Genomic DNA, 108,592 nt, shown 5'->3' on the forward strand with positions numbered 1-108,592 from the left:
TGCAGCCAGTGTCCTTTTGGGATGGGTGCATAAAATAAAGTAAACTGCCCAGCATCATTCAGTGGCCAGGCGTAATATAATAAACCCATTTGGTGCCCATCTGTGCCCGGGCGTAACCAGACTCTATTCGTGCTTGGGTGTAACATAGCAATCTCAAGCATCTTTCTGGGCCCGGGTGACTGTATTTCTCTGATAAGGAACGAGTGCTCATGTGCTACTACATTTTCATTGTGGTTTATCAGCAGCAGAAAGCTTCAAGAAGTTGGAAGATCATCTTGGCAACCAAGCACCGGCTCAGAGAACTATGCAAAAATGTTTTTCCGGTATCAGACTTTTTTTATTGTATATGATTGTTCAATGATGCTTTTGTCCATTGCTTTATGTTCGGATGTTGATTGCTATGGTTTGCGTCTTTTGAGACCTATGACTGCCGGAGGGAGGGTTGTGGTTTTCGAAGGCATGCTGTATGGAGATTTGGTTAAACGTGGTTCAAAATAAACAGCATTCGAAACATTATTCTGAGTGTGTCGCTACTTCAATCTAGAGAACACTACACCACCCTTGTTTACCACTCTCGAGACAAAGCCACGACTGCCCACGAGCGTCAGTACACCAGTTGATAGCATTCAGTGAACAACACGCGCTATAACTCTCTGTGAATTTTCACGGGATTTTGTGTTTTTTCGTGTGAATTTTAATTGATTGTTGAAAAGTATGAAGGTGGCGTGTGTATCCGGGACATGGCTGGATTGTGAAAAACAAAGACGTTATTAAAAAGTAAAGTGAGGTTAAATTTTCATTTATTTCAATCTAATTGCTTTTGTATTTATGTATTTTAGTATTAAGCAGTGTTTAAATTATTGTATAATATGCCAATAACAATAGAATTTTTTTTCATGGGAACAGATTAATCATTTTCCCTTTATTTCTTATGGAAAAAAATTGTTTGGTATAAGTCCTGTTTGGTATAAGTCAAAGGGTCTGGAACGGATTAAGGACGTATACCGAGGTACCACTATATAAGAATTCTGTTTTATTTGCTGCTACTGTGAGCACTGTTGGAACACACAGGCTAGACCTCACCCTCCATAATGCACATGGAACTGATGTCCTGCTGGGGATCATTTATATGTATGGCTCTGTTTGTAAGTGAGAGTTCAGTGCCATTTTTCATGGATTGTTTTTGAAGCATACTATTGCTCTTGCTTTGTTACTTTCATTTGTGTGTATGAGTTATAATGTTTTGTTTCCACATAAAAGGAATCTAGCATATCCCACTAATTCACTCTTTAGCACTTCTTGTCACAGTGAAACAGGCATAATTTTATGTACCCTTTGGTTACAGACAGCGTGTGAAAAGGGGGGGTGGGGGGTGGAGGAAGCAGTCTTAAACAACAGGTGCATAACGGGGACAGAGAAGTAATGACTTAAAAAACCCAATGAGGCCCCAAGAAACTCTGCCCTCCAACTGCAGCCTGACTTGCCTCTCATTATTTTGTGATTCTTGACCTTAAAGTACAGTTTATCACCTTTCTGAATTAGTCTGCTTCAGATACCAGATGTATCATTTTTGAAAGAGTGAAGAGCACTAGTTTAATGAATGAGTGACACAGATCTTAGGTTGCTAAATAAAGATGCCCTTATGAAACTTTGAAATCTGATGCTCTTGTATCTGAAACTCTCTTTCCGGACAGAAGATATTTAGTTTCAGGTAAACAATGCTTCTTATCTCATTCCATTGTCTGTTTTATGCAGCAAAGGGATTCCACTCTTTAGACAATTGTGCCGAAACTGCAAAGAACTGAAGCTTACTTTTGTGTCCTATGGGAGCCCAGAAAGTTAAACTCATGCTACAATTGAACACATTACAACATGGTTTAAATAGAGACAAAAGAGTTTTGTGGCCAGATATGTGGATTGTTTGCATCTCTCGGACTCATCCAGACAACCTGACTAAAGATCCACATTGTATTGAAAACACATCAGAAACTTCAAAAGACTTTGTTGGACAGTTATCTTATCAAAAGATCTTGACTATACATTGTTCTCCTTTCTTGCTAAATTAATCTTAGCCTAGAGAGGTCTATTAATTTTTTACATCTAAGATGTCTCATTTAAATGTTTTCCAATGCTGTATCTGTCCTGGTGTCTATATAAACACAGGGAATTCCTGTCTCCATGTTATATTACTTGTCTGAACACGGGGCCTGAGTTGGCTCGAAAGCTTGCATATTGTAATCTTTTTAGTTAGCCAATAAAAGGTGTAATTTTGCTTGACGTCTCACTACATTCATAATGGCTAACATGGTACAACACCCTAGTACTAAGAGCCCTCAAAGAAAATGAATTTTTTTTATTCGCTTCGCTCGCCCGCCTAAAACCCGCCCACTCCCACCTCCAGCATTTGCTTGACACTCAACAGATGCCACCACTCTTTTTTTTTTCTTTCCACCACTATGGTGGTCATCACTTGGTTTTGTGATCATTTTGCTGTAAATACACAACATCAGATCATTATGACGTCCTTTATTGAACTTTATTTAAATTCAGCGATCAAGGAACAGAATACTTAAACTGATTATGAATTCTTAATGCCCTGGAGAATCAGTAAAGGATGTACTTGCAGGGACAAGGTTTTTCATACAATAAACATTTCTGGCAACCAGTAAAGCGGCCACCAGGTTATTGCAACCTAAAGTTTTTTTCAGCTTTAAGAGCATATAAGGGCCTATTCAGGATTGTGCCTTGCTTGTGTATGTGCTTCAGCGTCTTATCTGCTTATTCTTACTTGATCTTCATCACTGGGCCATGAGTTTCTGGTTTGGCAAGTACAAAGTTTTGTGTGTAATGATAAAGGTGTCACTGCTCTTCTTTTTCTTTCTACCATTATGTTGGCTATTATTTGGTTTCTGGATCTCTTTGCCATAAATGCACGACTACAGGTCATGGCCACCAGGTTGATGCTTCCTAATTTTTGTTAAATCTGCAGAACATATCAAGTCGTAGGCTTTCGATTAAGACCAAGATCGGGGTCTAGCCCCATTAGTTCACAAGTAATTGTGTGACAGATGGATAGATCTTAGCATTTTATATATATTACTAGGAGGTTGCCTCCTGCTCGCTTTGCTCGCCAACCCCCTCCGGCCTGCACTACTTGCTAGCCACTTTGTGTCTCTGTTGCTCGCGTTGTGAAGAGGGGGGCTGAACGCACACCAGGAGACACGGCCGCTCCTACAAAACCCCTTTTTAGACGGTGATACAATGGGAAAACAAATATTTTTTTTTTACCTCCTCTTTGCTTGATCAGCTGCTGGCTTGCTGCTGCTGCCATGCTGCATGCTCTGCATCTTGTGCGGCGCTTCGAATATTTAAAAGCCTGTACAGCAGCTGTCCTTTTGTCTCACTGCCTTGTCTCTCTTCTCAAACACTATTTGATCTCTTTTCACTGTTCCGTTATTACACTGAGTAATATTTTCCGTTTGTTTGCACTAATGCAATCTCTACTATCATTTATTTGAGACTTTCGAATTTCCCTACTTCCATTATCTCTAACCTCCTCTGCATGTGTATCACCACAACGTTTTTGAATTCTTTATGACATTCTTCTTTGTCATCTACTCTTTGTCTTTTTCCGGCCCTGGGCATGGTTTCCTAAGAAGGTCATGTCTCGTCTCTCTGAACAGGTCTCGTCTCATCCCAAGGTTTTTTTTATATAATAGGGAGATTTCAAATTATTGCACAAATAAACTTAAACTATGCAATGTTTAATTGAGATTTAAAAAGAAAATACTGTATACTGAAAGGTATTAATTCATGCCTTTTTTATTTCTGGATATTTGCCAGTAATAAAGCTGTACTGAATGAGTTATTCCCCCCTTCTGGAGCTGCTAGTGCCGTGCTGCATGTCGCGCTGCGCGTCATTCATTTAAAAGCCTGTACAGAAGCTGCTGCTGCTGCCATGCTGCGTGATCTGCATGTTGCACTGTGCGACAATCACTTGAAAGTCTGTACATCAGCTGCCCTTTAAGCCAGCTACCGCTTGTGCCATTGTGCGTGATTTGCATGTCACGCTGCATGTCGATCATTTAAAAGCCTGTACAGCAGCTGTCCGTTTTTTTTTTTTTTATTAATTTTATTGCACTCCATACAAAGCAATCAAGTTTTTACAAAAAGAAAAATAGAGTTAAGAACAGATCGATCCCCACCCTTGAGAGAGAGAGCAAGCCAAACGGCATAAAAATTTTACAGATTTTAAACATACCTAAATTAATAAATTCTCTATGCTTCATTAACTTATTTTAAAATATTACTGATTAGATCCTGCCATGTTTTGAAAAAAGTCTGTACGGATCCTCTAACTGAGTATTTAAATTTTTCCAATTTCAAATAATATAACACATCGGTTTCCCACTGACTTTAAAGAGGAGAGTTTGGGTTCTTCCAGTTTATCAGAATAAGTCTGCGTGCCAAAAGTGTAGTGAATGCAATCACAATTTGTTTGTCTTTCTCCACTTTAAGCCCCTCTGGAAAAACAGGTTCTTATCGCCTGTATATTTGCAGCCCAGTAATAAAACAGGAAGTTAGGTAGAGCAATCCCGCCTTCTTCCTTTTGTCTTTGTAAGGTCGCTCTTTTGATGCGTGGATGTTTTGAATTCCAAATAAATTAGGTTATTGTTGAATCTAATTGCCTAAAGAATGATTTATTAATGTATATTGGGATGTTTTGAAATAAAAAAGGAGTTTAGGAAGAATATTCATCTTAACAGTGTTAATTCTTCCAGCTACTGTGAGATGAAGGGTTGACCATCTATGCAAGTCTTGTTTAATTTTTTCCATGCAGACGGCAAAATTTTGTTGATAAAGAGCTTTATGTTTACTTGTGATGTTTACCTCGAGGTATTTAAACTGTTCTGCAATGATAAAAGGTAGGGTAAACAGCTGTCCTTTTATCTCACTTTTTTGTCTCACGGGAAGTTAAAGTGTCTCCGAGAATTTGTTTGTAAGTAGGGCGTATCGTGCAAGTAGCCTCGCGGGACTTTAAAGTGTCTTCCGAGACGATCACGTCTCGTCTCCCTCATTTCCCTCCCAAGATTTTTTATTATAATAGAGAGATATCTATCTGCTACCTGTTCATAATAAAATGCTGCTGTTTGTGTTTGTGTTCAGTCCATCTGAGCAATTTTATTGGTCAGTTTGGCTTTGATCTGATTGGTTAGTTTAGCCATGGAGGGATGCGAACTTCAAAAAGGAGTTAAAATGGAGCATTTCAATGACATTATAGTGAATAAGTTAATGTGCCATGTTGGGTCGCTTAATAGTAATGAGGCACAACCTGAGTGGCCTTCAAAGTTGAGAAATATTTGCAAGACAATGAATGATGTTTTCACGGCAGGTAATGGTTGCCTGTTTACCATTGTTGGACAGCAGGTGAGCAATGCACCTTGTAATGACACAGTTTTAGAAACAAGAATTATATGACTAAGACTGACAGAGGAAGCACCAGGAAAGAGAGGGTGAAACACACAAGAATACAGAAGAAAGGCATAGGAAATTAACAGAGCCACATCGGGATGCTTAATAGTATCACCTTCACCGCATCACCTTCAAAGACTAGAACTATTTGCAAGGATACAATGTTTTCACAATGGGTAATGGCAACCCGTCTACCATTGGTAGTAGTCAAAAAATAGACAGGAGGAGACTCAAGGTGCCTCGAAACGACTTACTTTGAGAAGCAGGCTTTATGGAAATATGATCGAGAGAGAAGGTACGAAGCAAGAGAGATTGAAACACACAAGGATACCAAAGAAAGGCATAGGAGCAACATTGAGGGTGCATGTAAGGCAAGAGATACCACACATTTTTAATGTATCCCATTACCTGTCTTTGACAGGTAAGCAGAGATACTAATTAATAATAGTAATTAAATGTATGTAACGCTTTTCTAACCTGCTCAAAGTGTTTTATATGATAGTAGGGGAAACACTTCAGCCACTACTACCAATGTGTAGCAGTCACATGGTATTCTGCCCAAAGGCAGGAAGAGGACCATGAGATAAGAAAAGTAGTTAAACCAGAAACAAGTTGAAAACAAGTTGCAGCACCCCCTGGCAGCACCCATGGTACCCAACAGGGCTGATTCCAAGAACTCCAAGTCCCATGATGCCCTGTGGAAATCCAGGACACTGCTGCAACCCAGGGGGGCTGCCATATAGCGTTCTGGTGGAGATAATGCCCTTTGCATACTCTCTCCCTACCGGTCCTTCCATTAGGGAGGTGCCCCAGCCAGGTAAGGGTTCTGGCTGTCTCTCACACCCCCTAATCATTCCCTGTCTCTAATTGGCTATCTCTCTCACCCCTTCACCACCTAACAGCTAATGTGTGGTGAGCTTATTGGCGCAAAACATGGATGCCATTGCATTATACAGGTGAATGTTGCACCTTGGTGGTGGTTGAAGTGGTTCCCCACTCACTATGTAAAGTGCTTTGAGTAGTGAGAAAAGCGCTATATAAATTAAAAGAATTATTATTATTATATACATTTATCTAGATCACTACTCGAAATTTTTACAAAATAATGCCACAGTATAAAAAATGTTTTATACAGCTCTCATTTGAAGAACTACCAGACGATTACTCTGTGCGTGGCTTCCTAAACAGACACAATTTGGTCTTGTGGTATGGGCAGGTAGCCTAACTCCTTATGCCTAAAGTATGACTTCTCTGTTTCCCTTCCAGATATGTGGTCCTCTCTAGGCTACTTTTCTTTCCATGATGGACCACTTTCTATGCTTTTCACTTCAAGCTCATCCTCTCCTGGTGAAGACTGGTCTTTTAAACCTTTTGCTAAACTTGCTAAACACTGATGTATTCTGGCATTTAGGCATTACTGATACTGTACCTTAGCAACCACTTGCATGGTTGCCTTGGTATTTGTCTTTATACACTTGTGATTTATAACTTGGTTTGGATAAGAGTTGCTAAATAAATAAATGTATGCCTTTCAGTTCCTGGCTGCTGAATTTAAAGAGACAGAGTCCGTTTTGCATCCAGCTATAGTCTGACTGGATTCTTGACAACTTCACTTTTTCCAGACTTGAGAACTTGCTCTATTTGTGAACTGTCTGCCAGTGCATTGGAAACCTGCATTGTGATATCTGGCCAGGACCTAGACAGGCAATCCTAGGAGCCAAAGGAGACACTTTCTGGGACTATGTATGCCCCAATTTGTTTTCCTGTCTTTATCTTATCTTCTTCCAGCATTGTGAAACGTTGCAAAAACGTTTGATAAACAATCACTGATTGGAACACTTCAGCTTTTTGACTGGAAACGGAGCTGTTCAGTGCATATTGCCATGTCTAGACAGGATTATGTCATTTGCAAGTCATTTTAGGTTTTCTTTTTTAATTTCCCATGGGATTAATAAAATTTATCTAATCTAATCTAATATACTTGTAGGTTGGTTTTCTCCAGGACTCCAACCTACACTGCCATCCATGTTGTTTGGGAGAAAGACACATTTTTTTTCTTGATTCACCCCTCTGCTCCAGAGTTTGCAATTACAAATCAAACATTTCAGATGTGAGTGGCGCAGGGGTAGTGCTGCTGCCTCGTAGTTTGGAGACCTGGGTTCACTTCCCTGTGTGGAGTTTGCATGTTCTCCCCATGCCTGCGTGGGTTTCTTCCAGGTGCTCCAGTTTCCTCCCACAGTCCACAGCCATGCAGGTTAGGTGTGTTGGCGATCCTAAATTGTCCCCGGTGTGTGTCCTGTGGTGGGTTGGCACATTGCCTGGGGTTTGTTCCTGCCTTGTGCTCTGTGTTGGCTGTGATTGGCTCCAGCAGACCTCCGTGACCCTGTGTTAGTATATAGCGGGTTGGACAATGACTGACTGACTATGACATTTCAGATGCAATTAAAGTGCACATTGCAGACTTTCATTTAAGGGTATTTACTTACACTAGCCAACCCGCGGCGTACCATACGCCACATAATCAGGCCGGTTTTTTAATGATTTTTTAAGCACAGGGAGAAAATTAACGTTTGAAAAATCGGTAATGTAATAAATCAGCAAGAAAAGCAACATTGTAACAATGCACGGAACGAACCAACACACAATCGTCCGTGACTGAAAACTGGTAGACTGCAATCACGCCTTCTCTTGCCAGACGGAGGGATGGGGGTGCACGGCGCGGAGTGTGGAACGGGAGGAGAGGAGAAGGACGTCCATTCAGCTCCCTCCGTCATGCTAGTCTGCTGAATTCTCGTTCAGTATGTACTGCCCCCTCATGTGCCCACCTCCAACTCGTCACTTGAGTCGTTGGCTGCTTTTCTATATATAATCCACCAAGACACCCAACCACAGTAGTAGCGAGGTGAGAGGGGGGTGTGCACAAAGGGTAGGGACGCAACCAGTGGGAGCGTATGAGTCGCACTTAGTGGGAATTCCACGGTTTGCAGCCCGAATGGGGTTCAACGGCTTACCCACGCCTCTCTGCGCCGGGTAGACACACGCTCAATCTCATGCATAATTATTTATTGAATGCTAAACACTTCTGGAAAGACACGGTTGTCTAAAACGGCTTGGTGTGAGAATACAACAGTAAGTAAATGAAAAGATGGAACTCTGGAGAGAGCAAAATACAACACAATAGTGAACCCGTGGCATAACAAACGCCGCATAAGTATTTATTGATGGTTGAATACTTCTGGAAAGACACGATTGTCTAAAAAGGGAGGGTTTGAGGATACAACAGAAAGTAAATGAAAAGATGGAACTCTGGAGAGAGCAACATATAATTGTCCATGAGCGAAGAAGACGCATGTTTTGTCGCGGATGCGAATTGCTGTATGTAGCGTGTAAAACAGTTTGCTATGGTGCACGCGGTCGTAACCATCGTAACAATGAAGTAAACAGTCTTTAAAAGTTTTTAAAGACTGTTTACTTCATTGTGTTTTAACCTCAGTTGTAAAGGATTGTTTTAAGGATCCCATGGAATACCCCTCGCAAACTGTTTTACACGCTGCATATGGCGACTCACCTCCGCGAGAAACATGCCTCTATGAACAGTCAAGGTGGCTCGGAGGTACATGAGGCCTCTACGATAGACGAATATAAATGACGCCGTTCTTTCTGTGTCGTCGCGCCCGAGTTGGTAGGTGTGGCTCTGCGAGTTGTCGTCGTATCCAATGGTCTTAGAGTTAGTGGGCGTGGCTCCTCCCTGCGTGCGCCATAGGTATCTTACTTGTCATCGGCTTAGTGAATCCATGGGTGTCCTGCCTTAGTGAATTATGGCGCTTTTCCACTGCATAGTACGGCACAGCACGGTTCAGTACAGCTCACCTTGGTTCGGCTCAGTTCGACTCAGTTTGCGTTTCGACTGCAGTTTAGTACCGCTTTGGAGTGGGCGGGATTATTCACGTGTCGTTATAGTTGCGCCGACCTCCTGAAAAACTTTTTCATTCCGCGTCGCCCCATCCAGCTCTCGCTGGATCCGCTCCTCGGCTACCAACGAGAGGAACGTCCGTACTTCCTCAATAGACCACGAAACAGCCATTTTTGGTTAAATCAAAATGGTGCGTCCGAACCTTCGCTGGCTGTGCTAAAAATCTAGCGGGTCTGTTGTGTCTCGTGTCGCAAGTTCAGTGACGCAGTAATGACGATTTTCTCCGGCCAATCAGTGACCAGCAGAGTTTATACGTCATGTTTTGGTAACGGTTCGGCGCGCTTGGAACCTCAGCTGAGGTGGTACTAAAAAAAGGCCCAGGTACCAGGCACTGTTCCCAGTGGAAAACCCCCCAAAAGTGAGCTGAACTGAACCGTGTCGTGCCGTACTATGCAGTGGAATAGCGCCAATATATATATAGATTTTGTCGTACCATGTAGAAATGACATTTTTTATACATTTCAGTGTTTCAAAGGCAAAGCCATATCTGACACTTACAGATAAAAGGAAAAGGTTAAAACGAGCAGAATAATGCAGACTGAATGGAAGTTGACTGGAAATGCAGCTTATGGTCAGCATCCATGACTGACTAATTAAGGATAAGGCTAAAGGAGTTGACCATTAAGACACTGTAGGAATGGCTGCTGAAAATGGGGCTTTGCAGACACGTAAAAAATTTTAAGCGTTCATTTCAAGCAACAACAGCAAAACGCTAGTAATATGTCTTGGATGATTTTGTTTAAATGAATTTAATGGTATCTTGATAAAAATTTCTATCAAGAACTTGAAAACTCGGGATGTGTTTAAACTTTTGACTGGTACAGTAAACTCTGTCAATATTCGGCTATAGTTGAGCACTTGCTTTGAATAAATAGGTCTGTTGTTAGCAGAAACTATGATCCAAGATATTGATTTGCAGTACTGCGTTATATCAGTGGAAGAGGGAGCCCAATGGGCGGACTAGACGGTACAACAATTTGGGGGACCTTGGCTTAAAAAAGTTTAGGAACCCTTGCAGTTGACGCTGTTAAATTTAGGGAACCTCTCTCCTATAAAAGAGTGGAATATTGGTATATGAAACGTATAATCATGTCATGTGACTGAATTCAAATAAATGTAGCTAACTATAGAAAACGATCCTGTCTTTGTGCTTTTCTTTTCGCGATTTTTGAACGCATCTGCTGTACTTTATGGGACTTGACACTAGAATACAAAGGCAAAATAGGCAACTGCGCGGAATTCTTCTACTTTAACCGGAACGACCTAAACAACTGACGAAAACGGAAGTGGTTTGAGGGAGGAAAATATGCGAAAATAATGCGCACACTTGGATTCATACCAGTGGTAGCAGATTGAGGAAGGCACTGCCATTTGCTGTTAGTGGATTTTCTGCGGCGGTGGTGTTTTAACACCACATATCGGCGTGTCACCGATGAGACTGAAGGTGGCCAGTGCTCGGATTTTACTCCGTCCTTTCCAGAGGTTCTCTTTTTAGGCGCAGCCTTTTTTTTGTCGCGCCTGCGTGTCCACCCGGTCTTTCCAGCAGTGGCGGAGCGCCATCACCGCTCCGCGGTTTTTTCCTCAAAGTGACCGTCCAACAGACTTAAGAGGGTTCGTTCATTCGCACGGCTCTCCTTCTTTCCTGGGTTTTATTTTTCACCTTTACACTTTTCCAAAAGACTTACCGGAGACGTTAGAAGGATCCGATCGAGAAAATGTGCATCCCGTGTTGTTTACACCAGGTAAGCAAAACAATGAAAAACATGTTTGTTGTTCGTTGTGAATGCTGTTGGGTGTTTGTTGCATTTTTGCTCCGTTTGAAGCTTTTATAGCCAGAATTTTGTTAGGATAATTCATTTGAACGGACGGCTCGCGTCCCGGGGGGCTGGGGGATAACATTGTTAAAACGCTGCAGCTGCTCGAGTGACGGCACGCAGGCTGAGCGAGAAGTGTGGAAAACCGGGGTGAGTGGATGGATTGATGTGCGTGTTTTACACATCGATATGTAATAGACATACAGATGACATAATACGGTGACAATCCGCGCAGACAAACCACTTCCATTTTCCTTAAAAATATTTAAATTGCCCTTGATTTGCAGATCTGAACTGATCTGCAACTTTAATATAATTCCAGCGATCGTGTTTTCTAAAGTGACCCCATCTGTATTTGTTATCAATTTTCCGTGGCCTTATTGTTCCGAATACACACACGGAGAAATTATTGCGAGGGTTCCGGGACGGGACGTCAGCAGCCGCTGTCCCCAAACCTCCGTTAACGACCACACACATCCTGCATTTTACAGAAAACTCCACTTGTTGTTACTTAATGGTTTAAAACTAAAATATTTAACCTCATTCGCGGTATCAGTAGAGCAGGACTTTTTTTTAGGTTTTGATAAGAGTGTCGAGGCTTTGCTTTCTTGATGCACTTTTATTTAGTGGCTTGGGCTTTCATGTGTTCTAACCTACTCACAAGTCACAGGTCCAGCCATCCATTTTTGAACCTGCTTTATCTTGGTTATGGTCAGAGGTGGCTTTGGTTTCCTGAGTCGCATCATTTCAGGCAGTGTGGTGTTAGTGGTTTAAGGCTTTGGATTTCAAACCCTGAGGCTGTGGGTTTAAATCCTGCTACTGACACTTTGTGACCAAGAGCCAGTCACTTGACCTGCCTGTGCTCCAATTGGAAACCCCAAAGAAATGGAACCGATTGTATCATAAATGTTTTAAGTTGCCTTGGATAAAGACATCAGCCAAATACGTAAATATAATTCAAGGGATTGAGCTTTCATGCATTCTACAGTAAACTACCAACAAGTCGCAGGTCCTGCCATCCATTTTTGAACCTGCTTAACCGTGGTCATGGTCACAGGTGCATAATATTGTTTCCATATGTTTACAGATGAAGCACCAGCAGCCCGACTGAGTGACTTTAACATTCAGGCAGTGTGAGGGTTACACGCAACATCATTGTGGCTTACAATCCCAGTGGTTGCAATGAGAAAGTCAAGCAAAATGACACCTTTTATTGGCTAACCAAAAAGATTTCAGTATGCAAGCTTTCGAGGCAACTCGGGCTCCTTCAGGCAAGATCCTATTACGTCAGTCCCAGTGGTTTACATTCTTGGACATGCTGCCTGCCCAGTGAGGTTTACAAATAATACAATTTTTGGTTGTCATGGCATTGTTTAGCAGCAGAGTGGGCTGAATTTGTAATCTGTGAGTGTAAGGGGTAGAGTTTGTTCATTAATGTAGTTTTACCATCTAAGTTCTTAGGTTTACTTCCCACATTGCTAAACTGTTCATGTTACATTTTGTGGATACTATAAATTGTTCTGGAGAATGTAAAGTATGTGAGTGAGCTTCACTGCCAATAATGGGATGTCACTCCATTCAGAGTTGATTATTGCCCTCGCACCTAGTGCTGCTGAGATGGCCACAAGCGACCCTGCTGGAAGAGGTGTTGATCAGTAGGTGGCTTCCAGTGTCCCAGTGCCGTGATGGGGACACTGTGCTGGAAAAAATAAATAAATAAAAATGTGCACCATGCTTCAAGTGTAGAAGTAAAACTGATGTCCCAATTCTGTTTGCTCTTAAAAGATCCCTGTGAATCTTTCGAAAAGAGTGGTGTAACCCAGTGTTCTGGCTAAATTGCTCATCATGGCCGTGTCATTCTGGCCCCCTAATCGTCTCGTTTCTTATCGGCCGTCTCCCTCATCTCTTCATCACCTGATAATTAACCCTGTGGTGAGCTTACTGATATAAGAATGGCTGCCATCACATCATCCAGGTGGATGCTACATATTGGCGGTGATGGAAGAGGTTCCCTCCGTCTATGTAAAGTAGTTTGAAAAAGCACTATATAAATAATAATAATAGTAATATTATTACTATTATTATTATTATTGTTGTAATTGGGTTGAGTTCATTTGAAGGCAGAGCTGTGTTGACTCATCGAAGACTGAATTCAACTCTAGGCTCTGTCATGGTCTGGGAGGTCATTGCATAGCCTTTGTCCTTGTGAGTCTTTCTCTTTGTACTCAGGTTTTCCTTGCTTACCTCAAAGATTTGTGCATTAGATTAAACGGTGACTGCAGATCAGTTCTCCATAGGTGAATATATAAGGAATTGACACCCTGTCCTCCTTGTATGCCTGAGGCTGCAGGGATAGGCCTGACTCCTGCATCTCCTTGGGGCAACTCAGGTTTCAAACTGTCATGCTATTCTCAGACTCGCTTAATCGAGGTCTGAGTCGCATGGGCTGGAGCCTCCTCTGGCAGCGATGGGTGCAAAGCAAACACCCCTGGACAGTCCATATCGGTGTGGCTTGAAAATAAACTGCTCAAAAAACATAAGGGAACACTTTGAAAACACAACAGATCTCAATGGGTAAAATAATCATTTTGGATATCTATACTGATATGGACTGGGTAATGTGTTAGTAATGAAAGGATGCCACATCGTTTGATGGAAATGAAAATTATCAACCTAAAGAGGGCTGAATTCAAAGATAATCTGAAAATCAAAGTGAAAAAATGATATGGCAGGCTAGTCCATTTTGCCAAAATTTCATTGCAGCAACTCCAAATTGTACTCAGTAGTTTGTATGGCCTCCACTTGCTTGCATGCATGCCTGACAATATTGGGAGGGGGGGGCATGCTCCTAATGAGAAGATGGATGATCTCCTGGGGGATCTCCTCCCAGATCTGGACCAGGGCATCACTGAACTCCTGGGCAGTCTGAGGTGCAACCTGGCGGAGTCGGATAATGTCCCAGAGGTGTTCTATTGGATTGAGGTTAGGCGAGCGTGGGGGGCAGTCAATGGTATCAATTCCTTCATCCTCCAGGAACTGCCTGCATACTCTCACCACATGAGACCGGGCATTGCCGTGCACCAGGAGGAATCCAGGAGCCACTGCACCAGCATAGGGTCTAACAATGGGTTCAAGGATTTCATCCCGATTCCTAATGGCACTCAAGGTGCCATTGTCTATCCTGTAGAGGTCTGTGTGTCCCTCCATGGATATGCCTCCCCAAACCATCACTGACCCACACCAAACTGGTCACGCTGAACGATGTTACAGGCAGCATAACATTCTCCATGGCTTCTCCAGGCTCTTTCACGTCTGTCAGATGTGCTCAGGGTGAACCTGCTCTCATCTGTGAAAAGCACAGGGCGCCAGTGGTGGATGTCTGGTATTCTATGGCAAATGCCAGTTGAGCTCCACGGTGCCAGGCAGTGAGCACAGGACCCACTGGAGGATGTCGGGGCCCTCAGTCCACCCTCATGAAGTCTGTTTCTGATTGTTTGGTCAGAGACATTCATACTAGTGGCCTGCTGGAGGTCATTTTGTAGGCTCTGGAAGTGCTCATCCTGTTCCTCCTTGCCCAAAGGTGCAGATACCGGTGGGTCCTGCTGATGGGTTAAGGACCTTCTATGAGGAGCCCTGTCCAGCTCTCCTAGAGTAACTGCCTGTCTCCTGGAATCTCCTCCATGCGATTGAGACTGTGCCTGGGAAACACAGCAAACCTTCTGGCAATGGCACATATTGATGTGCCTGCCTTCATGCTGCCAGTAGAGACACTGACTGTAGACAAATGTAAAACTAGTGGAAAAACAGATAAGGAGGGAAAAATGTCAGTGGCCTCTCTCCACTTGTTGGACCATTTCTGTTTTCGGGGTCATCTCATTGTTGCCCCTTTAGTGCACCTGTTGTTAATTTCATTAACACCAAAGCAGCTGAAACTGATTAACAACCCTCTCTGCTATTTAACTGAACAGATCAATAGCCCACAAGTTTCATTGACTTGATGGTATACTCTGATTTAAAAAAAAAATAAATTAAAGTTCCATATGCCCAAAAGGTTCTGTCCACTTTTCAAATGCTTATACCAATTTATCTGGGTATTTAATATAGCAGGGTGACCTGTTTTTTCCCCTCCGAGTTTTAAGATTTTGATAACTTAAATATACACTGAGCAAGTTACGCTACGTTAATTTGTGAGTCCCTGTGTGAGCGTAAATCAACCTGATGATGAATTGGCACCCAGTTCAGTGCTGTTTCCTGACTTAAGCCAGTTACTTCTGGGATAGTCTCCAGTCCCCTGTGATCCATAATTGGATTTCAGCATGTTATGGTGCATTTTGTTATCGTGATTGGAACCAAAACATACAGTTATTGCAGTATCTCCGATCATCACTGGCACCCCTGCCTTAAATGACTTTGACATGTTGTCTTTCTAATTGTTCCAGGTACATACATCTTTTTTTCCAGCAACCAGTGCATAAAGAAGTTTTAGACACAATTAAATCCATTTTCTTTCATTTTTGCACTTTGAAAGTGAAATCATAAGAAATATCTTTTTACTGGAGTAGTACTGAAAGAATTGCTTGCTATTCATTTTGGCTTCTCTAGCAATTTTTATTTTAGTTTTTCTTTCCTTTAATATCTGTTGCATCATTTTTTATTTATTTATTTTTTTTTACTTTTTCATATAATTCCACAGACCCCCGTGACCCTGTAGTTAGGATATAGCGGTTTGGATAATGTATGGATGGAAATTTTAATTCCTTTTCAAGCCATGTGCACATTACAAGACCTTGGGCGAGGTAGGATGCTTATGGTGTACTCAGACTAGCATTTTGTTCTGTGCCCATGCAAGTTTATCCGTATGTAACCCCTCAAAGTCTAGGTCATTTGACTAGGGTGATCACTTTGTGCCCAGGCCCGCTTAGGATATTGTGGAATAGTTTGATCACTAAATGTACCTGAGCACAGAACACAGCCACAGTGTCAGTGATGAGATGTCTCATTCCATACCATTTGAGTTAAATCAAGTTTTTATTCTCACCTTACAGACGAATGTGAATTGTAGTTGGCAAGAAAAACTGCTTCCCATAACATCTTTTGTCTCCATAAAAATCTTATTGTACGTGCAGCACAATTAACAGCAAAACGCTGTGCTGCACACACAATGAATCTGTAAGAGGGTAGAGTTTTATTCTGCCCTGCATGACCCCAAAAAACACAAAATAAGGAAAATGATTTTGACATGCATGCTGTCACTCCGTGTTCAGATCATGATTTGGCTTTACATAACGCCGCATGGTGATGACAAAAGCGTGCCTGGGCCCAGAACATTAAAGCGCAGTGTGAGTGCAGGCCAGTGGGGGAATATGGAGGGTGAACAAACGTGCCTAGTGTGAGTACACCCTAACTTAATAATAATACATTTTATTTATATAGCTCCTTTCCCATGCTCAAGGCACTTATGGAATATAAGAAAGAACGGCAGGGTATACAGTATATAGCATTGTACAAACCAAATAAATAAATAAAAGAAGATTACGACAGTAAATTCAGAGAAGAGCCTAACGGACAACATAATTGATGGTCTAGCACACACACACACACATACTGTACAGGTTACATGGGCATCTTGACAGAGAGGTAAACTGAGAGAAGGGGAATGAAGTCAAGTAGAGCTTCTTGAACTTAATGAGAATGTCAGATTACAACACTGGTAATCCCAAGGGGACGACAAATCGCATGACTCAGTGCCAACTTTTCAACACAGTTTCCCGTTTCCAAAGTATCGTGAGCTTACTTCATTCTGACAGCTAATAACAGCTGCCTGCACGAGAACTTTACAGGTATGGCAATTTCATTTGCAGTTTCAACCCTTTTAGTTTTTTAATTTTTTTTATGATACAACAAATACAAGACATTAGACAGATGCATCTCTTTTCTGTGTGCACTCTCTCGGTTTGCTTGCGGCTGCATTTCATGCTTTGTACTTATGAGTGAACGCTCATTAACGCGCCACTCTTTCTGTCACACATGCATAAGCCTGTTAGTATGACTTAAGATAAAATGAAAACTGTTTGATGTTTGCAAGGGCAAGATGCAAATCAGTCACAGTGGGCCACTGGAAATATCAAACTGTATGACTACTGGTCAGAGGAGTGTGCCACTATTGTCCCCGACTTGCTAAGGTTGTGTAAATGAAGTCTGCCACTGAAAATCGATGAAAAAGTCATGTAGTGTGATGGGGGCTTTAGTTTCACTACATTGAGTGCATTGTTTTGTTTTTATTTTTTTACAATTTTAAGTCTCTTACTTTATCTGAATGTGTTTAAAATAAATGTTGAATTCTGACTTTTACAGTTAATGTAGGGATAAGCACAGTTAATGAGTGATAGTGATGCTTTTAAATTGACTACACTTTACTCAAACCAAAATGGAGAAACCTGAATTGATACTTTATTGTACCATTACATATGTGACACTTTTAAAAATCTTTTCTCCATGTGAACAGGTTAAGTGACGTGATGATGATTAGGGCTAGGTATCAGCATTGATGTCCCAATTCGATTCGATTCAGATTCACAATGCCCTGATTCGATATAAATTTTATCTTGACTGAATTAGCATGCACTGATATTTTTGAAGTGGTGGGTTTTTTTTAGAAATTACTTAACCATGCACAGAGAACATTAATATAATGTGACAAATTTCAGTAACACTTTATTTGAAGGGTGTCTACATAGTGATTTCATAACATATGCATAAGCATGGAAAGACATTTAAGAAGAAATAATTGATTAGTAATGAACAGTTAACACCATTTGGAAGATGTGGAACAAAATATCATTGCTCTTTTTAAATTAAAAAAAAAAAAAAAAAACTTTCCCAGAGCTGCACTCATGCAAGATTCACTATAGTTTAACATATGTATCACCATATCAGAGTCCACACATTTTATGGGCGGGGGTCCTTGTATTAATACAATGCTATGGCATCTATAAAATATTTATATCGTCTTGCGAATAATATTAAAAAAGTATCAAATATTTCTTCTTAAATAATAATTGTTATTGAATAACTTATTTGTGTGTTATGAATCAACATGTAGACACCCTTCAACAAAACTGTCAGCCAAATGTATTCCCCTATTGGACATTGATAGTCTTGAATTAGTCGAAATTAAAGGTACAGTGGGTAGCCACATGTCTTTCTATAAATTCTACAAGTTACACATATCTTCAGTTGCTCACTTGTAGCAGTTACGTTAATCAGTCTTGATCATGTGTCCTCACAGTCTTCAGATAAAAAGGAAGCATTGTAAATTGAGGCTGTAGAGCTAGAGCTGATGGTTTTTGACAGCGGCATTAAATGAATGGAATGTAAAAGAAAAAGAACCGGCCATCATGACAGATAACGCCCCTCTTATGGAGCTATTTCAAGTCAGCTGCTTTGCACACACCCTCAACTTTGTATCGCAGGCTGCTCTGAAAAATTCAATAATTGCTCACTTGTCTAACCAGGTGAGGTGCGTTGCAAACTTTTTTTTCACCATAGCAGTACAGCTAGTAATGTGCTTAAAGAGAACATTTACTGGACTCGCCAGCATACTAACTTGTGATTGATGTGGTCATGCAATGGAGCAGAGCATTGAGAATGCTAGAAAGGTTTTGAGAACAACAGAGAGTCATCTCAGTAGCTCTGTATGTAGGCAGCAAAGTTGCTCCTTGTGTGACTGGCATGCAGTGCACTTGTCTGCAACACATCTGCCACATGTGCCCAGTTGTTTTTATTGTCATTTAGGGTTGTTTGATTGTCACATAGGAATCTGCTGCCCTGGATGTTCAGCTCTCGCAAATTGTGACTGCTCTCTCTGCTGACCTAACAGACTTGGCAATGCTTTGCTTAAGATCTTCATAAAGCCACGATACATTAATTTCATTCAATAGCTTTTTGGTTGGTATTGCATACCGCAGCTCAAAAACCTGTATTATTTGTCCAAAGCCCTAATTTTCAACAATGGTGTAGATTCTCTGATCTTTAACTGCTGTAAAAACTGCTATAGATTCTGTTATTTTTAAAAAGAAGCTTGGAGCTAAATGCTAGATTTAGGCTCTACTTGTCTGGACATCAATCGTGATTACGTTTATAGGTGAAATGATTTTTGAAATTTATGTTACACCAATGATTAACACCTGCGTTTCACAGCTTACCTATGGCTTTGCTTTTATCCAGTTGTTCTTTACTGATGCACCGTATGAATTCGTAGTAAATCCATCTGATTTCAGTTAAAGAGGATGAACCATTTTATTATGCAAGACAGTTAAGTGGCTTTTTTCAAAAAAAAAAAAAACCTTAACATGCGCATTAGCTATAATTACTGGATTGGATGCCAAAAATGAAGCAAAAATCTACATACATTGAAACCTTGGATCATGAACGTCTCTGAACACGTACAAATCAGGTTACGACCAAAAAGTTTGCCAAACTTTTGCATCTGTTCACGACCACACACTCGGGTGACAAACAAGCCAGTTTCCCTTTCAGTTCGTACATGCCAATGATTTCCGCACGTGTTCAGTCTCTCCATGTGCATTTGCTGTGAAGGCAGGAAGCAGGAGGAGAAAGCCGGTGCAGGGGATAGAAAGAAAGAGAGAGAGAAAGAGAAAGAGAGCGAGAGAGAAAGAGAGAGAGAGTGAGAGAAAGAGAGCGAGCGTGCGTGCAGCTGAGCAGGGAGCCTGGGTGTTTGTCTCAGTGTTATTCAATGTTTTTACATTTAGTTTACTATTACACTGTGCATTCTATGGTATAATTAACTATTTTTGTGCTTAAAAATCTTTAAATAAAATATGCTTACATACAGTTCATATGGTCTGGAACGGATTAATCCGGGTTAAGACAAGAGTTTTGGAACGAATTATGGTCGTGACCCGAGGTTCCACTGTATAGTAATTGAGCAGCATAAAGATTCACGAGGATGATCTTTAGACTTTTAAGAATTGATATTGAATCATTTAAATGAAAAACAATGATTGATCAGAAAATCAATATTTTTACCCAGGCCTAATCATGATTACACAATAAACACAAAAGTGTTTTGAACCCTTGTCCCTGTAGGTGTCTAGTTCTACTCCTCTGCAATTGTGCTATACAGCCCTAAACAAGTACACTATGTAATGTTCACATTCTGTGTGTACATAAATATATGAACATGACATTTATTGTTTAATCATTTTTGTTGTTGCTTTTTTAGCTGACAGCTTGTTCAAGGGCACTTGGCCTTTACTAAAGGAAACGTCCTACATAAAAGAAATTAAATTGACTTACACTCTTCCACCTAGTGTTAATAGCATTTTGTTATTATAATTTTTTTTGCAGTTCTTAAATCAGAACAGGGAAATGGTGCATCATTCTTTGATTTTTCTGTATTTCTTGATTTCCTGTTTTTCTTACTTTCTTATATTGTGTTCTGTACTAAAATAAAGGTAATGATTTAACACAGAAAAAAACAAAAAAAACTTGCATCTAGGCATCTGGTGCTTCCTGTGTTGCTATATGGTTGTGAGACATGGATGCTATCCAGTGACCTGAGACGAAGACTGGACTCCTTTGCTACTGTGTCTCTCCGGAAAATCCTTGGGTACCATTGGTTTGACTATGTGTTGTTCATGGAGTTCTGAATGAGGCACATTACCTGCATTGTGAGGGAGCCTCAGTTACGGCACTATGGCGTTTCCTCGAGGGTGATCCAGCTCGTAAGATCTTCATTGTTGGGGACCCAAGTGGCTGGACCAGGCAAAGGGGTCGCTCACGATAACACCTGGCTGCGGCAGATAGAGGGTCATTTCCGGAGTGAGGGACCATCTGGACCGTGTGTTTGCCTGGGGGGGTTGCAAACCGGGATCCCGAGTTCTTTCATCGTGTAGTGGGTGTGGCAACGCACTATACCAGTACATGCTCCCTGACGGAAGTTTTTTTAGACTTTTAGCAGAACTATAAAGTCCGATTTGGCCTTGTGATTCAGTATTTTATTTTACAAAACTATGATGTGTATATATAAATATATATATGTGTGTATATATATATATATATATATGTATATGTGTGTGTTTATTTATTAAAAAAACACAATAACACATCAGCAAATATAATTCTCTTTGCAATTTTTTAATACTACAAACAGGAAATCTTTAACTCTTGAGTGCCATACTAGAAACAGTGTACATTTATAGCACTAAATCATTTATCATGCTGCGTTAACCAAAGAAAATTATGGTAGACAGTGGCAACATTTATGGAAAATGCTAAATGTACAGAGTAATAATACAAAGTGATAATATATATTTATTTATTATACATATTTAATTTAAGATGAAATGAAAGAAACCAAAACATTTCTTTTTTTTAATGAAAGAAACTTGCTACCATTTTTAAAAAGTGCATTAGGAAAATGTTTCCGGAAAAAAGTGCTTTTATTAACATTTCTGCTGAGGTGTAGATTAACTCGATTTTGTCAGTTACTGTGCTTTGAACTATTAAAGCACAAGCAGAGATCTGCATAATTCTTTTATACAAAGAAAGCCTGTGTATATTTCTTCTTTTGTGGCTGTTCTTCCTGACTTGTGTTCGTCTCCACCTTGCCCATCATGCTGAATGGTTTTTCACATACACAATATGGCACACCCAGAGATGAATAATTATAGTTGAGATCCTAAATGAAGCAATTGTTTGTTTAAAGAGAAAGTGAGACCGGTAGCTGTCTGTGTGGAGTTTCTCGTGTTACTCATTCATCCCATATATGTGCATGTGTGTCTTATTCTGTTGACTATCCAGTGCTTCTAGGAGAGTCACTCGTTTACAATGACTGTCAGCTGCATTTGTATTTTCAAATATTTGGGCACAGTAGTGAGGCCAGAATTTGTTGTTATTTTAGTTAAGTATAATTTGTTTCATTTACAAATATTTTAAAAAAGTGTTGTCCTTAAAGAATAGAGGCATTTAGTTATTGCACAAATGTGTATATCTAAATTATTTGCTTATTCAATAAATACAGGATTTAAGCCAGTACTGTCATCTTTGCAGGCTTACCAAACAAACAGAATGCTGCTCTTTGTGGTGAAATGAAACAACAGGATGTGCATTGTGGGCGATTCTATGCAACTTGACAGCAGACGAAAGTTATCTTTTCTTTCAGTACTTGATTTATTAAGAGTCGTGGAAAGCAGAGAGGTACAGACGCTGCCACAGCAGCGTTTTGCCATATCTGAAAAATATGGCTTTGTATGTTCCCAAGAAACAAAATCTTAAAGGAATACCCTGCCCAAGAATGATATAATTGTATGTGCTACCTCATGTAATTTATATTAAAGCTAATATAAAAATGTAATGTCATTTTTTTTCACAGAGAATGGGAATAGGAAAGTTTCTGATGGAATGGGAACCTATGGTAGCCAGGGCTGGACAACAGCAAACAATATATGGTAGCCAGGGCTGGACAACAGCAAACAATATTAAAAGCATCCATGAAAAGAAATAAACAAATTCTCTATTACAAGTTTTGCATAATCCACATGTCAGGTCATCCACTTATACTAGATGGTCACAACATGCAAAGCCTGTCTTTTTTGTTAAAACATTGAGAAATAAATCCCTCCATAAAATGAAAGTAGTCCATAAATATGAAGCCCCTTTCACTTGAGGGGTCATGCTTTAGGGTCATAAGTTTTGATCAATGAATTTGGTGTTCATCAGTTCAAAAGTGTAACCCTGTGTGAAGGGACTTCCTGTTGTGGACTATTTCCATTGCTTGGGGGTATTTATGTATTAATATTTTATCAAAAAAGGGAAGTATTTTACACATTATGTGCATACAACTGCAAATATAATGCACACAAGTAGCATGAGATTTTTTTTTTTTTTCCATGAACAAATCTTTTTTTTTTTTATTTTGTTTGCATGTTGTCCAGTTCTGGTCACTACAGGCTCCCATTCTATCCGAAACATATGACAATTTTTCTTGGCCATACCATAAGTACCTTATAAAAAATATAATTTTTGGGTGAAGTACTGCTAAGAGGTGATTACAGATGGTATTTAACACTTTCAGTCTCTGTTGTTGTCTGTAGGAAACTGGAAGTTTTTACTTGTGCACTAATGGTTAATTTGTCTTTCCCACAGTACAATATTTAGCATGGTTTGCATCAAATGCAGGTGTTGTCTTAGCCTTCCCAGATTGGAATTTTGTTCTCTGTTATTGCCCACTTCCATTTTTCCCCTTTATTCATTTGCATACATTTTATTTCAATCCTTATAATATAAAATGTCCACAATTTGACTATAACTGAAAAGCTAAATGTCAGTGTCTAAATTACTTAAAACTGAACAAAATACAAAGCTGTTTGTGAAGAATAAAGGAATTTCCATGGCTTCCTCTTGATATGATACAGTGGTGTCGCATGCAAGAAAAGCCTACACCAGGGTCATCTGTAAGGTTCAGCATTATTACAATAGAAGATGTAGCTTAGCCAAATACAATGTCTTCTGTTGCATGAATGACAAAAAGGTATATTCCGCTTCAGTGCCCATATACAATGGCACTAAGCAACCAACAGGCTTTCTGCTTCTGACTTTACTAAGATTGAAAACATGTCTCTGTACAGTTAGCATTTCCCATAAATGTTACTACTGTCTACTATACTTTTTTTTGTTGGTTAAAGCAGTATAATAAATGCTTTAGTGCTGTAAATGTACACTGTTTCTAATATGGCACCTGAGATTTAAAGTTTTCCTGTTTGTGGTATTGAGGAATTGAAAAGCGAACTATATATGCTGATGCTCTTTAAACCTCCTTAGCATATGCATAGGCCTGAGAAACTCTTTTAATATGCCAATTATATATACTAGCAACCAAAGCTTATGACACACAGTTAATGCAGTTTTAAATTTCTACTGACCCATTCACTAAAAACCTGTAATATTTGTAAATTGAAATGCAGTGTATATTTGGTGTCTTAGTTTTTTTTATTCTGGCAGGATTTATACTTGTATGTAAAGAACCTTGTAATGTGACTTGTTTTTCAAAGTGAGTACATAAGAGCACAATATGAATCTTATGTAAAGAGCAATTTAAATACTGGATTTAAGAGGGTCAGAGAATATACAGGAGTGGGAAAAAGTAGGTTTACAGTTGTTTATATGGAAAAGGACATGCAGGTTGTGATTATTACAATAGCTTTATTAACTCCACAGTTTTAAGAAGAAAAAGAAGACAAATAATGCAAATAAATAATACAATCATAACTATATAAATTAATGATACAGGAATAAACTCTGTTTTGCATACTCCCAATTGTAAACCTGCGCTTGCCCTAAGCTAAAGCACTGTAGGGCTGTGACTGGAAGTGCACAATACTGTGAGTGTGACCCATTAAAAGAAAAATTTGGTAAAGCCAAGCAAATGTTATGTTTCCAAATTGGCTATGTAAACAGACGTTTTTCTAGGCTACTCTGATAAAATGAAAACAAATGAAGCTTTTGTGATATTTACACATGTTGGGAAGCACTGCATTAAAGAGTACTTTGACATGCGCAACACCCCATTGTTTAAGCTACTTATTTAATTAGCAAATATTGCTATATACAAATATATGAAATTCAAATTTTTCCAGATTCTTTTCTATTTTTTAAAAAAGTAACTTTGCAAAATCCATGTTTCAAAAACTCAAATAAGAAGCTGACATTTATCCGTGGTCATTTCCTTTCAGGTCTTTCTATCCTGGAAATAGCATGTGGTGTATGCATTGTGGCACTGTTGGCAAGTATCAATGGGGGTTGACAAAAAGTTTCCGCTCCCCCACTACCCCCCCACCAGGGTATTACTTTAGAAGCACAGAGAACTGTGTGCGCTCTGTTCGTGTTGCTGACATAATAGAAAGCTGGCTTTAAGTTGTATTTTGTTGCTTCTCTTTTTCTGCAGAACTTTGAACACTCATCTGCCAACAGTCAATTAAGCAAACATCATGCGCCTTTTCAAGCAACCCTGGGCACAATCCAAGACTTAACCCCGTGCCACAGAATAACCATGCATGCAGTTAGACTCAAACTTCACCAATGTAAATGTGGCAGGCAAGTGTAGTATCTGAAGGCTTGCAAATTCCCTACAGACAGTAGCCATGTAGGAAGTTAAACCAGGATAGCTGCAGCTGGGAGGCAACAGTTACTTCTGAACCTCTGTGCCAGATTTTTGTGTTTTTTATCAGAGAAGTATTTTCAAATGAATTCTAATATGGTCATATACGACAACTTTAACTAATATATTTTATTTTGCAGTTTCATTTTATTCAAGACATTGGCAAAAAGTGCTTGATAGCAAATGCATGCAAACATAAATGTAACAGATGTATGCCAACATAAAAAATATTTTTAATTGGGAGAAACTGACAACTTATAAAAAAGTAAAACCTATCACTATCAAAGCATGTAATGTGATTGAAAGAAGAGCACAAAACTTTTGAGTATTTCAGTGTAACCACCATACAATGAAAAATACACACAATGATCAGCGTAATGGAGAACAGCTCTACTTCTCATCCATTCAGCTGCAGCATCACCTGAATGACATTTGCAGATGTCCTCGTGAACAGAGCTGTGGAAGTATAAAATTAGGCTGACTCAATATAGACAATGAAAAAGCAGTGTAGTAGGTTCAGAATTTGTGAAGTACTGTATCTTCAATGTTATGAATACAGAGATGTGCTTAAATTCTAGGTTTTTCATAATTAATATGTTATACAGGTAATGGCAAGGAAAAATCTTGTAATGCAACTCACACAGCAGTAGTAAGAACCAAATAAATCTGCTTTCTGGATCTTCTGCAAACAATTAATATTGTCTTTACCAAGTGTTTTAAAGGACTGGATGCCTGTTATCATTCTCAAAAATATCCATACACAGATAGCTTTCAGGACCATACCATCCATCCATTATCCAATCCGCTATATCCTAACTACAGGGTCATGGGGGTCTGCTGGAGCCAATCTCAGCCAACACAGGGTGCAAGGCAGGAAACAAACCCTGGGCAGGGTGCCAGCCCACCACAGGGACCATACCATAAGCTGCAAAATTAGGGTAGGTGGCAGGCAGGTGTTTAAAATTTTTTCTTCCTTTGGTCCCTCTTTAATATACAGAGCCCTGTCGGTGTTGAGCAAAAAAAAATCTGTTTGAAAGGATTCCGTAACTACTTCGAACAGATTATTTTTAATTTTTTTCCCCTGACTCTTATTTCAGTAGTACGGGGTCCATTTGCAGTCTTATTACAGAGCCCCTTATGGTTTTCCTGGCATACACTTCATTAAACCGTTAGTGATTTCAAAGGTGTGTGCTAAAATCGGTGAAATGGAAGAGGAACTAGTTTGAAAAACACCACGGTTGAAACAGTTCTTTTGAGGTGTCTGGAAACAAGTTTCAAATGCAGGAGAAGTTACGAGAATGGATTTATGGATATTTCCCTGAAAAAAACGATATTCTGGAGTCAGTGGTGGAAACATTAATAGAAGAAAATGGTAAATTTAAAGTCTAGTCGATAATGGCACTGAACAGCATAGAATAGACTAAAACTATTGGCTGGTAATACTCCTGGTTCTCGAATAATAAAATTGCATACTAGGAAAAATAAATAGCTACTGAAATAAGAAGAAAATTAAAATAATCTGTTTGAATGAATTGATCATTTGTTCAAACTGATTTTATTTGCATGGCACCTATGGGAATCCGTATTACTGAATAAAAAACCCCTATAAATAAAAGAAAGTTATACCTCAATTGCAGGCATATAATAAGGATCTGAAGAGAAACTGCTGTTTAATAGCAGAGTAGTGACAATATTTTTGTGAATAAAACTGATATCCCTGCTCGCAGTTCTGCTGCAAGATCACAATGACCTTTCAAATGATCCTTATGCTCAGCATTTTCTTCAAATAGTCAGGAAATGACTGCGTCTGAACAGTGATGGGGCAGCACATTATTTGTGTTTGGTTGAAAATAGGCTGGAGTTGTGTTTGACAGTGCTGGCAGTTTTTTTAATGAGTACTTGATTATTACATTTTTATGATTATTACATTTTTATACACCTGATTTATCACATATCTCTCGGGCAATATTGCAACTAACCAAAAGACAAACAAAGATGAACATTTACTTTGCTTTTAATACAATAAAAGCAAAGGAGGAAAAAAATACAAAAAAATTCCACCAAAAAAAATGTTTTTCAATAAAGAAAAAAAATCTTTTTTCTGTTGTACATACTAATGGTAATATACTGTATATAAATAACTAGTTCAAACTTTTTTTTTAATTTATTATCAATAATATCACTAATATGATAACATTTATGGAATGCTCAAGACGGGTGGATTTGTTTGAATGTGCACTCACTTTCTTTTATATGGTGCAGCAAAGAATCACAGGTCACAAACTAAATGATTAGTAATGGGGTGGCTGCCGTAAACAATATAAAAATGCCCCTGGGACATATAACAAAAGAGTGGCACTCATAGTTAAAAATAGTAGTAAACAAAATGACAGTGTGATGACATCACATAACTATCCATCCATCCGTTTTCAAAACTTGGTTGTCCTGTGCAGAGCCAAGGGGCAGCTGAATACTATCTCTGCAATCATCTCTAGCGAGGCAGGATTATCGCCTGGACATGATGCCAGTCCATCAGAAGGTGACCATGCACACACATTTAGCACCAGTTTAGCATTTAGCTTGAGGATTTCTTTGGACTGTGGGAGGAACCCTCCCAGAGTTGGGGAGAACTTGCAAACTCCATGCAGGGAGCATCCAGGATATAATAAAAAGTAGCAACATACATAGAAAGTAGGGAAAAACATGAAATGAATGTATAAACATAAGTTCATTATGGATAGAGTTCCACAGTTACAGGGATTTACCCTGAGAAGAGTGTGAAAGCATTGGTCATAAGGTTCACATTACTTTATTTAATTTTTCATCGGATCTAGTGTGTGTTGTTCATGTTGTGTGTTGTTAGTCACCACAAGCACAATTAAGGAACAATCAGATTATCGATGGCTGGATGATCATTTTATTTATAAACCTTTGAGAAACAAAGGAAGGACTGTGAAGACATTATTGCAAGTTCAGATTTGAATAAATAACAAGCTTCTTTTGAGACCAAACAAAAGAAAAAATGTTAAAATTGCTTAAGTGAATATCAATCCCAATAAAATGTTGACATTCCTAGGCAAACAGATCTCATGGATTATAGCTTGTGAGGATTTAAGGCTTTGGAAGATCACATTCTTAGCAGAAACACGTATAATTTGCTCTTCTAATTACACTTTGTCTACATCTTTTTCCTGGCCAACAATGCTATACTACTTAGTTCACAGAGCAATGACACTGCCTCAAGATCTGTGATTGTAGTGGACGATTTTGTGGTAACCCATAGGTAACGAGTTACATGACTACCCATGATTAGAGTAACATTGCCTCTTCCAGATTTTAATTAATGCACAAAGGTTTATTTTCGGAATATAAATGTTGAATACTTATGTGCTTACAAATAATTCATCTTTGAGGACCTTTAGCTAAAAGAAGTATGTCTAACTCGCTTGCTGCATAATGGCATTAGGTCTCCATTGTGCATAACTGGCTAATCACTCATATCGGATAACAAACATTGTTGATTGCACTGGGAAATTACCCAACAGATGCTTTCTGTGTTAAGCTACTGCCTTACTACAGAGCTAATTAAGTAAGCACCTGTTAAATAAGCAGGGCAGTCTATAACATAACTAAATGCAAACTAATAAACTTATAAATATATATATAATTTTTATTGTATTTTATTATAGTAATTACAGGGAATGCTACTTGGTTTTATAGCAGAAATCAACATGCCATTTGTCCTGGCACTACATCATATAGACTTGTCTAAAGCAGTAAGCCATTATAAGAAAGTCCTCCAGACCAGAGGCTAAGTCAAGTCAGTTTTATTTATAGAAAAAATGTAAAAGATCAGAAGTTGGCCAATATGCTATACAGTACAACTTCCATAAATGCACCAATATACATATGTATACAGTACACATACATATGTACAGTAAATAAATACACCAAAAATAACAGTCACATACAAGTTTAAAAAGCTAAGGCAAGAACAAAACAAATTCTGCAAGTCTTGCCGCATGGTTGAGTGCTAATGTATTGTTTTAGTTTAGATCGGGGTGAGCAATGTCGATCTTGGAGGGCTGCATTGGCTGCAGGTTTCTAATCTAATCCAGTTGCTTTATTAGGAAACAGTCCTTGCCTTTAATTTTATTTCATGGCTTGTTCTCGTTTTAACTCTGCCATGTGATGTCAGGTCATTCTCATATCCTAGATTTTTTTTTTCTTTTCTAAGGATATCATCCAAGTGATTTGAAGCCTAAAACAGTAATTATCAGTAATATGAGGTCTGACACACAAAAAAATGAGACTGCCTGTAACTCTTTTTATTTAACAAATTAAGAAAATTAACTGTGATCACCTTCAAAATAGTTCCCTTTTGAGTTGACACACAGCTGCATACGATGCTGCCAACGTTCAGAGTAATTCCGTAGATCGTTTTCTAAAAGGTTGTTCTACTGACAAAAAAGTAGGTTCCTCTGAGCACTGGCTTATGTTGTTCAAAAACACATGCATGACACATCACAGATTCTTGCAGTCAAACATTTTCTGAGCGAGTATAAGAAAACATCTATATTTGAACTTGCGTCCACTTGTACTGAGTGAAGCAGACGAGTCGAGCCTTTTCTCACTTTGACAAGTTAGAACGTTCTGTAACCACCTCATTGTCTCTCCACTCCCACTCTTGGGTCCCAACCTATAGGGTTAGTTTTTTTTTTTGTGTTACATTTCGTATATTCAGTTTGTCTGTGGATCTTGGAAGAAAAATATTTTAACATTTGTGCAAAGTTTGCCTTTAATAAGTTACCAATTTTGTCCATCTGTTCTTGTTATAGAATATACCTTTAAGTAATGGAAGAGACCACTGTAATTGTTCCCTTCGTAATTTTAAATGATTACTTAAACTGCAATAGTTCAACTCCTTCCATCTCTCCTCGTAGCTTTATCTCTTGGTCCTGGAATCAGCCAAGCTGCTGTCCGCTGGACTTTCTCTTGCGCTGCTATGTCTTCTTGTGTAGTCTGCAGAACAAACCTATACACAGTATGCAAGGTGAAGCCTTACTAGTGAATTATATAGCTTCAGCTTAATGTCCTTTTGACCTGTGTGCTATATGTCATGCTATATATAACCTAGCACCCTATTGCCTGAAGCACCTGTTTGTTCAGAAAAAATCTTTCATACCTGAATCCAATTCTGAAAAATGATTGCAATAGGCCAGTATTTGCCCTTTTATGTAAGATTTACAAATATTTTCATTGTAATGAGCGGTGAGTCGAATTATTTTCATGTAGATATTATTGTACTGTAGATATCTAGTAAAACTGTTAAGCGGGAGAAATCTCATGTTCATTATCTAGAAAAGAAAATGAAAATACCTGTAAGGTAAAGTAAAATAAAAAAAAGATGCCAGTAATAGGTTCATAGGAATCTACTTTGCCTTTCTGTTTAGTGTTAAAATATGCTTGTATTGTTCAAGTGAAATTGTACTGCATGTTAAAATAAATAATTAATCAACTATACAGAATAAAGAAGATTGCCATGTAGAATATTGTTCAGTACACTGCCATGGACTAATTTAGATGAATAATTTGTGGCTCCTTTTAATTCTAACTAGGAAAAAGCAAGCAAAGAACGTGATTGAAAAGGTAAAGTCTGTATAGACCTACTACCAGCAGCAAATTGTAACACAATAATGAATTAATATTTACATTTTAATATTTACAATTTCCTCTGGGGACAAATACATTTGTAATATAATAACTGGTGAGATATATATATATATATATATATATATATATATATTATATACACACACACACAATCTAATTATTTTTGTTTTTCCTTCTTTTTAGCTGGCCTGTTGCTGTGGTTCAGCCACCTGCTCCTTGTGCTGCAGTTGCTGCCCAAAAATTAAGCAGTCCACTGGAACACGGATTATGTATGCGATATATTTCCTATTAGTCACAGTCATTTGTGTTGTTATGATGTCTCCTACAGTAGCGGAAGGAATGAAAGCACATGTAAGTATACAGCAAAAGCTTTACTGTCTTTTTTACATATCTTGTTTTAAACAGTACTGTAAATTAACCATTATTTATAAAAAAAAGAAAAAAGCATTTAAATTGTGCCTTTCTATAGTGACATTATCTGAAGAGAGTTTCCAAGAGTATTCAATTTGTGTCACTCAAGCAATTATTGCACCTGAAAGTGTATTTGACACAAAAATAAAGAAGCCCTTCTTCATGCAAAAGGTTTTGCAGATTTGAAACAAACTGCCAAACCAGCTGGATAAATCCTAGGTTCTCTTATTAGATATACAGCATATACTGTGTGAATGCAAATAAATGTGTGTGCATGTATGCGTTGTAAGTGCCAGGCAGAATTATCCAGCATTCCACTTGGGAGAAAATGTGGACCCTTGCCGAGAAGGGAAGCCAGAATGGAAGGCCAAGGATGGAGTGGCATCCGGAATGGGTATGAAACCCTTAACCAGATAGGAGGACAAAACAAAGAAGCAGTGAGGGGAAACTTCTATTTGGGGAAATGCTTATTCCCCCATCCGCTAGATGGCAGTATCCCAGGACTTCAGTAACCATGTGGTGGACACCTGTTGTGCATGGTGGGAGTTGTAGTGCCATGAGTCGGCTCTGCTGGGTCCCATCGTTGCCGCCAGGGGATTCTGTGGGGATTTATGATCCCTGTTTTTGGGGCTTCCATTTGATCTGGAAATGGTTTCATCAGGCTATGGCCTGGCACTGAAATATACTCGCAGGTTAGACAGAGAAGGAAGCCATCCAGCCTCCTCCAGTGGAGTTATAGTTGGGAAGAAGGAAGGCAGCACTCGCTGGAGTGAGGTGGATGGAGAGAGAAGAGAAGGAAGAAAAGAATACTGTTTGTAATCATATTTGTGCAACCTTGGAGAAACCTTTGTGAGGTATTTTTATAATTTAAACCTCTATTTTAAACCTGTGCTTGTATTTATTTTCGCTGTGTCCAGGATTTGGGCCTTGGTGGTGCCCCCTACCTGGTTGTTTTGGTTGTTGGCCTTGTTTTGTTTTGGTCTAACACTGGCAAGCAGTGATTTGATTTTATTTTTAAACTGAGTGCAAATTAATCATGTTATAATAATAATAATCTGTTATACCCAAAGAAAATAACATGCAGCAAATTAACAGAACAAACCAAAATGGAAAGTATTTTACATCATTGTTCCAGTACAGATTTTTGTTTTGTTTGTTAAACTTCCTTAAACAGACATCAATCAGTAAGCAGGCTTGCAAAGGAAATGATGTTACTACCCATTTATATTTCTCTGAGTATTTAAAGGTTGTAGTAGTGTTGCGGTTTCTTTTTTATTTTTATTTTAGAAGGAAATAAAATCTGTTTTGAGTGAATAGAAGTTAGTTGTGTAATACTTGTCTGCACGTGCTTGCTGGTGTGCCATGTAAATCATTTGGATTGGAAAGAAAAGAAATGTAAATTGGCTTTGTTAGTGCCACACACTTGGATTGAATGTGTAATATAATGAAAAGGAAATGATTCCACTAGATTTGGATTCTTTCGGTCAGTTTTAGGCCTAGTATCCTAGTGACCACATTTAATCACAAGGCATAGATGAAGTGAGTAAAAAGGCAATTCAAAGTACTGTAATTGCTGAGCTGCCTCCCTTACACTGTATGTAGGACTGTTGGCCAAATTTTTCCTGTCACTGCGTGATTACTTAAAGCAGGTCATAGCACTTTTTTAAATGTTGTACACTTTAATCCACTTCATAAAATATATGGTTGTTCCAGACTGTCTGTCTGGCAGGTTACAGTTTATGAGGCTCAAGGACTTCATCTCCGATGTGGATGTGAACAACACTGGAGCACCACAGGGAACAGTCAGACCTCTTTTTCTGTTCAACTTGTACACCTTGGACGACATATAAGTATAACACCAGATATGGTCACTCCACTGATAAAGAAGATAAGACAGAGTATAGGAGTGAGGTTGAGAACCTTGTTATCTTGTGCAAATAGAATTGTCTGCAATTTGACATCAGAAAAATCAATGAGATATTCAGGTAGTATGTGGAGGTGGTACTCTGCAGTAAGTACTGGGTGGGGGTCGTCGGCATCAACAAGATGGTGGCTTGGTCTAATAACAAACATGAATTATGTAAGAAATGGCAGAGCAGGCAGTTCTTTCCTTGGAAAACTGCATTCCTTTATTGTGGTTTGTGACATTCTTTACATATTCTATAATTCTGTGACTGCCTGTATAATTTTGTACATTTTGGTGTGCTGGTCTGGTAACATCAGTTCAAGAGAGGTCCACCGAATCGACAAGTTAGTTAAGATGGCAGGTACAGTTGAGAGGTGCCCTCTGGACCTGCTGGAGGTGGTAGCTGAAGAGAGAATAATGACAAACTGAGTGCCATTCTGAACAATGCTGAATATCCTCTCTCTGACACACCAACACTGAGGACTTTCAGACAACGAAGCATTCAACAGAAGTGTGTCAAGAAACGCTATGGGAGCTCCACACCTACGGTAATACACCCGTATAATGCTTCATTGTGACTGATTGCTTCTCTTCAGCCAAGTCAAAGGTTTTTGTCTTTTTTCATAATTCTGAGTTGATTTTGAGGGAGTTGTTTGTTGTAATATTTCTGGAGCTATTCATCCCAGCTAGGACACCAGCCAACCCATGTTGTGTATTACACTTATGTAATCTTTAGCATGAAAGCATTGAAACCACATGCCATCAACCTATACTGTACATCAGTACTATTAAATGTCTTAGCTTTTTGTTAGATTCCATAAGTATAGATCTTCAACTGTAAACAATATATATTTCCTGCTAATTATGGCAGTAAATTAGAGCGATAAGTAGAGTGTGGTGTCTAAATCAGTGATGGACATTTTAGAAGGTTTATTTGCCTATCATGCATACAGTTTAGATCTCTCATGAATAAAGCGATTCACAGTTTGCTTTTCTGTTTAATTTAATATGTTTTGCCTGTACTCTTTTGTAGAATCTCATTATACTTCAAGTGCACCTGTGGTCGGTTCAAACCACATAATAGGCGTGTTATGCTGGATGCATACCCAAATTTGTTTTTCATTTAAGTTGAGATATTGATGACTTTGAAGTTATTAAATTTGATGATGATAATTCATTACGTTTATATAGTGCTTTTCTCACTACACAAAGAGCCACCACACAGGGAGGCCCTGGGATATGAACCCATTTATTCACATTATGTAGGTTTCACATCAGGTTACATGGACCCAAAAAGCCATGTTTTCTTCAATTTGAATTAAAACGCAGTATAGCTGCCATGCCTTAACAAGGTAGCGTGGTCTTACGGCCAAGGCATTGGACTCAAACTCGCAAGTCTGTTAAATTCAGTTCCTACCTCTGCCTCACTGTGTGACACTGAGAAAGTTACTTTGGTGGCAAATCCAGGCAAACTGTTCATTCGGCAATGTAGTGTTATAATTATTTTGCCAAACTGATTGATGTTGAACTGTTTAACAGTGCAAGTTGAAATTGATCCGGGGGTCTAGGTAGAGTAGATTAGGAAAATTCACAGCACCTATCCTCTTGTTTCTGTCAAAAACAATAGAGCGGTTTCAAGACTTCAGTAGGAGACAAAGAGCACACCTGAGTGCAGGGTCATAAATGGAATAAAGAACTTTTTTTAATTAAATGTGTACCGTATCTTTTCATATTGTGCCTCATTCAGTAGCCATATGTTATCCTAATAATAAGTAATATCTTAACAGCTAATTATTTATTAATTTTATATGAGATATGGTTATTACTTTTATTATTAATTCCAGGACCTCACAACTCTAAAAAGTTCCAATATTAACCAAAATCCTAATGATACAATTTTTTTTAAAAGGTAATGTTGATTATAGTGGTGTAAGGCGGGTATAAAATTAAGATAAAATGCCAGCCCATCACATAGTCCATTTAAGCACACATTTCAAATCATTTTCATTGTGGTTATTCAGTTCCACTAATCAGACTGTTCCAGTATTGCAATAAACAAAAAAAAATATTCTACTGCCTACAACCTACTAGATAAATAACAGCCTCAGAATATTGAAAATGAAGTCATTATTAAAGCAGTTATGAATTGTTACAAAACACAAAGGAATTTTTTTTCTCAAATTGCCAGGGCAAGAGCACACATTATAGAATATGTTAATCAAGAGTAAAATATAAATGTATTTTTATTTATTTTAATGCCTGTATGGTACTAATTTCACTTCCATGCTGATGACAACCTCAATGCATTTTGAAAAGAGCTGCATATCAATACTGCTTTTGTCTAAAAGGCTGCAGTCCATTCTGTGATTCATTCATTTGTTCTTGAGTGCTTAGCCTTTGTTAAATGCAATGAACTGGTGTTATTCAAATTTAAAAGCCACCTACTGTGGAGCATTACAAGAGCTACTTGGTGTTCTTCACTTTGTAGCGTGTTTCTTTGTATTTACTGTATAGGGGCCTTTTGGTAAATTATCAGGGTAAAAGATTTAATTTCTTTCAGAAAAACTTGGACCCAAAGACATGAATTGCTTAGCTATAAGAACTAAAGGGAAAAAGGACGATCACAAAAGAAAAAACTCTACAGTTAAATATAGTTAATATCTTCAGACAAGCAAAATAAATGAGCTTGACTTTTTTCCCCTCACACATTTCCATAAATTGTTTATTTTATGTTGTTTCATTTCATTGATGTTTCTGTTGCTTGAGTTTTGCCAAACTGATATTGTTATGATAAAAAAAGTATTTAGTTTGGTTAACTACTCCCACGTCTTCTGAGCTGTGCTATTCTCACTAAAAATGAGTTATTGCATGTATGTTCTATAAACATTTTTCAGAGAAATTTGGTGAACTATTGCCTTTTTGAAGGGGCTGCAGGTTGACTTTACTCTGTATCTTAATGTTTATGTCTTAATCTATGCCATTCAAATAAGGCAGTTTTTTTTTTTTATGGACAACACAACTATGAAATAACATACAGAGAATTATGCGTAGTGTTAGACTACTCAAAATAAACACTGTTTTCTATTTGAGGTACTTCAAAGCAGCCCCTTTTTCCTTTGGGGATAGTATTAAACATTCTTAACCAGTTCCATGAGGTAGCAGCCCTATGTTCTCATCCAGCAGTCTTGAAGGAGTTCTAGCATACTGTATATTGAGCACTTTTTGACTGCTTTTACTCATCCTACACCATGTCGGTTGGACATGGGTTGGGCGACTGTGGCAGCAAAATCCTCTGCTTCATCACCCCATCATACTTACAGAATAGAGGTGCATTTTGGGTCTTTATCCTGTTGAAAACAAATGATGGTCCAGCTAAGCATAAATCAAGTAAGATTATGTGTTGCTGCAAAATGGTAGCCTTGGTGGTTAAGTTTGTCTTCAGTCCTAAAAAAATCACCTAAGTTTCACCAGAAAAGCTCTCCCATACCATTGCACCACCTTCCTGTGCTTCATGGTGAGAACCACACACACAGGCATAATATTTTCACGTCTTCTTATGTCTCCTTCTGTGTCAAGTTCTTTTTAGCAATTCTACCAAGAATTTTCTCTGAAAAGTTAATGTTGAAATGTGTCTGCGTCTTGAAGTTCATAAAGCATTTGTTTGTGCTGTTATCTTAGGTCGTAATTTCTGAGGCTGGTAGCTGTAATAATTTTATTCTGGGCAACAGAGGTATCTCTTGTTCTACCTTTCCTGTTTCAGTTGTAACGAAAGCTGCTTTCATTATAGTACTTGATGGTTTTTGTGACTTTCAAAGGTCTTGAAACATTCTAGATTAACTGATCTTCATTGTAATAAAGCACTAGCATTTCTCTTTACTAAGCTCCATTTTCTTGTTACCACAACCAGAAATAATATCCTTCTCCGAAATCTAGCTCCATATAGTGCATTTAAAAAGTACATTTTCTTAGGTTTAAGCCTAAATAATTTAAAATTATTGTTTCCCTTATCAAGTATTATTGAATACCCCAGAGTAACAAAACAGGATGTCAGAAGTTTTATCAATTTGTTTTTAAAATAAACTGAAATCTCGTATTGGCTGAAGTATTTAGACTCTTTACTCAGAACTTGGTTGAGTAAAGCCATTGCAGCTTGGAGTGTTTTTGGGTATGTTGCTATAAGCTCCACACCCCTGGTTATGGGGAATTCCTGTCATTCTTCTCTGCAGATTCTCTTGAGATCTCTCATGTTTGTTGGATACCATTGGTAGTACACACCCTCCAGAGATGTTTCATTGTTTCAAGGTTTTTATTTACTCATCTTTACAAAAGAAAACATGAAATTTGCTTTCTCAGTTCTATCTATCTATCCATCCATCCATCAAAGCAATAATGGAGAGAAATAAAAAAATAGAATAAGATATGTACATCATTTAAAAATAAGTTCTTTGCCAACTACTTTAAGCTGTTTGGTAGTTTTACCTAAAATGACACTACATGCCTAGAAATTTTGTTATCTCCATATCTCCTTATTAAAAGATGTAAGAGACTGGGAAGAAAGGAATTTCTGGAGAGATTTTACCATCCCTAATTTATTGAAGGTAATCTCTGTGTGAAATGGGTGTCTGTTGACATGATTTCCATTGACCTCAGACAAGCACCAAATAATCTGTCAGCTCCGAGAACTTCAGCTGCAGGTTTGATAGTCTGCAGGAACTTTTTTTTTTTTAGAATTTTGATTTGTCAAAGAGTAACTTCTGAAAAAGTGATATATACATATTCCATAATGGTTGGGACAAAGATATATTTTTCTTGATTTGACTCCTTTACTCCACAGTGTAAAATTACTAATCAAACCATTCGGATGTGATTAAAGTGCACATTGCAGACTTTTCCTAAAGGATATTTGCATACATTTTGGTCACACCATGTAGAAATGAAAACAATTTTTCTGCATGATCCCCAATTTCAGGGCACTGTAATGTACTTTGTTGCATATCCCTTACATACAGTACAATGACTGCTTGAAGTCTGTGATTCATAGACATCTCCAGGTGCTGAGGATCTTCTCTGGTGATGATCTGCCAAATCTCTCTTGCTTGTTTCGGGGGCTTGTGCCCTTAAGTTTTCTCTTCAGCATATGGAATGCCTGCTGTATTGGGCATGAATCTGGTAACTGCCTTGGCAATGTTTGGGATCATTATCCTGTTGCAGAATAAAGTGCTTTCAAATAAGTTTTGTGGCCTTCACTGTAATTTGAGCTCATAAGATGATTCTATACATTTCAGAATTCATTGTGCAGCTTCCGTCCGCACTTGCGTCATCAACTAAGATAAGTGTGCCAGTACCTGTGGCAGCCATACCATACATGCCCAAGCCATAACACCCCCACTACCATGCTTAACAGATCAGGTGGTATGCTTTGGATCTTGGACAGTTCCTTTTTGTCTCCACACTTTTATTCTGCCATCAATCTGTTGCAGGTTCATCTTTGTATTTTCTGACCACAAGACCTTTTTTTCATAACTCTGTAGGCTCATTTAAGGCCTTTTTTGCCAACTGTAATCTCGCCATCCTATTTTTGTGGCAAACTAGTGGTTTGCATCTTGTAGTGTTGCCTGTGTATTTCTGTTTACAACATCTTCTGTGGATAGTCAACTCTGACAATCACACAATTGCCCCCTGAAGCCTGTATCTGATCTGTTGGACAGGCGTTTGGTGCTTTTTCTTTACCATAATGAGGATTCTTCTGTTTTCAGCAGTGGAGGTCTTCCTTTGGCCTACCAATCCCTTTGTGATTACTAAATTCACCGGTGTGTTATGACTGTTGATTTAGGTAATCCTAAGGTTTGACCAATGTCTCCAATGGGTGTATTCGTGTTTTTCAGCATCATAATGGCTTCTTTGACTTACATTGGGATTAGCTCTTGTCCTCACGTTGGACAATTGCAACTCCAGATTTCAATGCGTATTTTAATCGCATCTAACTTTTTGATTTGTAAAAAACTGTGGAGCAGTTTAAATTCAAGGAAAATGGATCTTTGTCCTAAACATTATGCAGGGCTAGGGCTGTGTGATATGACCAAAATCTTATATCCCGATATTTCATTTCATATCACGATATAGTACATTTTCTTTGTATTCAGTGAATAGTTTATATAATCACCACTCCTTTTTTTTTCATTTAAATTAAAAAAATCAAAAATGAGAAGTACTCAACTTGTAATTATTTCTGTTCTTTTATTTAGAACATTTGAGTAAATGTTTGACTTAGAATGTAAACATAAAATGTTAATGTATCAAATATAAAACACTTTTCAAAAACAAATTACTAAAGGCCCAATATAAAATACTGCTATATAAAATGCCTGACATAAACAAAATGTGAACTGTAGCAGCAATAACTCTCACAACATATATTAAATATAAAAGGATCAAAGCACTAACAACTAAACTGTATAAGGCCAATAAACCCTTTAAACAAAATAAATACAAGTCTAACATTAATTGTCAAAACCAAATGTAAACATTGTACTTCAAACTGTAGCAGCAATAAGGCTTACGACAAAAATATATTAAATATATAATATTAAATATAATATTTTTTAGGCTACATTCTAATAAAATGTTAATTTGCACATCGTAGTGTGGCAAATCTCCGTTAATGAGTTACAGCTGATCGCCCCGTGCGTGGGACTGGACGGCGCTAACGTGTTTTGCCGTGTTAATGCAGTTGTGGCGTAAACGTAATTTTAACAAGATTAACGCTGACAGCAAACGCTGCAGGGAAAATTATGCCTTAAGCAAATTGTTTTGGTAGCAATTAATCTTCCAAGCTTTTAACATGCTCGTTTAAATAGTACCTTTACAACTGTAATATCCTACGTGGCCTGCCTCTCAGTTGTAAACTCTCTGCATGCTCGCTCACGTGCTTTTTGCGGAGGTGTAGAAGAGGTTTGTCGTGTTGGAGTCTGTGGTAGCGATCGGTTTGCAGCATAATTTGCACAGTACCGTTTTCTGGTCCGTGTCAGACTTTTCAAATCCAAACCATCTCCATACTACAGAGGTAGCCCCTCGTTTAGAAACAAGGTCCTTCTGTGTGGAGCTACCGGGTGTTGCCTCGTCTTCATCAGCCATGCTAGTGTGTCTGCATCCACGTGGTGGCCATCAAAACAATGAAAAAAATATTGCCGTAAACAGTTTATTTTGCGACACCACGAAACAAACGATAGCGTAATGTGCAGCGATAGACGTTTTCATATTGTCATCCGATATATATCGTTATATCGAACAGCCCTATGCAGGGCACTGTTGTTTTGTTTTTTTTAACAATTTAAAAGTCCTGAAACCATTATGTAATAAATTGGTCAACATTCATACTGTTCAGTTTCACAATAAGTATGTGAGGCTAGATGGTACTGAATGTTAAACTAACATCTAAAAATAGTACACTGACATATAAACCAGGCTTACTGAGAAAAGTGTAGATTTGATGTAGGATAACCAGCAGAGGATCTTCCTTGGTTTGGTTTGCACAGTAAGCAAATTGTTGGTTATCTTGAAAGGACTTAGTCTCTGATGAAGAACATTTTAATGTCAGATTTTCAAAGCCTTTAATTGGAATGGAGGTGAGTACCACAGACCTAGTAATCATTCATACTGCTTGGTTTAGAAACCTTTCGAGCTGGGTAATGATTGACTGTTTCCACAGTTCTTGTACAATATTGAAGCTTAGGGACTTAGTTAAAAACCAAAGGAAAAACTGGAGAGAGCTTCTTAATACAGGACTTCAGAAGCCAACCTGATATGCCACCTGACCTCACTGCCTTTTTGGTTTTTACCTACCATGTTGATTTCTACACTTCAGTTATACTGACCTCAATCCCATTCATATTTCTGGGATTTTTATAAAGACTCTCCCTACTTGTGGATTATGGGTACATTGGTTTCATTTTTTTTTTTTAAAGAAAAGAAAAATATTTAGTTCATCATCTAAAAGCTTGTGGTACTTATTTATTGGAAAGGTTACACTTTTTATAGAATTCAATCCTGTGATTGTTTTCAGATCTTTCCAGACCTACTTTGGATTATTATTGTTAAACCATATCTTGATTTTTTGTTTCTTTCCTTGTACATTATTTAAATTTATTTGATTGACCTGTTATTCCTTTGGCATTCCGTGACAAGATCCTGAAGGTTGCCGAGGATTGTGTTGGTGTTACCGGTGTTCCCAGAAGGGGGTGTTTCATCTCACAGGGCAACCTGGATATCATCGAGAGGAGTCGCATCGCACTGCTCAATGGCAACTCTGGTCTGTACCAGGAACTGAGAAGGACAGCTGCGAAGGCTCTGAAGGCAGATAAAGATGCATTTGTTAGAGGAATCTGTGAGCAAGTGACACACCATCTGTTAACTAGTGACCCACGTCCTGCTTAAAGAGGAATTGAAGCATTACGTACATTTGAATCTGTTCCTCGGAGAGTCGCAGTCAGGGCAGCTGATTTAACGGTCCTTACGGATGACACTGCAGTTGTGACCCAGTGGGATGGCTACTTTGAGCAGTTGTTCAAAGCTGATCCTCCGGCTAGGATGTTTGATATCTCTGAGTTCACGGTTCTTGAGGCTGATCCTCCAATTAGCTGTGAACCACCCAGTCTCACTGAGATTGCACAGGTGGTGAACCAGCTGAGGGGGGGAAAGACTGCAGGGATCTGTGGTATCCGGGGTGAACTTCTCCAGGCTGGTGATAAGGCTGTCCTCCTGGCATTGCAAGCAATCTTTGCTTTCATTTGGGAAACTGACATCATCCCAACTGACTGGAAAACGGGACTTGTCGTCCCTATCTGGAAAGGTAAGGGTGATCGCCTGAACTGCAGCAACGACAGGGAATAACACTGCTCTCGGTGCCTTGTCGTCCTCAATAGGATCTGTGATCACTTGCTCACCTACCAGCAACCGGAACATTCTGGTTTTATGTCTACGAAGTCTACCATCGACCACATCCTGGCACTGGACCGCGTGTCTGACTAGGGCAGGGGTCCTCAATCCCAGTCCTGGAGAGCCGCAGTGGCTGCAGGTTTTTGTTCTGACCTGGTTGCTTAATTAGAAAGCAATTCTTGCCAATAAAGCACTAACAAGCTATGAAATTAAATTAACTCTGCTATGTCAGGTCATTCTCATATCCTAGATTTTCTTTCCCTTTCTATCATGCAAATGATTCGAAGGCTAAAATGGACGAGTAATTCTCAGTCCTTCACTTTTTTCTCTTCATTTTTCTTCCAAGTATTAAACCCAATAGTGCAGATAAATACACACAGGTGTAAATGTAAATAAGCTAAATGGAGAAATGCTGCTCTCTCTTGTCATTTGCATGTTATTGATAATAAGGAGCAATTAAAATAGCTGTTTAAGACAGAATTAAGCAATAAGGGCTCAAAATCACTAAAGTGAAGCAGAAGTGTTACTTTAGCAAGTGCTTTTTATTAAGCAACTGGGTTGGAGCAAAAACCTGCAGCCACTGCGGCTCTCCAGGACCGTGATTGAGGACCCCTGGCCTAGGGGGTTGCCAACCGGGATCCCGAGTTGTTTTGTCATGTAGTGGGGGTGGCAACGCACTGTACCAGTGCATGCTCTCCAACTTAACTTGACTTGTTATTTCTTTGCTGTAAAACACATTGTTCTACCTTATTTTCCCATTGACCATTTTGTTTACCTAAAAGCAGTAGTCCTGTATAGTACTCCATAGCTTACTATTTAGGTACACTTTGACAATTCTTTGTTTAATGGCTATTGATTCACACAATTTATTATATTCACTGACAGTATAAGTGGACTCGTGTAGTGTCTGTCAGTATGTCGGCACATCCCCGTCCATACAAGAGAAGCACTCCTGCAGTTCTACTACACTGACAATACACCAATTTTGTGTTTTCCATATGACTGTTTTACTTGTTTCAGTTTCTGCTTGTTTTTGGGTAGTAACTAAACCACAGCATTGTCAGACACATCCAGTGCTGCTCTACGACAGGATATGTAGATGCCAGAGATGTTTCCATGTCACTTGTCCAATTTGTCATCCCATCTAGTATTAGTAGTGTGGCAAGACTGATTCCAATTTACATAAATTGAAATCACAAGTTTGAATAAGCTATGTGATTTAGTTTCTAGTTTCTGACTAGTTCTAAAAAAATCTTTTCGGCTTCAGAATGTGGTAATACATATTCTGCTATACCAAATCATTTTATTTATTTATTTTTTTTAAATATATTTTATTGTCCAAAAGTAGAAAATTACAGCGACGTGCTACTAAATTAAACATATCATAATGACAGATACAACCATTTTATTTCAAAATGATAGCAAAGGAGAAAAGCAAAACAACAAAAGGCTAAACAAGATATGACCCACCAAAGAACAGGAAAAAAAAGAATAGAGACTCATATTTTAAAATATGATAAAACAATAACATAAGAGTCAAAATCACAGGCCCAGTGTGTCTATTCTAAAATAATATTAATGAATTCTTGCAATGTTTAAAAAAAAATGTAAAAAAACATAAAATGTGATCATATACTCTAAGAAAAAATTACCTTTTTTCCTAATTTGAGATAAAAGGTGGCTGGGGATTATTGGGGAGATTATTCCAGTTAAACAAGATCAGTCTGTGTGCTAGTAGTGTGACAAGGGCTATTACAATCGACTTATCCCTAGACAGTTTAATTCCGTCCAAGAGTACACCAAATTACATCAATAATGGATTAGAAGTGATTGTAACACTGATTAAACTCATGCGGCAGTTAGTATTGATGAAGACCTACAATGAGTAGCTCAATAGCTCAGTAATAGTTCCACCATACCAAACTTCTCAATGTCTTTACAGGCTTTGCTTTCTGCACAGGTGCAGAGTCATGCTTGAACAGGAAAGGGCCGCCTTCAAATTGTTGCCAAAAAGGTGGATGCACACAAAATGTCTTTGTATGCTACAGCATTAACAGTACCCTTCACTGGAACTAAGAGGCCTAACCCAACCCTTGAAAAACAGACCCACCAAACTTGTATAGTAGACACTATCCAGTCCAGAAGGTATCATTCTCTTGGAAATTCATCACTCTAGAGAACATGTCTCCACTGCCCCAGAAGTCTAATGGCAGTATGCTTTACACCCCTCCAGCTGATGCTTGGCACATTTTACAGTGGTCTTCGGTTTGTGTACATCTGCATGGCCATGTAAGCCCATTTCATGAAGCTCCCGATGCACTGTACTTGTGTTGATATTGCTTCCAGAAATAGTTTGGAACTCAGATATGAATGATTCAACAGAGGATCTGCTATTTACACACACTATGTGCTTTAGTACTTGTCGGACCTCACTTTGTGAGTTAACTTGGTCTACTTCTTTGTGACTGAGCAGTTGTTGATCCTTAATGCTTCCACTTCAAAATAGCTGTCACAGTATATTTGACTGGGGAAGATCTAGCAGAGCACATATTTAATTTACTGACTTGTGGTAAAGGGAGCATTCTGTGACAAGTGCCGTGTTTAAAGTTCCTGAGCTTTTCAGTAGAACACATTCTACTGTCAGTGTTTATTAATGAAGATTACACGGCTATGCACTTGATTTTATTAACAGAGGGTGTTGCTGAAACACCTGAAATCAATCATTTGGATGGGTGCCCCATCACTTTTGGCCATATGGTGTATATTATTATGGAGCTTTATTCTCACTTAGCTGGTGTTTCTGAAATGGCCCAGAGTCAGTGTCTGTGTGAGTGTGGGATTGTGTGTATATGTGTGTTTGAATGAAACAGCATGGGCTCTGAGATGCTGTCTAGCAAAGGACTCCTGCCCTGTACCATTTATTGCCAGAACAACACGTTATATTAAATCCATTATTCAGTGTGTTTTTTTTTTCTTTTTCTTAGGTATCCCATTTTATGAAAGGTCTATGATTTTAAATTAATATACTGTTGATTGTTGTCTCCTTGGAAACCCATCTTTATCCATTGCTCCAGACAGCCTTTATCATTTTAGTATTTTTAAGTTAATTTATTTGTTTAATCTAAGCATTTTCTAATCAATTGCAAATCTGATCATACTATGTATGGAACTCCACAATATAGCTGTAGGATAACTCCTTTATTGGCTAATAAGCAAAACCTCTCATACAGTAACACACACACATTTCTAAACATTTGTCATTAATGATAAGTCAGCTGTTACACTTGTAAGCCACTAGAAGCACCAGATGAAAATTGCAGACTCTTACATAAATGTTAAGTGAGGACTGACAGAGATTCATTGGCCATTCAAAACGTTAAAAATTGGATTTTTCTGAACAATTCACAAACTGCCTACTCTTGTTTTTCTCTGGATGTGTTAGGAACCACAGTGACCTGACTTGATGGCCCCATTTTTGTTAAACTTATCATTTTGGAGTAGTTTTGTTCATTTTTTTATGCTATGGTGCAAAAAAGTACCTAATAATTTTAATATTAGAGCTCTTTTTAATGCAACGTGTAGCCAGAAAGAACTGCTGGTATACATACCTGCCAGAGTTTTAAAGCAAACTGTTAAATGATTTACATTTAAACAGATGAATTGTGTAACAAATAAAATTGCCTTCTGTTTTTTCATTTTATTTATTTTGTTTTATAAATATATGGGCTGTCAAGAGCTTATCATTCACAATAACATTGTTATATTCACTCTTTTTCAACCTTTGTACTATGATAAGCCAGATGAGGCAGAGCTTATCAATCACAAGTCATAAGAAAGGATCCAGAACTTCAAAGATTGTATCGGGTTTGTATTTGCAGAGCATACACTGCATTAGGGGGTTTATTATAGTTTAATTTAATAACTATAAATTGTGTCCAAATGCTGGAAAAATCCACTACTAGTTTGGGTCATATGAGTGGCTCAAATATAAAATGTACTCTAACTGTATGTATGATTTCACATAACATATTTGTGAATGGACTATATCTGCACACCTCAAAAGTCTAGAGTTGCAAGACTTTTTATCCTTGTGTCTATATAAAAACTGTTGCATAGGACTTATTTTCTTAGCTAGTAAAGTACTGCATTTTTCCATTTCTTTATGAGAGCAGTATAATCTCAAAAGAAAAATAAGGGTATTCTTCAGTGAAAGAAACCTTCTTCTCCCCCAGAAGAGTGGCTAATGTTTTCTATGCAATCAGTCACTCTTAAGCAAAGACTAAAGCCGATTTCACAGTATGCGACTTGTACTTGCTGGGTGTGTTAGAGTTGCTGACTGCAGTTACCGGCTGATGTCAATTTAAATAAGTGAAAATCACTGAGCATGTCCCATTTAGTGATTTCATGTTGACTTTCCAGCACAGTATTGTTCACCCCTTTTTCTGACGTCTAGTAATGTGCTGCCTGACAGACAAAGGGTTAACAGCTGTGGTGACTTATGTTACAGTTGTGGTTCTTTTCTTTTTTTCTCTTTCCATTCTGACATGAATTGTAAAACATGAGACTTAAGACGGATGAACTTCTCTTCTGTTTGTGAATTCCAAAACACCCACTGTCTATTCATTGTTGCTGCATTATATGAATTGTATGATTAGCACTCATTGTTTGTCAGTTCTCATACACGCATAGCCCATCACTATGACTGAAGACAAAATCATACCCATTTGATTTTGTTGGGGAAGAGTAGTGGACTAGTCGGAGTGAGTCATTGGGTATGTAATACTAGGTGGCTGACGGTCACAAGGCTGTGTCACCGACTACCTCAGACTCGCTAAAGTTATATAAATGAAGTCTATTATTGAAAATCACTGGAAAAATCACAAAATGTGACATGCAGTTTTTAGTTACTTCATTATTTTGTTGCTTTCTGTTTCACTACTTGATTAAAGGTATTGAATCATTTTGGTATTTCACTGTTCTTGGATGTATAGTAAGCTCACGTCTTTTTATCCCTTGTAAGTTTAATTCACAGAAGAGCTTTCTGTTTACTTAATTTAACTGTTATGGAGTGTTTGCTTTCCAGGTAATGGCTACATGTGATAAAATGCCAGACCCACATTCCTAATTACATTTAAATTGCCTAAAATGTAAGATAATGGCAAAATCTGTGAAACCCTGGTATTAGATAAAATGTGCCTTTGTGGGTAGTAACACAATAAATGCATCCTGAATATGACAAGTGAGCAAATGTATAGAATAAATACATTTTAGTTATTTGCATGAAGTTTCCAATAATTAAGAAATGAATTGCAGTGGAAACTTACAGCATCTGTGGTCTTGATTGAGATGGTAAAATGTTTTAAATAACTGACTTGTTAAATCTTTAAATCAAAACAAAACTCAAAATTGTATTTTAAATTTCACCAGACACCAGAAATCTTTGTTCATAGATGATTGAGTAATTCAGTATGTTTGAACCATGCATGAGAGGAAAGCTCAGAATTTATGGATTTTGTGTGGTAACTGTTCATTTCTTTGTAAGTGAACAAACATACAAATTCAGTAGAGGATCAAATACTTATTTACCCCACTGTATATGAAGGTTTACTTTTATAAAACGTATTAACAATTTGCATTTAGTCACCTTCAGAATCATCTTCCCAGAGCCTCTCACATTCCTGTTAACATTTCCTATACTCATTTTTTATTCCCATGTCTAGAGCCTCCACATTTTTTCCTTTAATTTCTTCCATGGTCACAAGTCTTCTTCCCATCACTTTCAGTTTTAATTTTGAAAATTAAAAGAAGCTTGCTCACAGGGAGTGAGATCTGGGGATTTGGGGGGGTCGGGGGGGTTGTAAAGCAAGAACCACATTGTTTTTTGTTAAAACACTCTGACAACACAGTGTGTGCAGGAATGTTGTAATGGTGCAAAGTGCAGTTTTGCATGCACCACTCTTCCAGACGTTTTTTTTATTCTTGATGCTTTCCCCATAGACACCTCAGCAGCTCGGTGTAATGTTGCTGATTAACAGTCTGCCCACAGGGAACAAACTCTTTATGATCAAGACCATCAATGATGAAAAACATGGCCATCATTTCCTGATGTTTGATAGGACCTTACATACTTTTTTTTCGGCTTAGTGAGACAAATCACTGTAGTCTTGTGCACAGTTGTACGATAAATGCCAGAAATTTGCACTTGATCAACTCCGCATGATGCACCTAGCAGCATATTCAATAAATTCATTCTACTCTTGTGCTGTTGACCACTTCCAGGAAATTTGCAGTCCTGGTATTCTAATGAATTAAACATTTAAAGATTCTAAATATTCAAAAATGTAATACAACATGTCAGTATTTTTATCTAAGGAGTTTACTTACTGTATTTTATGGTAATCTTCTGTACCTATTGTCATTTTTTTGCTTTTATTTACTTATTTTCTTAATTCTCATTATTCTTTTTCTTAGATACCGTTCTACAATGACCTCTGTGAACATCTGCAGGCAGGGGTTTATTGTGAGAAACTTGTGGGATATTCTGCTGTCTATAAAGTCTGTTTTGGAATGGCATGCTTCTTTTTTGTATTTTTTCTTCTCATGATCAAAGTTCGTGACAGTAAAAGCTGCAGAGCACACATACATAATGGGTATGTAATGTATGTCTTTCTTTCATGATAATTTAAACAGTTAAACGATTTCACTTACATATGAAATGTGTTTTTAATTGTTTTATGTATTTTATTTTTGCATTAAAAGATCCAGATTAAGGAGAATGTTCCTTATCATATAGGAGAATGTTATACAGTATATTACATGTCAGTCCAATGTAAGTAACTTCATTTAAATGCAGTAATGACACGTACATTAATTTCCATCCATCCACTTTAAGCCCATTTGTGCTGAGCAGGGTCACAGGGAAGCTGGAGCCTATCCCATCAAGCACTGCAAGGCAGGAACAATCCATGGGTAAGGTGCCAGTCCATCATAGGGTGAACACACACACACACACACACACACACACACGCACACACACACAGGGTAGGGCCAACTTAACAACACCAATCCATCCAACCTGCGCATCTTTTCACTGTGGGAGGAAACTGGAGTACCTGGAGAAAACTCATGCAGACATGGAGAGAAGGTGCAAACTCCATGTAGGAAGTAACCAGGAATGCAAACCACAGTCTTTAGTGTGAGGCAGCAGTGCTACTGCTGCACCAGCATGCCACCCCAGTTAGTTAGTTAACTGTACAATGCATCTTACAACTGACATTCTTGCTTCTCAAGCAGATGTCATGGAAATTAAACCCAACTCTGATTTACCTTATAATAAAGCATACTTTCCATTTTGCATTTTGATAAAAGGTAATGTACTTAAGAACAATAATCCTTAAAAGCACAATCATTAGAATAGTGAATAATGATTTTATACGAAAAAATCAAGGTGCATGCAAATTTAGCAAGATTTCAAAAATTGGCAAAACAGTAGGTCATTGTATCATGTCAGAAGTCACTTGCACTCAGACAGATACTGTAGGTAGATTGATACTTTATTAATCCCAAGGGGAAATTCACAACTAATGTAATGTTCATAAAATATCAGGCAAGAGAGATCCATAATTTTTTCAGCTTTTCACCATTTTAGCTTTTAGATAGTTTGACATTAGAGACTTGACATATATTGGTTACCATGAGTACTAAATGACACAATAATTTTTGGTTCTTTCCTCCCTGTTATGTTTTCTCTTGTATGTATGTATTTTGATTGTCTTAAGCTGATGTCATATTACATGACTTCTATTCATAGGGGATGCCAAATATGACAACCGTGGTTGCTGGTCTCATCAACTGAGCATATTAGACTACTGCTTAATGGCTTTCACATTTTCAGAGTATTGCTAACATGGCTCTTTTTCCGACAGCTTTTTCTGTTCCCCCAACATAAAACACACATCATTAAAAAAAACAAGTCTGTCTTCTATTTGTCAGGTCGGGTCCAAAACACCCCTGTTCCTTATTCCTCTTAGCTGCATTATATGCATTATACCTCTTGGTAAGTGCTCATTGGCTGTCTGCTCCCACATGCGCACAAGCCTACCCCTACAGCTTGAGACAAGGTCAGACCTGTTTGATTTTGTCAGGGTGAGTCGCAGACTGGTTGGACTGGGTATCTTTGTATGTCAAACTAAACAACTGGTGATCACTTGAGCCCAGCGACTGCCCCTGACTTGTGTAAATGAAGTCTGGGACTGAAAGTCTAATGGAAAAGTTGTGTAATGTGAAATGTCCTTTACAGTTCTTAAAACCAGGTCATGTTACCTTTTCTTAATCAGTGTACTTAAGGTGAATTAAACTTGAATTAGTGTTAAAGTTTATTACCTGTAGAATGGATTAAGGAAGAAAACAAATGTTTATGTCAGGGCTATTCAATTAGAAATTCAGTTGGGCCAGATTTTCAAACCAAGAAATTTAGCTGGGCCAGACATTTTCAGCATCCGGTAAGCAGCCAGTAATAAGAAATTTTAAACCAATTCAAATCAATATATTGAAAAATAAGTACTGTTTATTGATTGTTTGCCTTTTAAATTTGGTCACATCCGACACCAGCACATCAAAAAGTGCATAAAAAACAATTAAAAAAATCTATTACTGAACATAATATGTACAGTTGTAGCAATACTTTATTTACATTTTTGAAATAGAAAAATAAACATTTTGGTCATACCTGACCTAGGCACATCTCAAAGTGCGTAAAAACAAAATAGTGCACGGTATTAACAACAACATTTGTTTCCCTTTTAAAATAAAATTAAATATTTTGGTCATATATGACCCAAGCACATCACAAAGTGAATTTAACAGAATAAAAAAGGACTATCAATGCTATAAAAGCTACCTGTGCACACACCCATAACAAGTCATAACAATAGCTAACACAAATGAATACAACTTCTACTGAACACTGAGGTAACATACAGCTAGGTTAGTTTCAAATCACCACATGTGTGGTTAGCAGTGCTTATTTTCTAAAAAGAAGGGTGACGGTACACATATGTGGTGTTTGGAACAAGTTTGAGGTACTGTGAAGGTATATAGAGGCCGACAATCCAAGTACTACAGATTTTGTTTATTTGGTGAAAAAACATACAGTGGAACCTTGGGTCACCACCATAATTTGTTCCAAAACTCTGGTCGTAACCCGATTTGGTCATGACCCAAAGTAATTTTCCCCCATAGTATTGTATGTAAATACAATTAATCTGTTCCAGACCGTACGAACTGTATGTAAATATATTTTCTTTAAATATTTTTAAGCACAACAAAAATAGTTAATTATACCATAGAATGCACAGTGTAATAGTAAACTAAATGTAAAAACATTGAATAGCACTGAAACAAACACTCCCTGCTCAGCTGCTCAGCTGCACGCAAGCCTGCGCTGGCTGGCTCGCTCGCTCTCGCGCTCTGTCTCTCTCGCTGGCTTTTTCTCGCACTCTCCACTCTCTCTCGCTCGCTCGTGCTCTCTCTCTCTTGCAACCTCCCGTTCTTTCCTGTTCTCTTCTTTTTTCCTTTAGCCGACTCGCGCTTCTGTTTATGAAGAGGCGTGGTAGTCGTGGCAATCAGCAGCTCCTGGGAACAATTACAGATGCGGACCGCTTCTTACCTGTGCACTTAGGTGAGAAACACGCACATCGCGAACTCCTCAGGAACCGCTTCGGCCACACACCAACACACTTCCTTGCTAAGCCGCAAGTGCGGTGATTATTTATTAAAACTAGCCTTTTTGACAGGAGCTGTGGACCTGCTATACCACAGGAGGAAGCTGGGTTGAGAGGAGGTTACAGTTTTCAGGGAGAGTGATACATTCATAGTGTGCACTACTGTAGGAATTTATGTAGGAATTTCTGAAGGCTCACAAAATGTGTTTTTCTCGCTTTTTCTCTGTGTTTCAGACAGGAACATTGGCTGGGCCAGTGTGTAACTCAGAGGTTGCTTCTGGGCAGCATGTGGCCTGTGGGTCATTTGAATAGGCTGGGTTAATGTGCTTTTTGAATATTGACCCAGTTGTTATTATTGGTTGTCACATCCTTCATTCACTGCCTTTCTATCATTGTCTCTGTTCTCATGAGTTGAGATTTTGTTCTTTTTTGATCCAGTTTGATTCCTGAATTACAGTAACTCCTTACCACGTTGTAAGCATGAACGCTTTCATGTCGGACTCATTATCTTAGTTCAAGGAGGACTAAACTACTTAAACTAGGAAGAAAAGCAAACAAAGCAAAAGTTATGCAACAATCCTTTGATGCTCTTTTGTGTTGCACTGCACTTCCACTCTTGATCAAGCATCAGGCAAAGGTGCATGATACTCCTTTGTATACTACAGTAGATAGAAGCAGCAGGCGGTGCTGCCTGGGTAAGTAATGTTAGGCTCTGGTCATTTTGTCTGCTAGTCTGGCTTGTTTGTTCAAGTGTTTCACTTGCTGTGAGCCAGTAGGTGGCACTGGTGTGCAAACTGTAGCGCACAGAAATCAAATAATAGAACCCTTAGGGTCAAATTTTTGGGTTCCACAATAGGCTGTCTTGTGTGTATTGTCCTAAAGAGAAACTATCCTAAGGAAAATACAGACAGACATACTATTATTTAATGCTTACACACAACACAGGCCTTTAAGTATCTTTTTGTGTTATATGGCATTTTGTGTTTATGTTTTGTTTTGAAATGGTCAGAGCTCTGGGATTGTAAATTACTGAGTTATCTAACATTGCCCAAATGTGTTTATCTTTTAAATAATGCTATACTTGACTAAATGTTGTTGTATTTTTAGCTTGCCTTGTACTAATATGGATTTGTTTCACTGTGTCATTGTGTTCACTAATCATTGGTATTTGAAAATATGTATTATTTCCCGTTTTGTATGCTTGATGTGGAGGGTGAGGCCTGATAATACCTAATATTTTTATTTTTTATTTTAGGTTCTGGTTTATTAAATTTGTGGTTTTGATTGCATGCTGTTCAGGAGCATTCTTCATTCCAGATCAGGATACATTCCTTGAAGGTATAAATTAAACGTTTTCCTTCGTGAGTATAAGATAATCACATAAATGAAGTGTGGGAAAGTTTAAGATTTAACATTTTAAAATACTTGTAAGATTTTGCATGGATTTCTACCTCGGTAGAATCACATTTCTTGAAGTACAGTTTAAAGGCAAAAAGCTTGAAAGTTCCAGATTTCTTTTTTCTTTATCATATTCTCAGTTTTGCAGGTGATTTGGTATACTTTAAAGTTAGCAGTTTTCTACTTATTATGTGTTGGCAATCTCCTTTCTAACAGTCTATATGTATAAAATGCTAAGGGGTGTGTCCATCTTTTAATGTGATTACTTAGAAACCGCTGGCGTTCGAATATTGATCAAAAGTGAAAGCTGATGATGTGATTTGGCTTGTGAAGCAAAAAATACCACCGGGGGGAACTCTGTAAAGTAATGAGGTATTGGGACTATCTTACGACTAAATGCCCGACAGGGTGACATGGTAGAAAGGAAGTATAGCAGCACCATCTGAAAAGTGAGAATCACATTGCAGAGGCCGAATATAGGGGAAAAAAAAACAAAGAACAGCAACACTATCTACTGAGCATCAAGTGCAAGATACAGAATACCAGCGCAGCAAACGCAGACAAATATCTGCACAAAATGACTTGAGCTTAGGTGTTCACAGCAATGTAAATCTTATGATCACAATAAAAACTACTACAAACTGTTATAGCACCAAAAAGAATAAAAGCTGTGACATTTGCTGAACAGCAAGCCAAGCATTGTTCACTTCCACAGCCCCACATCTCTGACTACATTTTCACTTCCCTTTATATTAGGATTAAAACATAATGTTAATTGCTAAATTAAACCAGTATTTCATGGTTAAGGTTTACAGTCATTTCAGAATTCTTTGAACACTGATGGAGTAATGCACTGTAAGCATAATACTTCTGTATTTTTTTATTGTAGCTTTTTTAAAAATTATATATGTGTATGAAAGTGTATTTGTGTGTTACCAGGCTGTGATGGAGTGTTTTTTTTTTTTTTTTTTTTTAAAAAAGAGAGTAACATTTGGCATATAGGTTGATAAATACAGTCATTTAAGGCCATTTATACTTACGGCTAATGTTCTGTTCCCTCTAATTTATTGAATGCGTATGAATAATAGAAGAGTTGGTACTTTCATTTTACAACCAATTTCTTCAGTCCAAATACACTATATAAAATGACTGATTTCTTCAATCCCAATTGCACTACACAAACTTCCCCATATTATGTTTCAATCGGTCACCATGAAGTACCAATAATTGAATGATAGATATGTTTTCCCATGACATAATGAACAGTGTGAAGCACCAACACGTGAAGGACTTGATTACAATGACCTGCCAAATGGTATGTGACTGTATTTTTCTGTGTCTTTAGCTGTAAAATTTAGCTGTATGCTTTTACAAAGTTTAAAGAGTGAGGAAGTGAAGGAAATCATTTTTGTCTAACCCCAGAGTGTGATTGGTCAGAATTGACTAGAGAAGGTCAGTTTTATAACTTTATTACTTAATTACATTCTTTCTTTCTTGTTTGTTTGAAACAAGAATAATACTGAACTTGATGTGCGGAGATGTGCCTGAGCTGTTTCATTGGCCCAAGAAGTGTCCAGGTGGGTTTTGTGGGTGGGTGCGTGGGTGTGTGTTAAGAGCTACAGAACGACAATAAGAGGGAGATTTGCAAAGGCATGCTCTCTTGGCCATTTTCCCATCGTGAAAAGAGCACACCAAAATGAATGTGATTTGAGATTTTTTTGTTAAGGTACATATAATAAATAGTATTAAAGTGGAAAATAGGGTCATGTAGAACTTGTATCAAAACAAAACAAAGGCAAAAGGATTTTTAATATAAAGGTATCGCAGAGAATGTTTTTGTCTTTTTTTATATTTTAACATAGGTATTTGCAGTCCAATATATAATCTAAAGGAGGCACAGCCTAATGTACCTTTGTCCACCTCATACTTAGAGGAAGCCATTACTAAATCCCTTTTTAGTCAAAATCAACAATTGTTTATTTCTTTTCACTGCTGAATCCATTTTTGCACCCAATTTTATGTGTGATGCATCTGTGTGGTCTACTCCACCAAAGAAAATCCATAGAATTTTATTGAGCTCATCCAGCTTTGATCAGCCCTTAAGAAACAAGCTATTACAATGTGAAATGAGCTGGTGGTGATGCAAAAGTGTGGTTGTGATTTTCTAGTGGAAAAAAATGTCAGTCACTGCAGCATACAGGTGCTGGTCATAAAGGAATATCATGACAAAGTTGATTTATTTCAGTAATTCCATTCAAAAAGTGAAAATTGTATGTATTTCAAATGTTTTATTTCTTTTAATTTTGATGGTTATAACTGACAACTAATGAAAGTCCCAAATTCAGTATCTCGGAAAATTAGAATATCAATTAAGACCAATGAAAATAAAGGATTTTTAAAAATGTTGGCCAACTGAAAGGTATGAACATGAAAAGTATGAGTATGTACAGCACTCAATATTTAGTTGGGACTCCTTTGGCCTGGATTACTGCAGCAATACGGCATGGCATGGAGTCTGTGGCACTGCTCAGGTGTTATGAGAGCCCATGTTGCTCCGATAGTAGCCTTCAGCTCTTCTGAATTGTTGGGTCTGGCGTATTGCATCTTCATCTTCACAATATGCCATAGATTTTCTATGGGGTAAGGTCAGGCGAGTTTGCAGGCCAATCAAGAACAGGGATACCATGGTCCTTAAACCAGGTACTGGTAATTTTGACACAGTGTGCAGGTGCCAGGTCCTGTTGGAAAATGAAATCTGCATCTCCATAAAGTTCGTCATTCAGCAGGAAGCATGAAGTGCTCTAAAACTTCCTGGTAGACGGCTGTGTTGACCTTGGACCTCAGAAAACACAATGGACCAACACCAGCAGATGGCATGGCACCCCAAACCATCACTGACTGTGGAAACTTTACAGTGGACCTCAAGCAACGTGGATTCTGTGACTCTCCTCCGTTCCTCCAGACTCTGGGACCTTGATTTCCAAAGGAAATGCAAAATGTACTTACATCAGAGAACATAACTTTGGACCACTCAGCAGCAGTCCAGTCCTTTTTGTCTTTAGCCCAGGCGAGACACTTCTGACGCTGTCTCTTGTTCAAGAGTGGCTTGACACAAGGAATGCGACAGCTGAAACCCATGTCTTGCATACGTCTGTACGTGGTGGTTCTTGAAGCACTGACTCCAGCTGCAGTCCACTCTTTGTGAATCTCCCCCACAGTTTTGAATGGGTTTTGTTTCACAATCCTCTCCAGGGTGCGGTTATCCCTATTGCTTGTACACTTTTTTCTACCACATCTTGTCCTTCCCTTCGCCTCTCTATTAATGTGCTTGGACACAGAGCTCTGTGAACAGCCAGCCTCTTTAGCAATGACCTTTTGTGTCTTGCCCTCCTTGTGCAAGGTGTCAATGGTCGTCTTTTGGACAACTGTCAAGTCAGCAGTCTTCCCAATGATTGTGTAGCATACAGAACTAGACTGAGAGACCATTTAAAGGCTTTTTCAGGTGTTTTGAGTTAATTAGCTGATTAGAGTGTGGCACCAGGTGTCTTCAATATTGAACCTTTTCACAATATTCTAATTTTCCGAGATACTGAATTTGGAACTTTCATTAGTTGTCAGTTATAATCATCAAAATTAAAAGAAGTAAAGATTTGAAATACATCAGTCTGTGTGTAATGAATGAATCTAATATACAAGTTTCACTTTTTGAATGGAATTACTGAAATAAATCAACTTTGTCATGATATTCAAATTTTATGGCCAGCACCTGTAAACTGTGCTATGTTTTCTTCATTCCAGAATTCTTAACACTATTTCCTGTTTCTCTCTCAATAGACTTTCTAGGGATGATTTTATTTAAAATTTGTCCCTACCACATTTCTTCATCATTCACTTATGCTCACTGAAGTTTATCTCTGACACACACATTTTAAATGCATCATCAGTAGATGTTTCCTTGTACTTTCAACTTCATCATACAGTGTTATTTTTAGTCCTTTTTACATTAATTACAAATCCATCTTAGTTCCTTTTTCATTCTTGTTCATGTCTCTTTTAACTGTACAGTGTTATTGTATATATCCACTCCTATCTTATATTCTAATGTTCTTGAGCTACCCATTCATACCTTTACTGTAGTTTCATTTGGTCAGATGTTGAGTTCATCACTCTTAATGTTGTGATTCTTTATTTTCCTTTGTGAAAAGTGAATTAAACTAAATAATGAAACAATGATGTTTAACACTAGAATCCCCTACAAAAAAAAGTAGTAATCCCGGGCCACCTTAAATTCCTTCACACCTCCTTATCAGCATCTTTGTTTTGCAAATGTGTCAATCAGCACAAGCAGCCTGCTATCCCATCCCCCACCAACGAGACACAAGTTCTTCCAGCTCAAGTCTGTTTGTCTGGGTGTGAGGTACCTGGAATTGTTTAAGGTAAATAATATATTGTCATTTAGAATACTTGCATTTCATGTGTGTTCTGTGTCTACAATGATCTGGGTAAATGTAGGATGACAGGAAATGTGAGGGAAGAAATGTTGAACACATAACAAAAATAAACTTTTTGCATGTACTAATGACAAAATGTTGACATGAAGTGTATAATATGTGAAGACTGAAGTCCAAATATAAAATAAACACTTTCACAAAAGGCTTAACAAGTATAACAAAACAAGTGCAGTTTTATTCAAGAATATAACAGAAGAAAAAGAAATTGGCTTAGGGGACAATGCTGACATGTCTGCTTGGCTGGTGCAGAGGTAAGAACTGCTATCTCATAATCAAGAGGTTGCAGGTTCAATCCCAGGTCTTTCCTGCATTTACCGTTATTGTTACTATCATAGAATAAAAACATACATTATTTAAGTCTGTAACAGTTGGTGTAAATTAATGGTACTTGTAAAGGTTAGCATTTTTTTTTTTTTATCCAGTTTTATTCTTTCAGTCTCGTTCATACTCCCACTGATCTGACACTATTAGTTTTCAAATAAAGACGCAGTATAACAGAGGTGAACTCAGATGAGGGTGAGGGTTCTACATTTGAGAAAGAGAACAGAAGCCCTCCCTGCAAGAAACATCCAGTCACACATAAGAACAACGCCACTGTTTACCACTGTTACCGTTTGAATGCAGCAAGTGGTTGGGCATCTTCCTGCCAGTGAATTTGTCACACACATGTCCTTCAACGAACTGCAGGGCCTACAGAGCTTGCCAAGGTATTGTGCAAAGTTTTGTTTGTGATTGTTTTTTGGTGGTCGTTATATAAAAAACATTTAAATGTTACTTATATAAAAGCTATTTATTTTGCTCATCTTCCTACAGCAAAAAGCCACAAGTAGACCGCAGAGCTTCCTGTGTTTGATTGACATACTTATGAAGCTATGCAGACTTGTGACTTTATGCTGTAGGAAGATAAGTAAATAAATATAGGCAAACAACATTCAATGTGTCTTTTATATAAGTAACGTGAATTTTTTTTATATATAAAGACCATCAAAAAACATAATCACAAACAGAACTTTGTGCGATACCTTGGCAAGCTTGTCCAGTCTTGTGTTACATATGACATCTTGGTACATCATTGTCTTTGTTGTTCATTTGGCCTTAATTGGTTTCTTGATATGGCTGAACAGGTTTCTGACCTTTGTCAGCCCACCCAAAAATAATATTTTTAATATGTAACTTCCCCCGTGTAGTTTGTATTAATGGCTGAGAAACAAAAATTATTCTTGTGGTTTTTGCAGAGAACGGACATCATAAAGTTAAATATATGACAGAACTAAATGGCCAACACTGTCAAAATACCACTTTTGGGTGCATCATTCATTTAAGAGAGAGCCAAATACACAGGTTGATCCTTTAGGACTGTTTTTAAAGCATCACTGTCCTGGTTTTATTTGCAGTATGGCGATATGTGGGAGCAACAGGAGGATTCCTTTTTTTAATAATCCAACTTATTCTGCTAGTGGAATTTGCCCACAAATGGAACAAAAACTGGTAAGATAGCCTTTTTTTATAAACCAAATTACAGTTTACAACAAATGGTTTGTGGCTTACTGCCTGGAGCTTTTTCATGAAGTTCAGAGATTACAGGTTAATTTCCTAGAACGTCTGTGGAGCATGAACTTGAGCAGGTTAATTTTTCTGCCAGTTTCCAGTGTTCCATATTTGTAATATTATTTCATGTGTCATGTATTTAGATTAATTATTTTAAGTTTAAACTATTTAATCTTGGAAGATTTACAAGCCGCCCATCTGTGTGTTCTGTACATTGTATTGGAGAGCTCATGCTTTGTTTATTTTTATGACTGGCCTCTGAAGCCTAAATGCTTTATAATTGGAGGAATCATTCTCCAATCAGCTAAATATGATTCACTTACCAATAGTTTTAGCTAATTAAATGAATGAGTAACTAATTAATTATGAGTAAATGTTTATATGAGTGAGTGTGCCTTGCCATGCACTGGCTACCCATGCAGGGATGTCTTAATGTATTTTAAATTGAACTAATGTGATTTGGTGAGTAAGTGGTCCTGGATCCTGGACTACCTGACCAACAAACAGCAGTTTGTGAGGCTGAGAAACTGTGTGTCAAAAATGGTGGTGTGTAATACTGGAGCACCTCTGAGAACTGTCCATTCTCCCTTCATGTTTATTTTCTACGCAACTGACTTCCAGCACAGTACCAATGCTTGCCATCTACAGAAATTCTCAGATGATTCATCCATCATAGACAGATGAATGGGAGTATATGAAGGTGGTGGAGGACTTCATCTCGTGGTACAGTGACAGTAACCTGCAACTCGGCATCAGCAGGATAATAGAACTGGTGGTGGATTTCCAGGATGCTAAAAAGCCTTTGAAACCAGTCACCATCTGTGTGGAGGACGTGGAAGTGGTGCAGAGCTACAAGTACAGTGGTGTGAAAAACTATTTGCCCCCTTCCTGATTTCTTATTCTTTTGCATGTTTGTCACACAAAATGTTTCTGATCATCAAACACATTTAACCATTAGTCAAATATAACACAAGTAAACACAAAATGCAGTTTTTAAATGATGGTTTTTATTATTTAGGGAGAAAAAAAAATCCAAACCTACATGGCCCTGTGTGAAAAAGTAATTGCCCCCTGAACCTAATAACTGGTTGGGCCACCCTTAGCAGCAATAACTGCAATCAAGCGTTTGCGATAACTTGCAATGAGTCTTTTACATCTCTCTGGAGGAATTTTGGCCCACTCATCTTTGCAGAATTGTTGTAATTCAGCTTTATTTGAGGGTTTTCTAGCATGAACCGCCTTTTTAAGGTCATGCCATAGCATCTCAATTGGATTCAGGTCAGGACTTTGACTAGGCCACTCCAAAGTCTTCATTTTGTTTTTCTTCAGCCATTCAGAGGTGGATTTGCTGGTGTGTTTTGGGTCATTGTCCTGTTGCAGCACCCAAGATCGCTTCAGCTTGAGTTGACGAACAGATGGCCGGACATTCTCCTTCAGGATTTTTTGGTAGACAGTAGAATTAATGGTTCCATCTATCACAGCAAGCCTTCCAGGTCCTGAAGCAGCAAAACAACCCCAGACCATCACACTACCACCACCATATTTTACTGTTGGTATGATGTTCTTTTTCTGAAATGCTGTGTTCCTTTTACGCCAAATGTAACGGACATTTGCCTTCCAAAAGTTCAACATTTGTCTCATCAGTCCACAAGGTATTTTCCCAAAAGTCTTGGCAATCATTGAGATGTTTCTTAGCAAAATTGAGACGAGCCCTAATGTTCTTTTTGCTTAACAGTGGTTTCGCGTCTTGGAAATCTGCCATGCAGGCCGTTTTGCCCAGTCTCTTTCTTATGGTGGAGTCGTGAACACTGACCTTAATTGAGGCAAGTGAGGCCTGCAGTTCTTTAGACGTTGTCCTGGGGTCTTTTGTGACCTCTCGGATGAGTCGTCTCTGTGCTCTTGGGGTAATTTTGGTCGGCCGGCCACTCCTGGGAAGGTTCACCACTGTTCCATGTTTTTGCCATTTGTGGATAATGGCTCTCACTGTGGTTCGCTGGAGTCCCAAAGCTTTAGAAATGGCTTTATAACCTTTACCAGACTGATAGATCTCAATTACTTCTGTTCTCATTTGTTCCTGAATTTCTTTGGATCTTGGCATGATGTCTAGCTTTTGAGGTGCTTTTGGTCTACTTCTCTGTGTCAGGCAGCTCCTATTGAAGTGATTTCTTGATTGAAACAGGTGTGGCAGTAATCAGGCCTGGGGGTGGCTACAGAAATTGAACTCAAGTGTGATACACCACAGTTAGGTGATTTTTTAACAAGGGGGCAATAACTTTTTCACACAGGGCCATGTAGGTTTGGATTTTTTTTCTCCCTAAATAATAAAAACCATCGTTTAAAAACTGCATTTTGTGTTTACTTGTGTTATATCTGACTAATGGTTAAATGTGTTTGATGATCAGAAACATTTTGTGTGACAAACATGCAAAAGAATAAGAAATCAGGAAGGGGGCAAATAGTTTTTCACACCCCTGTACCTGGGGTTCATATAAATAACAAACTGCACTGGTCCATCATCACAAGAAGGGCCAGAGCAGACTACTTGCTAAGAAGACTTGGGTCTTTTGATGTGTGCAGCAAGCTAAATGGAAATGTTCTATCAGTCCGTAGTAGCCAGTGTTCCTGGGGAAGCAACCTAAACACAAAAGAAGCCCAATACCTGAACAAACGTATGAAGAAAGCCTTCTCCAGCACAGGACAAACCCTGGACACACTGGAAGCTGATGTGGAAGAGTGTATTCTGGCAAAATTGAATTCCGTCATGAAAAAATCCCTTCCATCCCCTCCAAGAGGCACTCTGTTGGAGCATGTTTAGCCACAGGCTCATTTCACCACAGTTTCCCAAGAAACGTGACTGGAGGTCATTTCTGCCCACTGTTATTAGGAAATTCAACGCATTCACCCAATGTACTCATTAAGTTTATTTATTTAATTAATGATTGATTGGCTGTATTATTTTTTATCTGATTAGTCTGTATTCTTGTTTTATTTTCATCTTTCTGTTGCTGTATACATTTGAATTTCCCCATGGGATTGTGAGAAGTCAAGCAAAGTGACACCTTTTATTGGCTAACTAAAAAGATATGCAAGCTCTTCAGGCAAGATGTAATCAATTAATCAATCAATTAATCCTATGGGATTAATAAAGTTTATCTAATCTCATTTAATGCTCTGATGAATCACAAGAAAGGATCTGTGTATAACAATGTCTACTGTGTAGTGCCTGATCAATTTACTTGTAAAAGAAATGATTTGCATTAATAATAGAGGAAAAGTAATATTTCTAAAAACTAGGGGGTTTTGCTCGCCAGTGCTATGGGTCTAGCGTTGCGGCTCTGGCGTTGTGAAGAGGGGCGCTGAACGCACACCAAGGAAACAAGGTCGCTCCTCCGAAACCCCCTCTTAAATGGTGATACAATGGGAAACAAATTTTTTTTTTTTTTACTTTCTCTTTGTTCGATCAGCTGCTGGATTGCTGCTGTTGGCATGCCGCGTGATCTGCATCTCAATCCGTGCTTCGAACATTTGAAAGCCTATATAGCAGCTGTCCTTTTGTCTCACTGCCCTGTCTCTCTTCTCCCCCAGACATCCTCTGCTCCTGTTGGGGGTCCCGTTCCTGAGGCGCGCCCCTATAAAGAACTTTTCTCCTGAAAGAGACTTATGTTTGTTTGAAGTGTTTCAGATAATATTGCAGTCTATAAAATCTTCTGTGTATCTGTGTAACTCTGTGACCCAAGCGTGACAGCGTATGTGGATTTCACATTTACCAAACAAGAAATCTTTTAATTCTCGCGGATATGCCTCTACATTGGGAAGAAACACTACTTTTCCCTGATGGCAACACGAATTAGACAATCTACAAGTCTCCGACTTAAAGTTTAAATCCAAATAATATATTCCGGCCCCGGGTTAAATCTCTTGGCACAAAGTCTTGTCTTACGGGACATTAAAGTGTCTCTCTGAGAAAGTCACATCTCGTCTCTCTGAAAAGGTTTTGTCTCGTCTCAATATTTTTTTATGTAATAGAGAGATAAGTTGTGATACCTAAATTGACACTGCAGATTTAGACCTGTGCTTCTCATTACTCTGTGTTACATTTGTTATGCTTGATATCTGTATGCTTCATCAAGGTAATATTGTGAGTCATCACTCATTTTCCTTTTACAGGACATCAGGTACCAAGCACAACAGGTTGTGGTATGCTGCACTGGCATTTGTTACCTTAGTGCTGTACTCTGTTGCAGTTGGAGCCTTAGTTGTTATGGCTGTTTTCCACACTCATCCTGAGGGCTGCACCCTCAACAAGATATTCTTAGGAGTCAATGGTGGACTATGCTTGTTTGTCTCACTGCTGGCTATTGCACCTTGTATACAGAAACGTAAGTTAATCCTTTATTTCTTTAGCTCTTTCTTTTTTTGATTATGGCCCTAATTGACTCTTTTGTGATCTACCAATACAGTGTTTATTAAGCCTTGATCATTTACAAAGTAATTTTGTAAATGAGTTTTTCCTACTGCTGAGTATTGTTGCTATAGATACCAAGCTCACTACTGGCTCAGCAAATGACTTTACCATTGAACAAATTACTGTATGTACAATTGTGTTGTATTGCACATGTACTGTATTGCCTTGTGGGGTTCTCAGTAAAAGATGCTTCATAATTTAATTACAGAGATTGCATTTTCAAGAAAAGAGATGTTTTTGTACCAACATGTACAATCACAAGTTCATATATATATATATATATATATATATATATATTAGTGTGGAACTGGCCCTGGACACAGACAGACGGACATCGTTTGATCAGCCAGCACACTTTTTACACCACAACTATATACAATATTTACAGTTCAAGTGCACAAACCCACCCGGCGGTCGCTCCCAGATGGTCTGGGGAAGGCGCAAGCCCTCCTCCGGTCCTCCTGGGCGTCCCAGCCGACAATAGATATGAGTGTGTGTAAACATTATGGTGCCCTAAAAGGGGGGACCATGCAGAAAAAGTGTCATTTCTACATGGTGTGACTGAAATGTGTGCAAATAACTCTTAAATGAAAGACTGCAATGTGTACTTGAATTCTGTCTGAATTGTTTGATTTGTAATTTTAAACTGAGGAGCATATGGGTAAATCAAGGAAAAAATGTGTCTTTGTCCCAAACATTATGGAGGGCAATATAAAGAAAAAATGTAGACTGTTTAAAAATACACTGATAGTTTTACATCAATGGTAAGTTTTAATTTTATAATATATGGTGCATACCAAAATATGTTTTCTTAAACAGTATTTCTGTTTTCTTGTTTTCAAGCTTCAATTCATCACATGATTAAATAAATTATTTTTTTGTATCCCTTGCAGTTCTTAGCTATACACTGTTATCCTCAGATTAATCTACAAGGGATGTTCAGATATTTTTTTTTTTCACTCTATTAAGAATTTCAAAAACAAATTACATCACTTTTCTACATAGTCTCCTTCCTAAGTTTTTAATGCCATCAGCAAAAAATGTTTTTGGTTCAGCGCGTAACCACTGATGCACTGCTGCTTTCACATCATCATCATCGCATGTAGCTGGACGTCCGGAGCACTCTGCATCCATCACACTAGTATGGCCATTTTCAAACATTTCAATCGACTCATAGACGATTCTATGAGAGAGATCTTTATCCCCATACCAAGCGCACATGCAGAGATGAATTTGACAGAACTCTGGTCCTCTTTGGTACAATTTATAAGTTTTGCAGCCATCTTCACCATAGAGTGACAACTCTTATACTAAACTGCAAGGGCAGCCGACTTGCCAGACAGAACTAATCAGATGACACTCTCAGACACGATCAGTTACTACTCTTTCAGCCTTCGTTTTCTCCAATGAAAATGTAAAAGTGTGGAAACTTCCTTCATATATACAATTTATTATCCCTTTATTTTTACTCTTTATGTGGTTCTGGTATCTGGTTGGAGTGGTACTGGATTCTTAGTAATTATCTGTCCTATCTACCACACAAAAACAAAAGCCTCGAATTAGTCAGCTCTGTGGCCTGGCTGGAAATTCCTGTGCCTTAAAAACTGCTTTTGCACTTCTCATTATAGTTTTAATCAGCCTTTCTATTCCACTGTGTATCACAAGAAAACAAACAGTAAAGAACTGAAAAGGAGACATAACAGTTGAATACATTTTACATTTGTATGCAGGACTAAATTAATTCAGGTGGAAAATAATTGTGTTTGAGGATAACATTTTGCTTTAAAAAGTTGGATATTTCAATTAAAGAAATAAACCTCTCTGGAATTTGCTTGGCAGCATGTAAGTAATCAGGATAAAGTATTGTGGAAAAATGAAGCTTTTATATATATATATATATATATATATATATATATATATATATATATATATATATATATATATATATATATATATATATATATATATATATATATATATATATATATAGATATATATATATATATAAGATATAGATATAATATCTCACTTTTACAATGCACCATTGTGGTGGAAGGCTTATATGTAAGGTTATTTCTGCTCACCACAAATTGGAAAAATTGTTAAAAATGAAACCAAAATAAACGGATGCAGTATGCACTTTTAGAAAACCAGTTTGGTCCTTGCCAGAGGATATTGGTACAAAACACAGTACCAAAACTATGCTAGAGTGGCTCAAGAATATATAATGATAATAATAGGAAAATGTATTTGGATGTCCTTTTCTTTCATTGTATCCATTGCTGAATTTAACCCTATTGGTATTTCATATTGGTTTATGCCTTGTTGTCAGTTCTGCTTGCATCCCTTGCAACCCTCAGCTAGAATACCGTACATAGATTGGTGTTTTTCAAATTGGCCTTTATGATCATGGAAATATGTGTTTGTGCATACCCTGCAGTGGTTTGGCTCCCTATACAGGTGTTGTTCAGAATTTGTGAAAAAATAAAACTGATTCCGTAGGGCCCTAGTAAGTTGGATAAGAAAATGAATGAATGAAATCCTGGGTACAGGAAGTGATTGAAAAATGTAAATATGTTACTATATACATTTTGCAAAGATATAAATATTTTGCTAATAATCACTTGCAATTTGGAGTAACTAAGGCTAGTTTGGGATCTGCTTTCTTTGATAATCTACTCTGATCTCCTAAATGAATATAATATTAAGTTAATTTGCTGTTATTGGCAGTTGGGTCTCTTATGAGTTGGACTGCCTGATCTTTTTGTAAGAGTCTCAGATTTGTATATCGTCTCTTCAGATTTGTTATATTAAACATTTTGTCTATTGTATTTATATAAATTGAAGTGTTTTGTTTTAATAATAATAATTAAAAATAATAATAATATAAATGTTATTTTTTCCCAGTTCAGCCAAACTCTGGTCTTTTGCAGTCTGGAGTCATCAGTGTATATGTCATGTACCTTACTTATTCAGCGCTTGCAAGTAAACCTACAGAGTACAGTAAGTCTGCTTAATTTTTTTTGCATAACTCCTAAGACACAAGTGGCATTTTAGTAACTTTATTGAGCTGTGACTAACTAATGTGTTGCATTTTAAAGAATAAGATTGCAGATTCACTCTTTAACACCAACTTAACTCTGTGACCCTGAGTATGTGACTAAATCAGCTTTGTTTTTTTTAAATAAATATAACAATATTTATAAAGGCACTATTAATTTGAAGGTCTCTTTGGGTCGATCTTGCATTAAATACTAAATATTTATGAAAATGTAAATGAATAGAGGATTGGATTCTATTTCATGTTTGTCCATGTTTAAGCCTATATGGTCTATTTTAATTGACTTTGATTTGCATAGATACAGTATAAACCTGTTTGTTCATTTGCAGCTAAAAACTATGCCGGTTATTTGGACTTTTTAGATACATTGGATGCTGTGCTTGAGAGGGTGCCACCTACTGGCTGTAATTAATATGACAATTTCAACTTTCACGTAGCTTGTGTGAAAGATACCTGAGGGAAATGGCCTGTGTGATTAAAGTTTGAGTAGTGAATTGATATTATACTATGGATTGTCCACAGCAAACACCATTTCTGGGTGCAGTGGTTAACTTTCTAGTGAACATGATGAACGAATTTTTTGTCTTGTCATCTAATTTCAAGCCATATATTTTTGTCCTTATATATACCCGCTATACTCCTTGCCTATTTTGTTGCTTCTGAATGCTGTCTTTACTGGACTGCAGTGGCAGTCACCAGGACCTGACTGTTATTGTCCCCATTTTAAGCACTTTGATTTTCCATTTCCCATTTAGTGCACATTTTCACCACTGTATTGCACTGTTCTATATCAACTGCTTAAGCGAAAGTTGAACTTTTGGTCAGTTGTACTTATTCAGCTTCAGATTGGATTGTTAGGATAGAGAGTTCAAGCTTCAGTTCTCCATTTTTTTACATGGGATATTCAGTATTTTACTGTAACTTTCCTGGACTTATCCATTCAATATGCACTTCACTCGTTTCCTTAATTTAGGCATTCATGAAGGTGGTTCATTGTGCTGCAGACTTACTCGGTGCTACAGCTGGGCAGTATACTAGTACTGAAACAGTACAAAATGAAAAACAATTTTTAAAATGGCATGGTACCATTATTTCTTTAATTTCGGTACCAGTAGTAAATGGTAGTTTTTAAGCACCTTGTGCTCAGCCATTGATTAGTGCAGATGGAACTTCAGAGGTGAAACCCACACTTTGACTGTTAAATTGAATATATTTCTTATATTTTACACAAATCAGCAAGTAGGACAGCTTATATTGTTGTGGAGAAAAGCTCTCTCTTGGCGCTTTTCCACTGCATAGTACGGCACGACACGGTTCAGTTCAGCTCATGTTTGGGGGGTTTTCCACTGGGAACGGTACCTGGTACCTGGTCCTTTTTTTAGTACCACCTCAGCCGAGGTTCCAAGCGCGCGAATTGTTACCAAAACGTGACGTGTAAACTCTGCTGGTCACTGATTGGCCGGAGAAAATCGTCATTACTGCGTCACTGGCTGTTTGTAAGTGTTTGTAAAACCGGGAACAATCACATCCCACCACTCTGAAGCACAGTTAAATGTCCAAACAGATGGTCTGTTGCGGCGACTTTTTTGCAAAATGTGGAAGATCTGTAATATACAGAATCAGCATTTTAATGTTACACTGGCAGTTAAGTTCATTTTATGCTTTGCAACAGTGATAAAAGTTAACTAGTGATGTGCTTTTTTTTAGATGCTTACCCTTGCGCGTCGTCAAGCTAAAGTGTTGTCGTTGTCTGCGTGTTGTTGTAAAAGTTCCACGGTGTCACGGCAGTAGAGGCGGCGCAACTATAACGACACGTGAATAATCCCGCCCACTCTAAAGCGGTACTAAACTGCAGTCGAAACGCAAACCGAGCCGAACTGAGCCGAATCAAGGTGAGCTGTACTGAACCGTGCTGTGCCGTACTATGCAGTGGAAAAGCGCCTTCTGTCTCTCTTTAAAGAAGGTAGTCTTGGAGTCCAGATGGGAATGCAGAAAATCATGTTTATTACACAGCAATGTAAAAGAGACTTGACCATGGATCAAGTGTTTAAACTAGGAAATGTGTAGGTTTATAGTACATTTCTTATCACCTATGCAGAGGATTCTGCTTGTTCTAGTTTTTCCTACCATTGTCCAAACCCACCATTACAAAAGCCTTTCACCTGGCCTTACATCTATCATCTGACTGAAACTTACCGAAACTTTCTTGTTTATTAAGTACTCCTTACCCTATGCAGGCGACTGCGACTTGTTTAATGATCAGTTCCTATCAATAAGGTGGAATCAAAAGGACCCAAACACTTGATACTGGGCTGCTCAAATGAATGGTCTCATGTTACACACTCTTCCTTCAATGCTGTTTTTACGCAGCTATATTTTTTGAGAAAATGGTGCTAAGTTTTCTTAAAGAACACACTACTAGGGAATCCATTCCCGGGCTCCCAATTACCGGGAGCCCCCGATTCCCGGACATTTTTCATTCCTGTATTCCCAGGAATACAGGCAAGTCACGAGGACGGAAGGAAGGAAGCACTTCTGGGTCAAGGACTATATAAAGAACTGTTGGAAACCCAGAAAGTGAGCCTGAGTTGGGAGGAGATGGATAATGCTTGCTGGGAGGTGTGGAGAAGAAATAATATTGTGTTTATTGGTTGATTATTGTGTTTATTGTGGTGGAGGTGCTTTGGAGCACTGGAAAAAAGGAAGAAGAAAATGAAAACAACTTCTTGGTGTTTTAACCTGTGTCCAGAGCATCTGTTTGTTGGGTAGTGTCCATACACTTACAAACTATATATATATATATATATATATAAATACATATGTATACGTGTGTGTGTGTGTGTGTGTATATATATATATATATATATATATATATAGTGGGGCCAACCCGGACACAGACACATGTTTATTTTCAATATTTACAAAGAAGTTCACCGGTCACACAGACCCAAATAATGGTCACTAACACCCAATATGCTGATTGAATGGAGACGGCCCCTTTTATGCAGTCCCCGGATGAGTCCCAGGTGTTCCCAGCATTCCTCCCTTGGCCACGCCCCAGCGTGGCGGAAGTGCCGGCTGTCCTCCCGGCAGCTCTCCGGGTGCCGTCCTAAATCTTCCCCAAGGTCCCCAAGGCATTGGGGCGCCTCCTGGCAGTGACCACGGGCCCCTACAGGGTGGAGCTTCCATGCCCTGTACCCGTGGCCCCCAAAGCAACCAGGAAGGCAGCCCCGTGATCCCAGATGGGCGACGCCCACTTCTGGTCTTCAAGGCATCCCAGCGGGTCATCGCCCTGGCATCCACGACACTATATATATATATATATATATATATATATATATATATATATATATATATATATATATATATATATATATATTTTTTTTTTTAAACTAATAGTCTATTTAGCTTTCTGAAGGTTAAAGCCTTGGCAGCTGGTCTTCTGAACTGTTTAACTCTCCCAGAGCACACAGTGTCCTTGACTTTGCACAATCTTTCTGAAGTTTTAAACTTGGCAGCAAGAAAGAAAAGACAGGTTTTTTGCAAGCAAAAAGCAGCCTTTATGCTTACAAACAAGGGCTTATAAGCTACTTAAAAATGAAAACATAAGTATAAGTTTTTAGTAATTTTAAAGCTAATTGGTCCCTAAGTAAATTTTCTATAATATATTAATTTAATCGTGTAGAGCATTTAAAGGCATGGAGTGAACCCAACTCCCCGAGTGCAGCAGAGCAGGAAGGCATTCAATTGTGTACTGGTGTAGGGAGGCACCCATGTTTATGGGCTGAGGAATGAAGCAGCTCTGCGATAGGGGTTTGGGAGGAGTTATCCAATGTTTGTTTTGGTACCGGTACTGAGGTCAGAAAACTGGTTTTGATACCAAAGTCAAAATTTTAGTACCGAACACAACTCTGTGCATTCCTAAATGTCACTCATTCCTTTTCATTTACAAAATGGATATAATGAAACAAGTCATGGCCACAAAGGAGTTACTTCTCCAGTAAAAGAACAATACATTTTAACAAACCTCAGAGTAGCTCTTTTTATCAATATGTAATAAATGGCAATGGATACAACTGCTGAGAGGAATGGTATATCGAGCAGTTCCTAATAAAGGGAATATTGGACATTTCAAAATCTGCAAATTACGAGACAATGTGGCTTTTGTTATCCTGAACAAAATATTTATCCTTATAATAATAAACAATTATGTCTGCTAACTTCAACTGTTCATGTGCTTTAAAATCTTTTTCTTTAATAAATTTGGTTAATCATTTGGAAACATGCAATCATTTTGATCAGTTTTTATTAATTTGTTAGTTTCTGGATAGATATAAACAATAACATTTAAGTTTTATTTGATACATGTTGCCTGTAAATTAAAACTCTGAAATTCTCCTGTCGTGTCTTCCTGCTAATACTATCTGTCTGACATTTTCTTCTGTAATAAACATCAGTATACAGGGATAAGCTTGAATAGTATTTTCTGTATTTTGGTGATGAGATTAAATTTACACCTAAAATGAAAGTTTATTTTAATAACATAATTTTAGAGCAACTTTTATTGAATATCAGTGTTGTGATTAGTTTTTTTAATATATTTTAGTACTAGGACCCAATAATGTGAATGTTTCCATTTGTGCTCCGTCCTTTGGTACAAGCCTGGAGGGTGACAATAAAATCGTGCCAACTTTGGGAACAATTATATTGTTTGCCTGCATTTTATACTCCTGGTAAGTCTGGATACATTCAAAATGTACTTAATGATCTCTACTGTTCTTTTGTTTAAAACCTTTTTGATTGGTAGAGCAAAATTATATATGATTGTATCTTCTGCAAATGGAAAAAGTATATGTGTGAAATCCACACTGAAAAAAATTAAAAGATTAGAGTAAAAAAAAAAAAAAACTGACTATATTGGCTTCGTCTTGTGCATGATTGAAAAAGAAAACATGGGGCACTTTTTGCACCCACTTTGTTTTCCCTTTTTATGTATCTTTTGAACAACTGACAAAGGTTATACATTCGAAAGGTGATGTTACTTTTTTCAGTGTGAAAATGACATTTAAAGTTTATCAAATCTAATAATACTTCTTATAGTATAAAATATGTTTTCTTGGTGGTTTTGTTGTTTTGTATTTTCTTAGATAAATGTGCAGGTTTTTCCACAAGGGTCTGCTTATTCTAGCACAGTCACAGGCCACATAACCATACTTTTTGTTTGTATATATATATATATATATATATATATATATATATATATATATATATATATATATATAATGAATGATAGAGCGAAATTACATTTGAATTTTAACCCTTTTGATGTCACTTTAGTTTATTTTATTTTTTTATTTTTTTTTTGTGTCTGATGCTCCCAACTCACCAGTATGAGAAAATCCCCACATATGATGCTCTTTGACTCATCCTGGTATCTAGTTATGCAAGAGCTCCACAGAATTTGTGTAAAATGGGGGAAACTTTGACAGCCACCACTACAATGCTCCAATGATCTAGGCTTTATGGTAGAGTAGACAGACGACACATGAAAGACCATTTAGAGGTTGCAAAAATGTACCTAAAGGACTGCCAAACTTTGAGAAACAAATTTCTTCGAAACACAGATTAAAATATTTGTCCTTAACTCTGAGAATTATTTTGAAGGAGACCAGGGGCCTCATGTATAACGCCGTGCATAGAACTCGCACTATAACATGATGTAAGCACAAAAGCAGAAATGTGCGTACGCACAGAAAAACACAGATGCATAAATCTGTGCGTACGTAAACTTCCACGTTCTTCCGCTACATAAATCCCGGTCAGCGTGAAAAGTAACGCACACTACTGCTGTCCCGCCACAACTCCTCCCAAAATTACTCCTCTTTGTATATGCAAATCAATATAAATAGCCCTTAAGCTCAGCCTTCTGTGAAAAGACAATGGGAAAAGCATTGGGGAAAATATAAGAATTTCAGCGAATACCAAGTGGAGGCAAGGAAAAACTTACTACTACATGCTTCCAGGCTTTCTCTTCCTCCGACAGGACACAGAATCCATTACATCCATGATATTACAGCTCTCTGAATAATTAAAATACTGAGATATATAAGTGACATTTTTTTCATGATGATAGGAGTTAAATCATGTTATTAAACATGGGAACACTGTGGCACAGTGATTGTTCATGTCTCACGCAAGATGCTTGCTGCACCATGTGCGACCTTCAATGAAATATTTTATTGTAGCAGTACTGTTTCTTTCTAATGTACTAACCTCCAATTCCTGTCCTTACTTTTCTTTCTCCAAATACCCAATCGCCACACAATCAGCTCTGTAATAGACGTTAAGCCATCTGTAAGCTTAGAACACAGATTCTTCAAAACTTTTAAGGAACATTGAGGTATCTTCTTAGTACGTGTTTAATTATTCTATCCATCTATCCTTCCACTGTCACGCCAGCACAAGCAAGAATACAGCGCGAGGCAGGAACAATCCATTAACGGAGCGCAAGCTCCTAGCTAGCGCTGCAGCACCGTGTCCTGGCATGTTTAATTATTAACAACTAGACATTAAGCCCGTTAAAATAACGGGCGCTAGAACAGTAGTGCATAAATATTTGTATGAACAGTCTATATTAAATGGCAAGGGACCTTGTATGTGGCTGTAATATGTGTCACTGTATTGTGTGCCTTTAATTTTCACTCTCAGTAATACTGGTTTGCATTTCCGTGAAATGCCTGTAATTTTGTCTGACAGTAATACAGTGGAACCTCGGTTCACGACCATAATCCGTTCCAGACCGTATGAACTGTACGTAAATACATATTTTTTTAAAGTTTTTAAGCACAAATATAGTTAACTATACCATATAAAGCACAGCGTAATAGTAAACTAAATGTAAAAACATTTACTAACACTAAGAAAACCTTGAACAACAGAGAAAACTTAACACTGCAAGAATTTGCGCCTTATGACCCGCTCGCTAAAAACTCTTTTTTTTTTTTTTAATGAGTTTTAAGCACAGGGGAAAAAATGAACATTTGAAAAATCTGTAATTTAATAAACAACCAAGAAAAGTAACATTGCAACAATGCACGCGCGTGCCTGTGTGTGTGTGTGTCTCTCGCGTGTGTGTCTCTTAAGCGCACGCCTCTGTGTCTGTCTGTGTGTGTGTCTGTCTGTCGGTCGTGCGTGCCTGTTTGTCTCTCTCAGAGGGCGTGGTTTGTTATGTTATACTCAAGAAGATTTAAAGCTGGAATCGCTGCCAAAGGAGCTGTAATAAAATACACGAGTAAAGGGTCTGAATACTTGTGCCAGTGTGATATTTCATTTTTTTTTTTTTTAACAAATTTCCTGATTTTTCTAAAATCTTATTTTTGCTTTGTCATTCTCTGGTTTGAGTGTTGCTTGATGCGGGGAAAAATAAATTTAATTGATTGTAGCATAAGGCTGCAACATAAGAAAATATGTAAAAAGAAAAAATGTCTGAATACTTTCTGAAGGCACTGTATACAAGAATTGGGATTTAAATGAGGTGCACTGCTTAATCCTGCTGGCTTTCAGCAGTAGAGCCATTGCAATGGATTAATGGAAGTGAATAAATTTGGTACTTTAGGAAGTGTGTGTGTCTGTAAGTGGGCCCTGTGATAGAATGCTTGCCATGTCATTTGTTTCCTTCATTCAGCACTGGGTGAATAAACAAATGAAAGTTTGTGGAAATGTAATTACAAAATCTTATTCTATTTTGGATTTAAAATAGGGAACTGTTTTTTAATGTTTTTAGTTTAACTTCAACAACCCGATCAAGTTCTGAAGCTTTACGAGTATGCAGGACTTCTGTTCCTGAAAACGAGGTTAGTAAGTTTCTTTAAACATTTTTTTTAAGCTTGTTTCATTTTTTGCCCCTTACAAAGTGGGACTGTTTATTCTAGTAAGAATGTTGCAAGGTGGGATATCCTTGTAATAGCCTACAATGCTGCTACATCACGTTGACCCTAACCGTAGTGAGTTACCTTACTCAGTTTAATACCTTTTTCTACCATAGCAGTAACCTAGGATATATGGCATTATATGAAGGTGATTTCATTCATGAAAGTGTAGTGTTTGGTTTTCATTTAACAATAGGATGATATTTTGATATTCTTATGTATGCAATAGTAATTGTAATGGCTGCTTGCCATATTTTATTAAGTTACTGTTTAATGTATAGTGAATGGTGGCCACATTCTATAAATCTAGTAATGAAAAGGTAATTTGGTATTACAAAACTTTCATTAAGGTGATATGCTTGACTCATTGAGTTTGTGGCCTTTAAAAACTTTGCCACATAGTACTTGAAGCAGTAATCAAAAAAATATTATTTGTTGTTTTTTAATAGGTAGCCCGTTGCTGCTTCTGTTGTGCCCCCGATGATGACGGTAATGAGTTTTCTTATATTTTGCCTAAGTAAATAAAATGCTATTTGAAAGACCTCTGCCCAAACTATAACTATCTAAATGAATAGCACATTGAATTATGCACCTGTTAGGCTTGTTTCATTTGACTGAAGAATTTTGAAGCAAAGCCGTAACTCTACATTCATCAAGTTCTTCTTGCATGACATAAGTGAAACCAGCAAAGGTACAAGAAGTTTGCTGTTATGTCTGTGAACATTGTAGTGAAAACAATAACAAAGTTAGTAAAACTTGAGGTAACTTCTTTTAAGTCATTATTTAACTTGAAATATTTCAATGTTGCATTCATTTTCTTGCTGAGATCATTTAATAGCTTGTTAGTTATATAGACAGTTGTTGAGTATCCATGTAGCAGTAGAGGCTCCCTAATCCATCCAGCCAAGCTTTTGGAAAAATATTTGTGTTTGCCTTATGAACAGGAGTTGTTTTACATTCACAAATGCTACTGAGAATAAACAAAAGGGCACCTTTTCGTCTCTTCTTCTACTGCAGTCTACTTTCAGCTCCTTAGTGCCTCTCATCTTCTGGTTATGTGTAGTGTTTTCCAACTTGTGTCTAGCATGTTGCAGGTTTAAGCATTGATTTGTCTTTCAATCGTAATTCTTTCGTTGTCAATTATTGTCATTGTCATCTCACTTAGAACTATGTGTGTGTTATTCCTAATTTTCAGTTTAACTGATAGAATTACTCCATTGTATTTAATAATTAGTGGATTTGGGTATTTTTTAAAATAAATCTTGGTTATATGCATTCTTTGACTTGCCTATTAGTCTATAGCTCTCTTTATTTTATTAAATGACAGGGTGGTGGCTCTGCTCTGGTTATCCGGAAGGTTGCCAGTTCGAATCTTGTTACTGCGAAATGGGATCCTACTCCGTTGGGTCCTTGAGCAAGGCCTGTAACGTGCAATTGTTCCAGGGTTGCTGACCCCAAGGGGTATGCGAGAAATAACAAATTCCTAATACAAGAAATTGTATACGGTGAATAAATAACAAAAAATAATGACTAAGAACTGTTAGCAATCCACCAAACACAATAAAAAAAATGCACATTTTAGACATTTCAAGTTCACTTTATGACAACAATGAAGAGGAAAATAAAATATAAATTCTAATGTGTATGTTCTAACTACTGTATGTTATGTTTAAATCTTGCCAAAAAATAATCTGTCAGCATGAGTAAGTATTTTGGGCTGTCACACACTAAACATGATTTTTCGTTCTTTAGTTTATTAAAATAGAATACGTGTTTTAAAAAAACTCAGTTGCCCAATGTCATGGTGAAGTAAATGGCAAATTGAAAAATGAAATCATCTGACAGAAGTTAAATATCTTTAGGCAATCCTGGTTTCGCAGTGCAAGGGCAGCTATAGGCTTTCATTTGAAATAATTTCTTCATTTCAAGTCAATTCGTTCTGCTAATCTGAATTAGGTGGCTTGAACCTGACTTTGTACTGCCATCTTAGAAATTTTACTTTTATGAGAAAATCTGCAAGGTGATCCGAGTATGAAAATTTTCTCTTCATTCCTTTTTGAACTCTGTATTAAAATGATTTGACACTTGGAGATGTCCTGTAAATATTCAATTCAATTTATTGTTATTCATGCTCTTAAATGAGTACAGGCGTAGAATGCTGCAGTAAATACTACCAGTCCTGCTAGTTATCTTCTGAAACTTTTATCTATTTGCATGTTATTGTGCTGTTTACTTGAGCATCTTAATGAGAGAGAGTTAAAATGTAGAATAAATTTGTGTGGTCTAGATGTGCAAACTGTAGGTGTCTTTATAAATTTTACTGAGAATTTTCTTTTTTACATCCATACTACTTATTTTCATGTAAAAATGGGTTCTTAAACTAAAACGATCTCCATCCATACTTGCATTTTCACATTATTGAGAAAAGTATCTAGTCCACACTAAAACAACCAAAATGTAATATTATGTAGACATTTGCCTACACTGGCCATGTGCACGTTGTCTGAAAAATCCCTGAAGTGATGGTAGCACAATCCATGGGATTTATCTCACAACTGTAGTGACCAGTAAATTATTTGCCTTTAACGCATGTTTGCAGCTTTCAAACTTTACAAAATACAATTTAGATCAATACTGGTAAGCAACACAGTAAGTGCCTTTGAAAGCATCTCTTCTATACCCACCATGTTGGAATATGGTTTTCTTCTGTGAGGATTGACCAATCGGGAATGTGAGGTTGTAACAAGCAAGTCAGGAAGAGCAATGTAATAAGCAAAGCAATTAGTATCTGTTTTTTTTAAAGTCTACATTTTCACCCATCAGCATTGCAACACTGAGCCAGTGATTTAAGAAGTATATGGCTCTAGAGTGAGTTTTTGTTTTTGGGGCTTGAAAATGCCTGGGTTGTGTCGGTGGAGCCTTAAACTGGCCAAATCACTTTCCTATTTTAAATGCAGTCAAGAGTGCAGGTTTTCCTTATTAAAAAAAACAGATTTTCTGTTAAAAGCAGTGATAAACCTCAAGGTGACAAACTGTTTTGACCAAAAATATGTAATCCCTGCAGTACTTTATTAGAAGACACCATGTTGACCTTCTAAGCCAATTATACCCTTTTGCTCAGTGATGATCCTAATATGCTATTACTCCATAGTTACATGCCTTTTCTCTTATCTGAGACCACCAGACCTGGCTAAAATAAATAAATAAATACTATTTCATTCAATACAACTTAGTACACTGTCTGCACTTTTATTAAAAGGCGTACAAAAAGTATTATTACAATATATTGAGAAATAATTTCAGTTTAATGTTAATTTATTTTTTTTGTTTATTCTGCACAGGTGACTATGAAGTGGGTAATGAAAACGGTGGGCAGAAAATAGTTCTTGATGAGAAACAAGGCACAGTCTATAGCTATTCTTTCTTCCATTTCATCTTCTTTCTTGGATCACTGTATGTGATGATGACAGTCACCAATTGGTTTCAGTAAGTTATTATCATCCTATTGTTAAATCTCATGTGAATCCATGGGTGTATGTCTGAACACTTCATCCGTCAATAACTTTTTTGCTTGTATATTTTGTATACTGTAATATATGTAAGAGCCAAATCCTTAAAGTTAATGCTATTGATAAATTTACCTTTGCTTTTGCTTTGTTTGAATATATATACATCGTGGAAATTCAGCCCTGACACAGACAGACACAGTGACACACAAGTCCAAAAAGAAACCACGCTTTTATTTTTCCTCCTCTTTTGCCTTTACAGCACTGCACACAGTACACAAATCCCCCACGAAGGTTCAGTCCCTTCTTTCTCTTTTCCTTTGTTTCTTCTCTCTCCTTTGCCTAATCTTCTGCCGACTCCTCTCCTCGCAAGCTGTCCTCCACCTCCCGACTTCAGCTCTCAAAATGGAGTGAGGTTGCCTCTTTTACATTACACCTGGAAGTGCTCCAGGTGCAGTCCCATTAGGTTCCGGCAGCACCCCCGGGAGTGGCGGAAATGCTGCATGGGCACTCGGAAGTACTGTACTCCAGGAGTCGTCTTCTGGCAGCACTCCCACCATCCAAGGCTCCACAATTGTCCAGGCGCCCCCTGGCAGTGGCCACAGGCCCCAATTCCGTGGCCTTGATGCAAACCGGAGGGGCTGCCCTCTCGTGTCTCGGGGGAGGTATTGTCTCCCGGTCCTTCCATCCTCAAGGTGTCCGGACGTTCGCCACAACATATATAAAGTAGCTTTAACATAGATAATGGAAGATTCTCTTGTACCCCTTATAAGTTAAAAGTAATAGAATGTTCTTAATGTTAGCACTGTGTGACAATTAAATTGAAGGTAGACAGCTAGAAACAGCATGAACTGTTAGTCAGATAGGTATTAATGGCATAAACATTTCTGACTATTGTGTGTGTTTGTACAGTGAAGTTAACATATAGATATATAAACAAGATATTTCCTTTTTTTTTTTTTTTTTTTTTCTTTTTTTGCATGTATTATAAAATTTTTTACTTATTTTGTATGAACTGTTTGCTTTGAATAACGCCGACATCTTTTAAACGAGGATGGCTTAGACTCATGAGTTACTTCTTTTACAAAGAGTACTTGGAAACCCTTACAAATGCAGTTAAAATTTAAGTTATATACACACACACTGTGGATTTGAGAATAAAAGGTGTTCACAATGAAAAAATACAGACTATGTCTATATATTACAGGTCCTTTCTGTTCATATATCCTTGTAATGTTTTAGAATCATACAACTTTGAATGTCATTTCCATATTTTTAAGGGAGCATAAACATTCACGCAGTTGGCTGCCAGATGTTTCTTAACAGTCTCTATACAAGAAAAACAAGTATTCTTAAAACTAAATGCCAATTTTAAGTTAGAATCAGAGTGCCGAAAACCGGTCATGGCAAAAGTGACAGTTTGTGATTTGTTGTAAACGTTAGGGATATCAATGTTCTCTGAAACCAGCAGTGACTAGGTCATCAAATGACCGTTGAATAGTACATGAGATCTGTATGTGGAGGTTAAAACTACTTCAACTAAATCAACAGTCCTTGGAGCTAAAAGGGTAAATGTCTGATAATCTAATGACAGCACAATTATAAAAATTACTCTAGAACTTCCTAATGTGTTATAAGCACGTAAAATGAAATGGCCGCAGTACAGTTTTTTAAAAAGATCAGTGGCAAGCCAGTAGAGTTTTGGAGTTGTCTTATGGACAAATTAAAGGGTGCATGGTGGCTCAGTGTTAGCGCTCCTGCCATGCAACAAGGAGGCCAGGGTTTACTTCCAAGGTCCTTTCTGAGTGGAGTTTGCATGTTCCTCCCCATGTTTATGTTCCTCCCCATGTCTGCATGGATTTCATCCAGGAACTTCAGTTTACTCCCACAGTCTAAAGACATGCAGGTTTAGCTAATATCATATTTATGTGACTTCTAGCCATGGGATATGCCAGATTTGCAGAGTTGCATTTGCTGATATCGTTACTGGACCTGTCAATTTAAATGACTTAAAATTGCTGCTGATGTCACATTTACCAACTGAGTGCCAACTTTCCAGGACAGTCATGGTTGCCCCTTTTAATGACAGCAAAATAGCGTGCTGCCTGATGGCGCCGATGCTGTATGAAGGGTTAACATCTGTGGAGAGTTCAGCGGCAATTCCTGCAGTTCTTTTCTTTTTCCTTTTCTGTCATGGTATGTAAAACATGAGACATCAAACTGTACCAGCACCTTAGATCAGTTTTCCTGAACACTATGTTTGCTGCATGTGATAGCTGCATTTTTGTGAAACATCCTTGATTTACTTTAATGCCATCGGAGAGATGTTTTAATTTCTGCAATCTGATAATCAGTATTATTGTGAACTTGTAATCTTTTTCTTATTATTCTACAGCTATTATGATGCCAAAATTGAGAAGTTATTTCATGGAAGCTGGTCTACATACTGGATCAAGATGGCTTCCTGCTGGGCCTGCCTTCTGCTGTACACATGGACCCTTGTTGCTCCTATTGTTTGCCCAAACAGAGAATTCTTGCAGTGAAGAAACTGAAGTTATGTGTATTTTGGTGAATTAACCTTTTGTTGTCAACCTTTTTCAATTTTCTGTAGACAGTTTATTTTTTTGTAAATGGTACGACTTTTATGGACTTTTTGAATACAATGTTTAAAGAAGTAATTCCTCTGTAAGCCTATGGCAAGGATGCCCCTTAACAGAATTTCTTTTTCAAGCTTTTTAAAGCCACTGTGGCATTTCTGGACTGGGACAATATGAAACCTGACTTTGGTTTGGTATACCTATCAAGCATTTGGGAAGGCATGCATGGAGAGTCATTAAAAGAAGTATTTGCATTTTTTCCAGCACTGACATTTTATTTCACTAGGTCAAATTTTATCTACAGCCCTCTTGTCACTTTTCTATTTGCATTTATAATTAAAGGTTGTTAGTGGGGAGAAGAGTTTATGTTAGAATAAAGCAAACAAGATCAATTGTATAAATATGTTTTATATCCCAGCCAAAAAATGGTGTTTTGAAATTAACATTAATTAGAAATATATAGGGAGTGGTACATTTGTAGCCATTTATAAAGCCATATGCTGAACAAAATATGACTTGGATCAGTCATATTTGGTTTTGTAAAGTTCTATATTATGATTGATATTTTTGTTTTATTTAAATATAAATTTGTTCTCTCTTTTGTATTTTCACTCTAATAATGAACTGACTTTATAACACTAAGTAGGAGTCATTGAGCTATAGGAAAAATGTGGATTTAGATTAAAATTCCCAGTGTGAACAAGCTATGATTCTCCTTTGCGTTTATATTTTAATTTTGTGAATTGTTAATATAATCGTCATGAAACTGCCCATTTCTTTATTAGAAAAACTAAAATCTTTAAAGTAATTTTTTAAAGTGAAGTTTTCCATTTTTATTGTTTTTGTTTAATTTCCTCAGGATGCCACATTATTATAATAGTCACGTACAGTAATAGTGTCTGTCTTTAATATTTACGTAAAGAAATTGAGATTTTTGTAAAAATTTGATATACAGTGAAATTGAAAATAAAACTTAAAGTTCACACTTCATATGCCATTGCATATTCCACAAAGTGAAGACGTTCACTAAGTTGAACTTTTTGTGAAATTTCATAACCAAAAGAAGAATGTGTGTCACTTTTTGTGAAGGAGGTGTGGAGATGTGTATTAATTGCTGAATAAGTAGATTTTTTTTGTTTTGTTTTTTAGATTAAACTTATTTCTTCACAGTCATGATATATAGTAATTTGAAGTGTAAAATTGCATTCTAAAGTGAAGCTTTTTTTATAAATGAAAAACATACATAGTATATTCTTGCCTATTAAGGGTACCAAGGTCCCAGCATAAAACAAAGCATTATCAGTAAGTAAATTTGTAAAGTCAAAATCGTTAAAGAGTATTGATCCATATCTTAAGATTGCACGCATATTGCTAAAAGGCATAATACCCATGTTGTTTTAGGAATCAGAATCCCTTTTATTTGCCAGTACATAATGTGTAGGAATTTGACTTGGTAGATTTGGAGCTGTTTATAACAGAACACAACATCACATACAAATAACCTCAATAGCATAAGTTAAAAAGAAAAACTTCAGAGTTGCAATTATATTGTAAAACTATAAAGGAGATGTGCAAATAATTATAAGCAAGAGAAAGTGTGAGTGTGTAGTGTGTGTGCATGTGCATACACATACACGTACACATACTGTGCACACACACCTTTACACAGTTTATGAGAGAACATAATAATAAGTGTTGTAAGACAGGCTAAGTTACTGGTTTGAGTGGGCTGTGGCTCTGGGAAAGAAACTTTTGAGGTGCCTGTTAGTTTTGGTTTTAATTGACCGGAAGCGTTCACCAGAGGGGAGTTTTTGGAATAAGTGATGAGCTGGGTGAGATCAGTACGTGGTGATCTTTATGAAATGGTTAGTGACACGAGATGTGTACAAGTCTGCCACAGATGGAAGAGCACGGACAATTATTTTCTCAGCAGACCTCACAAGATACTGTAATTTATGTCTATAGTGTGCTGTTGCTGAACCAAACCAGACAATAATAGAGAATGTGATTATACTTTCAATTATGGCTTTGTAAAGTTGAACTAGGATTGGCTGGGAAATATTTAATTTCTTTATTTGGTGTATGCAGTACAACTGCTGCTGAGCCTTCTTATGATGGAAGTTGTGTTAATGTCCCAGTGGCGAGTGTTTGTTATAGTTGTGCCCAAAATTTTGAAGGATTTCACCAAATTGACTGCAGATTCATTAATAAGGAATAAAGGCACCAAAAGAAAAACATTATTGTGAAATTTGGCCATTTTATAAGGTGACGACCTGCACGGTCTTCCTCTGTTGTGGTCTAACCTCGAAAAGCAGTCTCCAGATGCTGTTATTGACATTATTGAATGTTAATGTCCAGATAATTAATTTCTGACTCTGTTCTGTAGACCAGAACCTTTTTTTTTTTTTCCTGTGACCCAGTTTTGCCAATTTTATGTCTTCAAGTTCCGTATTTGCCTCCAACAGTCATTTCCGGTGTTTTGGGTCTCCTTTGGGAAATCTCTGCTTGCTGTCAACCCTATCCCCTTGGTGAATCACAGAAGCAGCTTTCTCCACAAACAGTATGTGACTGTTTCCCATCATGTACTATTGTGAATGAACTGTGTACGCCCCAGTTTCAGATAATACGCAATCCATTGTGGGTCACAACTCATAGTTTAAGAATCTGTGCTGTAGACAACCAGGAAATAATTACTGACAAAAGTCACACTTGTGGTCACTCACTGTCTTTCACTATGTAGAAGCTTATTCCCATCCATCCATTTTCCAAACTTGCTTTATCCAGAGCAGTGTCAAGGGGAAACTCGAGACCATTCTTGCAAACATTGGCAAGATAGGAACAATCTACAATCTCTGGAAAGGGTGCCAGTCAAACACAGGGTAGACATACAGACAGTCACTAGGGCCATTTTAACATCACTAATCCACCCAACTTGCATGTCTTTAGACTGTGCAAGGAAACCAGAGTACCCAGAGGAAGCCCACACAAGACACATTTAGGATCTGGGATATGAACCAGCTAAACCCACACACACTCAAAAAGAAAATGAAGATTGTATTAGTTTCAACAGATACTGTCTGCTTTTTTCAGTATCACAGTGCACGCATGTGCTCCAGTGGTCTAGCAAAAGAAACTTGGAGAGCGCGCATGTAGTGTGCAATCAAGTGACAAGAGCTGAACAGACGTTAGGGACTTGCATTTAGTTTTAATCGAGCTGAAGTTTAGTACTGATGTTTTAGCATGGGCAGAGTGGTATCACAGAGCTGTCATTCCAGCCTCACAGCACTCAACTCTGCATGGAATTTGGACATTCTCTCTGTGTATGAATCGATTAGTATTAAAACTTGGTGTCAAAACATTGCATACATCACCCACTGCGAGTATGAGTCTCATCCTGACCTCAAGGAAATTACACCTGAAATCTGTGATAAAATGTATTACTGCTGCTTTACTTTTGTTGTCACAAGCATTCCTCAGAAATGCGGACTGCTCCTTTTCTTAAACATTGGGACCCTGATATACTTAACCTCCATTATAAGTGAATGTGCAAGCTAGGTAATTTTTTTTATTTTTATAAAAAACAATTTATAAATGCAATTTCACGTGAAAACTTAATATATACCATGACTGTGAAAAAGTAACTACTACATTTATTTATTATGTTTTCATAGTTAGACATATATTCACATAGGAAAATTTTTATTATGGTTTGCCATTTATAACTTGTGTTTTGTTTGATTGAGCATTAATAATCTGGTAACACTTTAGGTACTTCAAAATACATCAATCACTCATTTAGTCGTAGGTAACAAGACCTTAGCAAAGGCTTCGCTCATAACACAAAGAATTAGTAAAGTGGATATTCATCCCTGTGCTGAGTGGCATCTGATATTCTCATTAAACTGCACACTCACGAATATGAAGGATTCACAGGCCATATATTGAAGTATGCACTATCAAGAGGAATGTGTCTCACAGAAGATACGTCTGACTGTTCCAAAGTGAAGTTATTTTAGTAGGCCACATTGCACAGAAGTTACATTTACAGGTCCTGTTTTTTGACAGTCACCCATGGCCTTTAAGGTTTTGTTACATACAGTAAGAGTAATTGAGTAATAGGTGAATTTTTGCATTATATAAATTAATGTGTTACCATTGTTCTTAATCAGATTTTTAAATTCACAACAAATTTACCTTTTAATATTTTAAACTAAAGGCAGTGCTTCCATAAACCAAATAAAAAAGTTAGAAACTAAATTAATGAATTAACATGAAAGCTTTAGAATGTATTGAAGATACCAAAACAAAACTCAATTAAATAATTTAAAATAAATCTATGTTGCGGGTACAGACAAACAACAATTTATTGATTAATACGTATGAATAATATTTAAGAGAAAACACTTTGTATTAATTTCTTTTCATATTGTTCACATGATAAGGAAGTGTAATTGTAATAGAATTAGAATGAATTGTAATACCACACCTAAGCAGAGTTTGGATTTCATGGGCTATTTTCGCAGTTTAGTTTCATATGTTACTGATATACTCTGTATGACAAATCAAAATTCATTTTTGCAGCATAAAATATCAGTATAATTAAAGACACTTATTGTTCATGCCAGTTTAAATTTCTCTTTTTCTAGATCTCCATGTGAACCTGTTTTTTATGATATTAATATCATTATGTAATAATTTATACTGTTAAAAATTATACATTAACGTTTCATATATAAGTGTCTTATGTGTTGATGTGCATGTGTGTATACCTTGTTTTATATAAAGATATACACACACACACACACACAGTTTCTGTATTTGTATTGCAATAATGGTATTTGTACAAAACATTTGTTTATTGAAATGTAGGATTTTGCGTAATTGTGTTATATATTTCATATATAATTCCCGGTTTTTTTCTTAAACAAGTTTACCTCAAATTATGCATGAGTACAGACCAAAAGCTTTTGTGCTGGTTGAACAAAAACTATAAAATTATTTAGTTTCATTATTAAAACCCTCAGTGCTGTTCATCATTTGTATTGATCACTTTAAAACAATGCATTCCTACACAACTATAATTCTCTATGGTGCTATTTATTTTTGGGGCATATTCAGTCCTCTTCATTTACTCATTTTCCATTTTAGGAACAAGTTCCTGTATTTAATTTTCTCCAAAATGTGTGCGAGAGAAAATTGAAAATGAAGTCTTTTAACTATTCTGTCGACTGAATATTCCCCTTGAGTTTATTTTATTTATCATTTAATAAAAGTCAGATTTCTTTCTTGCAGAGAGTCTTTGCTTCTTCATTCATGACTAGTGATGAGCGAACTGCGTGGTGTTTACTTCACTGTGAGTTTGCAGAAATCACAGAATTGGGCCGGGACTTCGCTTAACTTGGCAAAATGCTTTGGAAATCAATGGGGAAGGAGGAGCTGAGGTAGTTTTGAGTGGATTATGATGGTACAGTGGTCTTTTAAATGTCCCTGACAGCCGGGAAAGCATCTGCCAACTATTCTGGACTGATTATTGTGACCAAAAATGTGATCTGAGCTGTAAGACAGCAGTACTAACCACTGCGCCACAACCAACAAAAGACGCAGGCGGGACGATAACCACAAACAAAAGATAACAAATGGCCACAAAGTAGTAATATATTAAAAACAAAAATTGATACATACAGTCATAGGAAAAAGTTTGGGAACCCCCCTCAGCCTGCATAATAATTGACTCTACTTTCAACAAGAAAGATAACAGTGGTATGTCTTTCATTTCCTAGGAACATCTGATTACTGGGTTGTTTTCCGAACAAAGATATTCAGTGTAGCAGTATTTAGTTGTGTGAAATTAAATCAAATGTGAAAAACTGGCTGTGCAAAAATTTGGCTCCCCTTGTAATTTTGCTGATTTGAATGCCTGTCGCTGCTCAATGCTGATTACTTGCAACACCAAATTGGTTGGATTAGCTCGTTAAGCCTTGAACTTCACAGACAGGTGTGTCCAATCATGAGTAAGGTATTTAAGGTGGTTAATTGCAAGTTGTGCTTCCCTTTGACTCTCCTCTGAAGAGTGACAGACAGCATGGGATCCTCAAAGCAACTCTCAAAAGATCTGAAAACAAAGATTGTTCAGTCTCCTGGTTTAGGGGAAGGCTACAAAAAGCTATCTCAGAAGTTTAAACTGTCAGTTTCAAGTGTAAGGAATGGAATCAGGAAATGGAAGGCCACAGGCACAGTTGCTGTTAAACCCAGCAGGTCTGGGAGGCCAAGAAAAATACAGGAGCGGCATATGCGCAGGATTGTGAGAATGGTTACAGACAACCCACAGATCACCTCCAAAGACCTGCAAGAACATCTTGCTGCAGATGGTGTATCTGTACATCGTTCTACAATTCAATGCAATTTGCACTAAAAATATCTGTACCGCAGGGTGATGAGAAAGAAGCCCTTTGTGCACTCACGCCACTTGCATGCAATTGCTCATTTAGACAAGCCAGATTCATTTTGGAACAAAGTGCTTTGGACTGATGAGACAAAAATGTAGTTATTTGGTCATAACAAAAAGTGCTTTGCATGGAGGAAGAAGAACACCACATTCCAAGAAAAACACCCGCTACCTACTGCTGTCAAATTTGGTGGAGGTTACATCATGCTGTGGGGTTGCGTGACTAGTTCACGGACTGCGGCCCTTGTTAAAGTCAAGGGTGGGATGAATTCAACCCAATATCAACAAATTCTTCAGGATAATGTTCAAGCATCAGTCACAAAGTTGAAGTTACGCAGGGGTTGGATATTCTAACAAGAGGAAGACCCAAAACACAGTTCGAAATCTACAAAGGCAATCATGCAGAGGGAGAAGTACGGGTAAAATTCTGTGGCCGCAGCTTAGTTGTGCACAATGATCCCCAAACAGAAACACTAATTTTTTTCTTTCTTTGATATTTCCTCATTTTTTTTGCCTTTTTTGTTTCTTGCGGTTTTCAGTGATACCTTTTGCTTATTGCTCATCAACATTTGAAAAACATCCATTGGAATTTAACTCATTGTCACCCTCCTGTAGAAACAGCAGACACAAATAAATGATAACAGTTCATATTAGGAAAAAAAAATTTTACATTTTTGCAGCCCTTGATTGCGGTAAAAAGAAAAAAAGACATTGCCAGTGAATTCGGAATTTCGCCATTGACACTGTCAACTTTCTTGAAATACCAAGCTAAAAAAGAAGACAAATCTCGGGTTGCAAACGTATGTGAACTGCTGCAGACGTCGAAAAAGCAGTTTTTATGTGGTTCAGTGATGCTCATTCAAGAAACATTCCTGTTACTGCGGCACTCATCCAAGAAAATGTGAGGTTTGTAAACTCTCTTGGAACCTCTGTCAATGGGACAACACGCCAAAGAGCGTCCTGATGTCCAAACTCCGCGTCTATAGAAGACTGTTTATCTGTTGCCAGGGCAACAGCTGGCTCAAAGCTGTGCTGCATCTCTCAGCTATGCTGCGTCTCTCCGCCAAAGCAATCAGAAAAGATCTCGATGGGTGATATGCAAGGAACGTTGTAAATGCAGGTAACAGGATTACTTGATTACTGACCTGGCCATGACCCTGCCTGACTGCTGTGTCTGTGTATAGCAGAGTGGCAGATCACGCGACAATAAATAAGTGTGCCATTACTGTTTCAAGCTGAATAAAGCTGGTTTTACTAAAGTACTGAGACTCAGCCTCATGTTTTGGGATGCAAGACAGGGAGTTATAGCGCGACCCCGATCTTTTAGGATTCGCTTCTGTGGCGCTTCACTGCAGCGCTGTGAGCCTGCTGTTGCCCTGACCCAGCAACGGACAAACAATCTTCCACAGACGCTGCAATCTCGCTTTGGGACACACTTCGGTGTGTCGGTATTGTTTGGGTGGGGAGTGGGGGGGTCTCAAAAGAGTTCAGAAACCTCACAATATGAAGAAGTAAAGGATGAATCGGCTCCTGATTGATAACTGTGCTGCCTACAACATGCTTCCACATTTAGATAATGTTCGGTCAAATTCCTCCCACCCAAGTGCACAGCAGTGCTTCAGCCATTGGATTTGGGCATCATTCGCACCCTGAAAGTGTATTATCGCAAGGAACTGCTGAGAAAAATTCTCATCAGCATTAACTTGTAGGCAGGAGGAGATTAAAATTAACGTGAAGAAGCTATTGAAATGATTGCAAACACCTGGGCGCAAGTTAAAGAAAGCACTATAGTAACAAATACAGAATCTCATTACAACAAAATTTTCGTTACAATGAAATATTTTTTAGGGCCCTGGGAGTTCGTTGTAACGGAATTTTACATGTGCAATGTTCTGGAATGGCCGTCACAGTCCCCTGACTTGTATATGATCGAAAATCCATGGGATGATTTGAAGCAGGTTGTCCATGCTCGGCAGCCATCAAATTTAACTGAACTGGAGAGATTTTGTATGGAAGAATAGTCAAAAATACCTTCACCCAGAATCCAGACACTCATCAAAGGCTATAGGAGGCATCTAGAGGCCGTTATATTAGCAAAAGGAGGCTCAACTAAGTATTGATGTGATATCTCTGTTGGGTATGTACCTGTCTAATTTTGTTATGATGCATATTGCATATTTTCGGTTAATGCAATAAACTTAATGTCACTGCTGAAATACTACTGTTTCCATAAGGCTTGTCATACTCTATATTAAAAAGGACGTTGCTACTTTGAAAGCTTAGCCAATGATAAACAAAAATCTAAAGAATTAAGAGGGGTTCCCAAACATTTTCATATGACTGTATATATCTATCACTTCAATCACTGCGGTCACTGAGGTTACACATGCACAGTATAATGCTCTGTTTTTTCTTAATGCATGACACGCCTACTGTGCACCCCTTTACTGCAGCAAGTATTTTTCCATTCCAAGCTTATAGCATTCATGGAAAAGTCTTTTTTACATTAGGTAGTTTATTTAGTTTTGCTTTTGGGGACCGTGGGATAAAAACCTCTCAACACACAGTTATCAGCAGTGTGTCTGTCTGCGGAGAGAGTGTCGACCTTGTCGAGAGGTTTACTTACCTTAAAAGTGACATTCATGTCTCTGGTGTCTCTTCCAATGAAGTCAGTAGATGGATTGGGAGAGCATAGAAAGGGTTGTGTGGCGCTCCCAATATCTATGCAAAGGGACGAAGGTCCAAGTCTTTAGAGTCCTGGTGCTTCCTGTTTTGCTATATGGTTGAAGAGACATGGACGCTATCTAGTGACCTCAGATGAAGACTGTACTCCTTTGGTACTATGACTCTTTGGAGAATCCTTGGGTACCGCTGTCTCGACTTTGTGTCAAATGAGCGATTGCTCATGGAGTCCCAAATGAGGCACATTACCTGCATTGTGAGGGAGTGTCAGTTATGGCACTTTGGCCATGTGGAGTGATTACCCGAGGGTGATCCAGCTCTCTGGATCCACATTGTTGAGGACCCAATGCCCATGCTGAGTTTGTTGTGTGGTGGGTGCAGCAACGAGGTGTACCAGTGCATGTTCACCAACCTGACATGAGTGTTGGATGAAGGTAATTAGATCATGAAACTCAATATATGCTCAGAAACATGAGGATGGTAAAAATGGAAAAGTGAAGCTGGGAGCAGATGAGTTACAGTTGAAGTCAGAAGTTTCCATATGCTGACGGTGAATTCTTTAAAACTCACTTTATAACCCCTCCACAGATATTATACTAACAAACTACAAATTTGGCATATCATTCAAGACTTTGTTATATGCAAAAAAAAATCATTTTTTTCCCAGCAATGTTCACAGAGTATTTCACATTTTATTTTCTATATCACAATTGCAGTGGGTCACATGTTTACATACATTTTCTTACCTGTGCCTTTAAACAGCTTGGAAAATTCCAGAAAATTACGTCAACTTGAAGCAATTAGATAATTGTCTTCTGATAGCCAATTAGCCAAATTGGAGTCAACATTTGGATGGATGTTAAGGCCTACGTTCAAACTCACTGCCATTTTGGTTTACATAATGGGGAAAATCTGAAGAAATCAGCTTAGACCTTAGAAAAAAAAGTCATGGACCTCCACAGATGTGCTTGATCCTTGGGAACAATTTCCAAATGGCTGAAAGTTGCACATTCATCTGCACAAACAATAATACGTAAGTATATACACTATGGGAATACACAACCGTCATATCGCTCAGGAAGGAGACGCATTCTGTTTCCTAGAGAAGAACGTCCTTTGGCAGGAAAGTGTAAATCAATCCCAGAACAACAGCAAAGGACCTTTGTGAAGATGCTGGACGACACAAGTAGACAAGTATCCATATCCACACTAAAATAAGTCCTATATCGACATCACCCAAAAGGCTACACAGCAAGGAAGAAGCCACTGCTCCAGTGCCACCATAAAAAGCTAGACTGTAATTTGCAGTGACACATGGGGACAAAGATCTTACCTTCTTGGAGTAGTTGTCGAATTGTTTGCCCGTAATTACCGTCGTCTTGTTTGGAGGAAAAAGGTTGAGGCTTGCAAGCCAAAGAACATCATCCCAGCTGTCAAGCATGGAGCTGGGAACACCATGTTGTGGGAGTCCTTTACTGCAGAAGGGTCTGTTGCACTTCACAAATTAGCAACATCTCAAGAAGTCAGTGAGAATGTTGAAGCTCCATCACTCCATCACTAATGGGTCTTCCAAATGGACAATGACCCCAAGCATACCTCCAACATTGTGGTAAAGCAGCTTAAGGACAACAAGGTCAAGGTATTGGAGTGGCCATCACAAAGTCCCGATCTCAATCTGATTGAAAATGTGTGGGCAGAACTGAAAAATCCTGTGCGGAGGAGACGTAGGAAACTGTCCCAGTGACACCAGTTCTTTCTGGAAGAATGTGCCAAAATTCCACCAACTTATTATAAGAAGCTTGTGGAAGACTCACTTTAAGCAATTTAAAGGCAATGCTGTGAGACAGTGTATGTAAGCTTGTGACCCACTGGAATTGTGAAATACTCTGAGGTCTGTGCACATTGTTGGAATAAAGTAGATGCTGTCTTAAATGATATGACAAATTTATAGTTAGGATGAGTGCGTTAAAACTCACTGCATAAGCCCTCCACAGATTTTATACTAAGTGTATGAAAACGTCTGGCTTCAACCTGTTCCTCCAAGGTCCCCCAGTGAACCGAGAAGGTATAAGCAGGACCCCCTACACAGGCCGTGATATTTCCCCTTTTGTACTTTTGCCGCAGTTTCTTGTTTTGAGCTTCTATTTTCCAACAAACGTTTGCTGCTAATGGTGTTTCGAAAACAATCTGCATGTTTTTTTATTTTTTATTGCATAGTTTTTTTGTTTTTTTTAAATTGCCGGAATTTCATAATTGTAACATGAGTCTGTCATAACTTTGCTATCATGTTCTTGATGGCAGTGTCCCCTTCTGCTGGGTCATTACATGCCACCCATTCCCATTGTAACTACTGGTGCTGTGCCACATACGTAAATAAACGCGAGTGACCGCTAAATGGTGAGCTGCTGTGTACTTATGCCAAGTCCATCTGGTATCTGTCTGGCCAGGATGAGGACACCAGAGATGCATTTTAATGGCAGATGTAAATATAAATCACTCTATGTACCGTGTGCTTTGTAATCTTTTCGTCAAACACACAAGTTAGTGTATATAGTCATCCAGAAAGAAGTGTTTATTGCCATGTGAGGTTCAAAACCGAGGAGAAATGGAGATGCTGCAGGGAGGTACTGGTCACAAGAAACAATGTTGTGGACAGTGTGCGTACTCTGCCACTGTTCTGGCCTATACTGAGCGGTGTTGGCGTTTTAGCTGACCAAAGCACGCCACCACTCCTGGCTTTTCTGGGCACTCACTCCTTAGCTTCTCTCTTTCTCAGCTCCTGGTGAAGCGACACCTGCGCTTAACATTTGCTGCCCCTGGAATGCACACTTGACCTCATGTTCTCCTTTGGATTCTCCCTCTGAGTCAGTAACCCTCCCAACAACCCCAATGTTAGCCATAGTGTAAATGGGCACTCGATGGGCATTTCATGTCTGGCATTGTGGGCACTCCATGAGGTTGAGGGCGTTAGGTGACTGATCTCGTAGGTAATGCAGGCAGCACTCAGACCCATCTTCCTGCCGATGCTCTCACCTGCTCAGCTATGCAAGTACTTCTTCGCCGCAATTACACTAAGGGGGCAGGGCCAGATGTTTTAGGGCGGGGTTTAACATTGATGACACACAATCTCCAGTCCCATTTATTTCTACCGCTGATGCAGTGTTGCCAACTTTGCAGTTTTCCTGCTGAATTGGGCTATTTTTGATTATCATCTGCAGGGCAAAAAAATGGCTTTTGCAGGTTGTGGTTTTCTGGGCTACCTTTCAACGCCCCTCCACTGTATTTTTACAGCATTTTTCATCCATCTGGCACGCCTTTCTCTGCTATTCACAACTTGTACATGTTTTTTTACCGTTGTAAAATCCGACACCATTAAGTGATAGTATATAACCATTCTATCACTCTGAATTATTTCTGAAAGGACCCCACCCAGGGCTTTGATGGTATGCACATAACCCTCTCACTCAGATGCCACACCACCCCACCCAACACCCCAACACCGGATAGCCAGTGTGTCGTTTTTTCCACCTCCAGTATTGGACTTTTTTTTTCAAGCTGTCCTTGGGCTCTACATTTTTTAAGGACCTGGGGCCTCATGTATAAACGGTGCGTACGCACAGAAATGTTGCGTAAGAACTTTTCCACGTTCAAATCGCGATGTATAAAACCTACACTTGGCGTAAAGCCACGCACTTTTCCACGGTACCTAATGCCTTGTCGTACGCAAGTTCTCCGCTCGGTTTTGCAAACTGGCGGCACCCAGTGTCAAAGCAGTGCTACTGTTCTTGTGTGATTACTCATTATTTTCATGACGCGGCTTTATAAATACACAGAAACTAACCGCATATTGTTTATTAGTGTAATGCATCTGATTGTAATTAACTTGTAACAATATAATGGTCCAGGGAACAGCCATAGTATTCCAAATACCATAACTGCTTTAGCGTTGTTACTCTCACTGCACCTTCTTCTTCTTTCAGCTGCTCCCGTTAGGAGTTGCCACAGCGGATCATCTTTTTCCATATTACTCTCACTGCACCACTCGGAGTATTTATATCACTGTATCTGAGTGTGAATCACAGCAGCAGCTGATCGGAAAGAGAATTATCGGTATACAGCATCAGGCACACGCTACCTCAGCCACGGCAAAACGTTTTAAAGCCTTTCCTATACGGACCTTGCGGTTCAGAAACAGTTTCATCCCAAGAACTATAAACGCACTCAATCACTGCTCCTTGTAGAACTGTTTGTACTTATAAGTACAATTACCTCACTGTAAACTTGTACTACAGTTATAATATTGCACAACCTGAGCCACTTTATAAAGTGCGTATTTACATATGATGACAATATCATTTTAAGATGAAATGCAGCAAAATATGTTTATTATATTATACAGGTAAAACTTTAACTTCATTTAAATAATCTATATTCTTCACTGGGACTGGCGTGAAGGATAGAATAATTAAACATGTACTACGAAGATATTTCAATGTTCCTTAAACTTTTTAAAGAATCAGTGCTCTAAGTTTACAGATGGCTTAACATGTATTACAGAGCTGATTGTGTGGCGATCGGTTACTTGGAGAAAGAAAAGCAAGAACTGCATGGGCGGCCACGTCAATACATATTGAATATAAAACAGAAAGAGAAAATAACGACACAGCTAAAAATGCAGCGGCAAATTTCGACAAAAGTTAAATGCTTGTGTCATGAGCACGAGGCAGCTATGCAGTGTCTGCAACGGATGTGGCCATCCGCCGTGCATAAGCTACCGCACTGACATTGGCGGGCGAAGGAGCCACCGATTCTTTTTCTGCCCAGTGCCACCATAAACCTAGAGCCGCCCCTGATACTGCTGCAATAAATAATTTCATCGATGGTCGAGCACAATCGCTGCACTGTAAAACCCATATTTAATAACGTACCTTCACTCTTAATGATATCACATATACACCTCAGTATTTTAGTTATTCAGAGAGCTGTAATATCACGAATGTAATGGATTCTGTGTACAGTCGGAGGAAGAGAGCCGGTTTAAGAAGCAAGTAGTGATTCACACACATAGAGCACATAGAAGATCAAATACAAAACAAAGCATTTAACGTGCTACTTTAATTACGATGTGATTTGAGAAACTGGTTAAGCAAATGATTTTAAGATGACGTTTATGATTTTCTACTTTAATGACAAAATAAACTATGTGAATAAAGTGGAAATTTCGTGATTGAAGTTGACATTTCGTGCTTTTTTTCCCCACTGTGCCTTTTTTTTCTCTGTACCCTAAAAAGCTTTCATATGACACTCAGACGGTAGGCTACGACTCGCCTTTTCACGGCGACTGATATCTGAGCTTTCAAGTTTCTCCAACACGCTATGTCACTCGATCAACTTCCTTTTGTTGATTATACCACGGTTTAATTAAACAAATAGTATATTTTTCCTTTGCCTCCACTTGGTATTCGCTGAAATTCTTATATTTTCCCCCGTGCTTTTCCCATTGTCTTTTCACAGAAGGCTGAGCTTAAGGGCGATTTATATTGATTTGCATATTCAAAGAGGCGTAATTCTGGGAGGAGTTGGGGCGTTACATAAAGCACGTGCACGAGCGTTAGTTTTCTCGCTGATCGGGATTTATGTAGCGGAAGAACGTGGAAGTTGGAGTACGCACAGATTCCTGCATCTGGATTTTTCTGTGCGTAAGCACATTTCGGCTTTTGTGCTTACGCCATGTTATAGTGCGAGTTCTACGCACGGCGTTATACATGAGGCCCCTGGTAACCCTGGGCTGAATCTACAACATTCAAACTCGACCTTCATGACAGCCTGCCAGACTGGGAGGAATTTGAACCACAGACGCCAGTGAGGTAGGCTTCAGATGTCCAAGACAGAACATGAAATGTTTGGAAAAGCCCAAGAAAAATTAAAAGGTCACCCTTCTGAATGTGAAACTACAGGTATTTAGTGTTTCCCAACTTGTGTTCCGTGGCCAACTCTAATGGAACTATGCTGCCCCTTCACCGGTTAGAATGATAGCAATTGATTCACAATGATGGCACTGCAGGTGGATCACAGCCACCGTCAGACAAAACCCCGTCCACTGGTCTGTTGTTTGTGCTCAACTCACAGCAGCAGCATTGTAATTGTACAAATTAATTGTAATTAGGTTATGAAAATTCAATTTCTAAAGAGGTTTTGAAGTGGGGACACCTGCAGGCCTCTCCTCTCAGCGGCCACCCCACTGATTTAGGATACGGTCGTTAATGAAGATGCCCACTCACGCTGAATGTCGCTGCTTCAGGTTGCAGTTGTTTGGCCCCTATGTTAGCGATTGTAATACATCTCATGTACTGTAAAAATACTGACTGACTGACCTGTTTTAAGTTTGTAAGACATTTTGACTATGTGAAAATGAAAGATCCTACATTTAAGTATATTTTTGATGTTTAAGTTCACGCAGTGTAAGATACTTTAAAACTTCTTGTTGAGTAGTTTGCGCTTGAGCAGATTTTCTTCTACCGAAGCCCCTTTCCACGATAGTAACTCGGCTTTTACTCGAGTATGGATGTCTGTTGGTTACTTTATACAACACCGTTTAAAGGAGAATGGGATGCAGTAAAGATGATGGTGAGAAGATTCCCAGACTGGCTTGGGCATGCAATTCTAAAAGAAATGGGTGGGAGCAAAATTTCTGATTTGAAAGGAGTGGAAAAATTGTGTTGCTGGGAAGTTAAATTTGAAGTGTAATTATTCATAAGTGGTCAAGACGGTGGCCAGACAATTCCCCACATCAGTCAATTCCCCACATTCCCAACTCCCCACAATTACAATTCCCCACATCACAATTCCCACATTGCAATTCCCACATTGCAATTCCCCACTTCCACAACTCCCCACATTGGGATAATATGGAGTGCACTGAATTAATAATATAATGAAGGAATTCTAAAATGCAAATAGTAGTAATTAATCTCCAAAAGTTTTATTTCATGACAATTTATTGAAATGCATTACTGATTACAAAATACAAGTAACTGATATACACAAATGAACAAATGAGTTTAATACAAAATATGCTTGGTACAAAATAATGAATTAGATAAGGTCCTATTCCATTTGCTAATAATTCCACTGTACAGGTTTATCTAATAAAAGAAAAATCATTAAACTAAATGTACAGTACAAAAACTATTAATAATTGACAAGAATGACTAAAGTACACAGAAACTACTAAACACAAAGGTTACTTTGGAAACTGCATGTTGGCCAATTTTCTCAAATACTTAATCTTATCCTGTTGATTGGCATACCCTTGGACAGCCTCAATACTTCTTCCTTTTGGCTGTGGTCTGGTCTGCGACGAGCACGTAGATACGTTGTATAGGCGAGAAGAATTTTATTTGATTTATTTCGTGTTTTATTTTTACACCATAAGTAAAGTCTATTATTTTTGAGAACTTTAATTTTGGTAATTTAAAAAAAGATAAAAATCAAAAATGTTACGTTTTAGCATGTTTTAAGAAAGATTCAAAAAATAATAGAATTCAACTTACCTGTTTCAAATTTTTAAAAGGCAAATTGTATATAAAAATGCATGCTTGGATAATGTATTTTTACATATTTATTAACAAGTAGCGTTTTTAAATAAAATAATGCTCGATGTGGGGAAACGGAGGGCACGCTTTTGTATCATTATATGGACTGTCTTATATAGTACATTAGTCTATGGTTATAATAAATATTATCCCAATGTGGGGAGTTGTGGAAGTGGGGAATTGCAATGTGGGGAATTGCAATGTGGGGAATTGCAATGTGGGGAATTGTGATGTGGGGAATTGTAATTGTGGGGAGTTGGGAATGTGGGGAATTGACTGATGTGGGGAGTTGTCATGGAACCGGTAAAGACATTATCTATATACAAATCTCTGTTTTAATGCCAAACTTTTTACAAACATTAAATACTATGTAGGTTTGTAAGGGTAGAAAAAAAGGTGATTATCATGTAAAAGATAAAAGCTTCTCTGCCTTAAAGTGCTTCCTGCATTGGTTCCTTATACTGAGTGATTGATAGGCAATTGAATTTCGGGCAATAGATGATAATTTGTATTTACTGGGGCACAAAGCAGGACATGTAAAGAAGGACGGCAAGATTTTATTTCTATTGCAGACCAGGCGTGTGTATATTCATGAATTTGTGTCAATGTCCAGGGTCCTCATGTATAACACCGTGCATAGAATTCACACTAAAACATGGCGTATGGACAAAAGCAGCAATGAGTGTAAGCACAAAAAAATCCAGATGCATAAATCTGTGCGATCACCAATTTCCACGTTCTTCTGCTCCATAAATCCCGGTCAGCGTGAAAAGTAACACACGAGCCTGCCGCCACTCTCAAACTCCTCTCAGTATTATGCCTCTTTGAATATGCAAATCAATATAAATAGCCCTTAAGCTCAGCTTCTGTGAAAAGGCAATGGCAAAAGCATGGGAGAAAATAGAAGAATTTCAGCGAATACCAAGTGGAGGCAAAGGAAAAATGTACAATTTGTTGGTTTAAACAGTGGTATAAACAACAAAAGGAAGTTGATTGAGTGACATAGAGTGTCGGAGAAACTCGAAAGCTCAAGTTCACAAAGTCGCACAGTGCCCGAAATAAAAAAGAAGTTGTCAGATATCAAAGTCACCGTGAAAAGGAGTGCCGTAGCCCACCCTCTGAGTGTCATATGAAAGCTTATTAGGGTACAGAGAAAAAAAAAAATAGGGACATAGTGAGAAAAAAGCACAAAATGTCGACTTTAATCTCGACATTTCCACTTTAATCATGTAGTCTATTTTGTCATTAAAGTAGAACATCATAAACTTCATCTTTGAATTGTTTAATTAACCTGTTTCTCAAATCCCATCGTAACTATAGTAGCACATTAAATGCTTTGTATTGTATGTGTTCTTCTATGTGCTCTATGTGTGTGAATCACTACGTGCTTCATAAACAGGCTTTCTCTTCCTCCGACAGGACACAGAATCCATTACATTCGTGATATTACAACTCTCTGAATAATTTAAATACTGAGATGTATATGTGATATCATTTTAATGATGATAGGAGTTAAAGCATGTTATTAAACATGGGAATACAGTGGCACAGTGACAGTGATGAGCTAGTGCTCTGTCCAGAGATTGTTCCTGCCTCCTGTAAGATGCTTGCTGCGCTGTGGGCAACCTTCGATGAAATAATTTATTATTAGAGTACTGTCTCTTTCAAACGTACTAACCTCCTATTCCTGTACTTCTTTTTCTTTCTCCAAATACCCAATCACCACACAATCAGCTCTGTAATAGATGTTAAGCCATCTGTAAGCTGAGAACGCCGATTCTTCAAAACTTTTAAAGAACATTGAAATATCTTCGTAGTACATGGTCACTCAGATACAGTGATATAAATACTCTGAGTGGTGCATTGAGAGGAGCAACGCTAAAGCAGCTATGGTATTTGGAAGTTTGGCCATTCCGTGGACCATTATATTGTTACAGGTTAATTACAATCCGATGCCTTAAACTAATAAACGATATGCAGTTAATTTCAGTGTATATGATAAAGCCACGTCAGGGATGTGGATCTGAAAAAGAAAGTGAAACCACACAGGAACAGCAGCACTGCTTTGACGCTGGGTGCCGCCAGTTTGCAAAACCGAGCGTAGAACTTGCGTACACCAAGCATTTAGCTGCCGTGAAAATGTGTGTGGATTTACGCCAAGTTTAGGTTTTATACATCATGATTTGAGTGTGGAAACGAGCTTATGCAACATTTTTGTGTGTACACACTGTTTATACATGACACCCCAGGTCTTTATGGTTTGCCGCCTGATAATAAAACTGAAAGTAAGGCAGTGCCATGCCACCTTCTGTTATGGTCTTTGTAGAGACAACCTTTGGATGTGTGGATGTCTTCAATTCCAGATAAATAAGCAGGGATGTTCTTAGGCATACGCGAACTACGCATCCACGTACGGCCCCAACCATGACTTACAATTTTTTTTTTTTTTGTCGGGCTGTGAGCCTGGGGCCCCTGTCATGCCCCTGGCACTACAGCCGTCTGTGCCAGTCCCTCATGTCGTGTGTCACGATACCCTCCTCATCCTAAATTTTATCGTTCTTTTCCTGACGTTCTATTAGAACACCTTTCTGAGCTTTGGGGGGCTCAGCCTGCCCCCATCTGGGGCCTGCACATCTGAGGCCTGCACATTTCTGAACCACGTAGGGCCCCCAGACTGCTAAGAATGGCCCTGAAATAAGGCTATAAGGATTGACATCTGTATTGTTTCTCCCTGCTCACATCTTGTCTAATTTTTCTTCTATGCTGATAGCAAAACTGTGTTGAAAAAGATCTTTATATTTACTTGTGATATTTACCCCTCGATATTTAAACTGTTCTGATAAAGCAAATGGATAGATGTTTTCTTTTTAAATTACTTTTTTTATACTTTGAGGAAGTTCACATTTCTCATTTTTGTTAGTACAGTAGGTGTCCCTGACCACTAGAGGGTGCACTAAGAACAGAATTTCCAAATGTATTAAAGCCTTGTCTTCAAGTTTACTATCATGAGTGAAGAGTAAAGTGAAATTCACACTTGTATGCCTGACCAACATGCAACACGTCGTGCTTTTGCTAGAAACCTTAAATGGGGAAGGAAGTTTCTCTGTCATCTCTCTGTCTATCTATCTATCTATCTATCTGGACAATGACACAAAGCACACTACTAGAGTCATTAAACGTCTGTGTTAAGACCTAAAAATTACTTTCCACGGCTTCTCCTTTGCAACCTGGCACAGGCTGGGCATTTTTTTAGGGAGGGACAGACAATTCATGCTCCATCACTTTGTGCAAAATCAGCAGAGATGTATCCTGAAAGACACCTTGCTGTAGCAGGTGCGAGAGACAGTTCAACCAGATGCTGAACACGAGTGACAAATACAGATTGCTGACACTTCGGTTTTTAGGATTCAATTTTTAATTATTCATTATTTTGGTTTTTGGGCAGCACTGTGAAAAAAAGAAAATTTCTGAGAATTTTGATTGACAAATACAAATTCTCAGTCAGACTTATTAAAATCCCAACTTGTGTTTTCAAAGCACGGTAATTGCCAGTCAATTGGCAACTTCATTAGTAAAAGCGTCAGACCTTAAAACCACAAGATTACTGTATGATCTGACCTGCCTGTGCCCCTCTTGTTACGGAGATACAGGTATCATGCCAAATATACAATGATAATAAAGTTTATTTTGAATGTTTGTATATGTACCCTACCTATTATTTGGAGACACCTCATCTAGAAAGGCATCCTGTATTATGTGCTTTTAAGTTCTTTTTATTTACTGCCTTGAAATGGACAGACAGGTAGAGAGATAGATATGAATGGCACTTGTGGAACGTGGCCCGGACACAGACAGATGGACAACGGTTTGTCACCCAGCACACACGTGTTTATTATATACAATATTTACAGTTTATATAAGTCCGTGCACAAACCCAGTGCCTCCAGCACCGATCCCCCAAAGTCCAGACCTCTCTTCCCAGTGCCTTCCTTCCGGCCGCCTCCACTCCCCTCTCTCCAGTCTCCCGTCTCCTTCCACCCGACAGCCCCCTTTCTACCAGCCCGGATGGGCTCCAGCTGTTCCCCGACACTCTCCCGCAGACACTCCCCTGTGTGGCAGAAGTGTCGGCTGCACTCCCGGAAGCCCTCCGGGTTTCCCCAGTCTTCTTCTCCCGAGCACTTCAGGCACCAGGGCGCCCCCTGGCAGTGGCCACGGGCCCCTACAGGGTTAAGCTTCCAAGCTCTGCACCCGTGTTCCCCAGTATAACCAGGGCGGTCGCCCCCTCTTGGTCTGGAAGAGCCGGAAGCCCTCCTCCGGTCCTTCTGGGCGTCCCGGCTGGGTACCACCCCCAGCCGCGTGCCACACACTATATAATAAATAAGAGAAGCTCAAGAAATATTGCAAACAACAATAACAACCCCCCTCAAATATACACAGAAAAGAAGAAAACGTCTGATGTGGCTTACGTTAAGCAAGCAGTGCCAGTGAGGCATTACTCTGTTGTATTGTTGTTGGTATGAAGGAGCCCCCGTAGCGTTTCCTGACACACTTCTGCTGAATAATTCATTAAAATTTAAAGGCCTCGGTGTTAGGGCCAGTTTATACTTCACGCTCAGAACATTTACGCGCATACATCATGGCTGTCACACATTCCCAGCATACTTTTGACGCATCCTCTGAGCATAATGTCAGAAATGAACGCGACACATGCACGAATTGCAGTAGCAGCTAATATTTGGGTGTCATGTGTGTTCAAATTTTGGTACGTGACGTAAGCAGCGTTGTTTACTATCAACATGTGACAGCGAGCCGCGTTGCTGCTCCAATCCAGGATCAATCTGTGTGTTTCAATATTTGATGAATGCTTCAATGTAATTATACTTAAATGCTGACATACAAAAGTCTTCACAGTGCTTTTCATCATCCATTTCTCGCATAGGCAATACAAGTGTTGCATATTCCCCATTGTAATGGCGTGATACATTTAAAGGTCTTACATACCATCCTCTATGTTGCTAATGCTATCTTTTCTTTTTCTTTTTTTTTTTGCATCTTTACAACAGCATCAGAATGTGAAGAATTTTTATGTTTAACTTCTTTCTTCCCTCAACTCACAACACAGTGAACCCGGACATTGTTTTTTCAACGTGATGATTTGTGGCACTGCCACCTGGTGGAATCCTCCAGATTTACTTAAAGTGTGCGCGTAAGGTTAGACAGTACACTACAGTGCTTGCATAGCAGCAGCGTCCTCAAGTGCAGGAAGCAGACATGAACACAAGTTAAAAGGGAAAGAGTTCATATTTGGAAAAACTTATTTTATAAGGGTTCACACAGCCACAAGTACAGCAAGCACAATACACCACACTCTTTGTCTTTTCCTCTCTCTGTCTCTCACTGCCTCCTCCGCTCCTCTCGCAAGCTTCATCCTCCTCCTTCTCTCTATTCAGGCTCCATGATGTGAGGCAGGCAGCTCCTTTTATTTTAGCTGCCCAGGAAGTGATCTCTGTCTTCCACACACATGGTCTGTCAGCACTTCTGAGTGATGTAGAGACTCCCCAATCCTGCAGCTTCCCCTGGTGGCCCCCACAACAACAACATTTATTTATATAGCACATTTTCATACAAAAATTAGCTCAAAGTGCCTTACATAATGAAGAATAGAAAAATAAGAGTGTGGTATAGCGGGTCCACGGCTCACTGAGCAAAGGCCATTTTTAAATAATCACCGCACCCGAGGCGGCTTCGTGAGGGGGGGCGATGTTGTAGCGAGCCGCAGGGCAGTCGTCGATGTGGGCGTTTCTCACCGTGTGCACAGGTGAGGAACTGCCCACATTCGTGATTGCTCCCGTGGCTAATGCTACAGCTGTGATGGCCCCTCACGTTATAAAAAAGAAGCGCAAGTCGGTTGAAGGGGGTGAAAAAGAAACGATCGGAGAGAAAAAGGAAAGGAAAGAGGACGGAGGTTACCGGGAGCAGATGAGGAGGCAGGTCGGTGAGAGAGAGAGAGAGAGAGAGCTGCATAGAGAGTGTGACTCCTCTGTTGCGAAGCCTGGACATGGAGATGCAGGGGAGTCACATGTTAAAAGAAGCACCGAGCTTGTTTGTTGTTTTAAGACTGCTTCCTAAAGAAGATTTTTAGCCTCTCGTTTTAAAGGATTGTTTTTTCTATTTATTGATTTTAACCTCCACGTTCTTTTATTGGATTATTTATTGAATGAACTGCACTATTTATTGGAACACTGTTTTGTTTTGATGGACAATTTTAAATAAAAGCCCTATTCACTTTTTGCACCACCCCTTGCTCAATTGTTTGTTTGCCTCCATTGACTAGCTCACTCGGTTTCATTATCGACGGTGTTGGGTTCAAGGTGTTGGGTTCAAGGGTTCCCAAAATCAGATGGGAGTGTGGAGCTAGAACCCACATCGTCACAAAGAGACACAGTAAGAAAATAAATTAAGTCAACATTAATTAACATAGAATAAGAGTAAGGTCCAATGGCCAGGGTGGACAGAAAAAACAAAAAAACTCCAGACGGCCGGAGAAAAAAAATAAAATCTGTAGGGATTCCAGACCATTAGACTGGCCAGTCCCCTCTGGGCATTCTACCTAACATAAATGAAACAGTCCTCTTTGGATTTAGAGTTCACACGGAAGGACTTGATGATGATGGTCACGTAGACTTCTGGCTTTTGATCCATCCATCATTGTTGGAGCATCATGATGCTTTGAGTAGGTGGAGGTGGCGCAGGCTGTCACCACAAAGAAACTGGAAAAAGAAACAGAAGAGAGAGTTGGGGTCAGTATGGATTTTAGAGCCACCATGAGTAGTTATTATAAGGAAATTGAACATATAGAGTATCAGGATTAAGTTAAAGTGAAGTTATGAGAAGGCCATGTTAAAGTAATGTGTTTTCAGCAGTGTTTTAAAGTGCTCTACTGTATCAGCCTGGCGAATTCCTATTGGCAGGCTAGTCCAGATTTTAGGTGCATAACAGCAGAAGGCCGCCTCACCACTTCTTTTAAGTTTTGTTCTTGGAATTCTAAGGAGACACTCATTTGAGGATCTAAGGTTACGATTTGGAATATAAGGTGTCAGACATTCCGATATATACGATGGGAGAGATTATTTAAGGCTTTATAAACCATAAGCAGAATTTTAAAGTCAATCCTGAATGACACAGGCAACCAGTGTAGTGACATCAAAACTGGAGTAATGTGTTCTGATTTCCTTTTCCTGGTTAGGATTCCAGCAGCTGCATTCTGCACTCGTTGCAAGTGATTTATGTCTTTTTTGGGTAGTCCTGAGAGGAGTGTTTTACAGTAATCTAGTCGACTGAAAACAAAAGCGTAGCCCAACAGGGCTGTCCTCCGGGACTTTAATACCCAGCATGCCCTGCAGGCACCCATGTGATAATCTGAGCCATCTAGCGTCCTCGGGGAGATAAAGCCCTGTATATGCTGTCTCCTCTGACATTCCATCCTGAGTGCATACCGGCTGGGTAAGGATGCCAGCCGTCTTTCACACTACTCATCACCCTTTCAGGTTGCTTCAAATCAAATCCTTCCGTGAAAACCATAAATCCAAAGAGGACTGTTTCATTTATGTTAGGTAGATTGCCCAGAGGGGACTAGGCGGTCTCATGGCCTGGAATCCCTGCAGATTTTATTTTTTTTTTTCTCCGGCCGTCTGGAGTTTTTTTTTTGTTTTTTCTGTCCCCCCTGGCCATTGGACCTTACTCTTATTCTATGTTAATTAATGTTGACTTATTTTATTTTCTAACTGTGTCTCTTATTTTTCTATTCTTCATTATGTAAAGCACTTTGAGCTACTGTTTGTATGAATATGTGCTATATAAATAAATGTTGTTGTTGTTGTTGCTTGCATGGCAGTAATGTTTTCTCCCTGTCAGCCTGACTCAGCTGTGTTTTTTTAAAAGCCTTGTCACCCAAAACATCCTCTGGGAGCAACTTCTCCCAACCATCCAAGAACAGTTTGGTGACCAACAATGCCTTTTCCAGCATGATGGGGCACCGTGCCATAAGGCAAAAGTAAGAACAAGTGGCTCGAGGAACAAAACATCGACATTTTGGGTCCATGACCGGGAAACTCCCCAGACCTTAATAACCATTGAGTCAATGGTAGCCAAACAAAAACCAACAAATTCTGACAAACTCCAAGCACTGATCATGTAAGAATGGGCTGCCATCAGTCAGGATCTGGCCCAGAAGTTGATTGACAGCATGCCAGGGCAAATTGCAGAGGTCTTGGCAAAGAAAGAAGGGCCAACACTGCAAATATTGATTCTTTGCATAAACTTAATGTAGCTGTCAATAAAATCCTTCGACACTTATGAAATGTTTGTAATTATTCTTCAGTATACCATAGAAACATCTGACAAAAAGATCTAAAAACACTGAAGCAGCAAACTCCCGAGTCACAACCCATTTATCTGTGGAATAAAACAGTTCACAGTGGCATACTTTTAACCTTTAGTTACAAAGGCCGACACAGAAAGAGATTTAGCTGAGCTGACGTGATCAGGAAGCGCTCCACTCACAGTAACCAGATGCAGTCTCTACATGGCTGACTAAAGGAGTTCTACTATTAGCTCATTTACAAGGACACCACTTCTAAATGCTAAATGTTGCGAGTTCACAACTAATCAGAAGCTTTCTGTCTGGCTAACACTGCAAGAAGATCACTTCTGAGCCAGATGTTGCATATTCATAGCTGGCCACCGACAGTTGCCATAGCTACAACCTTCAAACTAAGATTCTTCGTGTCTCACAATGCAAATCTTTGAACATATACACTTCATGGTCTGAGTCCATGGCTCTTCACTTGGCGAATAGAATAGCATTTACACAGTGAAAAGGTGGGTCATAGTAACGACATTACACTATAAAATGTGGGGGTCGACACAGGAAGAGAACAGCTGACGTGATCAGGAAGTGCTCCTCTCACAGTGTTTAGAAGCAATCTCTGCACGGCTGACTAAATGTTAGCATTTTTTATGCTAACATCATTGATCATGTAGTTTCTTTATGTCTAGGTATCTTTTTCTAAGTATTTCGTGTGTTTTTTGGGTGGTCCCACTGCCTATCAACCGTCAAGGGACTGTGCTCAGTCCTATATAGGCTGAGAAAAATCCACAGTCCTCTGCGGTTCATTTTGAATGTGCTCATGTGTGTTGGTGAGTTCTAGCGTCTTCTGCTTTGCTTTGATTTATTGTACTGGATTTTAAAACCCTGGCCCTGTTTCTTGAGTTCTGCTGGATTGCGTTTTGGGATTTGTTTGCTTTGGATTGCCTTTCTTGTTTCAGGCAACTCCTTTTGCCTTTTGTGCTCTTTGCAGCTTCACTATTAAATAGCATCTTTTTGTATTAATAAGCCTTTTATGTATAAAGATCCTGAGCTTGCCCTTTCCTGAAGATGGTTCTTCCCCCTTTAGTGGGCATGTTAAGTCATTTTGGGGTGCATTATATTGGAACTCTCTAGTTCAGTGGTTCTTAAACCTTTTTTTTTTTTTTTTTTTTACCAGCCTGTCAGTAACACAGATGACACATGCATATGTAATGTATGTGTAGTTGTGCTGTCATCATTCATGGCTTTTTTTTTTTAAATATATATATATTTATTTTTCATTTAAATAGGTTTGTTATAGTCACAGACCGGACTGGGGGAAAACAAAAACAAAAGAAAAAGGAAGAAAGTGGGGAAAGAGTCAGATGGTGGACAATGGAAGAAAAGATAAAAAGGAGGATAGAGAGAGAGGGGGAGACAAAACAAAACACCGACAATCTGCTTCAATACCTGTTGAGAGGAGAAAAAAAAAAAACAGGCAAAAACACAGCAACCAACATCTGTATCAATCACAGTGATTAATAAATATTAAATGTTATTGAACAGCACATAGTACTAATATTACAGGATAGGATTAGAGGGAGCCACTAGGCAAGACAGTGTGTGTCTGTGATTACCTGATTATACACACGTGTTCACCTGTGTGCACACCCGTATATGTGAGCGCACTTGTATTCATAAGGTTCTTCCATGTAAATGTCTAATAGTGTAATAGTGTGTGTGGGGAACAGCAGCCCGCTCCCCAGGACCCGAAGCAGATATGTAGGAGACCCGTGCCCCAGACATCCAGAGAAACTCCCGGACACAGGAGTCCTAGGTGGATCCACGCAGGGATGACTGCAGCCCCACTCAGAAAAGAGCAGAGGAGAGCCCGGAGGAAGGTCATCCAGCAGCCACTGTGCCAAAGCCCTGGGGGCCATGGTGGCGAGCCAGGGCCCCGGCAGTCGGCCGCACCAGGGAGGACCGGGCCCTGTGCCCCGGGATCCAAGAGCCCCCCGCCCACCAGCAGGGGCCTGACACAGCTGTGAGGTCCAGGTCCCGCCAAGCAATCGCCGGGAGTGAGCCAGCACCCACCCGAGTATCCAGCCCAGACATCGAGAACCGCCAACACAACAGCGGTAGGGGGATCATCCACCGGCAGGAGTGGTGGGGGGGATGGGAGAGTAAGGCCCCCTCCCTGAGGGAGCTGGCGATGTTTTGAGTGAGGTGGAGTCTAAGATCTGACCTGACACAAAGACATAGACATACAGGCACATGTATACACAAGCATACGTTCCCACCTTCATGTGCACGTATACAATCGCTCACACACTCATCCAACATGGAGACATACAAAATGAACACTGTACACACACTCCACTCCCCATGTATACTTTACCTCTGGGGTGTAGACCAGGAGGACCGC

The 108,592-nt window shown here is 38.5% G+C and overlaps 1 protein-coding gene across 1 annotated transcript; it reads left to right on the plus strand.

Annotated features, from left to right (window-relative positions):
- The first annotated feature begins 10,743 nt into the window (after positions 1 to 10,743).
- Positions 10,744 to 86,389, plus strand: serinc5 (serine incorporator 5). The gene is made up of 12 exons (XM_039758369.1): positions 10,744 to 11,187; positions 31,295 to 31,462; positions 48,834 to 49,012; positions 53,340 to 53,422; positions 59,388 to 59,481; positions 63,709 to 63,920; positions 66,914 to 67,009; positions 71,674 to 71,800; positions 74,851 to 74,920; positions 75,445 to 75,484; positions 78,337 to 78,481; positions 80,897 to 86,389. The coding sequence occupies exons 1-12, from the start codon at positions 11,161 to 11,163 to the stop codon at positions 81,042 to 81,044; spliced, it is 1,389 nt and encodes a 462-aa protein (XP_039614303.1). The 5' UTR covers positions 10,744 to 11,160; the 3' UTR covers positions 81,045 to 86,389.
- The last annotated feature ends 22,203 nt before the right edge of the window (positions 86,390 to 108,592 follow it).

Source organism: Polypterus senegalus, chromosome 7, assembly GCF_016835505.1.
Source record: "Polypterus senegalus isolate Bchr_013 chromosome 7, ASM1683550v1, whole genome shotgun sequence".
Classification (NCBI taxonomy): Eukaryota; Metazoa; Chordata; class Cladistia; order Polypteriformes; family Polypteridae; genus Polypterus; species Polypterus senegalus.

Excerpts from the sequence above, each read along its gene's own strand:
- serinc5 (XM_039758369.1), top strand. The coding sequence starts at position 11,161 with ATGTGCATCCCGTGTTGTTTACACCAG. Across the intron at positions 31,463-48,833 it reads CGGAAGGAATGAAAGCACAT|ATACCGTTCTACAATGACCT; the intron begins GTAAGTATACAG and ends TCTTTTTCTTAG. Across the intron at positions 75,485-78,336 it reads TTGTGCCCCCGATGATGACG|GTGACTATGAAGTGGGTAAT; the intron begins GTAATGAGTTTT and ends TATTCTGCACAG.